The sequence below is a fragment of the Uloborus diversus genome, chromosome 1 (assembly GCF_026930045.1).
Source record: "Uloborus diversus isolate 005 chromosome 1, Udiv.v.3.1, whole genome shotgun sequence".
In the NCBI taxonomy this organism is placed as follows: Eukaryota; Metazoa; Arthropoda; class Arachnida; order Araneae; family Uloboridae; genus Uloborus; species Uloborus diversus.
In genome coordinates, this window is record NC_072731.1 from 204064986 (window position 1) to 204191392 (window position 126407).

At 31.7% G+C, this 126407-nt stretch overlaps 2 protein-coding genes across 2 annotated transcripts; one reads left to right on the forward strand and one right to left on the reverse strand.

Moving 5' to 3' along the window:
* Positions 1–17875: 17875 nt before the first annotated feature.
* On the reverse strand, positions 17876–77235 carry LOC129234139 (U2 snRNP-associated SURP motif-containing protein-like). The gene is made up of 25 exons (XM_054868032.1): positions 77131–77235; positions 76650–76702; positions 72533–72637; positions 71558–71672; positions 70745–70872; positions 61148–61212; positions 60955–61058; positions 60378–60466; positions 55937–56102; positions 53564–53769; positions 48469–48512; positions 35734–35838; positions 33069–33135; positions 31564–31727; positions 30531–30693; positions 30369–30448; positions 29233–29320; positions 28250–28351; positions 27303–27480; positions 25400–25525; positions 24744–24819; positions 24380–24518; positions 20628–20738; positions 19298–19542; positions 17876–18115 (listed from the first exon to the last, which is right to left on the reverse strand). The coding sequence occupies exons 2-25, from the start codon at positions 76680–76682 to the stop codon at positions 17995–17997; spliced, it is 2820 nt and encodes a 939-aa protein (XP_054724007.1). The 5' UTR covers positions 76683–76702; positions 77131–77235; the 3' UTR covers positions 17876–17994.
* Positions 77236–77638: 403 nt separating this feature from the next.
* On the forward strand, positions 77639–100873 carry LOC129224398 (arf-GAP domain and FG repeat-containing protein 1-like). The gene is made up of 8 exons (XM_054858850.1): positions 77639–77802; positions 85880–85973; positions 87130–87420; positions 88282–88420; positions 95101–95195; positions 98473–98770; positions 99562–100025; positions 100650–100873. Exons 1-8 carry the CDS (start codon positions 77639–77641, stop codon positions 100722–100724), a joined length of 1620 nt encoding a protein of 539 aa, XP_054714825.1. The 3' UTR covers positions 100725–100873.
* The last annotated feature ends 25534 nt before the right edge of the window (positions 100874–126407 follow it).

Consider the following 126407-nt stretch of genomic DNA (forward strand, 5'->3'; position numbering starts at 1 on the left):
CATCGTGAAAATGGCTGCTTCAGAACAACTTACTGTGTGTTCTGCATTAATTGTTTACTTTCGTAATACTTTTTGGTTTCTAATCTCTTTCTATATGGGTCAGAATAACCAAAAGACTTTGAAAAATCTTTTCAAATGAATAAAGCGAAAAAATCATACATAACAACAAAAATCACAACACTTTTAGCATTTTCTTCGTTACCACATGCGTTTGTTTTAGTTTTTAATTCCGCCATTAGACAGTGACTGCAGTGCCCCCTATAGTTCGTTGGAGTTGCGAATTGGAAAAAGCGAGATTTTTTACTCCAGATCTCTCTCGACCTAAGGTCGAAAATATTACCTTCTATCTTCAAAGGAAAAAAAGTTACAAGCGTTTTTAAATCAATTTCGAAATATGCCATTTTGATTCAGATTGTCAACAATTTTATTTTCGCGTTTCCATGGTTTATTATTTCCTTAATTTGCATCTGATTTCTTAAACTTATTTTATTTCCTGTTTCCATGGTTACGCTTTTAAAATCCATCTTTCGCATTTTAATTTCTTAAAATTATTTTAATATCTGTCGTCATTGTTTGGAAGGGTAATTTTGCATGGTGTTTTTTTTTCTTTTATTTAAGTTATTAAGATATTCTTTTAATTAATTGTGTAATATATGTCACTTGACACAATTTTTGTTTTCAAGATAGACCGGGCAAAGCAGCTCTTAATATATAAAGATTTGAAAGCTACTGTTAATGTGATTTTATACCTTTTTATTTGTTTGGCGAAACATTTACTGCCAAAGAAAAAACATCCGCTTCACTCGCAAAAGGGCTGGGTTCCGGGAGCGTGGTTGCTTAGCACGTTAGGCGCTGAGCAGTTCAGTCTAGAGTCCCTATATGAAAACGGACTCTAGTTCAGTCTAGGAATATTGTTTTAAGGCAACCGTTAATGTAATTCATTGTTTTGGCGATTTTTTTGAAAGAAAAGAAACTTTTGATTTGTTTTTATCCGACTGAAACGTACGACATTTTCTTTTTTTTCTGACGATGATTTTTGAATGTTCCACGGGATTTTTTTTTTTTTTTTTTTTTTTTTGAGCAATCACGATTGCTTATTCGGAACTCCAGCGCTCGAATACGCTACCTTGCGGTGATTTACAAAACTGCAAATGAAACTAAAACATTGCCACGTTGCGTTCCACGTTTGTCTGTTGACGTAAACACAGGCAGTTTGTTCTGAGTATTTATTAACGCAATCGATGTGTCTTAGTCTGCTTTCAGCTACAGAAATTAATTCATCCCTTAGTAGTATTCTCGAGCTTCTCAAAATAATGTTAGTTTTCATTATTTCCTTAATAATTGGTGAAAGCGAAAATTCTGGATTAACAAACTTGGATAACGTTATATAAGGTAAAAAATTTTATTGTTTTGTATGAATTTGTAAGAATATGGGGGTTTTTTTAATCTTAAATTAATTAAAACTTTCCATATTTTACAGCAGCATTTAGTTGGAATGTACAGTATGCAAAATATTTTCTTGAATATATTATCGTAGAACAAAATGAATAACCGAGAAAGAATTTACTTTATTCCTTTTATTCTCAGCTGAAAGGTTTCGCCAAATTTGTTTAGGGTTATAGTTTTAGTATAGTGCGAGCAAAGTAGCCTTGGCGAGATTTCGCGTTTTTAGTTAAACTATTTTTAATTTTTATCATGAGTGGAATAAAATGATAGTAAGATTACAGAATTCGATAAGTGAAAAGAAATAATGGTCAATCAACTGAAAAGAAAACTACCACCATATATCCGTGAGAATTTTGTTGATGATTTGCATAACATGACACAATTAAATCGTAACTCAGAAATTAGAAAAATCGAAACAGAAAATTTTTAAATTAACCGATTCGGGAATTCGAGAGAAATAACTCAGCTACAAATGGAAAACAATAAGCGCTAGCCAAGCAAGGCAAAAAAGTATCATCTTCTTTCGATAACAATTTGTAATGTCATATTGAATTTTCTAGCATTAATTGTTATTCTTGTCAGGCCACAATTATTATTTAGTTTTATCAAGAATTGATAAATATCGAATTCAACATCGTGGAAATAGCTGCTTAGAACTACGAACTATGTAGTTTGCATTAATCTTTGACGTTTAGTAATGCTTCTTGAATTCTCATTTCTTTCTACGTGGGCCAGAATATCCACAAGACTTTGAAAATTAATTTAAAAAGAATAAAGCGAAAAAATCATACGTACGAACAAAAATCACAACACTTTTAGCATTTTCTTCGTTACCATGTGCGTTTGTTTTAGTTTTTAAGTCCGCCATTAGACAGTGACTTCAGTGCCCCCTATAGTTCGTTGGAGTTGCGAATTGCTTTCATTTGACTGTTTTTGATGTCCTATCTTTTTATTTTCCCACCGCCACCCTCCGCACCCTGTCACCGTCGACCGGCTCCTCACGATGCTGCTCCTATAGCGAAAGCCGTCTCCAGGTTGCATCCATGTCCTACACACACGCGCATACATACACAACTACACAAACATACACACAACTACCCACACATTCATGCCTGCACACTGACACAAACACATGTGCCTACACACACATACACATACCCCCCCCCACACACACACATACACACATTCATATACACAACTACCCACACACTTATGCCAGCACACAAACACACATGCCTACACACACATTCACATACCCCTACACACAAACACACATACCCCACACACAAACACACATACCCCACACACAAACACACACGCCTACATACACACACACATGTGATTGCGAAAAACATAATTTGAATTCAAGATGTCAAAATTCAAATTATTTATTTTTTTTTTTGTTAGACGGATGGATTATGATAGCATGGTTGCTGGGCAAGTTTGGCGATAAACAATATAGCTGCGGAATTATTTTTACATTTGAAAAATATTATTTGATGTCTTTTTTTTTTTTTTTTTTTTTTTTTTTTTGTATATTTGGCGAAATATTTTAAATTGCATTAAAAACCACTTCACTCGCTAAATAGAGTTTTAAACAGGGTTCATACTCTATTCGGATGAAAAAATTCCATGATTTTTCCAAGACTTTTTCATGACTTCGCAAATATTTTCATGACGTTGTTAGATAAAGAGAATAGTAGGTACTATTTAAAGTCAAACTTGCCAATTTTTGGAAATGAGCACTAGCAAAACTTCTAAGTGAATGCCACTACCTCATCGAAGCACTTACTTGTGATTAAAAAAATATCAGTGTACTCCTAAAAAACTAAACTATTCTTGTTTGCCTTCATAATATAAATTTAAGTAAAGAAAAAATACAGCGAATGGAATATAATAATGCTTAAATGTTTAATAGTTTTTTTTTTTTTTTTTTTTTTTGTCTTCATCATTTAAATTTAAGTAAAGTAAAAATGCAGTGAAACAAAAAGTATGATGCTTAAATTTCTAATATTTCTTTTATAAACAGGCAGAATATTAATGAATTTGACAAAGGTTGGATGAGTTATTACTAAGTTTCAATAAATTGCTTCAAAAGTTGCTTTTTAGTGCCAACAGTGAATTTAATCATCCACATAACTTGACAGTATTTTGGTTTTTTAAAGTAAAGTCACGTTTATTCAGTAAATTACCGCCCAATAGCCAGGGCTAAAGCAGAATTACAAGAAATACACCGCCAGCTCAGTCATTTCCAGCAGAGGACTGCAGTTTCGTGCTTATTAGCACTCAACAGCCCGGCTTAGTAAAGTGACTGAGCTGGAGATGGAAAACATCTTAAGGAAGCCAAGCAGTCACTTTCCTATGCCGGGCTGTTGAGTGCTAATAAGCACGAAACTGCAGTCCTCGGCTGGAAATGACTGAGCTGGCGGTGTATTTCGTGAAAGTCACGTTGTTTAGTAAATTCATGTTTCTAAATAATAAATGATATTCTAATAATGATATTTATATTTAAAAAAAAAAATTAGTTGTGAATAGATCTTCTGGTTTAAATGTACTTGTTTACTAATTTGCACATTTTCAAATGTATTTAAATTTATAGGTTCAGAAATTCCAGAACTTAATGTACGATTTTTGACGTTGAACGTAGCAGTGGGTTGCATGGATCAGTTTTCCAGGCCATATGTTGGGTACTACGGTTTTAAAAGTATTCGAATTCTCCTATTTCTGTATTCTATCACCAGACTAAAGATCTTTATTTTCTGTAACTTTCAACAAATTAAGATAAACTCTGATAAATTCAATAATAAATTTTTTACGAGTGATGGAAACAAAATCGAATGCAATTGAATAGCGTTTCTAAAAGAGGATGTGGCAAAATCAAGAACGCGGAAGTTAACTAGTGTTGAAAATAATGGTAAATTCAAAATGAGTGACGTCCAAGCAGTGAAATCACACTGCAAAAAAAGGGGAGCGGCTGCTACAGAAGTGGATGCAATGAGATTTCAAAATTCAGATTTGTTTTTCGCATCGTTTAATTTTCCAGTTTTTGTAGCTTTTATGAAGCAATACTATTAAATCACTCAATATTTCTGGTGCACTTTTAGATACTGTTACTTTCTCTTGGCCCAAGACATTTTTCCATGACTTGGAAAAAATTTCCATGACTTTGAATGAAAATTTCAATTTTCCATGACTTTTCCAGGTCTGAAATTTGCTTTTTTTTTTTTTCCATGACTTACCAGGATTTCCACGACCCGTACGAACCCTGTTTAAAGCAACTGTAAATCTAATTTAATAACTTGACGAAAAGTTTTTAAATTCCAAAGAAACTTAATTTTTTTTTTTTTTTTTTTTTTTTTTGGAAAAGGTGTGTACGCATTTTATACAAAGAAAAACTATCATTCCACATCAGAGGGGGAGGGGGCATCAATTTTTTTTATTTAACGAACTTCCATTAAATTTTTAGCACGGGTATCGCTGATCGGGTACTGCTAGTAAAGAATAAAATAAAAAAGAAATGAAAATCTTTGAACTTTAATAATCTATAATGCATATAATTTACAACATAAAAACAGGTAAGAAATTTTGTTTTCTTTTTCAAGCCATCAATGGCTCGTTCTTTCTCGCAAATTGCATTTTTGCAACGAAAGAAATAGTATTTACAAAACTTTAACATTTCAGGTATTTTTTTACATTTTGCATAAAAGAAATTTTGATCGCTAAATTTTTTTGTCATCATTTCAATAATTTTAATAGAATGCAGCTACTAACTTCACGAAAATTTGCAAGAATAAAGCAAAAAACTTGTTTTAATTGATTGTGAAAAATGAAACTTATGTCGCCGAGGAAAGTAAGCAAGAAGAAAATATTTCACACACAGCTCATTTTTTTTAAATATTGCTTTCTGTTTCGCAAAATATTCATTAGATTACTTTGTGTTGCAGATAGTGACGCATGATTTATATAATTCTAATGTATATTTTCATATTTATGCAGAACGCATTTCATATTCAACTATACATTTTTTTAGATGATTTTATTGTGATAGCCATTACGTTACTAATAAGTACGTGAAAGCTTCTACTATAGTGGATGGGAAAATTTAAAGTATGTCGCTCTTGTTTAAATATGAGTCTATGATAGTTAAAATTTAAATTTTTCATTTACGTTTACTTCGTTAGGATATTGATAACTAAGACATTATTTTTTCGAATCTAATTAGACTCCTTAAAAATCATACGGATATGATGCGATGTATTCAAAATTTTGGTTATTGTGATCTTGTTATTCCCTACGTTCTTTCTTATGTATTTGCTCAATTTTACGAAAAAAAAGAGAGTTAACTTAGAAAATAATCTTTTGATTTCTCCTTTGATCAATGTTAATGTGTTTGGTGAGCTACTATTCTCAAAATAATAGCTTAGTATGTTAAGAGACATAAATTAAAGCGACTTTCATCGGGAAATTTATTCTGAGTCAGCCTCTTTTGGTCACGTGACGAAACCAGTGATAGGGTTTTCTATGTAGGAGGTGGTGGCTCAACCCATTCCCTCAAACTTTATACGTATGGGGAGGGGGGGTTGAAAAAATACAGCGAACTGAAAAACCAATGCAACATATTATAATATACACTAGTAATATGCATATACTTTGCAATAAAATAATTTCTTTATATTAAACTAGTATGTTGTGGCCATTACGAAACTTTCTTCTATTAATAGATTCTTATAATTCTGATCCCTCCCCATGCTTGACGAGGAAGCAATATTCCCAACGAAAACAAAATTACACACGCCAAAACTTGACGACCATCCCAAAGCAAAAAATGAAAACTGAAACTTATTTTATAAGATTTGCTTAAAATAATTACAAACATTTATTTGTTAACAAACACAAGATGGCAACAGTTAAAAAGTTTAAATCATCGCGATTTTTTGGTTATTTTCCAACAGTTAAAATCACGCGAAATACGCAGACAACAGTTTATTATGATTTATCTTTCTTATTGTTGCAATTATAAAGCTATTTTTATTCACACACACAAAAAAAAAAAAAAAAATCAGCCCCCCATGGAGCGATTGGCGCCAAAATTGAACAAACGCTTGTTTACATATGGATTCACATTTATTCCAAATTTCATCCAGAACGTAGCATTGCTTCTTGCTTGAGATATGGCACTCACAATGAAAAAAAAAGAACGTTCGATTGTGCCACCCCCTTTTCAGCTGCTGGCACCAAAATAGAATCAGCTTTTATACCCTCTAAGGGCTACTTGTCGATAAATTTTTGTTTGATTCCGTTCATTATTTCTTGAGAAACAGCAGTCACAATTGACGACAGAAAACGTTCAATAGCTCAACTACCGTTTGAGCTATTGACACCAAAATTAAATCAGCACCTGTACCTGTTAGGGGCAACATATGGACCAAATTTTGTTTGATACCGCCCAGTGGCTGCTCATGGAAGGGGCCAGAGAGGGCCCGGGTCACCTCACTGATTTCAGACACTAATTTAAAACTTTTTTTTTTTTGTTCGCTGAAACCGTTACCTAGCCTGTATGTTGTTTATTTCACATAGCTTAAATGTTCTTCTCACCCAATTTAGGCTATGTAAAATAAACAACATACAGTAAAGGAAGAAGCCTTCATTTGCACAAGATTAGACCGTTTGCTCCTTTTTTGATTCTTTGTCTTTAAATAATTAGCGTACTATATTGACAATTTAGAGAATAAATTATTATTTTTCTGAATACCTTACAACATCGCTTAAAAGTTGCGTAAGAAAACCGCTTAAATTAACGTGTTAAGAGATTCAATTTCGAAAGATTGCCGTCCCTAATGTTACCAAATATGGTCCTACAATCGCGTTTTTATGACTTCGTCTTCAGAAAATTTTCAGGCAAGGGCTCCCAAACCACTTTCCTTCAATACCATCAAAAAATAGGTTTTTTTTAAACAGCCACTTATGAAAACTTTTAAGTGGAACAGTCTCTGAACCCCTCCTCACACTAACATAGAATATTGCGCTTAAATTTTTAGGACTTCAATTTTTTAAAAATTTCCAGGGGAAAGCTCCAGAACCCCTTCCCGTAAAAATCTTCAAAGTTTGTCGACAATTGCGTTTTTGGAACTACAAATTCAAAAAATTGGAGGGGGAGGCGGAATTGAATTTCATTTATTTTTCCAAAAAAGGAAAGAAAAAAAAACGATCAGGGAGAGTCCCGGAGTTCCATTTCTTACCCTAACGTCAATAAATATGGCCTATAACCCCGTTTTAAGGCTTTAACTTCTACAAATTTCCGCGTAATACACTGTACTGTTCTTCCCCTTTACATCACCGAAAATCATCTAAAATTGCGTTTTTAAAATTACAAGTTTCAAAATTGAAAAGTTCAATGAGCAAATCAAATCAAACAAATTGATGAGATTTCTTTTCCTACTGTGCCAACCGTCCCCTTAAAAATGATTTTCTGTTGCCCTAGTTGTCTTGTGTTGTATGTATGTGAGTGAATGTGCATATATTGTTACAAGATTCCTTTTTTATTCAAAAAATGTCGTCCCATTGTTACACAGAAATTATTACTTGTTTTAAAGAAAATGTGAAAAGTTATTAATTTGAAGAAAATCAATATTTTTTTTTCTTTGTCTGCATAAAAATTCTGAACTGACCCATGGACGCCGGCAGATTCATATGCAAAAGGGTACACCCACATGTAAATCTCTAAGAATTTTTTTTACTTGTTTTTAAATTTATTTTAGGTTTTTTTTTTTTAATTTAGTTTATCTATTTTTATTTTGTATATTTTAAAGCGAATATTGATATGCATTTTTGTCTTCGATAAAGTTATTTAATTTATAGTTTTTACACATTTCTCTGATCATAATATTTTTGCACTTTTATAATTTGGTCTTGCTTAAAACAAAATTAATTTTACTCACTCAAAATAATATGTTATTAAAACATTAAAAATAACATTACTATTAAAAATATTAGATTAATTTTGCTTTTAAAATTTTTTTTATTCACTAGTGGTACCCGCACGGCTTTGCCCGTCGTAGAAAATTAAAAGATTATTTGGTTCGCCTGTATATTTACAAATAATGGATGGTGAATTTTTCGTTACTAAGTTAATTTGGTCGCCCATGTTACGGTACCACGTTATGCTAATTTGGTAATTTACTCGTCTATGTTATGATAATTCGCTCAGTAAAATATTCTTAAAATTGGAATAGAAAAAGAACAAAACAAATTTTCGAAAAATCGCTTCGAGGTGCCCACCCCCATGCTACAAACTAATTTTGTGCCCAATTTCATGAAAATCGGCAGAACGGTCTAGGCACTATGCGCGTCACAGAGATTTAGTCAACCAGACAGAGAGACTTTTAGCTTTATTATTAGTAAAGATTTTAAAAAGGCCGAGTGTGAAAGTGCCTCCTGTGCAGCCCTTTACCAATGCTGTAAAGGAGATGTACTGCAGCGCCGGAAAGCGTGCTGGATATAAACGTGAGATTAATAATTTTCATGATGTATTTTGTAACTTTTCCCTAACTGATTAATTAAATTTTATTTTTGAAAGTCAGGGGGGAGGGGGGAGTGCACTACCCTGCCGGTGATCATGGACATAAACATGAGATCTTTCGTTATTTACTTAGCAGTTTAGGTATTTTTAGCTTGAAGCTTGTCCTGTGTTTAAAATGAATTTAATTTTATTTATTTGACTCAAATAATTATTTTAAGAAGGTTTAAATATTTAAAAGACACTTAAAAATTTTTGTTAAACCCCGGGGGGGGGGGTTGAGTGCACCCATGATCAGGCCCCCTGACTTTCTCAAGTCACGAGCCGTCACTGCTAAGTAGTATGACATTTTTCTTTTGCTTCCCTTGATAAACTGTCATGGTGATGTCATCATGCTTTAGTAATGTCGTTTCATGCAAGGGTGTCTTCATTTTTTTTTACATTTGTAAGCACTTCTCTACGATTTCGTTTTACTGTCCCAACTAAGCTTGTCTTTTTTTCTCTTAAAAATTTTTGCTAGGTTCAGAGTTGTAAAATAACTGACCGTGGTGACATTTCTTCCTTTTTTTTCAAACAGTTTGATTAAATTCAGGACAACATATTCGCAAAGATTCTGATTTTTAGAACGATTCTCATCTTGACATAGATATGGATTGTCATTCACTATGTACTTAATGTCAGCATCTGCGGTAAACCAGAATTTTATCCCAAACTTGTCAGGTTTATTTGGCATGTATAGCGTAAACTTGCATCTGGCTTTTGTGGGAAAGAGTTGTTCATCAACTGTAATGTAGGGACCGGCTTTATAACAATTGACAGAATTTTCAGTAAAAATGTCCCAAATTTTTGAAATTAGACAAAATTGGTCCTTTTTCAAACATTTTGATCTGGTTGTTTTTTGATCGAAGCGTAAAAATCTCAAAATTTCTCTAAACCTGTCTCTCTCCATTGTTTCACGAAAAAAAGGAGAACTCCAAACAGTTGACCATAAACTATTAAGTTCAAGGCCTTTTGCGCAGTATAGACCTCAAGCATATAAAATTGCAATAAATGCATCAATTTCTTCTAACTTTAGGGTCAAACCATTGTTTCCTAGCTGTCTATGAGCTTCTTCTTCTGTACACATTTTTATGTGACGAAGCATACTTTCATTTATGAATAGTCTCCACGAGCTAGACACAAATTCAACATCAATATTCCGCTTTGCATACAATGTCGGGCCTCAAGCTTCTTTACAAACATTATGTTGTGAAATTCTTCCACAATCGTCAGTTTCAGAAGAAATAATTTTCCATTTCGATCCATCTACCCCAAAAACGTTTCCATTTTCTCTCAATTTTGGTGCAATATTTGGAGATTTTGCTTTATGCTTTTTTTCCTCTTTGCCTTTTATGTTACACATTGGTTGTTGGATAAGTGATTCTTATCATTGTCAGATTGAGTCGCAAAATCAACACAAATTATCGTCTGACGATTCACATCTTCCTTCAATGACGGTGCATATTCTTCGGTAGCAAGTCATAACTTTCATCTTTGGACTCATTTTCCGACAGCTCTTGCATGTATTCAAGAGCTTCCTTGACCAAAAGCAAACGACGTTTTCTTGACATTTCTCTGCCAAGACCAAGAATGGTTTGCAACTAGCAGTATAAATGCAGCTCTGTCACATAACAAAAAAAAGAGAAATAGCTAGCTTTTCTTATCAGTAACCTGTCTTGTTCTATGACCTTGACCAATTTATCCTTCAATGTGTACTGTAGGTCCTTTTCATACCAATTGGGGAGCAGTTTTGACTGTTACCGACTCCAAGAATAATTTCATTTTGCATCTACTAAGCGAATGGTCATTCTGACCCTTTCCTCAGTTTTAGGTATAAGAATTAATACCTCGGAAGTAAAAAATTCTGAATGGCTAATTCTTTGGCAGGTTAATAATTATACAATTTAAGAAAAAGTCAAAAAGTATCAAGTCATTCCACTTGTAAAATTTCTAAAAAAATGGAAATGAAATTTGATTTGAATCAGATTAACCCCTATCGCTGTTCTAGTGTTATTCTATAAATTTCAGTGACTCAAAATAGTACTTTTGACTGAAGGAAACACCCCCATTGCAAAAGGCAGTTTTTCTCTGTCAGAAGAGGTTAAATTAAAAAAAATATTTTAACTAAGAAAAAAATTACATGAAGAACTAACTCAATATAAATATTTGGTTACTTTTTAACATTTTTGTAGTGTGCCAGATGAACGTTTTTGAAGTTTATAAGGACAAAAAAAAGGAAAATCATATGTTAAAAGTTTTAATATAATATTATACAACAGTTTACTACAAAATTCAAAAATATACATAACTAACATTGAATTTTTTTTTTTTTTTTTCATTTTTACAGAAATGTGAGACATTTTGCAAACAAAGAAGGGCATAAATGCATAATGTACGAAATTATGCATTTTTTTTTTTCATTATCTTTTGAAAATGTTAAATGAGCATTTTTTGAAGGCATTAAGTATTTGCATAGTACGTACTTACTTTGGAATTAGTGTGAAAAAAATAAGCTGAGCATATTTAAAGACTTAAACGTGAAATCTACTATGACTTTGACTCTCTCAGATGTTTTGTACAAAAGGATCACATTTGAAATAAACTCAACTGATACAATGTTTAAAATTGAGGCGTTGATGTTGAAATGGGTTTAAGTCAAAAAAACCTGTTTTCTCTTGCTTACTTTTCCCAAATTGCAAATGCATCCCAGTCTTCAAATTTATGAAACTTATATTCTGGCAGAATTCAACCCAATTAAATATAGTTGAATTCTGCCAGCATATAATTTTCAAATTTGAAGACTTTGGATACATCTGCAATTTTGAAGTAGTAAACAAGAAGAAACTTTTTTGACTTAGACCCTTTTCAATGCTAAGGCCTCAATTAATGCATTTCTTTCTAAATACAAAACAAAAGGATGTTTCAAATAAACTTCTTTACAAAAATGTTCTTCTTGAGATCATGCTTCATATAATTAATAATTGCATTATTCAGATTAAGCATAACATACATAATGATAATGAAATATAATTTTTCAAGAAATTTTCGGCATATATAATGCCAAGACACTAATACAAGCGACTTGCACTAATTATTCATTAAAAAGTGTTTTCCTATTTTCCAACTACATTAAAAGTCAAGTCATTTAAAAATATTGCTGCTTTCTTAAACTTGCACAGCATTAACTTTCTTTACATTCTTTGCTGCAATACAAAACTAATAAAATTTTAAATGAAAAAAAAAATGTTTCTGGAAACAGCAGTTGGAAATATAAAAAATATTTATTGAAGAATGATTTTATGTATAGTTAATATTTTCTAGCTAATTTCCTTGCATGATGTCATCAAATTTTGAAAAGAAAGCCCTTAAACTAAACCGTTTTACATTTTTAAATGAAAAAATCAATATGATGCCATAGAAATTCGAGGTGTCCCTCTTATAACACGGCTAATTTATGTGTTGTACGATACATTTTTATTCATTTATTTAAATTATTATTTTATTTATTTTTATGCATTTACATAACATTGAGAAAGGGAATATGCACCACGTTATATTGAAATTGTGTTCCCTTTTGTATTGAAACAGTGTTTTTTGAAACTATGAAATAATGTAAATCAAAACAATGTGTACTGTGTTGTATCAAGGTCAAGTCTTAAGCTGTAAAATTAGATGATCACTGAAACTTAGTTCCAATAAAACAAAACCACAAATTTTGTCATGTGTAATTCGAAACCGTGTAATACAAGAACCGTGTAAAACGAGAGACACCTATATAGTTTCATGTCCTTGTAAAGTGTTATGAAAAATCTATCCTCCTCCTCCCTCATCCTACACTAGTGTGTTTTCATGACAACAGATTTTCAGTAACAAAATGATAAGTAATGAAACTAGTTCTTCCGAGCTTTTTTACCTCAAGAATCACAATATTTTTTTTTCAAAAAATAATACAAAGTTAATACTTTTTGAAGAATGAAGGTATATACATATCAGTATTGTTTTAGGACTGGATGAAAAAGAAATATTAAAACATTAAATTTGTTGTTGTTTTTTTATATAAGTTAAATTTCCAATTTGCAAAAAAAAGTTCAATAGTATATTAATCAAAGTGTCAAAGTATACACCCGAAAGGTGTAAATAAGACAAAAATTTGCAAGACTTTAAGACAAAAATTTGCAACTCATGTCTTCTTGACATTTTCTAAATTGAATTATGAAATTTTAGGAACAGGTATGGATGCTACAAGAGGAGTCACATGTTGAAAGTCTGTGTCATTGAAATTTTGACACAGGGTTTTTAATCTCGTTTAGGTGGTTTTCATTCTTGAGGTGAGGGGGGGGGGGGTGTTCCATAGTATATGAGGGGGTTAACTATCACCTTTCGAAGAGAATGAGCCTCCCTAGGTTTAATTGCATTTTTTCAAATGTTTTTCTTTCCTTTTTTACCCCGAAGAAATGATTGCAGATATGAGCAAAAAGAATTCATTCCAAAGTTTGTTTCTATTTCAAATTAACACAGTTGCATTTATTATTATTATTTATTTATTTACTTATTTTTTATTTATTTATTTTTTTTTTTTAATCTTGGAAGCATTGCATGTTGCATATGAGTCACATTGCAGATCTTCAATAAAGAACTTTTCTGTATTATTAATATTTGTTCAAGTTACATTCACAGATAGAATTTTAATTAAAAATAAAATTAAAAATGCTTATAATATAGCATCAATGTATATTTATATTTCTGGGGATGTATTGTGCCCCTTGGTTATTATTATGAAAGTGAAATGAATTGATGGTTGATAAGAAACAAAACCAACATTTATATGTTTGGTTTTCATTCATTTCATGACTGAGAAACGCAAATAAAAACAATAAAACAATTCAAAACTTTACTGCTTTATAGTTTTTCTAATGTTGTTATGACAATTGATTGTGACAGCCAAAAAAAAATTTTTTTTTTCTAAAGTGCTCACTCCATGCTCTTCCATTGTACAAAGGAATGACTTTAGTATTTAGAGTGCACAGGAGAGGTTAGATTTGCACAAGAGCTCTGTCATATTGTTTGTTCTCTCTTAAGTTTTATTTACATCTATGCAGTAGTAAGAAATTTATTAATACATACAATGAAACCTGTGTAAGTTGACTACTTGGGGTGCACTATTTTAGTGGTCAATTTAAACAGGTGGCCAACTTATAGAGGTTGAATTATATGACATAGATCTAATTCTGTGCCTAAAAATAGCGGTCAACTTAGAGAGGTGGTCTACTTACAAGGGTGGTCAACTTTACAGGTTTTACTGTACTAGAAAGTCTTATCACAAAGGAAGATTTTGTTAAATTAAAAAGATTTTTCAATGACATAATTTAGCAAAATATTCCTAGTATGCTTGGAAATGAAATTAAGAAATCATTGACACAATGTTTGATGTGATTGAAGATCAGAAACATAAAAGTATGTTTTCATATTTCATGCTTTTTGACTAACAATTTTTATGTTACCGATGATCAATTGCAGTGAGTAATAATAATGCATAAAATGCTGGGGGGGGGGGGGAGTCATTTTATGTTAGTTTATTTTGTCATTATAAAATTACTGAAAAACGTTACATTCTAACAGAGTGCAAAAACACTCCAGTTCAATAGCAAAATAGTAATAAACATAAAACCCCTAAAATATATCAAGATCTCACATGCTTATATACTTATACATACTATATACATAATAGACCATCAACAACTTAAAAGTGACTGGGCATTTGGGCTTATCAGAACCACTTAAATAAAAAATTTGTACAGCTGTCAAAAAAAGCAAAATGAAAGAAAACTGGTGTTAAACACAAAATTATTCATTTTGAACAAAATGTTTCAAAATCTACAGATGCGAAATTTTGAATTTGTTGATCGCAATGCCAATTTTTGGTTTATTAATATTGGGATAATGCTGTACTGTGTCATATATATATATATATATATATATATATATATGTATGTATATATATATATATATATATATATATATATATATATATATATATATATATATATATATATATATATATATATTTAAAAATTGAGAATCAAAAATTTTTAATTACTGGTTAGGAAATCGGGTGGAAGTTTAAATATTCAGAAATCTTCCATTTTGCCATAAATTGGCAATTATGTATGTTTTATACTTTAATTTCCAAGTAATAGTGTCATTGCAAGAAATGTGTTTCATAAATCTTAAAATTGTGATTTTGGAAGAATCAAAGTATCAGAAAAAGAAAAAATTTCTACGTCTTGACCACAACCAATCTTGTTTCTCAGTTATTTCACTCCAAACAGCTCCATCTTTTAATGTAATTCATAACAGACAATTATAAGAGTGATTATATAAAATTACACTTAGTTTCAATTCTGATAAAAAGTCAATAGCTCTTAACGGCTCAAAAACTAAATATTTACAATTTTGTTGGAAAGACTTTAAAATAGCCTTTGGTGTAGAGCTCTTCATGCATAAGAAAGTCTGATAAAAGCATGGCCATAATGAACAGTTGCATTGAGACATAAAAAAACATAGTTTATTGCTCTTTAAAATAACTAAAACATTTTAATGCTGTAATGGTTCATGATCTAGTTGATAAGAAGGAAAGGTGGCTTAGATCATTTTTGCATTGAAGAAGTTATTGAACAGTTTTCCAATTTCTAAAAACAGGGCTTGGCATTACTAAAAAAAATCATAATTTTACAAGTCAGGGGCATATTTTAGGGAAATTTGAATGGTGAAGATAAGATATAAAATACTGTGGTAAAATCTGCATGCTTTAAACTTTACAAAAATACAAGTCATACAATTTTTAATGCAATTACTGCTCATGGAATTTTAGAAAGATAACACAGTGTAATTTTGCTTATTTTACCAACTTGCGTATCACAGTGAAACCTCAGAAATCCAAACCTAGGAGGTCTGAAACTTTTAATAATCTGAACAACTTCCTAAGTAAAAATCTAAAATTAGGTGTGAAAAAGGAAAATGATGAGGAAGGATGAATTGATCCAAAAGCTAAATTAGTTTTGTAATGACAGTCCATTTTAACAAATGTTTGAATAAAAAAGCAGCAGTCATAGAATACACTGTTGCAGTAAATCATCATTGTGGGTTTGAAGGGTATCATCCACTGTTTTTTCAAACAAGAGTAGGCCAAAGCTTTTGCCATGATTCTTGCATTAAAGAGTCTGAGCACTGCCATGCTTCAGCAATGCAGTAAATTACATCTTCAATCATAATTTTTTTGATAGATGTGTCAATCACAGCTTGTAAGGGCACATTACGATAGCAAAAGTTGATGTTTTGTAAAAATTCTTGGGTCATAGACTATAAAAGAGGAGCCATATTTGGTGGAAATGAATACGATGTCATCTTTTACTAAGTGTGTTTCAGAGGGAAGAGATGGGATGTTCACCTCACACTGATACGTATAAACATTAGATTAGCTTTGGTACATTTGCTTGGTACTTCTTTATACTGTACGACGATCTTCCTGCTACTATAACATATACAACAAATGAAGCACTCATTCTTTATCGGGGTAAAATTGCTTCATTATTAACTAAAAACAAAGACTGACAGATCACTATTGACTAATAACAAGAGTTGAAATATGTAACCTGGTAAATCCAAACTTTCCAGAATTCGAACAGGGCTCAGCTCCAATTAGTTTGGATTTCCGAGGTTATACTGCACTTTTTTTACTTATTTTCTACGAGTGAAAAAAATGAGTAACAATAAACATTTTCATGTAAAAACACATACAATGTATTATGAACAAAAATAATTTCTTAACAGCTTGAAAATGTCATTTTGGGAGAAGATCATGAAATTTAAGTTGATTATTTACATGCAAAAACTGTTCACAAACCTTTTTTGCTAGAGTAGCATTGTCCTTACATCTGAATTAACAGTGCATTATTTAAAGCGCACTTATAAATTAAACAATTTTTTTTAAAGTTGCTCAAGTTCTGCACTGTAACCACCCACGTTGACCACAGTGATACCAAAAGTCAAAACAATTTCATTGTTGTCAAAGTAAAAAACGATTTAAAAAAAAAAAAGACAAGGAAAATGTCAGGAAAGTCTTTGACTTACAAAAGTCAAAAAAGCAGAAATTAGCATTTTTAAAGTTTTGTGAAAGAAACTCAATAAATTAATTTCTGTTGATAACATATGTATGCTCTTCTTGAACTGAATTAACAGTGCATTATTTAAAGTGCACTTATAAATTAAACAATTATTTTTAAAGTTGCTCAAGTTCTGCACTGTAACCACCCACGTTGACCACAGTGATACCAAAAGTCAAAACAATTTCATTGTTGTCAAAGTAAAAAACGATTTTAAAAAAAAAGACAAGGAAAATGTCAGGAAAGTCTTTGACTTACAAAAGTCAAAAAAGCAGAAATTAGCATTTTTAAAGTTTTGTGAAAGAAACTCAATAAATTAATTTCTGTTGATAACATATGTATGCTCTTCTTACAGTGAGGTAACTGCAATGAGAAAAAAAAAAAAAAAAAAAACTAAATAAAAAGCCTTGGGAAGGAGAAAAGTGTTTGCAAGTGATAAATGCTTTTGAAAATTTAGTCATCACTAAAGTAAGTCTTGAGCAATAAATATACCCAACTCATAGCTTTTTACTACACGTTCTAGCAAACATAGAAATCTTGTCCTGAATCAAACATTCACTTTCAAGAAAGAAAAATCATGCTTCTCATGTAAATAAAACTCTTCACATTTATGATTAACATTTAAAAAAAAAAGAAAAATTAAAAGACTTGAAAATATTCCCAACAAGCACTTAGTGGACAAATGCAAATGATGCCGATCAGTTTGACTTACATTCATCAAAACAACAGAAGCTCACAGTTCATGGCTTTGTACATGAGTGACTGTCTCAAGAGCCGTAGGTGTGCAATATGCACGGAAGATTATAAAAACAAGAGACTGCACTGGAGCAATCAGTGCCTGCTTTTCTTAGACTTGTGCTTCCTTATGGGGGGCGACTCGGGAGACATCCTCCTCTTGTAGGGAGACTTTGATCTGGAACGACGTGATCGTTTGGGGCTGCGACTTCTTGACCTATTGAAGCGACAAAGATTAAAATCAAACTTTACATTACACGGCGCCATTACAAACTTTTTTGAGTTTTCAAACAAAATTAGAACTCCCAAACTGCTATGCAGCAACCTGCAATAGACCTTCAGTTAAATGAAACTGAAAATCAGTGATTTTATTCAAATTAAATCAACTTTTTTTTTTAAATGATTGATTTAAATCATTTTTTAATTTAAATCCACAAATTACTCTTGAAAATCCTAAAGTTTACTAGTTAAACCCCTTTTCTAGTAAGCATAAACTTTTTTCCTTATTTTTGATTTTGTCCCAAGGGTTTATCTTCACTTTGCCATGCTTTTCTACTCAAGAGCCTCACTCCTTACTTAATCGGAACATTCAAATTTTTAGTTAGAAACCAATGGCCAGTAGAATTTTAAGTTTTGTTCACTAATTTGATCCAGTTGCCATTTTTTCAAAACTACTTTTCCAATATTTTATTCCCAAATGGCCATAAAAAAATATATTTAAGCAAAATATATTACCAAGAGTCACTTGGTGACAATGATTCACTTTTCATAAATAAAAAAAACTGCAGGTACAACATTTGTGCTTAGCAAGGCAATACAGAAATCCTACGACTAACTTCCACAATTATGGAAACGGGTTGTTGAATGCAATGATGGTGACTGTAATGAAGGATGGTAAAACTGGGTGTCATGTAAAAAATTTGAGATATAGAGGTTTTGAGTTATCAAGGTTTTAAATATATATATATATATATATATATATATATATATATATATATATATATATATATATATATATATAAATATATATATATATATATATATATAAAATAAGAAAAAGAAGATAAATGGGATATAAATAAGAAGAAAAAAGTAAGTACTTATGTATAAGCTTAAAATAAATATTTGCCAATGTTAAAATCCAATCCTTGTAATAGTCACTTCACATGAGCAAAACTTCCATATTTCAAAATTATTTAAAAACCAGGAAGCTGAAAGCACATTCCTTTACAATTTAATTATTCACCCATAGAATCAAACTTTGTATTATTTTACTGCTTTTAGATTTATTAATTCCAATATTTAAACTTTCTCACAACAACGGATTGTATTCAAATGAATAAGTTTCAAAGATCAAAAGCGAAAAAGACAAGGCAAAACAAAGGTTAAACTCATTTACCTTCTGCTCTTCTTGGGAGAATGTGATCTGTATGACTTATGAGGGGAATGCAATGCGTCTGCTACTGATAGGGCGATACTACGTGGACTGACTTTCCTGATTGAGGCATACAGGCTTGAACCAGGGCTACCATCTCCTTCATCCGATGAAGCAGAACGTGCCCTTGGAGCAGGGGAAGACGAGTGGGATTTGTGACGTTTGTGACGCTCCTTCTCCATGCCATCCAAACTTCTGTCTCGTTCAACCTGAGCAGAGAAAAGAATTGTAAGAAAAATTCCTCCCATTTTCATGTATATACTACAAAAAAAAACTTAAGTTATTCATTTATTTTTTAATGTAATTGGTGAATATGTGAAAGTTTTGATTGAAAGACATGAAAAGATTTTTTTCTGAAACAAAAAATCAGAGTAACTTGGAAAAAATGCCCCAAAATAGTCGTAGTAAAAAAAAAAACATTATTATGTTTTTATTCTTTGTCATCACAGCAACCAGCTCACATCCTACTCTTAGAGAATAGGGAAGGCAGGTGATGCTGAGGGTGAAATTACAGCAAACCTCACTAGGGGTTGACATGTTTGAGGGTCCATCCCAATGTATTTTTGAGGCCTCTTATAGATGAACTGAACTACAAAAAATATTTTTCATGTGGTTTTTTCTGGGCTTGTGTCCGTGGCAGAAACTATCATTACAAGTAAGTATATCATTGGCAAGAAACAATCAATGTGCTTTGCATCAAATAGTGTCAGTTAACAAGAAAATACCTTAAGGCTCCCAAGCTCAATTCTACTGAACAAAAAAAGCTGGATTTTAGACTAGTAAGATTTTATAAAAGTATAACGAATGAGAACCCACTAAAAATTAAACCTTTTAACTTAACCTAATAAGTCATACATGCATATTCAAAATTCTAAACCTATACAAGGAAGGAAATGTAGTAAACGGAATTAACCCTCAAAAATGTTAAACCCCGAAAGAAATTTAAAACAATGATAAAGAAAAATAAAAAACAAAGTAAAAATATATGAGTAATTCAAGATGATTAATTTTACCAAGAATAAATTGTTGATACCTTAATTAACAATGTTTAGAAAACAGATAAGAAATGCTAAAAAAGAAATTCAAATAAATGAATTCAAATAGGTTTAAAAAACACAAGATAAGAAAAATTTAAAAAGTGACATATGCCACATGGGAAATTAGCTGATGGGGAAATAATACCAAACAAGATTTAAGTTGTCATAAAAAAATTTTAAAATGTAATATGTAATATATTACACATTCAGACACTTTTTTATACCAATGAATACTTAATTTAAATTGTGATAGCAACCTTTTTGAGTAACTTTTGTCTGTAGTGTTCCACCTGTTCAGAGAATTTCATGTTTGCTTTCCGAGATCGTTTCCCGGATTCCAGTTCATCTTGGTATTTCATTACTTTAACCTAAATTAAAAAAATGAAATAAAGATGTAATACAGTACAGTCTCAAAAATCCAAGGTAATTTGGTACTGACACCACTTTAGATTACTGAAATATTAGATCATTCAAAAACATAGAAAAGTCTTAATGACTATAGTTTATACAAATATGATGGTACGATAAGAACACTAATATAAATTCTTTCATGACATTAGTTTAATAGAAATATATCAAATGGCGTTTATTTGACAATGTGTTGTCACAACAAGCTTTGGTGCTCCTGCATTAAGAGCAGGAGAGTAAATGGGAGGAGCCAAACCTTAACCAACAAAAAATGGCAATATTTTTTCACTTTCTTAGAGATAGCTTTCTCTCCATGCACTTGCGAAAATCTAAATGAAAATGATGCTTAATCTCTCACTCTTTTGGAGACTGTTATTTAAAGCAAAATTTTTGTTTAACAGAAAGTTGGTGTTATCATTGACTGACGTAAAGACCTGTATATGATTTTCAACTAAAGAAAATTAGAGCAGTATTAGTATGGAAAATTTTCATTTTATTTGCACTTATCACCTGGAAAACATTGAATGCATAGAATTTTTTTTTCATGGTACTATGATTTGTTACTCGAAATAAGGTTTTCAAAAATAATTGACACAAAATTATCATTATAATCTTATTTTTTTTCCAAATTAATTATGAATGCTATTTTTTCCCTTTTAATAAATTGAAATAATTTTCAACTTTGCATTACTTTTGCAGACAGATACAAAAAGCCATTCTGATTTTATTTACTTGTTTTCAATTTGATATTTATTATAAATTTACTAATTCATGCAGTATCAGACAAATACTGCCGTGCTAAGCACAGATCTGCGCATTTTATCAAAATTGAGTTATTGTCACCAGGTGGTCGCTAGTAATTTACCTAAATGTCAAGTTTTTTGGCGATTTGTGAACGTGAAATATTAAAAAAAGCTTTAAGAAAAACCGCACAGTTTGCGGAGTTTGCTAAGGCAATTTGAACGTAAGTGACAAATACTAAGCCTTTAGAGTGGTATCTGCGCAGTTACCACTTTTTCCTTAGTAATTTGTAGAAACGACTTTTATACCTTAGTAAAGCAGCATATTTAATAATGTAGCAGTTAATTGTAACACAGAATATTAAAATTAGTTTATAGTTGAATAGTTGATACAGGTTGATAGTAAAAACTAATACAACTTTGAATAATTTAAAAGTAAATATTAAGCTTTTTCTATTTAAATGTTTGTTTAAAATGCAAATTCTAAAAATGAAATGCATGTAAAATATTCATATCTAATTCTTTCATGAAAAAAAAACACATTTCATTCTACGGCCAGTAATATTTTTATTTAAGTATCGTCTGCTGTCAAAATTATCTTCATGCTCGGTAAAAATGAATCTAGAAAATAAAACATTATAAAAAACAAATTCTTTGAATATAAAAAACAAAAAATTGTTATGGATTACAGTTTTAACTGTCCGGAGTTTTGAAAATGGTATCTTTCAGAAGGTAGATTCTGTTAGACTTGTATTAACAAAATAAAGCGAAACAGCCAAGTCTAAAGAAAGCAGATGTTTTCAGTATTATTTAATGATACATTGAGCACGTTTTACTAAGCAATTTTTGTCGTATCTGTGCATACCCCTAAAAATGCCTAGTAATTGTCACTTGCGGTGAAAATAGCTTAGTATATGAAAAGGTTTTGAAAAGAAAACTTGCAGTAACTACATTCATTAATTATAAATTCAGATTTTTACAAAAATACTCTCTTACGGTTTTTAGATAAGTTATTTGCGAAAGACTACCGCAAGTTGAGCATTTAATTAAGTCATAAATCAAAGTAACGAGTTGTAAAACTTTAAGCATCAATTTCTCATTTTGAGCTCTACTGCAGATACAACATCTGTGCTTAGCACGGCAGAATACTCATTAAAGGAATCAAATACAAAGAATTTGAAGTGCCTCATTTGCAAACAGGAAAAGAAAAATGAACACTTAAAATAAGAATGTATGGAAACAGATTTTTAAAAAAGCAGTGTTACAAATAAATTGCTTTTTAACCTAAAATAAGTAAGTTTTCCAGATATTTGAAGAAATGTGTTTCGGATTTAATATTAAAACAGTAAACTGTTGGAATTTTTTTTTTTTTTTTTTTTTTTGTTTTGTTTCATTTTCAGTGAAAACCAACTAAGCAAGTGTGTACAACAAAGCTTAAGTGCAATAGGTAACAAAAATGCTAAAAAAAATAAATAATGAAAAATGTGCAGATATTGCTCTTTACCATCCCAGGGCAGTACAATATTGAAAATTATTTATTTATTTATTTATTTTTTTTGAAGAAGAAGAATGGCAAATAATAACTCTTACAAATATCACTGAATTTGTGCATAATCAAACATCTCATAGAAACCCCAGAAAAATGAAAAAATAATTTGTTCTACGCAAATCAGTTTTCAATTCACATCAGCAGTAATTGTCAAAATGCAAGACTAGTCAAAATAATATTGGTCATAATATTAATTCCTACATTAAGATTCACTTGATTTAAAGACTTATTTTTTTTTAGAGAAATATACACAAGGCCAATAATAGGAGTACCGTATATACTCGCGTATAGGTCGATCTCGCGTATAAGTCGACCCCCCCTTTTTCAGAGAAAAAATCCAGAAAAAATCTAAAACCCGCGTATAAGTCGACCCGCATACTTTCCAAAAACATCGCGAATTATTTTCAAAGAAATTTCAAAATAATGAACACATTTATTTACAAATAAAATAGGAATTAAATAGGAAAACATTTCTAAAAGCCTTCAAACTCGGATTCTGAGACGGACGCAAAAAAAAAGTTCATTAAAGTTCGCTTCCGTCATCACCGCGTCATCGTATACATCGGCGGCTGCAGAATCGTCAATGATATCAGAGGTTGCGTTCGACGAATCTCACCGGTAAACCGGTAAGTAACCAGTTGCTAACCGCGGCGTTCTATGATCAACCGGTTACCGCAGCGGTTACCATTCTAAGCAGTTGATTGGTTGATTTGAGCACGTGATCATTAGCTGTCACGTGATTCACTAACCGGTCGCTCCCGGTCGTGCTCGTCGAACGCACTCTCAGTCTGAATGGCGTGACTGTTGACGATAAATATTTTCATATGTTTCACGATATTTGTTAATTGCTGATTTGATCCTTAATAAAGAAGAATAAAATTATCTTTATTTATGTGTATTATTTAGGTTTTTTAAGTTATTATTTTTGAATAAGTTTACTTTTTCACACGATCAACTTATCAGCAACTACCTGTAACCGCACATCGGCATTTCTCGTAGCTTCCCAGCTCTCGTTGATCGGAAAAAAAATTTCGGAAAATTTGACCCGCGTATAAGTCGACCCCCCTTCCTTTGATCTCATTTTTTGGACAAAATTTCTCGACTTATACGCGAGTATACACGGTATGTACTCTCTTATGTACAGTGTTTGTAGGTGTTTATCAATGTTTTGGTAATAATTAAGTCACAGGTTCAGTTGCTCACTCTTGATGTGGCAATGAAATTGCAATAAAATAAAACTATAACATATATTTGCATAAGCTTATAAAGACAAAAAAGACGCAACATTTCATACATCAATCGGCACACTTACTTCAATTTCTCTTAGTTTTGCACGTCTTTCTTCATTTAAGTCTGTCTTAAGTTGTTCCATTATTGTTGCAGAATCTCGGCTGTTTTCATCATCCTGATAATAGCTTTCATCTTGAGTTGATGTAGTGTCATCCATGGGTCTATAGGAAAAGAAATATGAAGTTTTAAAAAGTCGACAAAAGGAATATGTCTGTAATGTTTTGAAAATTCTTGTTTTTAACATTATTTTTCTTATTATTTGTTGCACAAAGGTATTTTCTTATTTTGTAAATGTTCTTGTAAAATTTTGCAAATATTTTGAACAATACACTTTTTATAATACACATACAAATAATAATTTCAACCGCAATCTAACTAGAACTTACTGCCCATCAATGTCATCTTCCATTTGTTCTTGTTCTTCGTTTTGTTCTAAGAGATCCCATTTAGATGTAGTTATTGCTTTAAGAAAAGAAAGAAAGGTATTAGTCATTTGAGATGTCTAATGTAAAGAAACTAAAAAATATTTAACAGCTCTATTTAAAACCAAAAATAAAAGGAATATATCATTCAGTGATGTCTCAAAGAACTCAAAAATTGGAAATTACGTAAACTGAGAAAACATGGCCTGCTTCAAAAAAAAAAAAAAAAAAAATCCAGAAATTTTGCTACAACAAACTAAGAGTTTAATGACTTGACTTTGGAATGAACAAAATAAGGCTAGTAAAATTAATAATAATTATTATTATTATTTATAAAAATCTTTAAAAAAAAAAATTTAATAAATTAAATAAAAATGTGCATACTTTTATGGTCTAGATTTTAAATACAAAAAATAGTACAGCACCATAATGATTTGAAATCTTTCAATAGAACACTGGCTTCATTACATCAATACATTCTAGTATAACTGAATTTCAAATTATAGTATTTGTTAACATGTTTTAACACAAGCAGTGCAAGGAAGAAGAAATTAGTTTCATTAAAGCAACAACAGATTACAAAAGAAGAGATTATATTTCTGCAAATTTAAACACACTACCTTGTGCTTCAACTGTTTCAGGATCCACTGTCTCCCATTTGGATGGCTTAAATTTAGATGACATGTCTTTACTTTCCATGCTTGGCATTGCATCTTCCAATGGCTGCCCATCCAAGTCGTCATTTACTACAAGAAGGGAACAATAAAATGTATCTTAAAACATTGAATCATGTTCCTTAAATTTCAAAATGTTGCTTTAACATGAATAGCTAATTTCAAGAGAAACAGAGCAGATATTAAGGAATAGGAAAATTAAAAGTCTGGCAAAGCTTAAATATAAAACTTTCTTTTATTGTTTTTTAATCATAAACATTTGCAGAATTCTCAAAGAAATATCCTTAGTTGTACTGAAAGTTTTTTCAAATTTCTACTGTGAGCAGGTGCCATAAGAGGGAAAAGAAACTTAACTACACAGGTATGAACAATACTATTATGCAGTTTGTAAAATACTTTGAAGGGGTTTTTTTTTTTTTTACTTTTTTTTATTAAATACATTACAATATTTGATAGTAGCATATGAGAGCAGCCATAACATTTATGGTTATACGTTTTTGTATCTATTTCATAGATTCTTATTATTCCTCATTCAAGGCGCATATTTCAACACAAACCCAATTTTTTTGCCCAGATTTGCAAATTTGGTGCTGAACTTGATGCTTAAAATTTTATTTTCATTGAGCCAATTCACTCGCAACTCATGATTAATACGTATGGTTCATTTGAAGAAAAAAAATTGAAGGAAACATTTCTTCAAGTGTGATAAATTTTTTAATGGAATATTTTCTTATCTTAATGTATCTTGCCAGACTGTAACTCCATTTTAACAGATGCATCAATTGTTGCACAACAACACCATACAAAAACGGAAAACATATACGTAAGGTATAAAATATACCCTATACCTGCAGGCCCCATTTTGCCCACTGTCTTATATGTGTCCACCGTTATATGGCAATGTTAAAAATATTTCATTTTTTTTAAAAAAGGAAGAAAATGTTATGTGATTCTTATTTTTAATTATTAGTTAAACAAAAGTAGAAATGGAGTTCAACATTGATAAAAGCGCAAATCAAAATATGAGAAATCTATTTTCTCTTTTGTGACAACTGTTAGCTAACATGTTTTCCTCAATAATACAGTTACGATAAAATTAAGACTAAGCTTAAGACTGTTAACTTTTTTGGAAAGTTCATTAAAAGGCAGAGAGTTATCGGTTCTGGGATGAATTGGGTTACCTTTGCAGCGACATTGCGAAAGTATCACAACTTAAATTCATACAATACCTCTCCCTTTCGGTTAACTCTCGAGGAAAAATAGTAATACTTTTCTAACAGGAATTCTATCATAAGTCTTAATAATGAAGTGAAGGCCAATGCAATGACAAAAGTCGTATTGACTTAGAGATTCATATCTTTATGAAAAAAACTTTGCAGATTTTGCATGCATTTTTTATTGTTAATTTTACACAAGCCATATTAACAACATTTTTCACAGGCTGAATTGTATAGTCCGACTATTAATTCACCTTGAAAAAATAAATAGTGTTGATGTCCGGCCGGGATTATAAAATGTAAAAAAATGGTTGGGGGTATGAACTTTATGAGGAGTATGGACTCCACTTCTACATCATTGCCTCAAAACCATAGTAAGATATCTTAGTGCTATTTCTGGGATTAGATATCTTACTGTTGCTCTGAGGCGATGGTATAATGTAAGAAAATTTTTTTTTTTGGTTCAGTAACAAACTATGTCATGAGACAAACTACACGAACGTTATTAACAAAATCACATGAAATTCTCCACTAATGAGTCAATTTTTTATAAAATAAAGCAATATTCATTCTTATTTATTTCTCTTGAAATATTTCAATGTATTGCCAGAAGTACACTAGATCATACTTACATGGTATTCCATCAATGTCTTCTCGATCTTCAACTAAAGCACCATCAAGAGGAATGCCATCTATATCATCCGCTGATAAAGGTACGCCATCAATGTCATCTGCAGCTTGAGTTTCGGATTCTTGATTGGGGACTTGAGTTGCTTGCGAAGAATTGCTATCATCATTTAAGTCCCGAGACTTAACAGGAGGAAAATACATTTTAATTTATTAAAATACATTTTAAAATGCTTTTATTTTTCACAAAAATGCAAAAAATTGAAATTGTTACTGTAAAACAAATGAAAGAAAATACTATTTTACTTATAATACAAGAGAATTGCCCAATTTGTTTACCAATGCATCTCCTGTATTATGTATCGCTAGTAAAATGAATTGTAATAAAATCAGGAAAATGGCACAATTTTGGATATTGAGGGAAAATGTTTGCAAATTTTTCCTCAACATCCTGTGCAAGAATCTTAAATTCAATCCTTCAATTTTGAGCCTTACTTTTTGTATTAAATTGCTGGACTTATTTCGAAGTACGTATAATACTTATCTCCATAAAAGTTTATATACTTTCCAAAATGGTTATAAAATTAACTGTTCATTGTTTTTACATTGGGTAGTTATCCAAAAATTGGCACATTCCACTACCTACCTACACCATAATGATAATAATTTTAAACAAATTTAAGGAAATCTATCAATAAAACAATTTTTTTACAGATGGATATCACTAGACTCTCGTCTTGACTTTAACAGAGAATCAACTTTAAATAGAAGAACGGAAATCCATCTTTTTTAGACAGAATTCTATCTTCAGTGCCGAAAAGTTTGAGGGATTCTGTATTTTGAGCACTTCTGAAAAGGTTTGATATTAGCTAAGCTTTTTCAGAATGTTGTGTCTTGTGAATATTAAGGTTCTGTATTTCAAAAACAAATTTGTGACAAATAAAGTACTTACTAATGGGACTAGGCCTAAGAACAAATTCTGTAATCTGATAAGAAATTCGCTGGGATAAATGGCCCAATCTTCCCAAGCTCTAAAGCAGCTGACAACTCTTTGCTACAAAATTTTTCAATTATTAATTTCTAAACTTATAAAGAAAACTAAAAACTACAATTTTATATAAAGTTTAAAAGAGTTAATCATGTATTGCACATTATTATTTTTATTTATTTTTTTTTTAAGATAGCAAAGAAATATTTATCTAGAAGCAGGAGTCAATTCAGGCACAAATTGAGTCCGCTTTCCTTCATAAAACTAAATTAAAAAATTGATTCACCCCTGAGAAATATACACTTTTAATTGAAGTACTAGTCAAATCATAGCACTTAATACATGGGAACCTTTCTTTTCAAAAATAAAGATTTCCAAAAAAAGCAAAAAAAAAATAAATAAATAAATAATAATAATAATAAGATTTTAACAAGAAATGGAAATTAAATTTACTTAATTAGGATAAACTTAAGTTGAAACCAATTTACTGGACAAAAAATGAAATATTTTTTGGTAAAACAATTTGCCGATGAAATATTTACTCAGAATCTCCTAAAAACTCCACGTCAACTAGAAAAAATATACTATGTTGTAAGTTTATGAATTTTGATTCTAAAACTTATTACAAATTAACTTTAATTTTAAAAACAACATTAACATTAATTTACCATTATTCTCATTTAAATTTAAGAAATTAAAGTGCAACAAATAAATTTTAAAGTAGAACAAATAATTTGTAGAATTTTATACATCACAAGAAAAAAAAACTACAGAATAGCAATTATAAGCAAATTAAATGAAGAAAACTTAGTTTCACATATATGTTGTAGACACACAAAATATAAAAATGATAAATAACAATACAAAAAGCAAATGTGATATTTCCATTCATCAATTTCAGTTAAATTCACAAATGTATCAAATTTATTATGTTAGGATACACAAACCTTGAACTGTTCAGCCCTTAGTCTGCCTTCTATGCCTTGAAAAATGTCATGGAGGTCTTTAAATATATCAGGAAGTTTAGCTTGAAACCTAAATAGAGACATCAATATATTTACTGAACAACTGAGGAATCATAACTTCTAGAAAACATAATATAGGTATTTTATGCAAAAATAAATACATGGTCCTATCCAAAAATAATGAGCCTTCAATCCAAAAGTAATGAACCTTCATTTAAAAAGACAGATTTATTGAGCTGATCGTTACAACCGACTAATAGTTTTAAAAATAAGCACCTCCTGCAACTATGTACTGCTGTATGCGGCTTTTCATGACTCAAAGGCATGCCTGAAGTTCTGTTCTGGGAAAACTGCAAGGGCTGTCTTGACATGAGCTCGGGAGTCCTCGATGGAGTCGAAACATCTCCTTTTCAGCACTGATTTTAATAGTGAAAACAAGAAGAAGTCAGGAGGCCACAAGCCCAAACTGTAGAAAGGCTAGGATATCACGGGAACATTGACTCGGACCTTCTTCAGTCAGAACTCTAGGCACAAGTTTCGTGCAGACTTTCTGCATGTGCAACTTTTCTGTAATAATGCGTTGCACTGTTGTCTCCGATAAGTCCAGGGCTTTTGCTACTTGGTAGAGACTCAAACACCAGTCCGTGTTCTAAAATTCACACACTTGTTGCAAATTCACATCACTATGGGCCAAGGACGAGTGTCCAGACTGGGGTTTGACAGTCACCACTTTCCGGCCTTACGAAAGGCTTCGTGCCCCTTTTCTACTTGCGAATGGGACAGACACTCAGTTCCAAACATCTGTTGAAGCAATGTGAATGTTTGGGAAGAAAACCGGAAGCAAAATTTGATCTTTTTGTGTTGCTCTGACGAACTTTCCATACTTCCTTGTCACACACCACCATATAGGGGTTACTATTAAAGCTGATGGTACTGCTTCAAAAGCTGGGAGGCAACTGGCAACTGACCTGAGTTGCGCTGTAAAGCCAACAACCCCCACCACCGTCGCTGTCAAGCGAAGAGAGCTGCAGGGTGTGGATATGTCAGTATAACGTGAGGCTCACTACTTTTGGATCGGACCAGGTATATTCAAAATAGTAAAAGTTAAACTCACGTACCCTTTTCGATAAAAAGAAGCATTAGCCACCTTCACACTGCAGTTATGTAAGATATCAGAAATGAGATACAGTCTTGCAATCTGAAAATTAAAGTCAAGACAATAAATAAAATCAAGAAGCAATAACGTTAATTTCTTGCCATATTTAAACAAAGAAACATACTTTTTTGTATAACGGAGCCTCTGGAATGGCAATGGCCTCTCCAATGCAATCTATAACCTCTTCTGCTGCTTCAGCGTGATCAATGCAGTAAATCATTACTTCTGCTATTTTATACTTATCCGGAGTAATGTTGCGAAGGAGATCTTCGAATTTATCCCGTTGACTATAAAATAACAATATGACGAAATATAACAATTATTAAATAACACCCATTAAGAGTTACTAATTTTGAGACACGACTTTAGAATTGACTTCAGGTAATGATAACAAGTGACACCTCTCACTTGGCTGCATACAGATAGTTTATATTGAGGGGAAAAGTATTAGCTTAAAAACTCATGAATCAGCTCAACTGATTAAAAAACAAGCAAATGAGGGATATTTTCCTGAATTCACACCAATAATGAAGTAATGAAGAAGCAATAGTTTAAAAAAGTTACAATTTTGAAAATAATTCCTCAAAGCTGAATTTTGGATCAGAAAACAAGAAAGAATTACGTCGAGTTTTTCTCACTATAACTATAACCCTTTAACTATACGCAATCATTTGGTTTATATGTAATAGTGATCTAGTGAAGCTTCTTTTTTTTTTTCTGAAAACAGATTTAAGGAATAAATAGGTACTATGAAGAGTTCAAACTTAAAAGACTCTATAGCAGCAGTTGGCAACTAGTGGACCGCAGTTCAGGTCCAAACTGCAGAAGGTCAAAAACTAGACCACCAAAAATGTTTCGAAATTAGATAACTTATTTTAAAAGAATTTTATGTAGGCAATAATATCTTCAAGAGCAACTTTTATTACCTTTTTTAGTATTTTGGAAGTAATTGTGAGACAGAGTTAACCTTTTAATGGTTAATGTAGAATACAAGTGTTTTTTTGACCTTGATAAAAAAATTTAATAGTGTCCGGATCGCAACTACTTGCCGACTCCTGTTCTATAGTAAATACTATATCAGAGATTATTGTATGCTTGTTCAGAAAACTCAAACATAGATAAAAAATTTTAAGCAATCTAACTTTTCACAGCCTTACCTGTCAGAGAGAGCACCTTTTTTCGGCTCCATGGGCCTCTGTGGCACTTCAACAAGTTCTTCTGGCATTCCTTGAAGAAAAGGGTTAAGAGGAGGAGGTTTCCATATTGAGCCATGTTTAAACATAAAGAACTCCTCTGTGTGCCATTTACTAGGATGATCTCCCTGAAAATAAGTTTTAGAAGAATGATGCTCAAAATTATGCAATGCAACATTGAAAACTCTCTTTGAAACACAATGTTCATATCCTTTCAAAAATTATCATATAAATTAGGACAAATGATATGATGTAGCTTGGCATTTCAAACATAGGGTCATCAGTCACTTATTAAAGAAACAGACAAATGAGCTATTTGATTTAGTTTTATAATTCCAGCTTCATAAGTTAATTTTTTAAGTTACTTTAAAAAAAAATCATGTAACAAAGCAAAATTCATTATTTTGCTTTTTAACTGTGGAAAATTGTTGACTTACACAACATAAAATGTGGATAATTTGAAAACAAACCATGAGATTTAAAGTTTGGCAGAAGGAACTGTTCTTTTTTTTTTTTTCTGCTTTTTGGAACACCCTTTTGACCTTTTAAAGATCCATAGGTAGAGAGTGCAGAGTTTAAAATGCAAAGAACAAATGAATGCAATTGGCACAATAATTTCTCAAATTTTAATATGTATATTGAATTCTATTTTGAAATATTGAATAGAACTAGTGAAGTCTCCTTTAACTCTTTGATGGTTTTGAAAGTCTTATCCTGCTCACACCCTACCAAGAACGTTTCAAAAGCATTTTACACTTATTTTTCTGATGCTAAATGCTCATTGTCAAACGGGCAAAAAAGCAGGGCGGTAGCTAGGCATTGATAGAAGGTAGGGCCCTTGATTTACATGGCAAGTTACACAAAAAAAATTTCATGGCAAAGAATTTCATGCATCTTACTCATGACCCAGGACCGTCAAATGGTTAATGAACACTCCCAAATAGGGGACACCTCTAATTAGCGGACACTATTGTTCATATAATTCACTATGAATAGCGGATGATCTAAATAATGGACAGTTATCTAAACAAAAAAAAAAAAAAAAAAAAAGCTTTTTTTAATACTTTGACAAAATTACCTAAAACTAACCATGTACAAAATGGTTTTACAAATCCTATTTTTCATACTCATATTCAGATTTTCAGGTCCACTCCTTCTGCCCCTATCTCATTTGTTTACATGGTCAAATATGTTTTGAGATGCTTTTTTCATTGTGTTTGCTTCGTAAAACCTTTTCTAAAACAGAGTCAATTCAGTTTGAGACAAAAGTACAACCTGAAAAGGCAACTGAAAAGATTCACATTAAAAGGACCAAATGATGTTCTGGAAAATGATGAAAAAAAAAAAAAAAACTCACAATGCATTATTTGGCCAAAATATTTAAAGTTGGAAAACTTTCAGAAGTTTTAAAGGGCAGACAATGAAAACAAATCATAAACTTTTCATTTTTAGTTTACTTAATCATGTACCTTAAGGATGGAATACAGCCTCCATCTATAATACACATGGGCAGGACTTTGATTGTCAAACAGGAACCTGAAACAGAGTAATGTTCAGAAAATGTAACAAGGAAAAAACATTCATTAATAGCATAAGCAAGTGAGAAGAATGGCATCAACCATAACAAAAAAATTTCAATTTTATTTGAAAAAAAAAATGCTTTATTAAACTATGAGGGTCATTCCATAATAAAAGAGACAAACTGGCGTGGAAGGAAAAAAAAACTTTTTCTACAACACAAGACATTTCCTACTTTTCAACATAATCCCCATCAACATTTATGTATCTGTGCCAACAGGTTACTACCTTTTTTATACTGGTTGAAAAGAACTATTTGTCTTGGTGTCTGAGCCAATTTCCCTCAAATTTCTTGACATGCTTGGTACCCTTGAACTTCTTCTCACGTAATGCCTCCTTCAGAGGATCAAACAAATGGAAATTAAAGGGTGCAAAATCGGGGCTAAAAGGGGGATGAGTCAATAACTCCCAGCCCATTTTACCAACATTTTAAGAGTTAATTGAGCAGTGTGAGGATGTACGTTGTCTTTCTGGTGAATCACACCTCTCCTCTGTGATCCACAATGTTTCCATCTCAAGACTGGTTTCACCTTCTTCAAAAGCATATCCCAGTAGTATCGGATGTTAATTGCACACTCAATTCAAGTTTGAAGAGAGGAAGTTGAAACTTCAAAAGCTCGGCTAGAATGGTGCTCATTAGACAGATTCTCAACTTTTTGAATTGATCTAACCCAGAGTTTTCAAACTGTAATCCTCGAGTCCATGGCAGGGGGTCCGCGATGCTATCCAGCTAAAACGTTAAACATAATTGAGATTGAAGGATGAGTAACGATATTTTAATTCAAAAAGAAAGCCCATTTATGAGGAATAAAAAAGTTTTTGCTTAAGTACATACTGGATGCAGCATCCCCCCCCCCTGGACTCTTGGAAGTAAGCACACTACACATTACCGTATATACTTGCATATTAGTCGATTTCGCCATTTTCGACCCCCCTCCATATTTAGAAGAAAAATCGGGGGGGAAATCGAAAACCCGCACATAAGTCGAACCCCTACTTTCAGAAAAAATCGGGAACATTTTTAAGGGATATGATAGGGAAGACCTTGTTTTGCTTACAAACTTCAAAAGTTCATTTTTATTAGTAAACTTGTTTTAGAAATTTGACAATACATTTTTATTCCTAATTGAGTTTTAAATAGAATTTTACTTCCATGACTCAAAATAGTAATGTAAAAAATGAAAATCAGACAAGATCTCTGAAAAATATACAGAACAATGAATAAAAAAATTTTAAGCTAAAAAAGCATAAAAATATTTTGAAAAAAAAAAAAAGGTTTAACTGTGTCAAACTTTTTTTTTGGGGGGGGGGGCTATGAAGTTTGTCATTTTTCTGGAGGGGGTCCGCAGAGGTCTGAAGTTTGCGAATCTCTGATCTAATCACTTGTAAAAATTTCCACGGTTCGTACAACTTTCCTTCCTTCCAGAGTTGATTTTTCACCTTCAGCAATCAAAAAACGAATCACAGAATCAATGAGGAATTTCAAGACCTAACATCATTCAACTTGATTTTGAGCTTAGAAACAGAGTAATGTTGATCAATTAATTGATTAGAACTCATTACGGTGATGCCGACTTAAGGTCCTAAATGTATCAAACTTGCACACTAACAGTCTTTTCAACACACCAATTTCTTTTTAATTATTGAATGACCCTCTTAATTACTTTTCAAAAAGTACTTTTTTTCCACTTGAATAGATTTTTGCAAATTAATATTCATAAATACTTATAATTTCATTTAGTATTGCTAAGTTACAAGATAAATGTATACCTAAACAATTGAATTTGTAAATAGTAAGGTAACGTAACCTTTCAAAAGTTTAAGAAAAAATGGAAAAGGAAGAAAATTTAAGTTTAACCCCATCTGAGTGCTTTCTCTTAAATAAAAAAAAACTTTGAATACGGTAATATTAGTTGTACTATGCTGCAGTAGAAAGGAAAAGAGCAGTATATGTAGAAATGAGTTTTTGAGTTATTCAATGAAACGAGTTTTGGATTACATACTAACAGGAAAATGTTATAAATTTGACCTTATATTCATGCTTAATTTTCAATGGAAACCAAATAAGCAAACTTGTACAATAAAATTTAAATACAATACATGACAAAAATGCAAAAAAGAAAAATTTGCAGATTCTGACCTTTTAACCTTCCCACACTAGTTTAGTACTGTACTGTAACTTTCATTCATCATGTAAAAAAAAAGCATTTTTTTGCCAATTGTTGATTATTTATATTTTTACCATTCAGTTCCCGAATATTAAAGTGCTATGCCGAATCAAATAAGTGGTTGGTGTGCCAAATAGACATTATACTGAATACTCTGCATCCTTGCTATCAGGAAGTACTACTTTATAACAACCACGTCACTTATATTTTCCGCATTGGTTGTACTTATTATGCAGAACACTATCCAGAGCTGTTGAAAGCAGCTTTTGTTCCATAAAATATGGTACATTACACCACAATAATCACCAAATGCTTAGTGAAATATATCTTGAGAAAACATACCAAAGTCTGACTAGGATACCAATAAAAGAAGAGTAAAAGATTGTACCTGAACATGGGGTTATTTATTTCCCGATTCATAATCATGGCCTCAAACATAGGTCCTTCACGAACAACGAACTCTATCATACGATGTATGAGGCACAATAAACTCCTGAAACATACAGAAAAGACAAAACATAGCAAATGCACAGTGGAATAACAATCTAGACTTTGCATGGGAAGAGATTTGATCGAAACTCTTATAAGTGTCAACCACTCTATTAAAGAACTACTTTGTAAAACTAAGTTGAACTTGTGTTTTACCAATTAATGAAATATACCCTGTATCATATAGCAATCCATGAGAAACCTAAGGCTCAAGAGGTAGGGAAAAGGAGAGAGAAGTGCAACATTTGAATAATGTTTAGTAGGATTCCACTTTGCTCATGAACAAACAAGAAGTTTTAGAAATGAGTCTGTTGCAGTCTTAATTTTTCGATGCAATTTATTATTCCCTCAACTTTGACAAATACAGTTATCAAATTGTTCATTATGATTGTTGTATAGAGAACAGAGTTCATACAAATTTTAGAAAAAATAAGTACAGAAGTATGATTTTTTTTTTTTTTTTTTGATTTTTTTTTTTGTGAAAAAAAAGGGAAGGAAATCAAAATGAATACAGCAAACGTTAGTTTTCAGAATGAACAAAAGCAAAACTAAAAGCTTTAAATGGATGAAAAACCACTCCTCTAAAAATATAAAATGTATGGAATTGATAATGCATTATCTCTCATATAAATATATTTTTTAAAAAAAACATTTGAATAGGGCAAAAAAAAAGGTAAATAATTTTTATGTTCATGATTTTTCATAGACTAGCTTTTCATTAATCAGGAGTGCAGAAGGATGCACTCCTCTCAATACCGCGAAGATCTCCTCCAATACCATGAAGATACCCCTCAACTCCTCCCCCCCCCCAAAAAAAAAATCCCCCTAAGTGGGCAGACACATTGCATTGCATTAATGTATTATTAATGCAGTCTGCATTAATAATACATTAATGCAAGCTGATTCACACTGTTTAATGTCTAATTTTCAAGATTTCTTTCAGGAGGCAACCATCTTCAGCAACAAATCCTTTGTCATAATTTTTTGTACATTTTCTACAAATCTGTAAAAAAAACTACCACTTACACACAACACAGTTCAAAATATTAGTTAAAATTATTTTAATGTTTGAAAATTAAAATATTTTTCACAATTACATTCAGTTTTGCCTTTTTTCTTCATATTTGTTTGGACAGTTAAATCACTGTACTATGTCATTTTTATTGTCTAACTCAAACCATTTTTCTTTTATCTTCTTTATAAAAAAATAAAAAATAAACAAAATCTATTGTCAAATATCTAGAGTTAAATTAAACCTTAATTCATTACAAAAAATAAACATTGATTCCACTTCTATTACTTAAAAATGCTTTAGCATTTTTTTTAAATGTCCAAATTTAAATGAAACATTTGACAAATTTTTAATCTATATAAATAAAAGAAAGAATATGTGTGTATATATGTGTGCAGGTATGTTCCCTATACAAATCCAACAGTTTTAGTCGGATCTCAACCAATTTGGCAGAGAGGTACTTGAGCACCCAAGAAGGAACATAGGGCGTTTTCTCACACCAAAAATGAATCAAACCGTTCAAATTTCAATTTTAGAGCATGAAAATAACATGAAATAGCTCTTTTTACCCGAAGTAATTATCAGATCATTCAAAGTTAGCGCCATTCGAAAACCCGCGAATAATACCTCTAAAACTGAATTAATTCCTTCGAATTTTGAACAAAACCAAGCCTGTAAAATCACCGGGGAAAGTTTTAAAAGCACTATTAAGCCTAATGGAACTGAAAACAGAAGTATGGTACTAAATGATCAGAAGTAGGGAAAAAAGGCGAAAAAATAATGAAAATAATTATGCAAAATGCACATTTGCATTCCTTTCAGAATCAACAAATTTGTTGAATAATTTATGATGCTAATAAGACAAAGCATTAGACAAGTATTCCATTTAAAGTAAAAATATAAATAATTGTTTTAAAAGGTAAATAAATAAAACAAGATTTCAATCGGTCAAACCTAAATTTTTTATCAGCCATGTAACCCAAATAGGATGAAAAAAACTGAAATTGCATGGCTGTCTGAACAAACATAGCCCATTGTTAGTATACTGTACAACACCAGCAAATTCACCCACAGGATTTTGTCTCTAAATAGCCTGCTACTTTAATTGGATGCATGAAATTAACTTTCAGATGTTGAATTTAATCTGTAATGCCTCTCCTTTTTTTCTGCAATTTTGTTCTTTCAAAAATTACTCAATTCAACAGAAGTACTGCAAAATCACAAGTCTGTTTAATGTACAAAATCAGACTTTTGATTTTGTAAATAATCTGATTGAAAAAAAAAATAACCCTTATCTGTACTGAAATTTATTTCCATGGGGAAAATATCTGAGCACTGCCCCCCTTAAAATTTTGCACATGGGCGACCATGACTACAGAGGTTTAGTTGGTGAAAGTTTCTAAAAAAGGTCGTGAAAATAAGGAAAAGGTTATTCGCAAATTTATGATTTATCAGCATTCACAAGACATTGATTCCACTGTTAATGATGCAAATTCTCTGAAAAGTGAAAACCTTTTCAAGTTGGAAAAAAAGGTTCGAGCTCAGCTCTTCCCATGCAATTCCCCATTTGGAAGGAAATACTTTAAGAAATAATGCACCATTGGCATTAGCACTATAGGTGTTACAACTGATTTTATGAACAAAAATCAAGACTTTGAATACAGGAGCATAAGGTACAAAAAACAAAATTTTGCTTGTTTTTAACATTATCAAATTTGATTAGTTATTGAAAAGAAAACAAAAGTTGACTGAAGACAAACAGCTTTCATTATTACTATTTTCAGAAACATTATTCAAAAAAGTACTTGGATATAAACTGAAGAAAAATAAATAGCACTCAGTCTTTAATTTTTTTTTTTTTCAATGTGTGGAAGGTAAACACTCAAATAAATACAAATAATTGGAAATACAGAATTTACTGTGTTTATTCACATGTAAGTCACACTTCTGCATGCAAATTTTTAATACTAAAATCCAGCTGCAGTTTACATGCAAGATCATTATTTCATACATAAAAATGCTATAAATCATTTGCCATTATCTGGTTGAAAACCATGTGCTATATCAGGAAAAATATTATCAGTTGGAGGGGAAAAAAATAAGAGCATTGCATTTTTGCTCTTATCATTATTTCTGTTTTTAGATTGATTATTTTGATGAAAAAAAATACCAACAAAAAGTATGGAATTTGCAGTTAGAATATACGTTTTACTTAATTAGTACTTAAATTATAGAGGTACTTTAGGAGGGTTCACATTTACATGTCATTGTGCCATAGCGAGGTTTTTACCAGGTGGGTCTTTTTTTAAACGGCACCCTTCAGGATTAGTACAAAACAACTATGTAGTAAATCTATTTTACATTCATGTAACCAGAATATCTTTTTAAAATCATTATTTAGCATGCCCAATAAAAGGATGGAAGAAAAGAGAGTAAACATTTTTTTTTTATTACGCACATACAAAGTTTTGAACTTCATACATTTTTCTAGTTAAATTGAATATAAATACTTAAAATTTGCTACAAAGGTACTTCAACTTTGTAATCTTTCTTGTAATTCATTCATTTCTGATTGGATATTGTGTTTTATTGAACCTGACAAAATACTATTCAGTGTAACTAATTTTTTCAAATGTTAAAAATTTAAATTAATTTTACAATGACAATCAAGGGGGAGTAAAAAATAAGCAATTCAGTTGATGTCATAACTTTTTTAAAATCACTATGTGATGAGTTTTTTTTTTTTTTTTTTTTTTTTTTTTTTTTTTTTTTTTTTCCCAGGTGTACAGACCTTATGTCTGCTATACTGCTCAGTTACATTATGAGATTTTCTGCTAAAAAATGTAGGGGGCTCATTTTCTCCATAGAAGGACACAATTTTTTTTTCTTTAATGGATCCCTGGGACCCAGGTTTGTGATACTTGAGAGCAAACACAGGTACTTATTATGGTACATGCATTTCAAAAAAAGTAAATACCCATTTTGAATTAATCACTAACTGATTGCTGATATACTGTTGTAAAAGCTTTTTTTTTTTCCTTTGCTAAAGGTTTTTGTTCTTTTCTTTATAACACTAGTCAACACCAAAAATGCCACCCGGCCCAAAAATAGCTATCTCTGAAGTATTTTGCCTCACTAAACATGAAAATCACCATAAAAATTTTTTGAGATTAACTCTAGTTTTCAAGATACAGAGTCAACTAGGGTAGTGAAATCTCAGTAATGCTCTTTTTTCCAGGCAGATAGAAGCCCCCCCCCCCCCTCTCCTCTCCATGGAAGACTGTCTTCTAAACTTCGACCCTTGGTTGGGATGGAAAATCTAACTACATAAAACCAAAATGAACTTAAAAAATTTGAGTTCTGGGAAGAGAAATTGCCCCAAATGAGCCTCTAGTAGAGCCACCCATTTCTGCTCCCACTCATGCTCATTCTGCTGGGAATAATACAGAACTGCATGAAAGCTGTGAACAAAAATGGTTTTTCCACCCTTAGAAAGAAATTTCCAAGATATATTGAAGCTAAAGTTACGGAGAGAATTGTTTAATAACATGTAAATTATGCCCTTCAAATATGCAAAATTATGAAAATCACTGCTTTTGAAAAAAAAAAATGAAAGGGAAGGAAAAAAAACACATAAAAAGCCTTTAAGGGTATATTACTTTCTAAGCAACAGAGAAGATGAGAACTAAAAACAGTAGGTCAAAAAATCCAAAGGAAATTCTGTGACCATTGATGAATGATATGTCTATGAAACTATTTTGTTCGATTGCTCCAAGATATTTTGCTTAAAAACTGAAACTATGAGCGATAAGCATGAGGAAAGATTTCACCAAGATATCTTTACAATCGAACGCAGTTATAAGGGTCATTGGGTTGAGTTAATTCTCACCAAATGCAGCTCAACTATTAGAAGAGATGGTCCTTCCTAGACACACAAAAAGGAATCGAAAACAAAATGTATACAGCAATAAGCCAAAACCAACCACTGCTTTTGGAAAAATTATTTTTTAATAAAACAGCACATATTAAATAACATTGATTGCATAGGATTTTTTTCCCCCTAGTTAACCTTACATTCAAATCAATACGTGGTTGTTGAACATCTTTCTCCAGTGGGCTTTTGTGTATCTTGAAAACAAGAGCTAATAAAAAAAAGAAGTTCTGTCTAGAACTAAATGAGCCTACCTTCCCGTATACCAATCTCGACTTTCTAGCAGCTGATCAGTATTCCCAAAATTAGCTAAAATCTTAAATTATTTCAAACATATTTTTTTAATATTTTAAGCTTATTTCGAGAAATAAAGTATGCCTTGTTCATCTAAAGAAGTAGATACGTAAAAAATAAATAAAAGAACAAATAAAATAGCAGCACTTTTAAACAAATCAGCTAAATACATTTTTTGCATCAAAAAAAATCATCAATCGCTTTCAAAAAGGAAAAAAAAAAGAATTCAAATTAAAATCTCATTAAAATAATAATATCAAAAAAAAAATCGTTTGTTTTTCTCGTTGCCAAAAAAATTTTTAAGAATGAATTAATGTACTTTCAAAAATAAATAAAAACAATAAAATGTCAACTTAAAGAAATAATATTCATTGTCGAAAAAAAAATCGTCTGCGCATATCTTTATGTAGAAACATAAAGGACTCCGAATTTCTCCGCCAAAAACTGAATACATAAATTAAAACTTTTTGAAAATAAAATCAAACCATATTTAAAACAATTATTTCACAGTTAAAACTATGGCTGTGGAGTCAGAATCCATCTGATTTTGGGACAAAAGAGTTAGATTCGAGAGCCGAAAGTTTTAAATTCAAAGACTCGGAGTTGAAATCGGTCATTTCCTCAAAAAGTCCGCAAGTCTGCCAATATTTGCAGGGACGGAGTAGGACTTATTATTTGATATAGGAGTTGGAGTCAGAGTCGAATATCCAAGAGTCGGAGTCAGCCCTTTTTTCCTCCGTGCATAAATTTTTGCCAAAGCTTTGAAGTCAGATTCAAAGTTGGGAAATCGGAGTCCGAGTAATTTTCGGGCACAGGAGTCAGAGTCAGGAGCGCCAAAATTGTCGGAGTCGGGAGTAGGTCTTCAAGAGCTATTTCCAACAAAGTTTATTTGAAGTAAATCCGCCTTAAGGTTCGGAATCTAAATTGACTTTCAGTTCCCCCGTTGGCGCTAATGTTAAGAGATTTGAACTGTTCAAAACTGAACGAAAACTTGCTCAAATCAAAAAGATATTTTGGATACATGTTTTTCATCAAAAGTTTTTCCCTACAAAGTTTGTTTGGAGCCACTTCGCCTCTAAGTTCAAGATTTATTTTTGATTTAAATTTCCCCGTAGGCGCTAATGTTAAGTTTTTTGAACTGCTCAAAATTGAACAAAATATTGTTCAAATCAAAAAATGAATTATGGGAATGAGATGTCCTCGCCGAGATCTTTCTAGCAAAAAAATAATTTCTTCAAATCGACTATTCATTCAAAAGTTATTAGGGGGGGACAGACAGACTTTTCCCCATCTCAATACACTACTTTCCAATTTTTCATTTTTCAATATTTATCTAACTATTTTATTTATTTTTGACTTTTTTTTGTTTTTCGGGATATTTTTAAGATGCATTAAGCCCTTTTTCATGCTTTTTTCTTCTTTCTCTGACTTTTACTGGGAAAGTAGGCTAAAAACCACTGCCATATTTGTTTTTCTAACCCAAAATTAATAGAAATCGACTATTTAAAACCAGGATGCAGGCAAAAAGTTATTTTTTGTTGTGTAGTGTAATTATAGGATATTACCTTAATTTATTTATTTGTTATGTTTTTCAATACATTATTACTCTCACTTTTGCCAGTGTGCAGCTGCTGAAAGTTGGTGCTCGCACTGTTCAAAACAAGTGCATGACTGCTTGTGTGCAGCTTAGAGAGAATGACGATTGCATAAGCAGACTTTTACATTGAAAATGCATTTTACCCCTTTTTTTTTGCTTAAAAACTAAAACATTATTTATACACGTATGCAATTTATATGTAAATAAACACAGTAAGCTTCAAATGCTGAAAGTTTTCAAAGTATACAATACAATTTTTGCATAAATTTGTCAAGTTGTAGCACAATTTACTACAATATGAACATAACATCTCAAGAAATCAGCATCTGAAGCTAAATAACAATAGAGAATGGTAGTTAATTCTGTTTCTTTCTTTCAGATTTACAGTAAAATGTTGTTAAGTTGAACTAATTGGAACCAGAACTGGTTCAAAATAGTAAAAATCAAAAAAGGAAAAGGAGCAAAAAAGAAAAATAACAATTGAATTGCAATTAACAAGGTCGACTGCAAGGGCGGATCCAGAAAGTTTTCAAGGAGAAGGCGGTTGATTTTTTAACTGACCTCTTATTAGGTATATGATTCTTCATTCTTCGAGAGGGGGCGGAGGTATAGTCAGTTATCTAAAACAACTTAATATAAAGGTTTAGCAAAAGAGGTCTCGAAATTATTCCTTGCCTTTTCTATTTAAAGAGGTATTGCAATATTGCGTTTTAGAACTTCAATTTCGTAATAATTCCTGGGAAATGTTTCGACCCCCCCCCCCCCTCCTCTCTCCTTAAAATCATCGAAAATCATTTAAAATGCGCTTTAAGACTTAAATATTGTAAAATATCTGGGGAAGGCTTTCAAACTTCTTTTTCTAATATCGGCAAGGATCGTTTAAAATCGTTGGAAGGTTGATTCTAACCCTATTCATTTCCCTAATGCCATTAAAATGGGCCTACACTTGCATCTTAGGACTTCAATTCGGAAAAATTGCCGGTGCAGGGTCCCTCAAGGGAGGGGCGATCACCCGCATCGCCCCTCCCTTGTATCCGTCCTTGGTCGACTGTTATTTCTTATTCTGGCAATATAGCATCACTAGCCTCTTAAAGAGAAAGGGATGGTTAACTTTGAAGAAAATCTTGGTAAAGGAAAATCTTAATTAAGGGGGAACATGGGGATGAAACAAATATAACTTATTACAGAAATTCGCAAATCTCCTCAATATATATACAGGGTTCATACTATGTTTGGATAAAAAAATTCCATAACTTTCCAAGATTTTTTCATGACTTCATAAAAATTTTCATAACCTTGTTACATGAAAAGAATAGTTAATAATAAATAATTTAATTTCAAATTTGCCAATTTTTGGAAATGAGCATTATTTCTATGTGAATGCCACCATTACATCAAAGCAGTTACTTTTGAATGAAAAAAATATCAGTGTACACCTAAAAAACTAAAATATTCCTATTTGTCTTCACCATATAAATTTCAGGAAAGAAGTGAATGGAATATCATGACGCTTGAAAGTCTCGTTTTCTTTTTTATAAACAGACAGACTAAAAATGAATGGGAAAAAGGTTGAATAAGTTCTTACTAAGTTTCAATAAATTTGTTTCAAAGGTCACCTTTTAATGTCAACAACAGTAGATTTAATCATCCTCATAATTTGACAATATTTTGGTTCTTAAAAGTAAAGCCACATTCTTAAGTAAATTCATATTTCTAAAACAGACATTAAAAATAAAAAAAAAATAAAAAATAAAAGTGGTGATCTTTTCATTCAACAGTACTTGGTTACTTATTTGTACATTTTCAAATGCACATAAATTAATATGTTCAGAAATTCCAGAACGTGATTGATTCCTGAGATTGAATGTAGCAATGCGTCACATGAATTAGTTTTGCAGGCTATATGTTGGGGACTATTACTTTTAGAATATTAGAATTCTCTATTTCTGTATTCTATCGCCTGACTAAAGATCTTTATTTTTTTAAACTTTCAAGAAATTCAGATATACTGAAAAATTTAATAATAAAATTTTTACGAGTAATAGAAATGAACTTGGATGCAATTGAATTGCGTTTTTGAGTGGGCGCAGCGAACGTATAAGTTCACTACTACAGAATACAAAATATCAGAAGTGTTCAAGATAATAATAACTTCTGAATGAGTGATGTCTAAGCAATAAAATCACATTGCAAAAAAAGACAAGCAGCTGCTAAAGAAGTGGACGCAACGAAATTTCAAAATTCAGATTTGTTTTTGGGTTTGTTCAAAATTTCCAGCTTTAATAGCTTTTATATGTGCAATACTGTAAATCACTCAAGATTTCTAAAGCTCTTTTAGCTATACTGTTACTTTCTCTTCGCCTAGGACATTTTTCCATGACTTTAAATAAATTTCCATGACTTAGAATGAAAATTTCAATTTTCCATGACTTTTTTCCAGGTCTGAAATTTGCTTATTTTTTTCCATGACTTTCCAGGATTTCCATGACCCGTACGAACCCTGTATATATAAACAAGGTCCGGCTATTAACTTCCAGGACTGATGTAACTGCAAGAGAATGAAAAGCCGGAAGATCGCGCTAATGATTGCATATTGAAGCATGCGCAGTGCAATCGGCGCCATTATGAAGTAAGTGGTTTTCGTGGAAAGGCGCATTAAAACGTAGCTCTCCCATTCTGTTATCACCGTAATGCGAACTTTGCGTACAAACTGCGGCCGACTTGTGTGTGGATCATCATCGATGCTTTTGCATCCATCCCGAAAGCAGTTAAACCATTCAAAAGTTCAAGTGAACTTGTTTCAACATTTCGTATGTTTCTACAGCTGTCTTGCCCAATTTGAAGCAAAATTTCTACGACAGAAATTTGAGAGTTAAGTTTTACTGCGCTTTTCCACGAGAACTACTTACTTTAGGATCACACTGACTGCACTGCATGTGGAAAAAAACTCTTCAATATGCAATCATTAGCGCCATCATCCAGTTTTTCGTTCTTCAACAGTTACGTCAGTCCTTGAAATTAATAGCTGGACCTGGAGAATAACACTAAAATGAATTTAAGTATTTATGAAAAACATATGTACTTTGATTTGTAATATGTTTTACAACATTTTAAATTAAATTGAATCGATCAAACACAGTAGCATCACAATGGGGGGCATTTGTGACAGCTGATACCCTTCTGGGGGATGAAACCTAAAACGTATACCAGAGTTTCAGAAAAATATAAATGCTGCAATATTGATATTCTTTAAATCCTATTTAATCTCTTAAACACAGTACTAAAAGCAAGCAGGGAAGGGGGGCAAGGGCACCACACATTTGCACCACAAGAAACCCAAAATGTATTTAAAAGAATTCAGAAAAATATAAGTACTGAAATATATTTTGAATTAAAATTATTTTATCTAGGGGTGATAGTGGACTCAAATAAAACTTTCTGAAGATAAGTTTGAAAATTTTGAAAACTATTAGAAAGCTTACCCCCCCCCCCCACCAAAAAAATAAAATTAAACAGCAAACAGCAAATTGCTTGCAAACAGTGGGGTAGTCAGAAAAGAATTTCAGAGAGCGATATGATTACATTTGAAAGGATATGAATCAATTTCAAAGAAGGATATGATTAAATTACAGAGGGGGAAGTATTTAGCCTTTGTTCTTTCCTACGGTCAAAAAATTATGGCAAATATAGTACATATACATCTGGTGCAAGTTTTTTTTTTTTTTTTAATAAGATGCGTTCATAATTTATATTTATTATCACTTAAAATTTCATTAAAAAACAAGTTGTTTCTGAAATTCAACAAGTTTTATGTTCAACATAGAACATTAAAAAGGTTTTTTTTCCCCCGCAGTTGCGGGGAGGGGTAACACCAAATTATTGCCCTGAGTGACACCAGACTAGGTACGCCACTGTACATATATTTTTATATACATTCGTGTGTGGGTGTTATAACAACACTAAACAGGGAAAGAGTTATTGCCTTAAACTTTTTGAATTTTAGCTAGCTGAAAAAGATTCTACATCCAAAGAATACTCATACTTTTTAAAGCATAGTAGAAAGAAGCAAGTTACAGAAATAAAACTGAATATAGAACCTAAAACATAAAATAATGAAATTACAGTACAATCAGTTTGCAATAAACAAATACATACAGCATATAACAGTTTTGAAACATGAAAAATTTCATTTTTTGTGTAAAAACTTAATTTTAAATGTAGAATATAGTCATAAATAATTGCAGCTAATAAGCGTAAATTATTAGTCTAATCTGTAAAACTGACAGATGTGCTGATGGAACTACATTATTTTAGACAAAACTAAAATTTTAGAGCAGAAAAGTAAATTTTGAGGCCACTTGGCATAGCATCTGGTTTGATGCAATTGGTGCAGCAGGCACATGCATGAATGAACATCATACATTTCTAAACGTGAATAAGTTTGTTGTAGTACATTTTTACTTACAGAATTTTTATTTTTGTTTACTTTTTTTTAAAAGGAAAACAGAGTTTTGATGTATTTTAATCACTTTTTCACTGAAATAGTCGCCATTTTTTACAATTAAATCTAAAATGAGCTTTTGCCCATATTTTGACCTATATAGTAACTGTAGTTGCTTTTATAGTCACCAATGGCAGCCCTTAAGTCTTACAATGGTGGGTTTATCTTTGTGTGCACAGAATTTAAAGTAACTTTGAATACTTGCACATTCTGATGAACTAGTGCTATTCCAGCAAGAGAATGATCGTTCCGCTTGACAAAAATTGCAACCAAATAATTTGACTAGTTAAACATTTGAACCAGTATAGTGTTCAACAATTTTGCAGATAAAGTGACCTGTGTATCAGTGAAAAAAAAGCACTTACGAATCCTGACAAAAGAAACGTAATTCACTAGAACCCAATTATAAATCACTCAATTTATTTCATTATTAATAACATTTTACCCAAGAGTGACCCCAAACTAACCCTGTGTAATAAATTAAAGCAAGTACTAATGAACAGCCATTTTTTTTCTTTCATGTCTAACTTCTAAACTTACTAAAACTAACCTAAACACAAACAAAACCTAAAAATGCAAAACAATTAATGAAAATTTTCATGCTTTGCCAAAGAACCATTTATTTGGAATCAAAAATAGACTACTTACAAATAATTACATGACGCCTTACACAGTTAGTGTTTTTTTTTTTTTTTTTTTTTTTTTTTGACAAAATCACTTCCAAAAATGCATTTTATGCTTTTTTAGGGTCTAAAATCCATATTACAGGAGTTAAAAGAGTGAGAAATCCTTTTAAATTGTACAAAAAATGCATGAGTCTAGAAACTGTAGGATGGTGAGCAATTTTAATATATTTATAATGCCCCATGGGATAATTACAGTCAGCAGAAAATGAGATTTTCAAAAAAAAAACGAAATGCACCAAAATCAACCTAAAAAACAATTTATAATAACTTGAAATTATTGCCAAACAAAAAAAAATCTTAATAACAGCACAATGCGCGGTTATTTTTTTTTTTTGTTATTATCAATAAAAGGTTTGTCTATCAATAAATAATTTTTTTAATTTTAGCCTCCCAGGCTCCAGATAAGTGGCTCTGTACAGTGCATTAATTTGTATTTACATTCTTTTAAAACACAAACGAAGAACATAAAATATTTCACAAGGATACACACAAGCACGCCTTCTGATTGCTCGAACAGGATAATTTTCACGCAACAGCACAGGATCTTTCTCTCAAAAAGTGAACAAGGAAAGAAGGCAACTGTTATAAAAAAGAGCACTGAAAAAATGTATACCTTTCGGTAGGGATAACCACTTTGACAACTGCATTCGATAAAAGCTGCAGAAGATGTTGACACCGAATAAAGGCAAGAACAGATATCGATTATTATAGAGCAAAAAACACTGCTCTTTACATAAATATTTAAAAACACAAAAAAGTTAATCTGACAATACGAAAAAAGTGTAGGAAATAGTATTAAAAAAATTATGTCAAAAGCTAGTAATCAATTGAAGCAAATGATTGTTTCAGAACCCATACAATAGTAATTATATTTTGCAATATTTCATTTAATCCCAGGGAAAATATTACAAAAAAAAAACTATTTTTATTAAAACTGATATTTACAAGGAATTTTACCTTTTTTAAAATTTATTTAAAGGTGTAGATCGATTATTTAAAGAATATTGCATCAAAATTCAGTATATTTCCCCTCAGTATCATATTTCTTACAGAGAAATTAAATTAAGAGGAAAAAAAATTATTAAAAAATTCCCAAATGTTTTAGTATTATTTAAAATATGCTTCAAATAGAAATTATTAGACTACTTATTAGTCACACTGAAAATTGATATTCTCTTGTAGATCTCAAGTTCTTTTTTTTTTCAAAAATGATAAATATGTATCATATTCCTCAATTTTCGATGGAGAACAACATTATTTGTTGGATTTACGAAATTATCATTAAAAAATTCCTTGTTTGAGAAGAAGATGAAGTAAATATAAACAAACTTTAGATACATTTTTCTATTTCATAATAAAAAAAAAATGTCTTGAGAAAAAAAACTTAATTTTAGTATACAATTTTATAACTCTACAAGTCCACTATGACACTATTTATTAATCAAAGAATTGGTATCACCCACTAATATTTCTTCCACTAATAATTTATGGGGTTGCATTAAAATTATACCTCTATGAATCAGAAATAATCAAATAAGGTCTAAAAAGTCTTAGATTAATGAGGTTTGTATTTTCACCTCTCACCAGCTTTAATTCCCACCAAATGTTAATTTAAAATATGGTAAAACCTTGACACATCATCACTCAAAATGTTTTTCTCACAGGTAATTTTTATGTAAAAAGATAAAATTTAGGGTACGAATAGCTGAAAAGATTTTTACCATATAGAATCTCTTTTCATTTTAGTTAAAAGCATTTGTTGGAATAGATCAAATTAGCAGACTACTATCCAGAAATTTTAATGACTTTTTTTTAATTAAATACTAAAGGATATCAATTGAATTTCAGCAGAAAACAATTTTAAGTAGAGCGACCTTTCACTTATCTGTCTTTTGTTTGCAATTTCAACTATTGGTCTAAGAAAACAATAATGACCACTACTCACATATATGCCAGGAACATATTACTCAAAAAATTGAATAGAAAATTAAAGAATTCTACACAATAAAATATTTGTGGTGTCTTTGAAGATAATTGAAAAGAGTCTTAGACTGTCTGTCTCATGAAAAATGAAGGTAAGGGGAGAAAATTATGTTCACTTAACGTTGCTACAAGACTCATAAGGAATCTGGGGCTGAGGGATGTGTAGATAGGTCGTTGTTTCGTTCTGGAGTTCTTAAATTCCCTCAAGTTTATTTCAAATCTTAGTTGTAACCAGTAACATTGTAAAGTCAGTTTCGAGTTTTCTCTTTTGTTTGTTGATTATCATTCCTAGTTTTTTTTGGCTGCAGTAAAAATCATTCAAGTTAAGTAGATTGATTTTTTACTTTTCTTTCGATTACATTGTCAAAACGAAAATCCCCTAATGTTGCGGATAAGTTGAATTGAAGAAGAATAAAGATGTGTGAAGGCGCAAAAATGTAATTTCTGTTATTTTTTTAATTATTAACTTTTATTTAATCCGATGCTCGTATCAATTTGAAATTGGGTTTCATACACGAAAATTAGCTTTAATTTTAATGTTTTAGGAGACTTTTAGGATAAAATAAGATTGTTTCTATATATATCGAAATTTCTATACAGTCGAACACCTCTATAGTGATTCCTCGGTTGTAGCGAACCTTTTAATTGGTACGAACTGACGCCCTATGTCATTAATACAATTCCATATGCTTATAACGATCCAGAAACACAAAAAAAATCGGCTATAACGATCTTAAAATGTCTGAATTTTCAAGTTCTTTTTTGCACATGCCCCAATGACATTCTTTAGCAATTGTTCTTTAAGCGAACTCCATCTTCTACAATGCTGACCCCTTTTTCTAGGAAATCCCCAGTCCAAACCACATTCCTCCTCAAGAACAGCTGCTTCTTCAGGGGGTGGGGGGGGGGGGCGAGCCGGTTTTCAAGCCCCCTCAATTTTCTCAATTGGTTTTAGTCAGAGGACGAGATTATTGGTCACTAGTGCGTTTGCTCTAATTTTTAGTTTCCTTTCCACTGTAGATAATCGTGTGAACTAGGTAGAAATGATCATGGCCAGTGTAAATAAACGCAAAGCATTTTCTGTTGAAGAAAAAGTGCAATTAATTTGCAAATTAGAAAGTGGCGAAACCCAATCCTCACTTTGCAAAAAATTTTCGCTCTCAAAATCTACTGTAGCCACTATTTGGAAGAACCGTGATGCAATTGTTTCTGCCTATGAAAGAAACATAAAGGGCTGTAAAAAAATGCAAAAAGCAGAAAGGCAAATGAATTTGCCGAACATTTTAATGAAAAAGGTTTTGTCTGTTCTAACGGGTGGTTGGATAGACTGAAGAAACGGCACAACATAGCGAGTGGAAAAGTTGTGGATGAAGCTGCAAGTGTGTGCTCTTCTGATGTGAAGGATTGGATGCAAAATGTTCAGCCGAACATCATTCGAGATTACGACGAAAAGGATATTTTTAACGCCGATGAAGCGGGCTTATTTTATAAGCTGACTCCAAATCAAACATTGAAGTTAAAAGGTGAAAAATGTGTCGGCGGAAAACACTCCAACATAAGGATAACCATTCTTGTTTGTGCTAAAATGACTGGCTCTGAAAAACGAAAGTTGATGCTTATTGGACAATCGAATAAACCCAGGTGCTTTAAGAACGTGAAGAAACTCCCTGTAGTTTATAAATCAAACAAAAAATCTTGGATGACTGCTGACTTGTTCCAGGAGTATCTCCAACAATGGGATAAGGAGCTGTCCCAAGGGAAAAGAAAAATTGTTGTGCTGATAGATAATTGTTCAGCACATGTTGAACCAAGGAACTTACAATGGATTAAAGTAGTTTTTCTCCCTCCCAACACTACTTCAGTAATGTAACCGATGGACCAGGGAGTATTCGTAGCCTTAAATGTCATTACAGAAAACAGCTAATCTTGCGCATTTTAAAATGTTACGATAACAACAAGGACTGTGACATTTCCCTCCTTGATGCCATTGTTTTGGTTGAAAAATCTTGGAGGATGGTATCTGACTCAACTATCAGAAATTGTTTTCGTCATGCTGGACTTAGAAAAACGCAACAGAATGACGATAAAGGCAATGATGAAGACGATGATGATGACAACATTCCCATTTCCAAGTGGCTGGAAAAACACAGAGTGCACGTATTTCCTCAAAGTGAAATTGAACATTTCGAATCTTGTGATCACGACGTTGCTACTACTGGTGAAGTTAGTGACAGTAATATCGTATCAGAAGTAAGCGAAAAGATGAACTTGACTTTAGATATGGATGACGATTCTTCGGACACTGATGAAGGAACAAAAGATGCAAATCCAGGACCGTCCATTTCCGCTGCAAAAGCAGCTGTAAATATTTTGAACAATTTTTTTGCGACTGAAAACATTGACAAACATATTGTGGATTCTTTTGCAGTAGTTGAGAAAAAAATTAATGATGTGTATATAAAATCTAAAAGTTTTCAACCGAAAATAACGTCTTTCTTCCATGCTACTGATAAATAAAAAAAAGGTAAAATTTTAATTTGCTTATTATTGAGTAAAATATACATAGTTACTAGTTATTTCTAAAACTTCATTTTATTACCCTAACTATTAATGAAGTCATTGTGCAAGTATGATGTTTATTATTGTAAAATATTACCAAATTTTGACTTTTTTTTTGGAAAATCGGATGTAACGAACCCCCGGTTATAGCGATCTCTCAAGTCGGTCCGTTGAGGGTTCGTTATAGCGGGGTTTGACTGTATATCGAATTTTTTTCCGACAATTTGCTACTTCGATATATGGAGGTCTGACTGTATATTATGGTACAGCTGCAACTGCACTCGTCAATGGTCATCAAGGAAGAATCAGATTTGAGAGTGTTGACAAGACTTTGAAATTGGATTCTGATGATGAAATTAAAAATTTGCATGACAAAAGCCTAACTTTCAACAAAACAATTGTTTTCAAGACTCATGAATAATGGAAGCGTTTTGATATTTTATTATTTATGTGGGTTTTTGGGGCAACATGTGGGATATTCTATAAATATAGCACCACTATTGTGGTATGGAAAATAGTCCAAAAACAATGTTAGTATTCCTTAGAATGTGTAACATTTTACTAGATAAAATTATTCTTTAATTAATAATTTAAATTTCATTTCACTTTATAATAATGAAACAAATAAAAATAAATAATTATAGAAAACTGAAAAATGAGTCTGCGTCTGTCTAGGACTAAATTAATGTCAGACATTTAAAAGACTAGCAGACCAATGAAAAGCCAAAATTAACACATTTTGAGAGCATGTGAACGAAATTCGCAAGGTCCAAAGACACCAAGTGCTAAAAAGAAATATAATGCATGATTCAGGTAATAAAAAACTCTGAATTTTGTTGAAATTACTTTGTTTCCACAGAAACTATTTTGTTTTGAACAGCTTTGCTAAGCTAAACTTACTTACTTACTTAGCTTACTTACTTAAGCTAAACTTCTCTCCTTCCTTCTAAAAAAAAAACTTGATTCTTTCTTCATAACATTGTAGGGAATTCATGAGCTGAGGATTAAGCACCGAATAATTTCAGTTTATTTAGACCTTTGCATTATGTTACTGGTTGTATTAGAACAGTAAAACATTTTCCTTCCCAAGGGTGAATGAGTGATAGGTTTGCCAAAGTTTTACCAAATGATTTTCACAAGACATGCAAGCATTCATAAGCAACTACCTTCTCGAAGGACTCTCTTGTCTCAGGCTCCCCAGGCCAAAGCTTGTGCCTGTCCTTCTTATCCAGTTGGGCATTAAACGGGAGACCAGATGGGGGAGGGGGGAGTGTTAATTCCATCATGGCAGGAGGGATGTAGATAGGATGAGGAGGAATGGGTACTGCTTTTCCCCAACCTAGTTTCATTTCAAAACTCATTACATCTTTGCCTGAAAGTAAAATAATCAGTAAATGAATACTGTCAATAATGATAACAAAACATTTAAAGCTTCATATTAGTTTAGCTGCACAGCTAGATGATACATGTAGAAATCTACACTGATGCATCTTCAATTTAACAAGCAAAAATCTAATGTAACAAAATCTGATGTAAAAAAAATAGTAGTCGATACATCTTTAAATAAATTTCATTAATCATAAATTCAATTTTACTTTTAAACACATTCAATAGTTTTGTTCTCCCCTTTTTTTTTAGTATTTTCAGCAGTCAGATCCTAATAAATACCAAAACTATGTATCTGTAGTTTGGCAGAGTACAACACAAACTCAAGCACATAAATAGACAGAGGCATGTAAAAGATTTTGGATGTGCCAAAGTGAAATTTAATCCCTTGAAAAAGACAATGGATACTTTCATACTTTGAAAAAAAACTCAGCTATATCTCCGATAGCAGTACAACTTCATTTAAAATTTCTTTAATTCAACAATACATTTTTAGATCAGCCAAACCATATTGCATTTTGTGGAAGCCTTTCTGCATTTTAACTATATCTTCCGTCTTTTCGCTTGGAAGATGAAATTGTCGGCATTTTCAATCTAAATTTAGAAATAATTGTTATCTTTCCAGTTTCACTTCCTTCAACTTCTTTCATACTTCCAGTTGTTTCAAAAGCCAAGAAGGCTCACTTTCATTGTGAAACAATGACCTCATGGTGGAGTGACCTTAGTGAGCTTAGTACCAATAAAACGTAAAGTTCCACATAGAATTTTTTTTTTCCTTTATTAGCCAAAAAATATAGATAACGTCTACAAAATTGAATCAAAACTCTTCGAATCCAGGCTTTTGTAATTAAAACCAGGGCCGTCCCGACGGGGGGGGGGGGGGGCGATCGCCCCGGGCGCTATATTAATGAGGGGTCGCCGCAAGGCACCCCTCGTTTCGACGGAACACAACGACATTCACACGAAAACGATATTTTCAAGAGGGGCGCTTTGCGGCGCCTCTCATCGTATAAAATGCCCCGATTGTATAAAATTAGGGGTGCCTTGCGGTGCCCTTTCATTTCGTGTATCATAGACACACAAAATAGGGAATCATTGCAATGATTCTCTATTTTTTCCTAGGGCATGAAATTATTCCTCTCTCTCTAAATCTCCAAAACATTCGTTTCCTTTGTATCATTGAAGTAGATACAATTTTTGGGAATATAACTGTTTAGAATCAAACAAAAGGTACTTCTCCTTTGTCTAGGAGCTACCAAATTTGCTTGAATTCTGCCCGCCCCTGAGTGCAGTGACGTAACCATAAAAAAGTTTTAAGAGGACACGTTCAAAAAAAAAAAAAATCTTTTTGGTCAGAAAGGGAAAAAGGTCAAAAGTTGTTCGGTTAAAATTTTGAGCATTTAGTTCTAAAAACGCAATTTTAGCCTTTAAAATGTGATTATAGGCCATGTTTATTGAAGTTACGGTAAGGGCTCAGAGAAGTTTTCCAATCGATTATTTTTTTAGATAGATTAAAATCAATTCCTTCTCCCCCTGCAAGTTGTAAATTGAAGTTTCAAAAACGCAACTTTAAACAAACTTTGAAGATTTTATGGATAGGAGGATATGGAGCATTTTAAAGGAAAATTGTTCAAAATTATGGTTCAAAAAATTTAAGCATTCAGGGGCTGTTCAACTTAATTTTTTTCTAAGTGTCATTTAAAAAATCCATTGTTTGTGATATTAAAGAAAGGCGGCATGGGGACCCTTGCACGAATATTTTTCTCAAACTCAAGTTTTAAAATGCAATTTGTAAGGCCATATTTTGTAACATTAGGGACGGTGATTTTTCGAAATTAGAGCTCCAAAAACGCCATTCAGAGCGATTTTCAATGTTGTTGAGTATTTGTGAGCTTCTTCCTAAAACTTACAAGTATGATGCAAAAGATTGTTGTTCTGCTCATTAATATATAAAAAAAATAAGTATCTATTATGCATTGATGTTATAACTATCTTGATTTTTCATTGTGTATAGGGAGGGGATTTCGCCAGGAAACTTTCGCCCCAGGCGCCGTCTGCTCTTCGGACGGCCCGGATTAAAAGCCATTGTTCTCTTTCTTAAATAGCACAATCACACTTAGGTTCACTAAATTGAGTTATTATAAAAATAGTACCATTTAAATTTTTCATTGCTCTTTCGCCATCTTTCCTATTCATAAAAGCAACAAAACCACAATTTCGGCCTCTGGCACGTTCCTCATCGGATCGAGGCCACATTATCTTAACGCTGGCAAGTGGTCCGAACCTGCCGAACACTTCACAGAGCTGCTGTTCAGTCATCTGAAACACAATGGAATAAAATCTCAATTAATTTTTCAATTTTAAATATATCAATAAATATAACATATTTGCCATGTATAGCATAGGGAAATGCCGATAAAATGGAAGTAATCAGTGATTGCCCGCTATGCTGATTTTTCATAATCGGCTGGGAAAATATTTTTTAGTTACACTTTATTAATTTTAAAACTTTTAAAGCAGGTTCTAATTGAGCAAGAAACCAAGATATACAAATTTATAAAAAATACCTGAATGTAATTTTCAACAACGTAAATATAAAATTTGTGTGAAACTCAGGGGTCATAACGCATATTTGACGGTCAAAAAGTTGGAAAAGTAGGATATTTTTGCAAAAAAGTAGGAAAAGTAGGAAAATGTAGGACCAGTATTTTAATGCAAAAATAGGAAAATTTCAAAACAATTAAAAAGTAATTGAACAATACTTTTAATGAAAAACGTCCTTTCATATTTTTAACTTGCCAGTACATATCTTACATGCAAAATATATAAATAAATGAACAAACAAACAAAATTCAAACATAATTATACTTAACTGGAGTACTATATACACTTCTTTTAGGTCAACTCAACTTCTTATTCGAGTTATTAAAAATTACATTTCTTTGAAGTTTTTTTTTTTTTTTTTCAAAATATTGGTAAGCATGAAATCAAAAAATGTGTACAATACTGATGTAGAAGCAATATTAGATTGTTGACTGCAAAAACTTCAAACTATAAGTAAAACTTACAACTTTTTAGAGCTGTTGGTGCATAAAGCTTTGTTTATTATAGTTTTACCATTTTTTTAAATTTTAATAAAACATCATTCATAAGCATGGAATCAAAAGCTATGTACAATACGTATGTCGAAGCAATATTAGATTGTTGACCTCGGAAACTTGTAACGTTTTAGAGCTGTTAGTACATAAGGCTTTGCTATTTTAATTTATTATTTTTAAAGGCCACATCCTTAGTTATATGCCGTATCCTAAAGCTCAGTTACATTTCCTCTAAAATTATTCTTTTAAATGAAAATTTTATTAATTTTAAATTGTAAATTTCCTTTTTTAAATACAGTCGACCAATGCGATCCGACTTACGCGAAATGGCTATAACGCGATTTTTTCACCAGTAAAGAATTTTAAACCTAACGCGAATTCCTGGCGTAGCACGAAAATTTTTGGAAAAGAATTGTGGTGTGTAAATATCGGCTTTGTTATTGGCTACTAAATTTTTCTTTTTCATCCCTTTAGCATCACTGAGAACGGAATTTCCTACACCATTGCTTATAAAAATAACAACTCCTCATTTTTGTTCATTATTTTCATTCTAAATGTGAAAGTTGATAAAATATAATGACACCTAAGAGCGCTGTTTCATCTAAAGTTTGTGAAGATAGAAAGAAAAAGAGAAAGTTTCTGACAAATGAAGAAAAGCTAAAAATTATATGCTTGAAATATGATGAAAATAAAATGCCTCAAAGACAGCACGACAATTAGGTATGAGTAAATCTTCCATTTGTACAATTAAAAGCGAAAAACAGGAAATCCGTAAAAGTTTACCGAGTAGTATCTAAGCATAATGCAAAAATGATGAAAATGGAAGAAGCTCTCGTATTGTGAATTTAAGAAATCATTAAGAGGGGTTTCGTCATAGATGGAAACGTTATAAAAGAACTAGTGAAGCAAATGTATTGTGTATTTAAGTCTCCTTCTTCTTCTTACTTATCTCTCTGTTCTAAATCAAATCAGATCCATGAGGTTGTTCGCCTTAATCAACTTCAAGACAGAAGCAGGTCTCCTCCGTAGATCCTCGCATACCAAACCAACACAAAATATCAGATGTTGTGCAGTGGCCTCTTCAGTATGACATTTGGTGCAAACTGGGAAAGTCCTATTACCATGGGAAAATCTGAGGGTTTTTAGATGACCTGTGCTCAGGCGAGTCAAAGCAGTTTGATCTCTCCTGTCACCCTCAAATCCAAGGGAAGCACCAGGACCCTCGCAAAAATACCATGGATGCTCAGGAGGACATCTCCAAGAGCTGTTTATAGTAGTCTTACATCTGGAGTATAGTTCAAGGTACGTCAGAGGATCCCCACTATTCTGTGTCATAGTAGAGTCCTCTTACGCTGGTCCATCCGCAGTATCGTTATATCTCAAATTCACATGAGATGGAGTCCATTGTAAATGGAGATCACAAGAACCGGACAGACTCTTGAGTTTTTTAACAAATCTTATTCCCTTTTGATCTCCAATTTTGCAAGAATTGGATTGAACTGCAGCTGCCTGATAGGATCCATGTCTCTCTATCGAAACGTTGCTCAGCAATATAATCCAGAGCCATGTCAATGGCGATCAATTCAGAGCAGAACATGGAGCAGTAATCAGTATTTCTACATTTAAGAGATATTTCTTCATCTCCAGACTTAACAACAACTCCACTTCCATTGTTCCCTTCAACTCTGCTGCTGTCTGTGTAAATCAGAACAGCCTCAGTAGGAATACTATTAATCACTTCTAAAGCAACCTGTCTTAAGTATTCTGTATGTTGAGTTGTTATTTATGCGGATAAATAACTCTGTATGAAAATAAACCGCAGGCATCTGGTTCAATGGGGTTTCGATGGGTTTTAAAGAATTGAATTCCACAGTAAGTTTTAATACGTTTAACTTCTCAGCACTGCTGAGAGGACTATTCCTTTTCAATCTTTGGTTATTTTGCCATTCACATACAAAGTTTGCAGTAGGATGCTGATCACGGTAACTCATGAGCTTGCTGAAGTATTTTGTAAGGTTAGGGATACTTCTTAACCACAATGGCTGCAAATCAGCCTTATAAAGGACAATATCGGTTGGGGTGCTTTTTCGCAGACCTGTAATTAAACGTGCCGCACTCAGTTGCACCTTTTCTAGCTTTTTAAGATTTGTATCTGATGCGACATGATATATTTGATATCAATATTCAAGAATAGGTCTAATTAAGGCAATATAAGTTGTTTTCAATGTTCTGGCGTCAGCGCCCCAATCGCAACCGGAGATGAACATTAGTATATTAAGTCTCTTTCTAGCTTTAGTTACAATCAAATCAATGTGCTTGTTACACGTTATTTCAGGGTCAAGTACGATTATTTAACAATATATAAGAATAACGGTTTGATCACACAGCATACATCTTAATTTTCTTAAGTTACAATTATCATTACTGGATCTACTGTACATTACAGCTATAGTGCATTTGTTTTTCTTACTACATACTGTACGTACTGTAGTGGCTTATTTTATGTCTTTCTTTCCCATTAATCATTGATTTTTTGCATCATAGCAGTATTTTCTGTGGTATAAAACGTTATGTTTTTAAAAAATAAATAAAAACTCAGTTTTTTTATGTAAGAAACAGTAATGTATAGTTATGAAATGGTTTTTAACAGTTTGAGGTGGTGTTTACAAGTGTCTAAAATAATTGGGTATGTTTATAAAAGTTTTTACACATACCCTTTTCCACAACGCGAAATTTCAACTTGAACGAGTGATCTTGGAACGCATCCCTCGCATAAGTCAGGAGTTGACTGTACTAATATGTAAATTTAACTAAATACTTCTAAAATGCTAGCTAAAAGCATGAAAGTAATTTATTTAAAAAAATAATAATAAAAAAAAGAAGAAGAAACATAATAGTTTGTCCACTGTAATAGGAAATTTGAGTTTATTGTTTCAAAGCAGTTTGCGCATTACCGGTAGAATGATATGAAAAACATTAATTATCCAGTATCGCAGGTTGACAGGCAGTATCTTGAACGTAATACGAACAAATATGTAAAGTTATATATCACTGAGCAAGAACAAATAAGACATGGGTACCCCCCTACAAAATTAAAGGTGCACTACCTTAAATACCACAAAAAAAAAAAAAACAATATATAGGAAGCCCCCCAAAAACAAATACCCCTTAAACCATACCCCCCCCCCCAAAAAAATCAACATTTGAGACTTTGTTCAATACACTAGTAGCAACATTAAAACATTAAATCAAATATACAGTTTTTGCTGCAACACTTCTAGAATAGTATGCAATTATTCAGCTAAATGTATATAATTATTAACTTAATAAAGAAAATGAAAAACCTTTAAATATTGAGTGAATACAATAAAAATAATTATGTCATATATAGCAGGAAAAAAACAAATAGAAAATATTTACAGGACACATAGTTGAAACTATATTTACATGGCTTATATAAAAACAAATATAGAAACATAAGAAAGGGTAAGTCAACCTTTGGGTTCAAATTTCCAAGATAAAGATTCGTAGTGCTTGGATCACCAGTATCGTAGGATCCATAAGACGGATACCTATAATCATCACCTAAAAAGAATTCAGCAAGTATTTTAACATCTTATACAGGTTAAACCACAAAAACTAAATTCAAGCACAAAATTTAGCATTTAGTAAAAACATTTAAAAATTAATTTATAAAAAAAAATCTCTAAATACAATACAGTGGCCGCCGCTTATTTGAATCATATTTGTCCTAAACAGTTTTGATTCCATAAAGCAGCTGATGCAATAAAGTGGCGAATTCAATAAAGCTGGATCTTGTTCTGTTTTTGACAATTTGGTTCATTAAAGCGGTTGATTCAATTAACCACTGATTCAATTTACTGGCGTCCACTTTATTAGTAATCTGTTTTATAGAAACAATGTAAAAAATACTTTCTGATTTATCAATTTTAGTCGCAGCTCACTAAATATGCATGAAATGAACATTTGTAACATAATGAACACTGCAAATGATAAAAACATAAGTAAGAATAAAAACGCCAATAGCATCATAAGTGATATCAATCACATACCTAATCTTATCTGATTTTCAACAGGTTCAACAGGTCGGCCAACTTTTACCTGTTCCTTCACAACATTTTTTAAACGATGCCTTTCCTCCCTTTCTTCCTGAATCCTAAAAAAACAAATAGAAACATAAAATTATTCAAAACAATTATATTTCTGACATTAATATGATAAAGTTAAAAAAAGGGGGGGGCTTACATCCTTAATTCTTCTTTGAATAGTTCAAGATTACTTTTCTTTTTTTCCTTTTCACGTTTTTTGTTCTGAAACCAAAAGTGTAGAACTAAGTAAATTAAAGCATCAATTATACATTTCATTTACTAATCGTTTCCCCTGTTCTAGGTATTAATAAATCATAAAAGTATTCTTTAAAGTTTTATTTCAACATAAAAAGAGTTATTAATTCAACATATTTTGAAACGATTTAAATAATCTCCAGAAAAAAAATTATGTGTTTAAGTTACAAAAAACTTTCTATGTAATTGCAGTAATTCTAAAGCTTTTTCATTAGATCAAACAACCACAAAAAAGCACAGAAATCACCGTTTTATTCACACCAATTCATTATTAGATTTCAATAGGGTTGGCACGTTTTTGCCATAGGTGTAAAAAAACGTTAAAAACTGTCCCCACAAAAATGGGAAAAAATACCTTGTTTATCTGTGGTTTCCTTCTAACTAAAAAAAAAAGAATAAGAAGTAGTCAGTCTTTAAAAAACGATAAAATACAGATTGATTTTGCATTTTTTAAAATGCAGTCATGTTTTTGAAATATTTATTAGCTACTTGAATGTTCAATTGTAGGTTTACATGTTTTTAGTACCTACACATGTATGTGTAAGTGTGTCCTGTATACCATATTACTGTATAAAAGACAACATGACTTACTACATCAAATTGGGAGATTGAAAAATAAATTTTTATTTCATGGATTCCTCTTCATTGTACAAATTTATTTGCAAAACAGATTAGATTTTTATCAGAAATTTGACTCTCAGTATTTTTAATGGATTCAGTAATTTTTGAAGGATTAAAGAAGAAAGACAGAGAAGAAAAAAAGAAGGAAGGGAGGTTGCTGGATGAATTCAACATGTCTTAATTTTATGCATCCGATTAAAATAATTGGGTCTGCAGATGCAAAAATCCATAGATTAACTTGCAAGTGTAGTAAAAAAAAAAAAAAGACAGTGATGAGTTTCTTCACACAATCATGCAATTTCAGTATTTTTCATCCTATTTGGGTCACATGTCTCATATATTTTAATTGATTATCCTCAAAAAACATTTTAAAGTTTTAAATACCAAATACATGTTAAAGAAATATCTCATTAATATTCTAATTTGAAGTCTTAATTGCATTATATACAAAATAATACTGTTCTTAGCAGATTTCTTGAAGTCTAGCCAATATTCCTAGCTTTTGCTAATTTTTCCACTTTTTACCAGTTTTTGCCACTGTCCCGTTTACCAGTTTTTGCCACTGTCCCGTCTAATATACCATTTAGCCGGCAAAATGCCCAACCCTACATTTCAAACACAAATCTTACCCTTTTGTCAATTTAATTGCTAGAGCAATAGCTTTAAAAAATTGAAGTAAACATTTCAGAAACGAAATACAGTCAATTTGTGATAACTCAAAGTTTGATAACTCGAATATTACTAAAACTTGAAGTTTTTATTAAGTCCTAACCCCTTTGTCTTTAACTCCATGCTAATTATTTTCATTATCTCGAAGTTAATTTTCTTTGTATCGAAGTTTTTTCAAAGACGACTTGAAATTTATTTTGAAAGAACGAAGAAAAAAAGAAAGAAAGAAGTGAATATGAGAGAAAAACTAATTCACCTTCACTTGCAATTCCTGCACAATAGACATCTAAAGCAAGAGGAGCACCTGTTGAGCCAATGGTGCGATAAAGAAGTTACACATGCGGAAATGAGTTAGCTTGTTTTCTTTCGTTGTACTGTACTGTTTACACTCAGACATGTTTCTGGGCTACAAATTTGTTTTTAAGCTGTCAAGTCAACTGATTGTACCTTTATTTAAAGGCTGACCTAAGTTGAGATGCGTTCCCCTTCATTCTTTAGTTTGATCATTTGCTGATAAGTTCTTGAGACAGAGTGAGTTCAGGGGTCTGCCCAGGATTTTTCACAGGGTCCGTTTTTTGTGAAAAATCAAATAATTTTGTGAAAAATGAATTAATTTTGTGAAAAATCAAAAAATTTCGCAAAAAAAAAAAAAAAAAAAATTGTTAAAACAAAATTTTAGAATTTAGAGATGGCACAAACTGCATCAATTAAACTTAGAGCTGAGTGTTTTCCTCTTCTATGACGAGAAAATCATTCTGGATTTTTTTTCTGATATTTGGCGGAGGGGGGGGGGGGCATCGCTCATTCAAGTATCAATATTTATCTACAATTCTGCATTATGTTAAATTATACTAGATATATTTCTGTACAGTATTTAAAATAATAGTAAAAAAAATATAAATGAATAAAACAAAATTCAGAATAGAGTTCAGCATTCAACTTTTTGACCCAAGACACTCTTAAAAAGCACAGAATTTCGTTTAAAACTTATAAATTCCGTGATTTTAACAAAAACAGAAAGATATTTCAATTGTTTACCTCTTAACAAAGCGTAATCATCAAAAATTCGAAAAATCGGATTCCCATAGCGGATGCAAAGAGATCGCAATTCTCAAAGTGAAGGCATCAAAACTATAAAAACGGCTTGTAAAAGAAATATTTTTGATAAAATTATTTTAAAATTGCATTTTAGAGTCCTATGATAACATATCATTAATATCTGTGGACACAGTTGACCCCCCCCCCAAAAAAAAATAATAATAATAAAATAAAATAAACCATCTATTCAGCATTTTTATTTTTGACTCATTACAAAAAATGGAATTTTGCTTTAAAAACTTGAAATGAGAGTTAAATAAAGAGACTTTTCATTTATTTGAATCCTAATAAAGCGAAGTTAGCTTGAAAAAAGAACAAAATATGATTCTCATATCGGATGCTAAAAGACTGCATTTTTCAAAATATAGACATCTAAAGAAAAAAAACGGTAATTAAAAGAGTTTATTTAAAGTTAATCATCCTTGTTAGCATCGAAAAATCAAAACCCATATAATTTTCTCCCAAAGTAACAATCAAACATCGCACTGCACCATAAAAACGCAAATATTGACAAGCCCACAAAATGATGAGAATATTTTCTAATCAAGTCATTATTAAAGGTTCAACGCCAGACGCTAAGTGGTGATAGTTTTGAAGTTGGTAACCCTATCTGAAGCGATCATATTTTTTCCTCACCCTTACTATCCCTTTGCAGTTCTAAGTTCATTTCGCAGATATATATTATTATTGTTTATTAAATCATGAGTGGGAAGGGGGGAATGCTTACCAATGCCCTTTCAAAAAAGTTTACAACAACACTGCTGCTAATTAGCTGTGATAAAACAAACAACCATTATATTTATTTGGCAGTAGCAATTATTTATCGCTTGCAGGAGCACCTCAAGAGTGCCGATTTTTTCTTTTTTTCAAAATTAGCTGATTTTGTATAAGCTGATCCCTCTAATTTGACTTAAAAAAAGGTTCCAAAAATTATCGGTTTATACACAGAAATATGCGTTTTTTTTGCTTTCAGATTTGCTCTTTCAATAAACAATTTGTGACAGATCCGATCTTGTTTATCAGAATTTTGTGAAGGGTCCGTTTTGTTTGATTGGGATTTTGTGAAAGGTCCGTTTTGTTTGATCGGGATTTTGTGAAAGGTCCGTTTTGTTTGATCGGGATTTTGTGAAAGGTCCGTTTTGGTTGATCGGATTTTTGTGAAGGGTCCGTTAACGGACCCAAATATCCTCTGGCCAGACCCCTGGAGTTTTCTTTACTATTAAAGATGTCTAAGCAAATACACTTTGTCAATGATATTAAAAGAAAAAGAGAAACTACTAAAGTACTAGAATCTATGAATCCGAATTTGAAACGAATGAAGAAGTGCACCTTTACTGAAGTAGATTCAGCTCTATTCAAGTGGTTCCAGCAGTATCGAAATCAAAACCATGCTTCTGATTTTTTTTCTCTTAATATTTTTGATTCAATTGTGCATATTGTGCTTAAAAACTTTTAAGTTCCGTAATTTTGTCTCTTATGTGTACATATTAAAATATTTGATGGTTTTTAATATCAGGGTTCATACTCACTTTGGATAAAAAAAAATTCCACGACTTTTCCAAGACTTCTTCACGACTTCATAAAAATTTTCATGACCTTGTTGCACGATAGATAATAGTACTATTTAATGTCAAGTTCCTCAATTTTCGGAAATAGGCATTTAGCAAAACTTTTATATGAATGCCACTACCTCATCTAAGAGCTTACTTGTGCTTGTTATTGAAAAAATGTCTATGCATACCATAGGAACTAATTATAAACTGTTCTTATTTATCAGTAACATATAAATTTAAGTGAAGCAAAAATATAGAGAATGCAATATACTGATGCTTAAATGTCAAAAAATAGGGCAGAATAGTAATGAATGGGACAAAGTTTGCATGAGTCATTAAAATTTTGAAAAATAAATTTACTTTATAAAAATATTGCCCTTAGGTGTCAATAGTGCATCTAACCATCCATGTAGCTTGACAGTATTTTCGTTCTTTGAAGTAAAGCCACGTTTTTCAGTAAATACATCTTTTTAAACCAGATATTTCAGCTGGCCGCATGGAATCAGTTTTGCGAGCGGTATGTTGTGCACCACTGTTTTAGAGTGTTAGAATTCCCCTATTTCAATGTTCTATCGCCTGGCAAAAGTATTGATTTTCTAAAGCCTTCAACAAATTAAGATAATCTCTGATATATTTTATAATGATTTTGTTACGAGTGGTTGAAATGAACTCAGATGCAACTAAATTACTTCTTGAGTGGGTGAGGCAAAATCAAAAACATATAATTCCACCACTACAGAATATAAAATATAAGAGGTGCTGAAAATAAAGGCGAATTTAAAGTGATGGTCCAGCAGTAAAAGTACATTGCGAACAAAAAAAGCAGGCAGCTGTTACAAAAGAGAATGCAACAGAATTTCAAAACTCACGATTTATTTTTGGGATCATTCAATTTTCCAGTATTAATTTAATATCTTTAACAAGCAATACTTTTAAATCACTCAAGGTTTTTAATGCTTTTTTAGCATGTTTCTTTCTTACTGCTCAACAAATTTTTCCATGACTTTAAATACATTTCCATGACTTTTAATGAAAATATTAATTTTCCATGACTTTTCCAGGTCTGAAATTTGTTTATACTTTTTCTATGAATTTCCAGGATTTCCATAATAAGCCGTACGAACGCTGTAATTAAAATGTTGAAAAACGAAATTAGCCGTAAGTCGAACTTCCGATAAGTTGAAGTTTTTCGTCAGTCCCTTTTGATTTGAGTTATCCCGAATTGACTATAGTTTAAAAAATAAAAAATTTGAAATCCCACTTTCACTCATCATTGTAATGTATGCATACCTGCCATCAAGTAAAAAACATGAATATTTATGATAAAAAAACAGTAGAAACTGGAAAATTTTTCAATAAACCAGTCGACTGAAAAAAAAAATTTTTTTGGAAAAAGTATTTCAAAAACTAAACTCGAATTCAAATTTAAATTATTCTCTATCAACTAATGTATTTTAAAGATGTATAAAAATATGAAATCATTAACTCTGTAAATTAGTTTAAATTATGCAAGAATCAAAAAATATATAAGATTAATTAGGTTGGTTTTTACACATTAATTCCTTTCTCATAGTTGCCAATTTGTAAAAATCTCAAAGGTATAAAAATTGTTAGCTGTTTTGATAAGAAATATGTAAATCAAGTCTTTTTTATTGCGAAGTTTGTATATTGTTTTCCAATAAAACTATTTTTCACAATTACAGAGAAAACATTTCAGAAAAAAGATTTTTTAACAAAATTTTTAAAGCAACTATTGTTAATAAAGTCACCAAATTTCATAGTTACAGTAACCAAAATGACTGTCAAAACTTTTAGAAGAACTAAAAATAATCCTTGTGGTGAAGATAATATTTTATTTCTTGTTGATAATCCTTTCTACATAGAGGCAATCAACTGCTCTAGACAACAATCAGAAAAGAGAAACAGATATCCTTATATATTATTTCTGTAGCCTGTTTTTGGTTTCTACGCGAGATCTTACTCAATTCTTGATTGATTTCTTTGATTTACACCTTATTTTAAAGCTTATCGTGCAGGCTACTGACGAAAAATAGACCCAGTCTAAAAATTGCTTTTTTCTGCCAAAAAAACACCTGTTTTAAAGACGCAGAATGAGGTTTTTGATTAAATTTATAACTTTAACTTGCACTATGACCGACAGAGCTGAAAAGCTTGATCCGCAGAGCATTCGACTGGTAACCAGGAGAATGAGTGTTCGGGCCCACGTCCAGACAATACAGCATCAAAAAATTGGAGAAATATCGCGTATTACATGGACACTTAAGAAAATGTATAACAAATATGAGGGAATTGAATAGATGAGATGGAAATGCTCCTTGCTGTTATGAAGTCTTGATGCAACATGGAACTAAATTGATTCTTAATTGTAAGGCTTTTTTGATTGTTTTTAAAGTTTGTTTGTCCAGTAAGAAAATTAAAGCATAATGTAAGCAAAAATATAAGTATCAGGTTTAAGATTTTAGACTACAATGGAATTGTTTTTTGTTCAGAAAAAAATAATCCTCATATATTATTTCTGTAGCCTGTTTTTTGTTTCTACCCATGATCTTCCTCAATTCTTGATTGATTTCTTTGATTTACACCTTTTTTTAAAGCTTATCGTGCAGGCTACTGACAAAAAATAGACCCAAGGTCTAAAAATTGTTTTTTCTGTCAAAAAAACCTTTTTTAAAGAACCAGAATGAGGTTTTCGGTTTAATTTATAACTTTAACTTGCACTGTGACCAACAGAGCTGAATAGCTTGATCGGCAGAGCGTTCGACTGGTACCAAGGAGAATGAGTGTTCTGGCTCATAGCCGGACAATCTGCATCAAAAAATTAGCGAAATATCGCGCATTACATGAACTCTTAATAACAATGAATAACAAATATGAGGGAATAGAATAAATGAGATGGAAATGCGCCCTGCTGTTATGAAAACTTGATGCAACATGGAACTAAATTGATTCTTAATTATAAGGCTTTTTTTAAAGCTTTGGCTTCGGTAAGAAAATTAAAGCATAATGTAAGCGAAAATATAAGTATTAGGTTTAAGATTTCAGACTACAATGGAATTGTTTTTTGTTCAGAAAAAAATAATTAATCGTGTATTGAAATATATATTCTTCTAATGAGTTTTTGACTCTTTGTACAAATAAAAAAATTACTTTCTCAATTTAAAGGGTAAAATACATGTTTTTTCTTTTGGCAAAAAAACAAATACCCTTTCACATTTTTACTACATTCGAAAAGCTACGCTTAAAAAAGAAAATAGTTCAAATTGTTTTGTATTTTAACCATGCTGTTTTATGATGAACAAGTGCGGCCATCTAAGCCATAACGGTTCTAGCAGCCTGCGATAACAAATTGTAAAAAATTTTCAAAAAAAAAAAACACTTCTCTTCATTATCTTATCTTATGTATCATTTCTGTCGATTATTTTTCTGTCAGTATGCGAGATCTTTCTTCTCTCTTGAAGAAATTCCCTTACATTTTAAAACTTATCACGCCGGCTAATGACAAAAAATAGACTTACGGTCTAAAAATCAAGTTTTCGGCAATGCCCCTAGCTGTTGCAAAACCTTAGTTCTTATGCAATTTTTTTAAAGCAAAGTTCTAATACAATTTTCCAATTTTTTGTGTAGTTTTCGGCAAGGGAAAAAAAATTTAAATTATTTTTTTTTAATACAGCTTAAAAGAACTGGACTTAGTTTTTCGGTTAAATTGATAAGTTTTTTCAGTAGAGCGTTCGGCTATAAACTATCCGAACTTCGGGCAAGCTCGGGCTGTCCGACATAATAGCAAATTTAGATTAATATTACGCATTACATGTACTTATAACATACAACAGATAACACACGTATTAAAATAAATGCAGTGGGAATGCTACATGGTGTTTCGACTCCTTTATGCAGGCTACACTTATTCAGATAAGTTAACTTTTAATTGAAGGGTGTTCTTCCTTTTTTTTTAAAGCTTTCACTCCGTCCAGACCACTAAGCATAATGTAAGCATAAAAAGAATATTAGATTTACCTCAAGGGAATCCTTTTTGCGCAGAAAAACATTTTCATTGTATGCTGAAATGTAGATTTTTCTAATAGCAGTGTTCGACTTTTTGTACAAATGAAAAAATACTACGCCAAATTGAATCTACGAGTTTCACCCAGCATACCTTTAATTATTTATTCGAATACGATATAAAACATTAAAATTATTATCAACTTCATTAGTAAGAAATCGTTTCCTACCCCTCTGCTTTCGGCTGAAAAAAAAACATTTTGTCTATGTTCGAAAAATTACACTTAAAAAACGGACTCAGTTCAACTGGTTTTGGTTTTGAATTTTCAGTGTTCAATTAAAAGAAAAACATGTGCAGGCATTTAAGCCGTAACGGTTAAAGCAGCCTGCTACGAGAAATTGTTCATTATTCAAAAATAAAAACACTTATTTTCAATCGAATTTATTACTTCTCTAGAATGTTTGTTTCAATTGCTACATAAGATCTTCCTCATTCTTTAATTAAATTCCATGTTTTACGAATAATTTTAAATCGTATCAAGCTGGCTAATGACAAAACACAGATGCAAGATCTTATTTTTTTTTTGGAAAAAAGCTTTTTTGCTGTTTTTATTACGCATTCTTTCAATGAATAGCATTCGAAAAGGAAGGCGCAATTGCTAGGTTTGTTGGAGTGTCGTGGTGTTAATCAGAATGGCACCAGTTCGAATCCGTGCCAATAAATATCTCTTTAATGTTTCTTCTTTTCTATCAGATGCTAACATGGGCAGGACTGTATTTGCCACAACCTGTTTTTTCAAATGCAAAATTGCTGCTTTTTCACGAGTCACTAAGCCACACTTTTAATGATATTTATGTTTGCATTGAAAATATGTACAACCAAAAGATGAGCGATGATCAAATTATTACAACGTTGTATTTAACGAGGTTTTGTTACTGACGTCTTTAAATTACATGCCTTCTCTTGTGCGCTTACTTTTTTCCGTTTACTTTTTTCGGATCTTCTTAATATTATTCTTTATTTGAAATTTTTAAAGATCGAAATGCCTTATGAAACAATTCAAAGCAGAGTGCGGAGTTCTGCACGGGTCGACTAGATTTTAAATTAAGAGTAGTTGACAATTTGAACTTAACTGATTAAGAGTTTTTTGTATGTACTGTAAATAGTCTTAATATAATGTTTTAAAATATTAACACTAGACCACTTGCAATGTGGCGTGGTATCCTTAGTCGCCAACTTTTCCCTTTCCAGTTCTCAAGAAAAAAAAAACGAGGTCAACATTTTCAGATTGTTAGTACCAAATCCAAAACAGGTTTCTTGAAACATCTCAAAGGCACATTTCCGCAGATACTTCCATTTTAACGCCGACGGCAGATTTAATCGTAAATTTAAGAACTTATTCTATATATAATTATTGCAATTTTTAATACAATAACGGTACAATCTGCTTTATCTTCCCATGGCAAAATAAGTATAGCACTGTTCATTAATGAAAAAATTTTCAATATTTCTCTTTTTTCCCAGTATTTTAAAATACCTGTCTTTCAATCCTTTCTGCTTTTTCTTTGGGTGTTTCTTGTTGTCTTTCTTCAGGTTGCTTCTTTACAACTTCCACAAGTTTAGGAGGCTTATAGAGCTTTCCAGTTTGTACAGTTGGTTTCTCTTCTAAAAGTACAAAAATAAGACTATAAATATAATTAACCCCTTTTTTTTCTGATACATCATAGATCAATATTTAAACATATAAAATGAACTTGATTTGTGGGACCATCCACAAATGGGGTCATGCTTGGAACGAGGGAGGAGGTTCGTGAAATTGTGTCCTAATCCTAATCTTTTGATACGATTTCCTCCTCTTATGGTCAATCCAAACAGGAAATCAGGGGAAACACATTGAAATACGATCAACAAAGTAAAAGTGTTGCTGTATTTATCAGAGGTAAGAGACAAACATAGTAAAGGGAAAGAAAGAAAAAATGCATCTTACATCACCGAGAGAAACGTTGTTGAAACTACAAAAGGGGCCCCATACCTGAAATAGCTTAGGGCCCCGTTAAGTCTAAATCCGGACCCTGTACTTATATATAGTTTTTTTTTTTTCGAATGAATAAAGAAGTTTAATTTCAAAAAGCATTAAATTACATTGAAAAAAATGTTCTTAAATATGTTTAAAAATTCAAAAAGATGTAAATGGGCAAATATACAAATTATTTACCATCACGAAGTTATAGATAACAAATGATATTTTCTTGAACACAACAGCATATTCCATTAATGATTTATTATGACATATCAATAGCAGACCAGTTTTCCAAAAGTTATAAAAAACTAGACAAAAAGAAAAATTTACCTCCAGATCCAGCATTAATGACAGTTCCTCTGACAAACAATTTCCCATGCTTAGTAGGTTCATCAAAAGAAGCCAAAAATTCCTCATATACTTCTGCAGCAGCTTTTTCCTCCTCCTAAAAATTAAAGAAGACAAGAAACAACATTACAAGCCTGCTTTAAAGGCATAGCCCAGACGCAAGCACTAAAAATAATACAATAATATTTTTTATTTGCTTGATTCTTCCAAAATTCTACCTCTACTTGATTCATGAGAAGGCATAAGATTTGGACGTCTCCCTAACAAAGCAGAAGAGTTTGCATTTACGCATTCTCCTAGTTTTTAAAATTTTATCTATTATTTTGCTTAAACCTGTACTATGAGCAGTTTTAATGGCTTACATATGCTTAGAACTGAAGATATTTTAACTGGTTCATTTCTCATCTTTCTTACCTTTTGCATTCAGGTTCTTACTTTACACTTGACAAGCAAAAATGAAATACTTAAACTGTAAGACTGCAGATAATTTCTTTAAACTTCATTTGCCCACTAAGTGCAAAAAACAATGAAATAGTATTATTTTAATTCAACTAATCTTAATTAGTTTGGAGAGTATTTGAATGGTAATTTTTCTACCTGGTAAATACAGTGAAGCACCATTTAAATGTTTCTCTTTTATATGTTTTTATCATTCATATATTTTTAAAATTGGTCCCTGCAGATTAATACACACCTATTATACGTTTTTTCATTTGTATGCTTTCTTCATATACTAGTCCCTTCAAAAACATATAAACAGTGCTTCACTGTATACCAATTTTTCTATAGTATTTTTACAACAATGAGCTAAATTTCAACCATGATGCTTCAAAAGGGTCAGCAAGCAATTTTACGGTATGAAATATATGGAGAATTTAAAACTCCGCTCTGTTCAATGTCTTCCGATGTTCTAGTCTTTTGAACAGTGAATACAGAAAATAGCACTGTAATACTCACAAAGCTCTTCGACTTTGGATCCTTTCTGGCAGCTTTTTCAGGAGGTTCAGGTTTCGCACCTTTCTTTCCAACAGGTGTTATGTTAAAAGATTTCATTTTTTGGCCCTATAAATGATGGGGAAAAATGCAAATAGTGTTGATACATGCATGTGCTAAACCCATTAATTTCAAATAATTTATAGTGTCATCTACAATTTTTATAGAAAAGAAACAAAACAATGACTTATTTTAGCAATAAAATTGGCAGATCACGGTTAAAATGACACAGACTACAATAGAACATACTTGCTTCTTAAAATGACATCATTTTTCTTACAATGTGGACTGGTCAACAGGTTGCGTTATCTGCTCCATGCACTAACACAGTCACAATTTAAGTTCCGCCTTTTTTTTTTTTTTGGATAACGATTTGCCTATTATCTTCACTCAACCTGAGTTAATATTGCTCTGTTTTTTCGATTGCTATAACAATAAGAAGATGCTAACTCGTTTTAATATTTATTAAGAGGACAAATTTTCGTAGCCATGATTACAAATTGTTTGCGTTCATTCAAAGCTTAACTTAAGCAAATTTTACATTTAACTCCCTTGCAGTTCTTGACGAGATATCTCGTTCATTTAACACGTAATTCTGGGATTGTCCAACCACAATGGTGTTAAAAGAAGAGGGGGATACACAATGGGACGACCATGATGCACCAATCTCATAAGGAAAAAAGGATTTCCCATTACAGGGTACATGGCCGCCACTTAGTTTACAATAGAACCGTTCATGGCCACTTACGACTCTAGACTGTGTGGATTCAGACATCGACCTGGCCCCCTGTGGCATCTATCTCCTACTCACTGTCTCACCCTAACAGCCTCTGAACAGTTGCTGATCTGATCAGGGAGATGGGGCAGGGAGCTTAATATTACGTTTTTTCAGGGAAAAGATCAACATAGATGAACTTTTAAAAAAAACTTCATCTTAATATAAAATTTCCAGATTGCTAATTCCTATCATTTAAGATTCATAAGAAATTAATACAAATAACGTTATATACGCTGTAAGTAATTTTAATGATAAGTGTGCTAGTCAATGTTGGTCATAATGTTTTTATCTTTATTACTGCATCCTAATCACCATTTCTTTTTCTATGGATATGCCTCGTATTACCTATTCTAGAAAATCACTAGTCATAACATGAAGGGTCTATATCGATTAGCCATTTCCATTAGTAAAAACAAGAAACTCAATGAGTAAGGTCCTATTGCAATTTGCAATGGCAAAAAACATAATTTGAATTCAAAACATCAAAAACTTAATGAATGCCAGATTTTTTTTTTTTTTCTTTGAACAAACAATCCAAACATATTGTTTTAACTACTGTATTAGGATTAACAATATGTTGAAATCAAAGGCTCTGGGATTGAACTCCAAAACCTCTAATTTACTCGGCCACTGGTCCTATTTTGGTAGAATTCAAAGCAAGTTAATTAAGCCTGAAATTCATTTTATCTTAGTCATGCAATTCAAAGTGAACACAACTTCTGTCCAGCAGCCAGGGTTCAAAAATATCCGAAATTTTGATTATATCTGATATTTTCAATCAGCACAAACTGAAGTCCTCAAAATCGTGAATGCATCCTCAAATCACTCTTTATTTCCTTATGTTGTTATTACAATATGTAGACTTAAAATTAAGGTTTCTTTCATTACTTATATCTATTTTTATGAACTTTAATGGAGGTAATTTAATGTTAGCTGTTTTACTCATTTTTCTTCTGTTAGCTACTTTTACACTTATATGATTCAAAAATAAAGAATGGATTAGTCGGTGCAGTCATAAAACATTTTCCTTTTTCGGACCAACGTTTAATATTTAATTAGGCATTTTTGATATGCATTAAAATTGTTACATTACTAATAATTTTCTGAATATAAAATAAAAAAGGAATATTATATTATTCTGTAAAATTAATTATGTATTAATACATCATTACAATAGAGTACAGAACTTTTTGATTATTTTACTAATAAATGAACAATACTGCTATGATTAATAAAGTTTGTACATTGAAAATACCGTAGTTGAAAAAATATCAAAAATATCATTATATTTTCAACATAAATATCGGATATATACCGTATATACTCGCGTATAGGTCGATCTCGCGTATAAGTCGACCCCCATACTTTCCAAAAACATCGCGAATTATTTTCAAAGAAATTTCAAAATAATGAACACATTTATTTACAAATTAAATACGAAAACATTTCTAAAAGCCTTCGAACTCGGATTCCGAGTTGGACGCAAAAAAAAGTTCATTAAAGTCCGATTCCGTCATCACCGCGTCATCGTATACATCGGCGGCTGCAGAATCGTCAATGATATCAAAACCAAGAGGCAGAAGTGCGCACGTGCTTTGAAAAGATATGATTAAGCAAGTATGTTGCCACTCTTAAAACAAAAAGTATAGCAGTTAATTATTTGAATGGCGTGACTGTTGACGATAAGTATTTTCATACGTTTCACGATATTTGTTAATCGCTGATTTGATCCTTAATAAAGAGGACTAAAATTATCTTTATTTATGTGTATTATTTAGGTTTTTTTTATTTATTATTTTTGAATAAGTTTACTTTTTCACACGATCAACTTATCAGCAACTACCTGTAACCGCACATCGGCATTTCTCGTAGCTTCCCAGCTCTCGTTGATCGTAAAAAAAATTTCGGAAAATTTGACCCGCGTATAAGTCAATCCCCCTTCCTTTGATCTCATTTTTCGGACAAAATTTCTCGACTTATACGCGAGTATATACGGTATCGGCGAACTCTGCCAGCAGCATAGCCAGAATTTAATTTGAGGGGATCAAATATGTAACATTTAGAAAAATAGAAAAAACTAGCTCAAAGACAGATATCCTCTCCTTTATTCATAAAATTCTCAAGCAAACTAATAGTTTTGGATTTTAATACATTTTTGCTCTAACTCTCTTTCAGCAAAAGGACTCGGACCATGCTTTGATAAGTTGCTTCATAACAACAAGTGCATTGCATGTCTATTTTTCGTCATAACATCCATTTTTTAATGACATAAATAATCATTTTTTTAAACAAAAAAGGAAGAGATTTTCTTTGCATTATGCGAGAAGTAGGAAACATAGGATTTGTTCGAATAGAGCAACTGGTTAACCCTGGCTAATCATGTATAAAAACATTATATGGACACTAACTGCACTAACCACTGATTACCATCAAACCGCATTAGAATCAACCGTTTGGGTCAACTGGTAGCTTTATCAGAGTATGACTATAGAAATCGTATTTACTCAAATTCTAGGTTTTCAAGTAGCAATATTACGATTTCACAGCGTGAAAGTACCAAAAAAGGCTTGATAATTCTTAAGACAAGGTATGGTATTTCAACACATGAGCTTAGTGATGTGCCGGATCGTTAAAAAAGTAGATTCGCGGATACGGATAATTTGTCTCAAGATCCACGGATACGGACCTCAAAATTAAATAACAGAGTCGGGAACGCCTTTACGAACAGTAAATGGAGAATTTTGTCTCACTTTTTTAGAAGGATGCCGAGAAGAACCAAAATGAAGAATAACAGAAACCCCAAATCAATAACAAAAACTAATATCAAACTAAATATTAAAAATTTAAAATAAAAAACATGGCTCAGAGGGTCGTTGGCTTTTGAAATGATACCTTTTAATTTAAATGGGGAATAAAACTTAATTTAACTGGAATTTAAGTCTTTTATTCAAATATTTAAGAATTTTTAGAATAGAAAAGATCCGTTTAAGATCCGTCGAAAAAGTAATGGAAACGGATGCGGACACAGATCTTTATTTTTCCTCAGATATCCAAAACATCACTGCATGAGCTTATGACTGAAAAAATTTATTTGTCAGATGGGATGTCTTTTCATCCCAAGCTCACTTATTTTGCGTTAAAAAATGGGGTTTTATTTTGCAACCCCGAAACATATGCCAGCTCTACTGCAATTAAACATTTATATCTTCTTTACATAACTTTTCGTCAAGATTGCAAAATGTAAGATCAGAGGAGCCATTACTTTTCACAGACATATGATGATAAAGTAGTCGTAAAGCTTACCTTCGTAGGCGATTCTGAATCTTTTGCTGACATATTTACACTGGTATTAACTCCTAAAAGGAAAAATCAAGATTCATTTTAAAAGCAATACAACAAAGTTTTACAACCACATTCCGCATCTGTATGAAACAGTGCACAAAAACTACCTTTCCAACTGATTATTAAAGATTTATAAACACCGATACTGCAAAAGACTTATTTAGAAATAGGCCCTGAGACCAACAAGGCCGGTCCAAGTCACTTTATTAATAATCACTTTTGATCAAGAGCTCTCTTAAAACCATTCAACTAAAGTTACATTTGCTTCCGGAAAGCTATTCCAAACAAGATTGAAGCAACTATCACAAGTTTTTAAGGGCCTACCGAAAACAATCCCTCTTATGGACGTTCAAATATCTGATATCTATCCAGCAGACAAAATTATTAAAGTATAAATCAACTGTCTAAAGAATAACATAAACAGATATACCAATTTACTCACAATCAGTAAAAATTCCCAAAAACTCATAACTAATTTACATAAATAAATATAACTTCGCAAGCCTTCCCTTGCTCTGACAAAAACAAAATGTTAAAAATTTCTGCTACATTAAGTTTAGTTGTTTCAAAAATGAACATTAATTTCAACTGCCGTTCCTTTTGCTCCATCGAAGGACCTCCTTTTTTTAATTTAAAAATCTATTTTTTTATTTCAAAATTATTCTCAGATGTACTCATATTTTGATAAAAAGAAAGTCAATAAGTCTAACTTCTTGAATGGAAAAATAAAAGCTTGCATTAAACATCACTCCTCAAAGGGTTCTCTAGGAACCTTTCAAATTTTTTTCTGACATTTGAGCTATTAAACCGAAGTGACAGACCTGCTGATTGTAGATTGCAGTAAATTAGATATTTATCCCTGCTATCAGGAAAGAAGTGACAGTAAACAGAAAAAAAATTTATTAACTGCGGAATTTCAGTAATGTATTGAACTTCCGGCACAAGTCAAGATGGCTTCCAGGAGGAGGACCGCTGAAGATAAAAACACGAAACTTTTGCGAGAATTAGCCGCTTTGCCGCCCAATAAACAATGTTTCGACTGCTTGCAAAGAGGCCCTACTTACATAAATGTCACTATAGGCTCTTTTGTATGTACGACATGCAGTGGAATACTGTAAGTTAATCCTACAAAATCTAAGTTGCTCATGTGATAATGACAGTAGTGCGTTTCATTTAGTCTGCTAAATTCTTTTTGACAAATAATTTCTTGTTCAGTTTTAACGAGAACAACTTTCTCATACTTGTAGTCAATTACCCATTCAATTGATTGTTTCAATATTTTTTTTATGCCAGAATTCGCGATTATTGGGTCACGAAAAAGAAGACATTTCATGAAGAAAAAAAGGGCAATTCCATGGTGTCTGACGTAAAAAATGAAGAAACATTTCTCAGTTTTAATTCCATTTACCAAATATAAACTGTTCCAAAATGATAAAATTTATTTACAAGATACTTACTACATCCCACTGAATAAAAAATCATGTTAGTTTTTCAAAATGGATCCCTAAAGTATAAATTTAAAAAATTTAACGGTTGGTGTCGGATGTAAACACACAAATAGTAAAATTGATGGTTCACTTAAAAATTATTAAAAGTCTGTGAATTGGCTTACATTTTAATTTTAAAAACAGCATAATTCTAAAGTACACTTATGATTGAAGCATATATCACAGTTTTTAAATGATATTATAAGGAATAAAATTATTTAAAAAAATATTTTTAGCTTGGTGTCAGACGTAAATTTTCAGTGTCGGACGTAAATTGTTTATATTTAATGTAAACTATTGCTCTTAAATGTAAATACATAACAATGATTACAGTTATAAATATGTAAATTATGAGTTACATATACTGAAACAATATTTACCAAGTAAATTCAAAAGTAGGGTTGATTGGGGGAAGTGGGACACTGGGGTAAGTGGGTCACCCCCCAAAAACTGAAATATCCATATACGGTTTTTATACTTTTTTACATTGATCATGTCATGGTTCATCATAGTGATTAGTTTTGCATATATTTGGGTTAAGTGGAATTTTTTTCTAGGTCAGGGAACTTAGTCAAAAAAAAAGGCGAGTTTAAGCAGCATTTTTTAAAGAAGTGTTTCCCGGTTAGCATTTATTTTTTTATGATCATTAAACATTCATGTACAGTTTAACTTAAAGTGCATACTGCAGTCAGAATTTTTGAGTAAAATATTATTAAAAACTTTTAGAGCAGGGGCCCCACTTACCCTGTAAAATTTTCCTATAAGATGTCCCCACACTATGGGGTAAGTAGTCCCCCCCCCCCCCCCCAACAGTGAGGATTTGAAAATCAAAAGCAACTTTGATGAAATATTTGTATTAGTGAAATACAAGACAACTATGATGACTTAGTAGGAATTGATAGTTCAGCTACAAAAGCTGGTGATTAGTTACAGTAAACTCCCGATTATCCGCGGAATTGGGTGGCACAATTGCCGCGGATAATAAAAATCGCGGATAAACCACAAAAAGACACAAATGAGGGACGAATAAGGTTGAAAATTGTCCTTCCTCTAAAACTCGGCCGCACTGATGTATAATACTTTTTACAAAGAGTTGAAATATATATAGTGTAGTAAAAATATTTTGTATTTTTGCACAACGGAACTTTCCGTCAATAACAAACAAGTGTATGCACAATGAAGAAAGCCCCCCCCCCCTCCCCCCCAAAAAAATAAATAAATAACCAAATAAATAAAACAAAAACAGCCGAGTTTAAATTTACAATTTTTCGGAGAAAGAAAACCATTGGTATTTGCTTTTTGTTGCGAAAATACATGTTCCTGATTGTTAATTGACTCGCGGATAATCCACCCCGCGGATAATCCGTTCGCGGATAATCGGGAGTGTACTGTATTTGTGAAACTTACATGAAAGAAAACCATCAAGATTTATATGGGTTGAATGTTGATAATGGTTCTTCCTTTGCCAACTTAACATAGACGCAGTCATTTAGTGTTTCTAATTTCTTTTTACACTTATAGTTTTGGCAAATTTTCTAAAATTGATCTTAATCAACTGTATTATGTTCATTCAACACACCTTTTCTCAAAAGGGGTCCTACTTACCCCTATCATCCCTAAATGTATATAAATAAATTCACTAAGTTGTTTTTTATAGATGTTTCACTTTAACTTTGAAATTAAAGGCAAAAAAAGGAGAAACACAGTTGAAAACATATGTTATTTAAAGGAATGTAACAGTGTCGGATGTAAATGCTGTCGGACGTAAAAAAAAAATTTTACGTCCGAACACCTAGATTTTAGTAAAAAATATTCACTTGTTACAAAATGAAAATAGGTTACATCAAAAAGATTGAAATTCTTACTTTGTACCCAAAAATACATGTATGTAGCTTTAAAATTATTGGCTCAGCATAATTAACTGCCCATTTTGGTGTCGGACGTAAAACACTTAATGTACCCCAGAGGAATTCTTTTACAAATTAAAATGAATTATATTTTGACACATTTTTTCAACATCACCAGCAACACTCTGTATCTTTAAATGGTTATTCATCTCAATTCATAATATTAGCATGTATTTTTTGAAAAAAAACAGAATTTCTTCATGAGTCTCCAAATATGGTTTGAAAATACTCAAGATGTTGACCTTGGTTTAACTTGCTGTAACTTATTTATAACTGAAGTGATCAAATTTTAGATAGGCATTTCAAAATATACAACTCTTTACCTTTAAAATGACACCTCATTTGTTTACAAAATTTAATTTTGAAAATTTGATCATCTGGTTGACCTTATCATGGAATTACCCAAAAGTTAACGGTGTGTAGATATATAAATGAGTAGAAAATTTTACAGAACATTAAATTATATTTTCCATGAACTTGATAAGTGTTCAGAATCTCTGCATGTCAGTATTCCATAGTTAATTTTTGAACATAATGTTAACAAAATCTTTGGTGTTCATTATTATAGATGAACACTAGAAAACCATTGTGCTTTTTCGTGAAACTCAAAGATTGACTTCTAACAATCGCGCCTTAATTTATTGTAAAGATATTGGTAAAATTCTTATAATGTTATAGAAAGTGAGCTGCAGACCCGGAACTATGAATATACTCCCTGCAGCAAAATCTGTAGGGCCCTTCTCAAAAGGCCAACAGTGTAAATTTGCAACATTAATCAGTCCTAGTGCTAGTTTTTTTTTCTTTTCTATTTTTCAATTTCTTGGACCCCTTAAGGACGTCCCCCCCACCCCCGCGGACTACGAGTACTCAGATCCGGGCCTAAGTAGCTGTTGTACTTGACATGCACAGTAGAACCTCTTTTTAGAAAGTCTAACATTGGAAGTGAAAAAAATATTACATCTTCAAGTCATCCAAATTTGCAGAGAATTTCATGCAAGTATTTGGGGCTACAAGATAGCAGTTTTTCAATGAAAAAGAATTGAGCTTGTGGAGGGAAAAAACATCCGACAGAAGCCACAATTCCAAAAACTGTGTTGTTCATTTCATATTAACTTCAACTCTTTTGCATTGAAAAAAGTATTCCGTGTAACCCCAAAATTTTTTTTCTGCATTTCTCTGCATTTTTGCGATTTAACATTGTAATATCTTTTAATTTTCTGCCCAAAGGTATTTATTTCTAACATGAGTTATGAATGTCATTAGGAATTTGACTGGAAATGATAGTGAAGGTTAGACATATGTATTAGAGCTTTTCCAAAAATCTTAATCCATGTAACCCGTGAATAATCTTGTTTCATTACATTTATTCTTAATAGTATGCCATTTTTTAAATCTAATTTTAGATATCAAAATAGTGATTAAAAAGAAAAAACTATACATGAATTAATACAGTAATAAGGTTGAAAAAATGCAAAACATTCAGGTACTCTGCACTGAAGGACTTCTAACAACTATCTTGTTCAGTATCATAAATTTATTATTTAAACAGAATAGGATAAATATAAGAAATGAAGACTGCATTCCAGAAAACAAATTATGAAATAAACTTTATTTTTAAAAAAAACGTAGGGGGGGGAGTAAACATAACCAAAATGCTTCCCAAAATTCCTAGTTCCATGCTGTTCTATGCTTTTGTTTTGTAGGGAAAAAAATAGTTACTCTTTGGACACACTGAAAGTTATTTGAATAATTTCTTGCATCTATCATAATCTTGTAAAAACTTCAACAATTAAGCTAGTGTTGTAGTTTATGATGTTACTGACACTTTAATCTTCTCTTATTCAACTATATTATTTTTAACTCATGGTTTATTTTAATGATATGAAGCAAAAATCTTTATTTTGTTATTTGGGCCAAAATGAGACAAATTTTTTGGGCCACAATGAGATGTCTCATTGTGAGAAAGTGCATTATGCTGCACTTTTTCTAGCTTCAAGGTTTGCATAAGTCTTGAATTTTCAAGAACAGTCTTCTTTGCTCCACGGGCGCCCATGTGTAAAATTTTAAGAGGGAGGGACTCAGATATTTTCTTCGTGGTTTAGCAGGATATTTTTCGCATGGAAACCAATTTCTGTATAGAGTTATTAAAATTTGACATTTTCAACAACTTATTCATTAATAACTGGAGAAGAAATCTTTTTACATTTTTGCAAAGAAAAAAGTACTAAAAGTGAGGAAGTTTTCATTCTAAAGGGGTCTTGAGCATCCACTTGCCCGCCCCCCATATGGGGGGCCTATGCTTTGCTCTGAACACTAATAATCATTTAATAACTCTGAAATAAAATGGAAAGATAAAAAGCTGCTTTTTAAACAGAAATACTTATTAACTTCTAAAAAGTTCTACATTTTATAGGGAATTGCGTTTTATAGGTTGGAGTCATGAAGGTATTTTAATTGTCCTCTGTTTCTGCCTTTTCAGCAGATTAAAAATGTTCTGCCGAAGTTATATAAGCATTTTATAGGTTTTAGATTAACACATAATGAAACAAAATTGTTTAGGCTGTAATGTTCAAAAACAGCCAATACTTCTTCTTTAGAACATTGAATAATAAATGGAGCATTTTTTCCTAGAAAACGTCTCTGGATGTTCCTGGTTCAGTCTGTTTTCCTTTCATTCATTAACTTCTGTTTGTTCTCAATGTATCATACTTTTGAGCAATTTCTAATTAAATGTATTCATAGTCAAATGTTCCTTAAAGTTTTCAATTGTTAAAAATAGAAGATAAATGTGAGTCATGTACTTCAAGATTTTCTCTTTATAGTAAGTAAAAATAAGGTTTCAAAGAAATTCTGGAAGGATGTCTGTGGCGGACGTGTGTCCAGGAGACCCCATAGCCCCTACAGCCTTGAAATTATGTACAAAATTACTTCGAGGCCCGGGGGTGTGCACTTGGGGTTTTATTTTTTAAAATTCGAATTAGGTTTTTTGTAATTGGTTTTTTAAGCTCAAATATTGTGTAAATTGCTTATTATTCCCTATTAAAGGAGTGAAAAATTACTTGCACATATTAAAAATTATGTATCGTTGGAAAGGGTAAAATTTTCGGTGTTCTATTCAATTTGTTTCAATGCTCTAACTTAAATACGGCGGGAGTTATTTGGGTCATTTTCTCTAAACTGCTAAATTCTTGTCCTTGCTCCAAAAAATAACAAACTAACTAGTATAGAAATAAAACTGACGCGAAAATGCTTTAACAACATGTTTTTATGTTTGTAAAATAAGTTAAAACAAACACTCTATTATTATTATACATTTAAATAAATTTTTGACATGATAAATGTCATTCCCCTGCGTGTCCCTACCTCCACCTTAAACGCAAAATCAGCTCTAAAGATTCAGGAAGCCATGCATATTTGTACAGAAATTGTTGTTTAACCTCTTAACAAGTGTTATGCAATGTTGTAAAATAGAAAAATTAAAACTTTTCAAGGTTTGCACTATTTAAAAAAAAATAGTAAAAAAATGTCCTTTGATTTTTTGTCATTCCCCTGTCGAGGAATGGAATGAATGTTTCTCACAACCTGGTAACAGTTGTATTAACTCATAATTTAATCTTTGAATTCTGGTCTCATCATAGAAATAATCTTAATTAGTTTTTTTTTTGAATAAATACACGGTGTCGAGTATTATTCGGGTAATCTCAAGTTAAATCTTGATAAGTATTTTTAATGACTGTCATTGCTCTGTCTTTGATAATTCATTTAATTTTGTAATAATCGCTCAATGAATGATTGACTTTTGTTTGTATAGAGTTCCCCCCCCCCCCTTACTTTAAGTGACATTGATATTTGTTGTTTACAGTTATGACAATATATAAGTTAACTTTAATTTGTCATTCCCCTGTCGTCCTTCCCCTGTAAAATGTAAGGGAAACAAATAACCACAATAACTACTTTTTGGACACCACGACATTGGATCTTTTTCAATCTCATAAAAGTAGTGTTTCCTTTTCCCACATAAATTATAATATCGTCAGTAAAACACATTATTTCCTCTAAGTGTCATTCCCCTGGCACAGTGAATGCCATTCCTTGTCCTGTCCAAATTGCGCTGTTTAGGGAAAATGACCCATTTGCGTTTTTAGCTCGAATGTTTTTAGGCCCTAGCTAACATTTAGGCACTACTTTCTTCATTAACTCTATCAGTAGAAAGCGAAGGAGTTGTCCTAGTTTTCTTTTTGGCACCACTAAATAAAGCAACTTTTTTTACTCTAGATCTAACTCGACTTATGGTCGAAAAACTGAGTTTCTATCTCCAAAAAAAAAAGTTATAAGCCGTTAAAATTAAAGTTTGAATAATCCTCATCTCCATTAAAATTATAGATGTTTCATTCAGCGTTGCCATAGTTACGTCTTTTCGATTCACATGTTTCTTCTTTCCCTTATTCACAAACTTTAAGGGTTTCGATTTTAGCGGAAAATCTTAGGCTCAACTCAATTCAAAACCCAAGCAAAAAGCATAATCTCTACATAGTATAAAAATGAAGTCCCCAAAAAGTGTCTGTGTGTTTGAACTCTCAAAACTCGAAACCTACCTGGCCGATTACGCTGAAATTTTCAGTTTGTTCCTTTAAGTCCTGAAAAGGTTTGCAGACCAGTTCGAATAAAATTTGATGAATAGTTCTTTTTTTATTCCAATTTACGTTCAGTTTTCACATAAATTCTCAAATAGGGGGGTGAAAAATTACTTGCACATATTAATATTACATATCGTTAGAAAGGGTAGAATTTTCCGCGTTCTACGCAATTTGTTTCAATGCTCTAACTTTATTATGGCGGGAGTTATTTGCGTTTAAAGCTCGAATTTTTTAGGCTTCGATGAAATTTAAGCACTACTTCCTTTATTAAATAAATCAATAAAAAGTGAAGGAATTGTCCCACAGCTTTCTTTTTGACGCCATTGGAAAAAGCGACCTTTTTTACTCCAGATCTAACTCGACCTATGGTCGAAAAAATAAGCTTTTATCTCGAAAGGAAAAAAAGTTACAAGCCTTTTTAAATCAAGTTTAAGAAATCTCGATTCCATTCAAATTGTAAACCATTTTCTTTCGTATTTTAATTCATTAAACTTATTTTATTTTGTGTTTCCATGGTTACGCATTTTAAATCCATCTTTCTGGATTTAATTTCTTAAAAGTATTTTAATATCTGTCGTCATTGTTCGGAAGGGAAATCATGGTGTTTTTTTTATTTTTCACGCCTGATTGTGTAATATACGTCACTTGACACAATTTTTATTTTCAAGGTAGACCGGGCAACACAGCTAGTATATTACTAAGACCAAGAATATACAAAACTGCAGTTTTGCAATGCTCAGGAGCCCCTTAGCCGTTACGGCTCTGCAAATTGGTGCAAGTTGTTTTGAAACCCGGGGAAGGGGTGTTTTTTGATCCAAAGGGAGCTCATAATGCGTTTTTAATCTGTTTCTTTTTAACTGACGATTTAAATCTTTGCAAATCAAATAAGATTGCAAAGCAATGTTTGGGGGTTGGTGAGCGTCAGCGAGCAGGGGGCAGAGCCCCCTAGTAAAAAAAATTGAAATATAATGATTTTGGTATCTTACTTTCGGAAAATATGTAAGCATCTGTTTGATAGGGATATCTTTTAATTTTGCTTTATGCAAATGTGCTTTTATAAGAGTGTTCTTTCCCCTCTATATTTATTAGTAGCATGAATTTTTGTTTATATATACATCTTTAAGCTTCGAAGGTAATGTACTAAATTTTTCTCTTTGCAGAAGAGGGTTAACTCCGCCTCACAGGGTGAAATCAATATCCATGACAACGTTCAGTACTGAAGAAATTGAATTTTTGAAAAACAGGGGCAATGATGTAAGCAAATATATCTCCATTTTTCTGTTATGCAGGGTGTATCAGTACAGCGTTTACAGACTTTCAGGGTAGATAGAGTACACCTAGACGATGGGAAATCATGTAGCAATGGTTGGAAACACTTTCATGGTGCAATAGTGACAACACAAAGCACAAGAAAGACAGGACACGAATAAGAGGAGAAAACATGTTTATTATTTTCAATACAGCAAAAATACAGGCATCTTGCATTGGTTTTATGCATCATAACAGTATTTTATATTGAATAACACAGCTTTTTTTTTTTTTTTTGAAATACAGTGAAAATTCAGTTTAAGTAAAAAATGATAATCTGAAATTAAGAAATGAGTTAAAAAGTGTTTGAGGGGTGTTTGCAAATGTCTAAAATAACTGGTTTTTCTGAAAAATGTAAATGAAATATGGCTAAGCTTAATGTTATTACTGTTTTGCACCAAATAAAAAATATGTTTTACAGTAGTATTGATTGTGTTCAAATAATAAAATTAAGTTTAACTTCTTAGAGCAACTTCTAGCTGCAGTTTTGAAATTAGATCTTTTTTTTTTTCAAAAAAATTTTAGTATTTTTAAATTGTTTATGCATAAGTATTCTCAACTATCAGTAACATGGTTCCCAGGTAACCATTAATTGAAGCAATTTGAGTTCTGTTGTCCAAAAATATTAGCCCCTTAAATTTTGAGTGAAATATCTTACACATAAAAAGAAAACCACAGTAAATGTTAAACATATTAAAAGTGACCAGTTGCCCAGATTTTAACAAAATGGTCCTATTTGTTTTCTCATGGTCTTGCCAGTGAAAATAATAACAAAAGATATTAGATTTCAGATGTGTTTGGTTTCAATAGATAGTTAGCTTCATTTTAAGAAAAAATTTATGTATTTATTTATATTTAATAGTATATTTTTGCAAATGGTAATTTTTTAAGATGAATTTTTTGGTGAGAAAGGGCAATTTTAAAATATTCTGCTGTTTAATAGATTTTCTTCAAAAACAGATATTCTTAAAAAAATAACCAAGAATTGACATCTAATTAGGAGACAAATGTTGTTTATCTTGAGTGTTTACATAATAAGTTTTCTGTTGATGTTTACACCTCAATTGCATAACATTTTCTTTTTCTTTAAATCATTTTCCAGTACTGCAAGTACGTGTGGCTTGGAACTTACGACAGCAATTTGGAAAGTGAAATCACGGATGACCTACGCAAACGGGACTTCATGATACAAAAGTACGAAAAGAAGAGATGGTATGTCGATCCAGATGTTGCCATAAAAAAGATGCAGAGTGATCAGATTTTGAGACAGAAAAATGTAACTACTCCTCCCCAAAATAGCAGTTCAAGAAATGCCCTACCAGAAACTCAACCTCTGTCTCGTCTGCTGGGCAAAAGTCCTACACCCCTGGTGGTGCAGTCTCATGTATGTATTGTTTTTTCCCCCAGAGACCTGCTCATTCATAGTAGCTTTTTTTTTTTTTTTTTTTTCAAGCTCCTGCAAATAATTTTTTAATGCACAAATTAATTTGCAAAATCTTTGTGCTGTAAAAAATGGTAGGCCGTTATGTCCTGATCGGTAAAATGTTGGAACTTTGAACTGTATTGTTCTGGGTTCGAAGCTAGCTGGTTGCAGATCCTCTGTGTGTTTGTTAATTGTGACTGGGGTGCGTTAAACATGTTTGTGATCACAAAGTCATTGAAGTTTCCATTCCAAATCAAAGCTCCTGGGGGAGGGGACTGATTATCTCCTGATCTGAATCAAAACACAGAGCTGTCTTCAGGGCCCCATTCAACTGGTTAAACTACGAGAATTAGAAGGTGCAGAGGACCCTGGAGTGTTAGCTCCGTCGAGCCAAGGCTGGCCCTTTGTCAGTTTGGTACAGTTAATTGCAGTTGAAAACATAACCAAAAAACAATGTTTTTATCAGTTTCTAGCTTTGAACCTCAATACTCATACAAAGTTCATTAGCACCCTTTGTAAATATGTATACCTTGTTATTTACGTTTATGCAAAGGAATTCTTTGTGGGGCTCCCTTCCCTCCAACACACACTCCCACACAGAAAGGAAAATTATTTCCATTCAATATCATATTTTTGCAGGACTACAATATGTTGTCAAATCTTGAGTTTTCCAACTTTCTTTAATAACTATGCACTTGTAAAAGCAGTTTTCAAAAAAATTGCATGCATTTTATAAGAAATCCTTTACAAATAAAAGATTTTATTAATCAGCAGTATATCGTTATTTTACATCGGTTATTTATTATTCATTGACTTTTGCAAAACTTTCAGCATAGTGAGAGTTGGCCACATCCCGTGTCATCTGCATCTGCTCCTGCTATCAGCACAAAAACGACCTCTCAGAATCATGGCAGTCGTTCCATCGATCTACTCTCCGAATTCTCTGGGAATGCTGCTACTTCTGCACAAGGTGAGATAATTAGTTCATTAAAAGTTTATGGAATGTAACCATTGTTGGCAAGGTTTTGGACACTACGGTAAAAACCACGGTAAAAACCTTGTTTTTTACTGTCTTGTCCAAAACCCTTGTGTCCAAAACTGTCTGAATGTTTCCCAAACTATATTTTTAGAAAAATTGTATTCTCTGAGAAAGCATCAAAAACAGAATAAAATGTATCAAAGGAATGTTTTATATTGAACATTTGTTCAATGAGAACATTCAGCTTATTTTTGCAGCTGATTTTAATCCAGTTACATTGAATTCTTGATTAAAATTTCAATTTGTATGCATGAGATAATTTAGTTTTTTTTTTTTTTTCTTTTTTTGACATTAGTAACCAAATTTCCTTATCCTTATGCATGTGTGTAAATGAGAGCAGGGTTAACAAGGTTTTTACCATCCTGTTCAAAACCTAGTGTCCAAAACTACTTTTTGAGAAACTATATTTCGTGAGAAAATATCAAAAACAGAGCAAAATGTGTCAAAATTATTTTTTTATTTTTTTGACTATTTAATATATTTATTCAATGTGAACATTCAAGTATAAATATATATATATATATATATATATATATATATATATATATATATATTTTTATATATATATATATATATATATATATATATATATATATATATATATATATATATATATATATATATGTGTGTGTGTGTAACTTATTTATGCAGCTGATTTTAATCTAGTTAAGTAGAAATTAAATTCTTCATTAAAAATTTCAATTTATGTGCAGAAGTTTTTTTTTTCTTCCATAAACCTAGTTTTTCGACATTTATGCATGTGTGCAAAAGAAAGTGTTCAAAACATAGTGTAATAATTAACTTAAATGCAATAAATTACAATTTTTTATAGTTACAGAATGTATTGTATTAAAAATATGAATGAAAAAAAGAATAGCACAAGTTTTATAGCATTAGTGTTTAATCATCAATTTCTCATTCTTTAATCTATGATTTAAAAAATAGTTTTTATTAAAACATCATGTAAAACTTATTTGCAAAAACAATTTAAAAAAATATTTTTTTTTTTTTTTTTTTTTTTTGCACCTAAATATTGCACGTTTAAAAACATTCCTTTGAGTTATAAATGGAACTGAAATTAGTTGTCTTGGTAGTGTTGTGAATTTCCTTTCATAACTCTACCAACTGCTACATAAGGAAGTTTTTATGTAATAGTTATTGGCAACTTTTTGAAGTAAAATATTTTTAAATGAATATTTCGGAGAAAAATATTATCAAATACTCATTATATATATATATATATATATATATAAACCTCATTAATATCTATATTTATGCATTACGACTACTGCAGTGAATAAAAATTGATTAGATTACACTGGCTTTAGCTTTAGCATAGTTTTGGACAGTTTAAGACAGTTTCGGACAGTTTTAGACAGTTTCGGACACTTTTGGACACTTTTAGACAGTTTTGTACAGTAAAAAACCACCTGTCCTGTCCTAAACCAGTTTTGGACAGTCCAAAACCCAACCCTGAATGTAACCCAGCCTTGGAGTTACAAATGGATGGGTGAGTGGGGCAGCTAGCTGTCATACAGGGTTGACCTTTTCTTCGCTGTTGATTTCCACATGCAAAAGAATCCATTGTAAAAGATAATTTTGTTGTGATTTCATGGGGAGTTTAAAACTCTGCTTAAATTTCAATATGATCCTATTTTTGATATACTGATTTACTGCAACAACCTCACCGGTCTCTTTAGACTTAACTAAGAAGGATAACCAGCAACTTGTTACAGCACATCAGCTTGCTTACAGCCAATTCTTTGAGTGGTTTGTACAAGCTTTTGTAGAAGAAATTTTGCATTTTTATCTTGAATTGGGCTACATGTGCTCTTTGTAATGCCTTCATTTTAATGTATAAGATAGCAGCCTGTTTCTTAATGTCTGTGGCAATTTGGAGATCAAAAGTATAGCTTTGCATGGTGAATATTGAAGTGGTCTTAACTGCTCCAGTAATAATGTGAAGGACTTCGTTCTGATCGTTATGCTTAGTGTCAATTTTTCTTTGAAGAACGGAAATTAAGATCTCACCATGATATTTAATAATGGGCATAACCTAGGTATTGTAAGTTTTATTGAGAGTAAATTGTGTACTTCTCCATTTAGCACCAGCTAATATTTTCATAATCAAAGTTCTCTTTTTTGCTTTTTATTTTAAGGTATTGACATAGTCAGCAAAGTTTAGTTTGTTGTCTATTACTACACATAAATATGTTATGTAGTGATAGTGCTTTTTGAAGTGTTGCATTATCTTTTTTTAAAGTGAAACCTGCATTAACCTGTCTCAAAGATAAGAACTGGTAAACTGTTTTGGCTTTATTACAGCAACTTAATCAGGCAACGTAAGTAATGATGTAATTAGGATCTACATATCCTTTGCAATGCTGCCAAGTTATCTTTTCCACAACTATATTTATGAAGTACTTGAAGCAGGCAATCAAGTTTTGAAGCTTACAGTGCCTAATTGATTTCTGAGCTTTGAATAAATCTAAACAAATGATGAAAACCCATGCTCTATGTACGCTTTCTGAAGACGCTTTGGCAGTTAGTAATACTTATAAACTTTTGAGTATATAATGAGTAATGTAAGAAAAAGGGATTAAAACTGGAGGCATACCTAATTTATTGAAAAGTGTTATAGATAACACTTGTGTATGGCAATGTCAATCATATTCAAATTCCACATATTCACTTAGCTGAAGGACACAATCCAGGCAATAGTCCTGCCCCCACAATGTAGTCCCATAAAAATTTTTAGGTCCAAAGAATTTCTCTTTAGAATCTTGATCTGTAGGTTTTCTAATGTGAGAATATCTTGGGTAGACATGTTGAATCCTGTGCGAAATAATTTTACAGGCTATCAAAGAAAGCGGCCATTTTGGTTCACTAGCTCATTACGTTTTTCGCAACGGGCGTACTTACAAATTTATTTTTAGTTTTAAATTGCAGTTTTTGGAGTTTAGAAAGTCAATTAATGTATTATTTATGTCATAAAAAAATCGCTCTGGCTGTTTCTACAAATTTACATGGAGATATCTCTGACATTTGTTGTTGAATATTCTGGTTACGAAAAGTATACAAAAATTAATAAATAATCCAGAATGCTCATTTTAAACTCGTGTTCATCACATACATGTTTCTTTGACAACAAAATAAACGAAAAATACAAGATTAGTTACATTTAAAAAAGGTTACGATCTGTTTTTACATTGCATGTAATTGCACTACGACGTCTGTATCATTTGATGCCGCAACCACTTTTTGAACCATTTCTATCAGCCCAGTCTATGTGTGGATCAATTCGTAGATCCGCTTCTTCTAATGAGTTATTCTAATTAAGTACTTCAAAGATCTGTCTCAAATCTCCTATGAAAAGTATTGCAGGTTGCTTCTTCATTAACTGTTAAACTGCTAGCCAACGCTGAAAATGTTGCATTTTTGGACATTTCCTCTATTTCCTTGTGTGCTAGTTACTATAAATTTTCCTTATTTGATACTGAAGACCAGAAATTTTCTACCTGCATAGGTACTAGTCTTTTTCTGTCAATTACAGCAAGGTTTATTGTGCCCTTAGTGGATTTCTCTTTCCTTTCAGATCATTTCACAGAATGCTGCAAACAACTATCGAATAAAACATTGAACTTCGTGAAAAGAGCATACAAAAATGGATCCGTGCAGAACATTGCTGATAACTTCTGAAAGAGTTTTCTTTATCTAGCGGACTTGTGACATGAAATTGATAACGAGGGTAGTTTTCATGGGGGACACTTTACTAAATGGAAAATGTTTTGGCAACAGATATTTCCGCAATTGTGCAACAATAATATCTAGCTTGGTAGGAGAATCACCATCACATAATGTGTTCGTTGGAAATAAGTCATGAGCTAAAATATTTTTAATGCATTCTCCCCTTTCTTTCGCTATTTCCATGTCTCTGTAACCTTGTTAAGTTGATTCTTCCCCATTAGCTTAGAAGTGATATTTTGTGAAAAACTGTGTGCATCAAAGCATGGTAGGTTGACTTTTGAAAGTAAATTAGACAATTTTTGAAACAAATGTCTCCTATTTAAACTGGCGGTACTGTTCTGATCAATGATTCATGATACTGAGAAGGCGAATCTTGACACTACCATTCACAGGTTGTTTTGTAAAAAAGCTGTCAAACTGCACTGTTTCAGAAATCTCGAAGGAATTTATATACATAAAATCAACAAGTCTTTTGACATTTTCATTAAAATACTGGCTACGATTTCCTATAAAGGTAATGGAGCGGGACTCTCACAGTGATCCATTAAATGAGAATTAGTAAGACCACGAAAAACACATTGCTTATCATTCAAATTTCATGATGCTCTAAATGTCACTCGGCGACATACTGTTTCTCGTCTGCCCTCAATTCCTATGGCACTTTTCTGGGACCGTTGAATCGTTTTTTCCAACTTCATGTCTGGCTTCACAGCATTGAATTTACAGTTTTTTTTTTTAAAGAAATTTACTTTGGATGAATTTCTTCTACAGGTAGGGACACTCATTTTCTAGCGCCCTTATTCTCTCTATGTACCATGTTGAATGTAGTAGATAATTGATGCAGTCAAATTCACGAAAAACTGGAAACAGTAACTTAATAGTTTGAACGTATAATTTGTAATTTTCTTCGCGATCAGCAATAATCAAGTGATACCAGTGAACGAAAAACTTCACAATACCTGCACAGTTCCGATTTGTCACTACATTCCTTAACAAAAACAACAAACTCTGTTTTCAAGCTTTTGATATTTGTGCGTAGCGATTGAATCATTATTTGACTTTTTTCCTCTTCCTTGGAGCCAAGAGCATCCTGAACCATCTTTACTCACATCACAGAACTTCTCTTGTAGTCTAAAATCAACATCTTATAATGATTTTCTCAAGATGCATTCTGCAGTCTTCACAGCTTCTTGTGAACAAATAGCAGCAGCAAGCACTTTTGGAAAAAAATGATTAGAAAAAAAACCAACAAAGGTTCATCCTTTCTTTCGGAAGCACAGAAAATAATCCTTTCACTCTACGTTGATACAAGGAATAATTTTATTTCATTAATATAAACCAATGCATTTTCATCTACATTGAGCATTGACCATCAGTTTTTGTATTTCTGAAAGATTAAATCCATGCCCAGCATTTAAAAGAGGCTTTAATATTTCATTTGCCTTTTTAAACAGTTCAAATTTTGAGGATAGATGTTGTGCAGAGTATGTATTGGTTTCTTGCTCATACTTTCGAATATAAGAACTTATACAGCTTGGATGTGCATATAAATTCGCAGCAGAAACATTCATATCGCTTGATCTGCTACTCTGTCACAAACTTCGTCTTGATTTGACCTCCTTCATTACTTTCTGATTTTTCTAAAACGTTTTTCACATTCAAAATAACTTGTATGTGCATTTTTTCTACCATTTTTCCTCGCATAGATTTCTTACTTGTAGCACTGGTTGCTGCAATGACACACTATATTTTCTTGCAGCGTTTTTCAATATTGCATCTTTGCGTATTTCAGCAGCTTCACAAACTCATTTTTGTCCAGAGAACATAATTTTTCTCTTGTTTCCTTTTGACATATAATACATTTTCGTTTGTCAAAACTGTCTTCAGATGTCTTCAATTGCACACCAAAACTTTCTGAACTCGGTTTAGAAATATCAGCCATTGCTTAAATAGTTATTGTCGCAGAAAAACATGAAACAAAAAGTTTTTGTAACCGTGGAATGTTTTTAATCGAAAACGATTACTTTCATAGCAGACGATAAATAACCTTGAACAGTGGCGCAGCGAAGGGGGGGATGAAAACACCCCCCAGAGTCCCTTATGACGTAACCAGTACATTAATCGACTTTCTAGGCTCCAAAAATCTCAGTTCAAAACTAAAATTAAATTTATAGGTACGCACGTTGCGAAAAACGTATTGAGCAAGTGAACCAAAATGGCCGCTATCTTTGATGGCCTGTGAAATTATTTTGTGCAGGATTCATCATGTCTACCCAAGATATTCTTACATTAGGACACCTACAGATCAAGATTCTAAAGAGAAAATCTCTGGACCTAAAAAAATTTACGGGCATACATTGTGGGGCCTGAAATACAATGCGCAACGTGCCCAATTCCAGAATGTAATGCATTACATGTTGTGCGTTGCACACAGAGCTTCAGAGAGCCACAAAAGGCCTCTTGTCAGTTGGTCCTTCCATAAAACTTATAAGATTTATATTACAACGATTATGATCCGTGACCCCTCAATAGACGGGCCCCTAATTTCAGACTAGGTTGACATGGCCTCTCGTCAGCCCTGATTGCACATCTTGTGTAATATTTATCGAGGTTTGAGAAACCTCCATGTTGCAAGCAGATTTGGGTATCACCTTGTCAAAAAACACATAGTGTCAAAACCATGGTTTAAATTATCCATTCTTGTGCAGTAGGGCTTTTGTTATAGAAAGAGAAATAAAAAATACAATGGGAAAAAAACTGCTTGGTCTAAAATGATGACTTACATTTGCATTCTTGTTATGTCCAATGTGTGTGTATTTTAAGATTCATTTAAATAATTATTCAATTAATTTTGCACTTTGCAGGTGGTAATCCAAAATCTGCAACTGCAAATGGAAATTTTGCAAATTTTGAAAATGCATTCAACTTAAATACAGTTGAAAAATCAGGTTTGTTGCATGTCTCATAACCCAATTTTTTTCTCTTTTTGCATGTTGGCTTCCATTATAGTTCCTTAGTTTGGTTTTGAATCTTATTTATATTTAGTAGTTAAAAATTAATTAGATGGTTAAAGGCACTAGAGGGAAACATGAATTTCATTTCACATAATTCTTTTTTTCAATGGGAAGCTAGGAAACAAACCTCTTGGCAACAATGAGCTTTTTATTTTGCTGCCTGTTGTAGTGTAAGTAAATACAACTGTATAAGAATAAAACATTTAAAGTTGAAGTGTACAATTGGCATTTTATTTTATTTTTTGTAAAAAAATAATTTAGCATTTGGAGTTGAATGGTTCTTTTCCTCCCAAGTTGGAGTATAAATCTCGGTTCCAGTTGGATTTTTCATAAGGGTAATATTTAATTTTTGGAAAAGGTATCATTAACTTAAAGAAGAAACAGAAAAACTATTAAAAGGGACATAAAGAGCAACCCTAATTTGACTCATTCACCCTATTTTGTTTTCTGGTAATTTGAATCAAATGAAGGAAAATAATCAACTATTTTCCCCAATATTCCTAAATGAGTATTTGCATGTTTTGTAATATAAAATCATTTTGTTTAGAACGAATTTTGTCGCCCCAGAGCAACCGTAAAATATCTAATCCCAGAAATAACAGATATCCTACTATTGTTCTGAGGTGACGATGTATACTTTCCTCTATTATCTGGTACCATTTTTAAATTATTATGTTCATTCACCTTGTTGGCATAAAAGTCTGTTTCATCTATTTCTTCCCAAATGAACGTTTAGAAAAATAGTCCAAAAGCGTTTAAGTGAAATATTCTAGAAGCAAGATTCTTATATTCAGACATTTATGATGCTGCTGTCAACTGATCTTTCATGTATTGTTAATGATTGCCTCATTTCAAGAATGTTTCTCTTGGTAATGCATGTGCTATTTTAAAATTTAAAAAGCTGTAAATAGCATATTTCTTAAAAGTAGACTTGAAGGCTGTATCCATATTTGAACATTTGATAAGCATCCATTTTTCCTAAAAACACTTGAATTCTTACAAGTTCTTTTTATTTAAATTGTGCTATTTTTTGGAAGAAAAAAGTTATCACTTTCTTGAAGAACCTTTATTAGTAATGTTTTTGATGATAGCTATCTCATGTAATATCTTTCATTCTTATAAATGCATTGAAATTTATCACTGAAAATTTTGTACTATTGCCTGCGCTATTGCTTGATTCATTTTCGCCATCTCTCATTTTATTTTCCATACTTCTTGCTTTTGTATGGCATATGTGGGCATGCAATTCCTTGTAATTATTATTGCTTTTTATGTTAGCATTTCAGTTCACAAGCATGACTCAATTTTCTCATCTTTTTTTGTTAACAATAAGAGATAACAATAATTGTTAACAATAATGTAGATAAGTAGAAACGCTAAAGAATTTTTTAAATAATGAGTTGTAAATCATAAAAGTAAGATATTTTCTGATTTTTAAACTAATTCTGAACATAGTTTTTTTTAATTTCCAATAGGTTTTTTTTAAAAAAACTTAAGAATCTGGTAAAAAGCAATGCATTTAGTGTTGATTGCTCGGTTTAAAGTTAGTTTACAAAAGATAGTATGGTTGAAAATATTCATAAGTTATTGTTAACCCTTTCAGGATCATGGTGTTTGATCATGTCAACTTAATTTAGAACTTTCACTAATTTTCTGTAAATTGAAGTTAACTTTATATTACATATCAGACTATTTATTATCAGGCTTATTTCTAAGTTAGTATTCATTACTTTTTTCAAAAATTAAAACATGTTTTGAGTCTGCTATTTGAAAATCTTTGCAAAACACAATTATGCTCTCTAAATCAAAGCAGAGTTGACTTTTCTGCCTTAATTTCTTTAAGAATAAAATGTTATATTGCAGTATTTTAGTGCTTTCAAAACTTGCTTTGTGCAGGAAAAGATTGGAAAACTACTTTTAGTCGCAAATATCTCTTGACTTTTCACTCTTTTGAGGTTGGCAACTCTTCTTCACAAATCATAAGAATGTAGCTAGAGCATTAAAGGCTTTAACACTGGAAGGAACATGGGAAAAGTGTATAAACCCTCTTAAAGTAAGGCTTTAGATTTCTTCTATCCCCTTATCTTCATTCTAAACATATAAAAACATGATAGTTTGTATCTCATAGCCTGAAGTCCTGTGATTTTTAACTTGTTTGATTTTAAAACTCTGTTTTTTAGTTGTAAAAACCTAATTTCCCCTTCAACAAATATTTTCAGGTTGTAAAAATCATAAGTTTGTGTTATATGCTATAAAGTTTACTATATTTTTAATTTTCTTTAAACCTAGTAATATGCGTCCCACAAATGAAGAAGCTGTATTCAAAAATTTAAACATGTTGCATAATTTTTCCAAAGCAGTGTTAGCTTTTAAATGATTTCCAATTTGAAAAAAAATTTAAATAATCAAGTTTATGACACATCATTTATTATTACAGTTTAAATATTGGAATGAATTTTTTTTTCAAATTTAAATTTGGTAAATGATAAGAACTGTTTTTAAAAATTTTTGACATGCTTGATAGACTAGCTTAATTTAATTTTTTAACCAAGGACATGATATTTTCCTATCAAATCTAGGGAAGATCCGTATAAATAAATTATTGAACATCACATGTTAACAGTAACAAATATGAAACTTCAATTTTTAAAAGCTACTTTTATTTATACTTTTCTATTTACTCATTATCACTATTTTTAAGACTGCATCTGATTAAACAACAGTTTTGTATCTGATTAAACGATACTCACTGCTTTTACAAGGACATTGAATTGAGCCCTTTGATTAATCAGAATTTAGCTCACATGGTTGCATTTCATCATTCAAGATGTTCTGTTTACCTATCAAAATGATAGGTATAGTAAAATAGTATTGAAGCATTGTAAAATCTTCCCAGATAATTTCTCAAAGAACAACATTTTCATCTCTTAAGGACTCTCATAACTAATTGATCCTGGAAGGGTTCTTCATCACACATACATAAAATTCTTGTGCCAAAACATCCTGCCTCCTCTCGCAGGTTGGACCTCCTTTGACGATGAACTTGATCCTCTCTGCTCTGCTTCTGTCTCTCGCTCTATGACTCTGGGCAAGGATTCTGTCTCTCGTGGTGGCTATTCCTCATTTGTCATGCCACGCCCGCTGAGCCTACCGACTTTTGCTCCTACCAACCCTTTCAAATCACCTCCTCAAACTAACTCAAAAACCTCAACACCCTCTCAGTGGCCATCTTTTGCAGTCCCTCCAGCCCTGCCCTCATCAGCCAGCTTGGACGCCTATCCACTGAGCTCTCAACATAATCGAATGGAGTCCACTGCCAGTGTGCTGAGCCCCCCTCCCACTTCAAAGACATCTACCATTGCCTCCCAGCAGGCATCTGCAGATCGTTATGCTGCCTTGGCAGACCTGGACAGTCTGTTCCACCAGCCGACAACAGCCAAGGCCCCCAGCTGGACTGTCGAAACAACGAGTTCCGGATCTCTTTTTGATGTACCAGAAACTACAAGTACATTTAGCACAGGTGATATAACATTAATTTATTTTTAATTTTTACTAATAATACAGCTGAAAGTCTCTCAGTCCAGATCTCTCTCTGTCTGGATCTCTGTCTGTCAGAATCTCTGACGCACATAGCGCCTAGACCGTTCGGCCGATTTTCATGAAATTTGGCACAGAATTAGTTTATAGCATGGGGGTGTGCACCTTGAAGCGATATTTCAATAATTCGATTTTGTTCTTTTTCTATTCCAATTTTTTGAGAAAATTTTCCCGAGCAAATTATCACAACGTGATCGCGTAAATTACCAGATTATCACAACGTGGAACCGTCACATAGGCAAGCAAATTGGCATGAAATTCATCATCCATTATTTGTAAATACACAAGCGAACCAAATGACCTTTTAATTTTCTATTACGGGCAAAGCCGTGCGGGTACCACTAGTGGTAAATATTGTATGAAAATTCATAAGATGATTGAATCGATTCGGCAATGAATGAATATCTATCTAACTGATTACGCAAAATGTTAAGCGTAAATTTTTTCTGTGAAAATCTAAATCTCCACAATTGAAAGCTAACTTATCATTGCATTTTGTGTAATGTAAAACTTGCTGATTAGACTAATTCCAAAGAAGTATTCATTTTCTGTTTTGTGAAAAAATGCAATACACTTCTATCTTGGCAATTACAAGTTGACGAAGAGCCTTTTTATTTAGTTAAGCCTTAATTGAAAAATTGTACTGTTATAAATTTTGCTTTTCTTTTTTTTTTCTTACAAACTAGTTTGGTAATTTTTCCTTAACATTTTCAGCTACTTCCAACCCATTTACTTGTAATGAACTTTGGAGCCAAACTCCAGCTGCAAAAGCATTGTCTTCCTACCAAGCTGCCAATCCTTTCCAGGGTAGCATGGATAACAGTACAACCTATACTCAACCAACCGCTGGCCAACCATTTGCTCCGTTCCCCATTCCTATAGTGGGAAGCAGCCCCAGTGAGGACAGTGCCCGCAGTCAGTTCAGCACCAGTTTTGCCAACTTTCCTGCTACAGTTTCCAGCCCGACCAATGGCTTTGGAGTTGGACAGATTCTGCTGCAGAATGGAGGATTCACTTCACCTCCACCTGGCTCAGGGAACAGCTGGGGAGTGCCTTCCAGTGCGCAGCTCTGGTCTTCTAGTCAAGTGACCCAAGGAGGATTGTTCAGTAATGACAACAAGTCTATGGATGTTGCACAGCATACAGATTGGATTCAAAACCCTATCAATCCATTTTTGGTAATCAATCCTTGTTCCTTAAAGTCAGAGTTTAATTTTATCTACAGCATTAAGTTCAAAAGATATGGTAGTTTTCAAACTTTTTTTGCTAATTCCACAAAATATATTCCCCATTTGTTTTTAGCTAGTTATTTAGCAACTTGCATTTTAAAATCTTGATAAATGTCATCCCTTAATTTTCTTATGTAATTTATAGCTAATTCTTGCTTAAGTTTTTTGTCAGCTTCTTTAAAATTTTAGTTTATATCTAAAAAATGACATTTTATACAAACTCTCACTTACGCAGAGATGATAATCCAAGTTCTATGCATATTCATATAAGCATTCATAATATCAATAAACTACTGAAATAATTGAAAAAGCCAGAAACATGCCAAAAAATGAGCATTACCAATGTTTCTCCATAGAAGTATCATCCTCAAAACCTCTAATGATGTTTCAACATTGAAAATGTCTGTCCCAAACTTTTCAATAAAGTTTGGATCTTCAATTCACATGGTGGCCTTAAACATAATTTGTATGATCCCACACTGTATTTGTCCTACATTTTATTAGCTTTAAATTACATTATTAAGACCAATTTTTATAAGCACTATGAATGATTGTGGATTCCACTACTTCCAGGCGTCTCACACACAGCCAAGTAATCTTAGCTATTCTTCAGCGCCTAGAAGCAATTCCAGTAATCCTTTTCTATGACACCTGCATCTTCTTCTTGCTACAGCACAAGTGATTCGAGTCTAAAGGAGTGAGAAGAAAATGCCCTTATTGTGCATATGTACAGAACATATTTGTGTATAAGGATGTAAGCCATATAAATAATTCAGTAGTACAAAGCTTTTGCATAATGTCTAGTCTCTTCTCAGTTTCATTGTTTTTAAGTTTGAGTTGTATTGTTTAATGATTAGAGCATCTGTGTATTATGCACTATACACACACACAGGGTAGGCCATGGATAAGTAACCTTACCAGTATTTGGAATAAATACCATTGGGGCTCCTTTTTCATGACCCACTCTGTACATTTAACTCATGATTATCAGTTTTGCAAGTTATCTGTGGTCTTTTGCATGATCTTTTTTATTACAATAATTTATAGAATGTCGAAAAGTGAATACAAGCTATGATAAATTTGACTTTCATGCAGACAATAGGCTGATCAGAAAGCTGCTGCTCCTTACATATCAAAAAAAAAAAGCATGAATCTAGTTTGACTTTGAAAACCAATTAAGATCTTTTAAAAAAGCATTCCAACAATTAAAAAATCTTAACTTTTGTAAGAATTCTGATTTTGTATATATATTGGAATTTTGTTTGTATTGAGAGTAAAAAATTATAAAGCTTAAAATTTGCCACCCATGCCTACTCCAGTTATTTTAAAATTCCACTTTGAACCTTTGTTAAAAGAGGGGCATTCCAAGGTATTTTTGACATTTATGTAGAGTCCGTAACGTGACCTTTTTTGCCATAACTTTTTAATTTACTGTTTGATTAGCATATTATTTTATTTTGATCTTTTCCTACCAACAGAGCAGCTCAAATTAAAATAATTTTCAAATCGAACGGTAAATTAAAAAGTTATGGCAAAAAAAGGTCACGTTACGGACTCTACATAATGTCAAAAATACCGTGGAATGCCCCAAGAATTAAATCATGATAAGCTAATGCAGAATCAGTTAACCATTTATTATTTAAAAGAAAGATACTATGCAAAAAGTCAATTTCAAACAAAGCAAAGTTTCAAAATGAAAAACAATTAACTGAATTTGTCTTTTTTTCAGCTATTTTGTGGGTTATATCTAGAATCTGCTCATCCTCAACAATTGCTGCGCTACATTATTCAGATAATCTGAAGTTAAATGTACATATGTGTGTGTATTTCTGTATTTGTATGTGTGTAGTTAGGATGTTTTATGAGTCCCAAAATTGTTTTGAAGTTAATAAACAAATTGCTTTTAAAGTCAAAAGGGCATTCTAAAATATTTCATTACAGGATGCTAATATTTGGCGCTACATTTATTGACTGAACTTTTTTTTTTTATTTATAGTTAAAATTTGTCTTGTGTGAAAGTTTTATCCAAAATTTAATTGCATTTCTGTGGTAACAGCTTCAAAAGGTCTATTTTTCTTTATCTTCCTTTTCATCACTAAAAAGATTGTTTGACACTAAGATTATTTTTTAATATTGGTAAAATTGCAATTAACTTGAACAATTTTTTCCAAAAATTATCAAGTAAACATGTTTTATCTGTACGAACTATGCAGTAAGCTTAAAAATAACTACAAATTTTAATTTTAGTATTGGATTGATTTATTTAGTGCCATTTAAAACTCTGTTTACTGCACAAACTACAAAACATAAATTTCTAAATTATCAGAGAAACTGAATAAAAGGCAAAATTATGTGTATGATATAGGTTGTGCAATGCAATACTTAAATAGTATGGGTAGGGTAACGACCCCAGTAATTGACACTTTAAGAGTTTGTCCTTAAACTTACCTCTGTTTTCATTACTTAGGAAAAATATATTCACTTGCAAATATTTTTGTAATAAAGAATGCACATCTGTGTATCTTTTTAGTTCACTAAAATCAAAAATATTTGAATTGATGTTTTTATAAATATATATAAAGTTACTAAAATCACCAGTAATTGGCACCTGATACCCCAGTGTATAATACCTTGTGATCCAGTACTTGGCACATGTTAATAGAACTGGAAAATCACTTTATTTTTCACTTTTAGATTACATAAAAATTTTAGCATCATAAGAAGTAGATAATTTTACATAAATTAATGTCAAATCACACATCTTGATGTTGAAAAAGTATTTTAGAGAAATAAAATGAAATTTGGAGTATTGCATGGGAAAAATATCGAGATCATTGCATTTCATTAATCGGTCTGCAGTTTCGATTTTAGGAATTATAGCTATTTCCACAGAAAAAGGAACATTGGTCCGATGATTCTAAGGGACCATTAAAAATAAACAGATACTCTACAGTCGCAATATCTGACTGATGGCCAAACATATTTGTTTTTTATTTATTGTTTCTCTTAAAAATTTAACTGTATTTTCTATGGGATTCAAATCAATAGTAGATCCCATATAATATAGTTGTTGCAAAAGCATCAGAAATTAAACTAGTGACATATTGCACAACACATTAGTGTTTATAGGCACATGTACCAATTGCGGGAGACTAACAAAACTAAAGCACCACTAAATGGCATTCATCATTATTTCAAAAATCCGAAAAGGGACAAAAATATATTTCTACCCACTCAAACACCTTTCAACTAAACAAAACTTTCGACAGTGAAAGTTTAAAATATATTTTAAGTCAGATTTTAATGGATTGATGTGCATGCTTCCCTTAAGCCATAGAAGAAGCTTTTGCAACAAAAATGACCAATTTGACACAAGCCACAATTGTTTCTCTTTCTTATGCATTGCTACCAATTTGTAACATGAATTAAAGCTATAATCTTTAAAGTAAATGTACATTCAGTGGGTATATAGCCTTCTACTTTTAAAAAATTTGATGCAAATCTATTTTATTTTATTTATTTATTTATTTTTGGAAGTCCTAGTCACTGGTGACCTGCCAATTACTGGGGGTGTCACCCTATTTTTCTGTGCTCTGTGGACTAATGTAATAAACTCGTAATTGAAATTTTCTGTGTTTTAAGATCTATGCATCCTTTTTCTCCCTCATATGTTTTAACCGTGAAAACCTTTCTTTTTAATGTTGCTACTAAAATAATGTATCAGAAAAGGCTTTTATGACATAATGAGCTGTCCATAAATGAAGTTTCCAAATTTTTTGTTCTCCCTCCCCCCTCTGTCACTTTTTATTAAACTATTCTTATTAAACAAGACATGGTGTTGCATTTCATGCTGCCCCCTCTCTCTCCCTTGTCACAAACTCACGCTTTTATGAACCCATCTACCCCCCCCCCCTCAAAGCATGACATCATTTGTGGATGGCCCCTAATGTCGAAATTAAATTGCCAAAGGCATTTTAAAGTCATGAAAAAGATTTTGACAGTGTTTTTATTAAAAGAAATATACATCAGACAATTTTCATCTGCAGTTAATTTCATAGCACTGGGCCTTTTTCCTGCCCCTTTGCGGGCCTTTGGATACTAAGATGTTTATGTGTAGCATTCAAAACACTGAACCAAACTATTTTAAGTGTTAGTGGTGCAAGGGACTTATAAAACAACCTAATTTGTTAGTGATGGGTTGTTTGTTTTAAAATTCCAAGAACTGCTTTGTATCAACATTTGTATTAAATTGGTAAAAAAAGAGCATAATCTACTCATAATAATATGTATCATGATTATAATGATTTGCAGTTAACTGTGTATTAAACTCAAATGTCACACAGAAAGCAAGAGTAAAAATCACTCCCATCCCCCCAACAATGCCCCAATAAATATCAAATGCAAAATATTTTTTTAAAAAATGCTTAAAATCGTAGTTTGTTACAAACTGTTAACTATGTATAGACTGCTATAGTTTCCATTTGCATAAAATAATAAAATGTAGAGAAAATAACTTGTAGTATTTTTAGTAAGGTAAATCAATAGACAGTTAAATCTTTTCAGAAATGTACCTTCAAAAAAAAAAAAATGCATTGACTTTTAAAAACTGAAGCGCTATTCAAACAATCAATCATTGTTTTTTTTTTCTTTGAAAATTATTTTGATGTTTCTCTTGCCCACTAATGAAACTTTTTCAATCTTTCTCCACCCAAAAAGTTACTGGCTGAGCTTTTGCCTCCTATTTCTTCTACCCATGTTATTTCGGTGCGTACAAATTACAAGCTTAGAAAATTCCAAAAAATCAAAAATAAATATTTATGTTGTACGAACCCCTTTATTTATATAATTTTCTTGAAAATAATTAGATTGTAGTTAATTTAAAACATGACAACAGCATATTGTAATCTTTTACAATTTGTTTTGAGTTATGTTATGAATTTTGATATCTGAACAACTAACAGTTGTCTAGTTTGAATATCAACAATAGTATTCATATTAATTCAACCCATCACTACATGGCCTATGTAAGTGCTTGCCAAAAACATATTTGAAAAATATTTATGCAAATTTTTTTGTTTACTCTTTGAAAGTTGCCTATATTGAAAGTTTATTTAATATAGTTATGTTCAAAATGAATAATGAACAAACCATTTGCCATATTTAGTTCGTTCTAAGGCTCTTTCTCTATTGTTCGAAAATAAATGCTTTATGTTCAATATGTGTTTTTAACTAAAAGCCAATGTAGATAATTTTAAGAGATATTTAGCTATTTATTTAAAAATAAAATACTAATTTGAAATATTCTTTGAGGGAAAATATTATAAATCAAAAACATAAATTGAAAACCAGTTTTATGTAAATATACGTAAGCCAATTTAAAATTTTTGATTCAATGTGGATGGTAGTTTTACTATCATAGTAAATTTTACTAAGTAATTTATTTGACATCAATAATAGTTTTTGTTGTTGCCAATCCTTTTTTAATTTCTTGTTATAGTTTCAGCAAAATTAGGAAAGAAAACAATTTTTCTTTTTGTTTCTCTTTTTTTTAATTTGCTTTCAATTAAAATAAGTTACTGATTGTGGTTTGCAAAACATGAATCTGAAAAACTTATTAGTTAAAAATTGATGTGATTGTAATTATTTTGACTAAATGTTTTCAAAACCAATACAGGTAGTAATGTTGTCAAATTTGCTACATTTTTCACATCATCATGAAATTTTTTGACATACATGTTTAAAAAAACTGAAAGGAAATAAATTATATCATGTATGTGTACTATAACGTACTTCTTTTTCTCATAAAAAGTCAGTCTAATAAAAACAAAAATTTATGTTTTTCTCCCTCAAGGTAAAGTAAAATGTATATATTTTTATGTTTGTAATGTGTAGATTTTGTGAAAATAATAAAAATTTCTAATTACTGCATGTTATAAATATTACTTTTATAGTTTATCTTAAGATAGGTTTTGTTTTCGTATGAGACTAAATTCACTAAGATGTCAGTTTGACTGAAGAGAAAATTTTCAATGCTATTCTTGAATGTTCTATTAGCATGCTGTAAGTCAGGTACAGTAAAACATCGTTCATATATCTGCTCATTTCTATGTCTTTTACATTTAGACATTTCTTTCATAAAGTCCCAATTCATTTTAATGCAAAAATGTACCCTTTATGCATAGGAAAATATTTCCCCTCCCTAAAATTCAAGAATTTTCTGTTTGTTAATCTTTCTTTATTTCTACTGAGGGGGAAATTCCCTGGGACGTGGTGGATAGGGGTATTTTGTTTGTGCAATGATTATGAAAAAATATTTTATGAACTTACTTCAATTCATAATGCTTTAAACAGTGTTCTAATGCCATCAGCTTGTCAGACAACTATAAAAGCAATTTTGAATGAAACAAACTGAATAAAATTACATTAATGCTGAATATATACGAGGTATTTTTTACTTTAAAAGTATGTTTTATGAAAAACTTCAATTTGTTTTCAGCATATAACTAATACAGAGTAATTTATAAAAGTTACCCCCTCGCTTCCCCCTCCCCTCAAAGAAACTTTTTAAAGCATTAAAACATTTTAATCAATTTGCATTACTATGTTTAAACCCTTAGAAATTAAACTAATTTGTTAATGTTTTGATTATATATATATACATTGTTTTCATTTGTACTTTGTTTCAAGTCAGTCTCTTCAAAGGCGTATGAACAATGGTTTACTGTATTTAAATTATAATACAACTTTTGTTACTGTGACTACAAAATTTAGCTGAATTTTTCTTGATTGTGTTGATTTCCATCTAATGTCATTATTAATTTGCATATCTGTATAATTAGGCTAATGAACTGGTGGTATGTGGATTGTCAATTTTTTTTAGGATGTAAATTTCAATTGCATAAAAGAAATATTTTACCATTTGTTGTAATCTAAAATCAGGGTGTCTGCATGACTTGAAACGATGTAAATCACAAATTTAAAAAAATAGGTTTAATGTACTGTACATAAGGTGAGAGACAAAAAAACTTTTTCTCCAATTTCAATAAAAGATAGTCTAAAAAAAGATGCCATTGATAGAGCAAAGTGCATGCAAAAGATTTCACATTGCTTTTTGTTATTTTTGGCAAAATTAGTAAAAAATTTTTTTTTTTTTTCGATGATAATTAGTGTGGAAAAGGTGATATTGGTTGCACTTAATTCCCCTAAAAAATTTGAGGTACATGTAATTTCTTTCTTTGCTGGCATAGAATTTAAGGCAATTTTCTCTTTTTTAAACATTTTTACTTAATTTTGTCAGAATCTTAAATTTTGTTTTTGCTGTATTTATCTGACTAATTATTTATTTTCTCACACATGATGAATTCTTAGATGCTTTGTGCGTGATAAGTTAACTGCTTATTGCTTATAATTTTCTTTAAATTTGAAATATGCTAGTAAAAATCTTTGTGCAGCTGTCTGTTTGCTTTGCATTCAAACTCAACAAGAACAGAACAGAACTCACTCCTAATCAACGGTAGATCTTTTAAAATAAGGTCAAAGTTACTCTAATAGCAGTCATGTGAAACGGCACTCCCGTAAGAACAGGGTGGAAAAAACAAGGGTGTCATTGCTGGCATTGAAAAAAAAATTAAAGAAAGAATTTCAAAATTTGGTGTGCATTTTTTAAGTATGAACGAGCTCCCAATCTGACACCTGATGAATAAGATAAGAGAAATTTATGGACCTAAGGATTTTCTGGCCCAATCAAAGTGAAACTAATGGGATACGAACGCTTCCTATTGTTACCATTCTAGGCTACTCCTGTTACGTTACATAGACAAAAGAATGGAAAATAGTAAGAAATTGAGCATATATATATATATATATATATATATATATACTTGATAGTTGTGCAACTGTTTCACTGTGCTCTCCAGAGTTTCAAGATAGCAAAAAAGGGCCTATTACATAGTCTAGGTGGCTCACAGATGCCTACAGAACTCTTTGCTTGCAATTTAGTACCTCAAAAGCTAAAGAAGCTTTTAATATATCTTGCACCATTGGTGATTTGCTCGTATGATTCAACTAAAGAAATGACCAGGGTGCAGAAAGAGATTTAGACAAATATTATGACATTCTGAAGAATTCACAACAATGCAACCACAGCAATGGCAACTTACAAAAACCTAGATGTCAAAACATTTTTATGAAAATTAACCGAAAAAAAATGCTGCTATTAAAAGAAAAAATAAGGATCAACCAATTTGAGAGTTTAAGGTTCTAAAATTTAAATTTAGGGTTACGGAATACTGCAATCTTTGATTGAGTTCTCAACCAATATCGGCAAACCTCCAACAACAAAATGTCTTTTGTGAGAAAAAACTGAAATGAACATACTATCTGAAATGATTTTAGAATCTACAGTCTGCTTTACTAGTCCTACACTAGCTGGAAATAGAAATATTTTTAAATAGTGACAGAAAGATATGCTTTCATTATAGCAAAGCTGTAATAGAAATAAAAGCTCTAAATGATGCCAAAATTCAACTCAAAAAAGGCTTTTATTACTTAAAACAGTGTAGATAAACCTCTGTTCGGAGAACAGGTAAAAATTTAGTGAGTTCTAGGCAGTTTTACCTTAGTTTTGAACACAAAGCAAACAGAACGGCACGAGAGTTTTCTAATAGCATATTTAAGATATGAAATAAAAATGCAATAAATAGTAATTTATAACATAACAATCATCTAAAAATGCATCATATGTGACAAAATATATAAATATTTGTGATAAATACGGCGAAAATAGTATTAATGTTTCAACAAAATTTATTTAAAACATTTTAAAAGCAGGAAATTGCCAACATTTCTACGCATATTTGGAAAAGGATAGAATCATACCACACACTGCACTACAGTTTTTTTTTTATGGAAACTTTGTGGATCCTTTTCTGCACCACCCATCATCAAAAAGAGAAAAATTATTTTTTTACTAATTTTGCTAAAAAGTGTTCGATTGAAAATAATGCAATTGAGGCAGATCAAGAAATTGTCCAAAACATTTCAAATTTTTTATGTACACTCTGCTTCACCAATGGCACTTTTTCCGCACTACCCATTATCAAAATTGGAGAAAGAAAAGTTTTCAGCCCACCCTACTGTACATGCATAATGGAGTGATAAGTTCTTTATCATTGACGATATTTTAGTTTCTAATTAAAGTTATTTATAAAGAAGCGTAGTAGATCTTTGCCTAATACTACATCAGAAGTAGATCTGTTGTGCAACATATTACCTTTCAAGCGTATTTTGTTTGTATGTTGATCCTCTTTCCTATTGCAGTGATACTGCATGTTTTCTTTTGGTCAATAAAATACTAAGTGCCAAAATGATGTTGGATTACATCATAAACCTTTCAATGCCACTAACTGCTCTTGCAGTTACTTCAAGAACTTGATCATTGTGATGACAACTGTTATAATTGAATTTGACGCTTGAAATGAAAATTTATTTGGCGCAAGGTTCATGCTGAAGGTCAGTATATTCACCCATGAGGAGATTAATAGTAGAATGCCCTTCTGGGAAAAGTTTATTTTATAATTTTTTTCCCTCCTCAGGCCACTTCAATGTCTTAAATTTTCTGGGAACTACAACAAATGTGTTTTTAGGACTTCCATTTTGAAAAATTCCGGGGAAATGTCCACTACCTCCACCCTCCCTCTCTTTCTCTAATGTTATAACCAAAGATAGCATAAAATTGCACTTTTAAAGAAATGTCTTTTGTAATTGTATCTAAAATTTGATAATGAATCTAGTGTCAAATGAGCACTCCTGCACAAAGCTCTTTTTTTTTTTTTAAATAACTTAAGTGCTACAACTCTTGGTAAGTTGCATTTTCTAATTGTTGAAATTCTATCATAGGCGGATTTAGGACTGAGTTCCTGGGGGGGCAGGATTTTTTTATTTTTTTAGCAACATTTTTATTGCCAACCACTCCTATGTTTTTGTCTGTTTCCTGTGATGCATAAGTTCATGCTTTACTTTTTTGTGTGTCGTTTTCATTAATGTGTGTTTTCATGCTGTCCTTTTTGAATTGACCTTAAGAGAGGGAGCTGGTATCAAGAGAGTGACGCAGGGCTCCCTTTTAAGTGGGAAATAGAATATCTGCAATTTTAGGGGGCCGGGGGTTTCTCCCCCGGAGGAAATTTTGTAAAATGGATATAAAATTCTGCATTTTGAAGCCTTATAAAGGTTAATTGGATAGACATAGAAATTGATAATTAGATTATACAGTTGTACAGTATTGTTCAAACTTTGTAAGAAAGAGCCATTTTAAGTTCGAAAGAAAAAATAAACTAGATTTCTCATTACAACAACCTTTTTTTTAATTATAAGTAGTGCAGAAAATGAAAAGGAATAGAGGTAGTGTATCATTTTTTTTCCTGGCTAAACAGATTAACAATATGCAGTAGAAGTAATTGGAGCCTACTTTACTTAGAATTTTCAAAGACTTATCTAATTGCTTTCAAGGACTCTGGAATAAATAAAATTATTTAACGCCCTTCATTTGTACTTTCCAGTCTCTGGTATTTTAGTACTTGATTGTAAATTTTTGCAGTACTGTTCTTACTTTGGGAGAAAAACCTATTTTAACTTTAAAAGAAAAAAGAAACCATAGATTTCTCATGACAACAACTTTTCTTCAGTTGCAAGTGGGGCAGAAAACGAAAAGAAATATAAGTAGTGTGTATTTTTTTTCTGTGCTAAACAAAAATAGACAATATGCAGAAGAAGTAAGATAAAAGCAATCAATACAAAAGAATTTCCAAAATACTGCATTCAGGATTGAATGAATAGCAAGATATGAAATATGTGAGTCACAAAACTTTACTTCAAATAATATATTACAAACGTGAGAACCACGATTTTTACATTTTTAATACTTTAATACAGGAAGTGGCAAGGAGCTGAATTAGACATATGTTGGCATTCCTCCCCCTCTACCATTTGTTAGAAATTTTAAAATTTAAGGTTTATAGCCACACGTTTCCAAGTATTCAAGCCCTTAAAAAAGAAATTAGTTTTTTCAAGCAATTTCCATTTTTTAAAGAACGAATCATGAATTTTTTTTTTTTTTTTGGAGTTTGGGGCCCACTTCAGAGCAGGGGCCATAAGCAACAACTTGTTTATCTTATAGGCAAATTCGACCCTGTTTGTAATTCACTCTTACCTGTAAATTTTTGCTTGATTTTTTGTAATTTTTACGAAAATTCGTCCGTTTTTACGGTTAAAGGATTTTTACGATTTTACCAATCTTTGTTAGGTTTTATAGACTTTTATAAAATTTCAGCAAATTTTTCCAAAACTTTTGATGACTCAATTATTTAGATTTCAATAATGACAAGGACTGACTCACTTAGACTTAGATGATTATGACTTGCCTTACTTTTTAAACAGGATTTATAAAGTAAGTAAAATTGTACTCTCCCTCTAAATTAAAAGATTCATTTAATCAGAATACTCAGATAACTGAAATTTATTCAGTTTGCGATAGTATTTATTCTCTCTCTCTCTCTTAAAAAAGAGAGCGAAGGAAAAAAAAACTTATGTTTTTTAGAAATTCTCAAAAGGCCAATTAATATACTAAGAACATAAATATTATGCATATATAAATACTTGAAATGTGGACACAAATCATAACAAGTAGACCGTTCTGTTAGCACGAATGGGGAGGGGGAGTTTTTCCCTTTTGCTTTAGGTTCTAATTTGTTAAAATAATTGTCAATTATTATAAGTGTTGCAGCTTAATGTATAGCTCGTTTAGCCTATATTTTCATTCATATGCTTGGCCAAATGGTTTTCAGTTCAAAATAGTGAATTTAGACACATTTTCAGCACCCCAGTGACAGCTGTACTATTTGTATTTAATGTTCGTTTCTTCTTTCCCCCCCCCCTTTTCTTTTCTCCCATCAGAAAAGGACATTTGCTTTTCTCTTCATTTTCATTGAACTATTCAAAAAAGAAAAAGTCATGATTTTTTTTGCTTTAAGATTTTGGAAGATGTGTTGTTACTACATAAAGTCCTCCCAAAACTGGGGCATTGCCCCGTATGCCCCCCTATAAATCCACCCATGCCCTTCTGAACTATTCAAAAAAGAAGAAAAAAATTTTTTTTTAATTTTTGGAAGATGTGTTGTTACTACATAAAGTCCTCCCAAAACTGGGGGGGCATTGCCCCCTCTGCCCCCCCATAAATCCGCCCATGAATTCTATATAAATGCTTTCTTGATGACAGAAAACAACAGTTGCTGATTAGATTATCAAGTTTTTTGCTATGCAGACATCCTATTTTTTTTCTGTGCCACCCATTACCCCTGTTCATCTTTTAGAACTAAATGTGGTGAAAAGATTTATTCATTCGTGTTTTATGTCCATTTCTTTATGTATTAAGATTGTTTAACTTTAAATATGTTACAATATTTTTTTCTATTCAGAACATACGTTTCATTTCAATAATTTGCATTATTGACCACTTTGTGATAGTTGATTGTTACTCATTGAAATTAAGCAGCTGTTTAGTACTGAATGTAATGTTTCCTTCATGATGTTTTTTTAATTTCCTTGTAAGATATAAATTGATTTATAACATTTACTTTTCCTATTAAAAGTTTCAACTCTGAAAATAGTTACTATGCAGTAGAACAAGCTATAAAAGTGACACAATTCAAAAATACCCAATTTAGAGAACAATATAAGAGAGCACTTTATTATTAGCATTATTTACTAGTTCTCAAGTAACTTCACCCACTGTAAAAGTTTTTATGTGAAATTAACCTGTTATATTTGATGGTCTTTTATTGAGTTGTGCCACTTTTTTTTTTTGGTAAGTATATACAGGGTGTTCTGTTTTAACTTGCAAGACCTTTATTTTCACAACCGTTAGTCCTAGACGTATAATACTTCCAATTGCAAAAATGTTCAAAATCAGATGCAGAGTTAAGATATTAGAAGTTTGAAGCAAAAATAAAATGAGTCAAAAAATATAAAATTTAACTTTTTATACAGGCTCTAGGTCCCCTAACTTATTTTTAGAGAAATAATCTCCATTGAAAATTACTTACACAAAAAACTTGACACTTTTGCGACCAAACTCAAGGAGATATTCCATTTCAAAGTTTAAAGGGACCAGCCAAGTCGCCGAATAGTATCCATGGTCACCTGCGCCACATATGGATACGCGTTATCATGCAGGAAGAACATCCCTTGCGACTCACTAGTGATGGCTCCTTCATTTGCAATGCATGTTGCACATGTTCCAATTGCTGCTGTGTGTACAGGACAGCAGTGATGGTTTGGGATGCTGGAAACAGCTCATAGTAAAGCACTTGGCGACTAGTCCAGCAGACACAAAGCATGATCTTACTTGGGTGCATTGGGGCCTTGCGGTGTAAGGGGCAGTGTCCTTTGAGTACAAACCAATGTTTGGAACGCTTGCAAGTGTCATACAGAACCCGCTTTTCATCACTGGTAAGCACTCGATCGAGTATGGGTGCAGTACAATGCCGAGACAACAACGACATACAGGCTGCCACTCGTTGGTTCTTGTGAATTTCTGACAGCTTGTGCGGAACCAACTTGCTTAGCCTGTACGACTTACCTAAGCGGTGCAGATGAAGTTTAATTGTTTCATCAGAAACTTGAAGCTGTCTTGCAAGTTCACCACAAGTTAGGCTGCTGTCCTCGTTGATGGCCGACTCTATGGCTTCACCATCCAAGGCTGGTGGTCGTCCACTACTAGACTCGTCAAAGAGACAAATCTTTAGATCTGAATTTTTGGAACCATTGCCTCGCTGTACGTTCATTTACAGCACTATCCCCCCGCTTGACATTATTCGACGAATTGATGGGGCTGCTGATAAGCTCATTTTGAAATTGTAAAGCAAAAAACACCGAATGAGCTCCTTTGATACATCCATTTTGCTATTCTAATGTATGAGTCCTGCTAGCACTGACATCGCCAGACATGTGTTTAAAACACGTGATACACTTACTTGCATACCTGACAACTGCTTAAACCACGTTGACAGATTAATTTCCATACCATATGATCACTTATTTCAATGGCAAAGTAAAAACAGAAAAAACTTGATTGGTTACCTTATAATTTTCATTGCTATTCAAAAATAAATGCAAATGTTATGCCGTGATATAAAAAACACACTATAAAACCTCGAGCAATTTGAAAAACCACACTCTATGCACAGATATAATTTTAAACCCTTGTTAATTGCTATATTTTCCCTCAAAAGGTGACAGCAAGTGAAAAGTAGTGAAAGTCGCAAAACGCTGTGTTTCATATCTTTGAATATTGGTCGTACTAATTTCAAACTTTTTGTGTTGGAATTATTTTTCAATGGAGCTTATTTCTGTAAATTTAAGTTAGGGGACCTGGGGCCTGTATAAAAAGTTAAGTTTTGTATTTTTTTTTTACTTTTTATTTTCACGTCAAACTTTAAATATCTTAACTCTGCATCTGATTTTGAACATTTTTGCAATTGGAAGTATACATCTAGGACTAACGGTTGCGAAAATAAAGGTCTTGCAGGTTAAAACGGAATATCCTATATATAGATATATATATTCACACCACATACATACATGTATGTATATAATTTATGACAATTGTTTCACAAGATGTAAATGCTATCATGCGAAAAATAAAATTAATTATTAAATTATTTTGCTAAAACATGGGTATTTATTTTGTATGACGACTAAAAATAACCATTACTACTAAATGTATGCAATTAAGTGTTTTTTAAGTGCAGAAGCAATTACGGTGCATTTCTTGCTTTTGTTCGCGAACAGCAAGTTGTCCCTTTTTTGGATTGCTCTAAGTTCCATACTTGCTCACCAAATACTGCATACTTGTTTGCAGTATCTATTGTCTTGAACTGCTCTAAGCAGTAACTCAACCGACACAAACAAATTTCTTTGAGTCTTGAATGTAATCTTTAGGATCAATTGAAACTTTCATTTCAAAAACTAGCCAAACACCAAGCTTTAAAATCTTGAAAAAGTATTTGTAGCATCACATTAAGATTTTGCGATTAAGATTATAATATTTTAAACCGGCCGGGGAATTGCATTTTGGTATGTTTCTTTCAGTCAAAAGTGATGTAATCTTAATTAAACAATTGAATATGATGATACAAACCGCTTCGAAAATAAAAGATTCAATTACGAGATACATACCAAAATTGAAAAATTCTGGGTAATAATGTGGATCAATATATGATATGCTTATTTTCAAGGTTATCTATGGGGTTGAATAAATGAATTGAATTAAAATTAGTATAATGCAATTAAAATATCTTATGTTTATTCAGTCATCCAGGAATAAGAATTTTCTACTTTTTACATTTTCTAGAAAAGAAAAAAAAATTATTTTTTTTTGGGGGGGGGGAATCCAGTTCCAAGGTATTTCAAGACTCCTAAAAAAATATTGTTAATCAGAATCCCACTGCGATTTTACTCCTCAAATACCATGGCACAATTCAAGTTGTTTTTTCACTTCGGAGATGAAAAGAACCTACAGCATACTTTTCTACTTAGCTTTCTCCCCATATCTTAGCGAAAAGCACTTAAGTTCACAGCTTTACTATGCTCCGCACATATTTAAGAAACCGTCCAATGAACTCATACTTAAAGCTCCTTACTTTCAGTGACGAATCCATGGTGGCTATGAGGCTGCAATAGTAACAGGGATGTTAGTTTTCTGAAATTTTATGTTGTATTTATTTTGGGATTTTGCTTTTTCACAGAGATGACATTAGGTTAACATTGCATGAAAATGGACTGAAAACCATACTTTGCAATGACATAACTATAGAAAGCAACATCCCCAACAAAAATAGCTATGAAGTCATTGTCACCAAAAAATATACTAACTAATATAAGTATAACCGTGAGGTGATCTTGCTGTAAACTAGAGTGCATTAAAATGTGTTGCTGTCGTTTTGCCTAAATAGTAGCAAAACCTCAAACTTTGGGAATTTATATCAAGCAAGAAAAAAATTCTTGGAAAGTTGAAAGTGTCAGAACATTCATTTCTCATGACCAACTTTCATATATAAACAAATCCAAAAATGTCAGCTATGGTACAAAATTTTAAGTGAAACTTTAGTAAACTATATCTTAGACCTAATACAGTCAAACCTAGTGTATAACAAAACTGTCAAAAACAATAAACTTGTCTATAATAATATTTTCCTTGGTCCCAGCAAAATTTCAGCATAAATAATCAAACTGTCTATAATGAAATCCTGTCTATAATAATATTTTTTTTAAGTCCCAACAGTATCGTAGACGGGTTTTATTGTATAAGCATTAACTATTTTTTTTTCAAATTTTAACTAAGTTTGAGTTCTAACTTTACATTCCAAGTATTTCTTTCATCTTTGACAGTAATTTTTCCAAATTAATGCCTGAATAGCAACAAATATATGTACACTAGGGTGGAACGAAAAAAAAAGTTTTTGATTTTTTGCCGTAGTGCGGAAAAGTTGCCTTTTCATGCAAACAAGATGTAAAAAAAATATGAAAAATATTGAAGCACGTCTTGAGGTGCCGCAAAGAGCATAAAGTTTTGCAATTTTTGCTACATTTTAAATTTTTTTTAAAAAAATTTCAAATTTATCTTTATGCTTCAAATGCTGCCGAAAAGCAATTTTTATGCTTAACAGGTAGCACAATAACTTTTTTTTGTTGTTCGGATTGTGTCTTGAGGTGCCGCAGAGCAAAGTAAGTTTCGCAAAAACGCACTTTTTGCCGAATGCACTGGCATCTGGGAGCTTGAGTCATTGCAGCAACGGATGTTTAAATGGGGCGGGGCTGGTCAGTAGTGATTTGTGTGAGTGGGGCCAAGCTCAGATCAGGTGTCAATTTCTTTGTCGAGTTGAGTTAGTGAGTAGCGTAAAACTTTGTTAGTTGGTAAAATACTTCGTTGTTGTGATTTGCAATGACTCGGTCTAAACAAGTGCAGACGAGACAAATGTCAGAATGTCCCATTTTTGGAATATTTAACGATTTCAATGAAGTTTTACTACCCACTTATGAAGATGTAATGAAATGCTACTGTTTTATTAGACACGGCCTAAAAAGTGCGGCTGGAAAATCTTTCTGTAAATGAAATATATATGACTTTTTAGTTTCTAGAATAGATTACATTTGGTTAAGAGCTTCTTTGAGACAACAAGAGTAGAAGCCTAATGGATTCTTAGATGGTAAAACAAAATAATCAAACGAATTTAAAGACAAACTAAGTCAACAGCTGGAAACCTGTTGTAATCTTCCTGTGGTTACTTCCTTACCCATTGAAAATAACCTTCTTTTTGAGAACATACAGGACATAAGTCCCGATCACAAATATGTATTGGAAATGTGTTTCACTATATCAAGTGGGACTTTCTCACTAGATTTATCTTCAAGGAAACTGGGAAAACTTCCCCACTCCAGATGACTTACATTTGCAAACCATATATTTCGATTATACGTGGCAACTAAAAATCCGACTGAAAATCTCAAGACTCTTACTCAGTACATTGTTAAAGTGTAGTAAAGTATAGTTTCCTTTATATGGGCGTGGCATTTCGCTAATTGTTTAAAACAAATAATAATACTGAAATATATTAATAGTAATCATTATTCATTCATATATTTTCAAGAAAGGATCCATTTCTTGTACGGATCAAGTGGGCAATGCGTATGCTCCTTTGTGGTTTAATATCAAGTTAAAACCTTCACGTACTTACGGCTCTAAACATTTATTTGAATGTATCTTACATTCACAATCTCTCTCATATGATTTTAAGAAAATTATAGACCAGGTTACATAAAGAAATGGGTATTTTGATGCAACAGAAAATCTCCATTTGGCTACGTTATGCAAAGAGCGTAGAAATGCAAGAGAACTTGGATTACGACGTGTGTTGAATGCAAGAACACAAAGTAGAGGCGGGGTTAAGAAGTTTAAAGTTCAACAAATTAATTTTTGCTGTCAAAGATTGCATCGATTTGATCTCATGGGGTGAAAATGAAATAACCGAACCCCCCTTGGTAAAACATTTGTCTAGTGAATCCCTCAAAGTGAAACTTGTAACCCGTTAGCGGTTCTTAAAAAGTGGTTCAGTTGCAGGAGACGAAAAATTGACTCAAGAGTTATTTGGAAGAAAGAGTTATTTGGTACAGAAAAAAAAATAACACTTTAATGTGTCAAAGAAGTAGACATAAACATCATACAGGTTTAACCATTTATTTACAATTATTAAGAATACTTTGAATGGTAAAAATGGAATTGTTCATGTCTTTTATAGTATACTAATGATACCCGCACGGCTTTGCCCGTTGTAGAAAAATTAAAAGGTCATTTGGTTTGCTTGTATATTTACAAATAATGTAAGAAGAATTTCTCGCCAATTGGCTTGCCCATGGTACGGTTCCACGTTATAACAACTTGGTAATTTACTCGCCCATCTTATAATTTTGCTCGGGTAAATGTGATTAAAATTGGAATAGAAAAAGAACAAAATCGAATTTTTGAAAAATCGCTTCGAGGTGCACACCCCCCATGCTACAAACTAACTTTGTGCCAAATTTCATGAAAATTGGCAGAACGGTCTAGGCGCTATGCGCGTCACAGAGATCTAAATCTCCAGACAGATTTTCAGCTTATTATTAGTAAAGATTATGATTTTTTTTTAAACTGTATTTTTTAATTAGTATCTTTTTCCTAATGTAATGCTTAAAAAATGGATTCACTGCCATATTTTGTGCCGTTATATACAGTAGGAAAGCATAAAAAGGAATTTCATTGTTAAATGGAAATTTCGGCAATTATCAAACTTTAAGCTCGTTGCGGCACCTAAAAATGTTGTAGTAAAGCAATGAAATTTCTTCTGCTTCTTTTTAAACTTAAATGACAACTTTTCCCCCCTATGGCAAACCAAAAAAATTGAAAAAAAAAAATTAAGGTCATTTTCGTTCCACCCTAATGTACACTCCTTCAAAAAAATTATCTTTATACCCCTCCCCCCATTCTTTCCTCCTTAGATTTCTCCAGGAGCAAAGCTAACTTTGTCAGCATTGTGAAGCCTACAGAAAGCATGTGATCACATCATTAGGTTAGTCTTGCCTCAGCTATAGAATGTTTACTCCTAAAGTAAAACCTGTAAAGTTGACCACCTCTGTAAGTGGACCACTTGCCTATATTGACCGCTTTTGTCAGGAACGGAATTTATCCTATCTTATATAATGAAGGAAAACCTCTGTAACTTGACCACCTGTCTATCTTGACCACTAATGTACACCAAATTTAGTTTGGAGTATTGTAAAAAACCCTTTGTAAGTTGACCCCTTGGTTTATTTTTTTTAAACTTAATGTAGGAAATTATTTCATTTTATATTATTATTTATTTTATAGCTTTCCAAGAATATTTTCGATGCCAGACCAGCAATTTACCAACTAAATTAAACACCAGCATAACTAAACCTCCTTATGAGTTGAACCACATGGGAAAATTACTAAGATCCCTTTTATTCTCCAAACTTGTTTTTCTTTTCTTCTATTTGAGATTGCCTTTTGTACTCTCTGTTCAATGAAAACATGTGTCAGTAGGAAAGCACAAAGTATTTTTTTCCAGTTGCAATATTTTGTGACAAAACTGAAACTGTGCTAAAGAGTTAAGTTACTTGCATTGCAGTATTTCTGGTGCAAAGGATTAAGAGATTCATTTTCATTTTCAACTGCCTTTTTGAACTATGAGAGTTCATCTTGTTGTTCTTTCTGTTATAGTTTTACATAAAATGGCTTCAAAAAGAAAGTTAGTTGAACTTGAGATTGATAAAAAGTATGAAATATTAAAATTAATTGAAATGGGAGAAATCCAGAGAAAATTATCTGACACATATGGAAATTCTAAAACTAGTGTCTAATAAGTGCGCCAAACTTCAATAAGGTTTTATTTTGTTGAACAATAGATCATCATGGTTATAAATGTATATGAGAAAAAAATAAAGCGAAAAATTTGTTATTTTTGATTAGCTATGAATTTTTAGGAACTACTAATATCAAATAAGTAACTTTTCATATACAATTAATTTTTTTTTAATCAATTTACTGAAATTTTAAATTTGCATGTGACACATTATACGTCATTCTGGGAAAAAATTCTCTAAAAATATTTGAATAACATTTTAAATTTTTGTTTCAAAGTAATGTTAAACAATGAAAGTGAGTTGAATAGAAAGAGTAAGTGTCAATTAGTCAAAAAATGAATACATGGTGCAAGAAATTACAAAAAAAAGAACATTACCCCCTTTGTAAGTTGGGGGTAATTGACCAGGTATTTCTCTAAGTTGACCACCAAAGTACTGCACCGCAAGTGGTCAACTTACGCAAGTTTCACTGTATTAGACAACACCCACTTCACTCTGGTTCTCCTCAAGCATGAGAACATTTTCAAAAAATTGTTTGTAATGGTTCTTTTAACACAATAAAGAGAATTAAATCTTTTTTTTTAAAAAAAAAGTTTTTACTTAACACAATACTTCAGTAATGGTACAGATTCACATGCGAGACAGTTTACACAAATAAATCACAAGGCAATTACAAACAGTCACAGTTACAAATGTCCCATTTCATTTTTGAACAAAAAAAAATTCCAATTTATAAATTCATTTTGAAGCAATGCTCCAGCACACAACGCCATAAGAGACTCAAGGAGTGAAATATTATATAGTATCAAAATATTATAAACCAATTTTAAAGTAGAATGCAAATATCATTACATCATATATATATAGATATATTGCTCCCCTTGTTCAATACTGAGTCATTATAAAAATTGCTGTTTTGAGATTAACACATAATGAGCACTTTTTTTTTTTTTTTTGCCAAAGAAAATTAAAGGAGAGAATGAACAAACTGGGTTTCAATATATCCCAGAATCAAACAAAATAAAGCAGGAACTACTTTACAGGGTGACAAGAAATAACTTAGACACACAAAATACACCATAACTTTAATGCTAATGAAAATATTACGACCAAACCTCAAAAAAAATATGAATACATTATTTCGTCTAATATTTTTTCAAAGTGGCTACCTTTAGGATTAATACAGAGAAGTATAAACTTGTCGCAAAATTTTCGGCTCTGAACTCCAACTAACTTACTGATATTTTATCCCAACCCTTACAGTTTTAGGAAATTTAGCACACAAGTTTGTCTCCAGGACCTTCTTGCACTGTTGGAACTGCATCAACGACAACAATCTAATGGTTTGAGGTGGGATATGTGCTAGTGGGAAAATGTCACTTGTTTTAGTTTATCAAGTGATAAAATCAGTCAAGAAACATATCGCAAACACGTTTTGGAAGAAGTTGTCTTACCCTGGTCACAAAAGTTCTTTGGAAATAAAAGATGAACCTTCCAACAAGATTCCACCCCTGCACACAGAGCTAAAGCATTCAAGGTTGGTGCAAGACATTTTTCGGACTTCATTGGAGCTCAAGAATGACCACCGTATTGCCCAGATTTGAACCCAATGGAATATTCTGTTTGATCCATCGTGGAGACAAGGGTGTGAGCTAAATCTCATAAAACTTTGGCAGCTCAAAAGAAATCCTTCCACAAGACAAGGGATAAAATATCAGTGAGTTGCAACCCAGGGCCATTTCTTGTCACCCTGTACAAGGTTTCGAAATCATGCTTTTTTACTATGTCTTAGTATTGAACTAGAGCAATAATATACATATATAAACACAATGTTAAGTGAAAAACTCACAGTATAATTATTGTTTTCGCTTTATTGAGTCTCTTATCGAACAAAACTTATTTTTAAAAAAACTACACAACACGATAAAATACATTTGGCACATACCAAGTTTAAAATTGATTACATTTTAACCAAAACCTTCACATCAAATCTGCTCCTTGACCAGACTAATGCAAGTCAAAAAATGACGATTTTCAGATTATTGCTGCATTACATATGGAATCCTATTCCAAATTGAGCTACATCAACGTAATTCAATTTGAAAAAAATCCTTTATGATTATTTACCACATTTATGAGAGCATGAGTCCTAACTTTTGTATGCACTACAGACATTTTTACTTTCTCTTGCAAGGTAGTGATAATATGACTTACATTACTCTGGCTTAGCGGTACAGAAATTGCAAGGAAACTTGGTTATGTTGAGATGGCGAAGTGTTTCATATGGCAAGAGCATATTACTTTTGTTATACAAAACAGTACACATAAATTATCATAAATATCCATGTATGTAGGTTGATTTATATCATACAAAATTAAGATGAATAAATGCTACTGAGTTTTCTTTAATGCATTCCAAGTTCAGGAACTGTTAATGTTACTTTCAATTTTTGAGATATAATTTCTATTTAACTGATAAAATATCAAATGAAAACTACCTATTGTGAAGCTTTTAAAGAAAGGCACATGTTCTTTTATCCCAAAAGCTAAGTTAAATACATTTTTTTTTATTTAACTTTTGATCTGAAAGTTTTCACTTAATGCTAGAATTTATCTATTATGAAAGAAAATAAGTTGCACAATTAAGACAAAATAAAGTTTATAAAAGCATAAGAGCAAAAAAAAAAAAAAAATAGTTTTATTTATGCTGAGACACTAAAAAAATAAATAAATAAAAAGCAAAAGAAAAAAACTGACAAGTTTCCAATGCATAACTAATTAACACAAACAACTACGGATTGTTCAGCAGCAACAGTAAATTTTGCATCAACATTGTTTTGCAATAAAGACTAGCAAAATTCTTAACAGCAGCATGTATTGTTATGATATGTTCATGCTGTACTTATGTTGCATTATTTTATTAAATTTATATTCCAAGCATCAAATATGTCAAGCTGAAAGAATGTGGAAGGCTGTCTACTAATGTTAATTTTTTGATAACTTTGTCAAAATTATATTCATTATACAAGCACATAATTTGACAAAACCACATTAATGTGTTTCAGCTAACTTATAAACTATTTAAATATTAAATTAAAACATATGAAAGTGACTAGAAAGTCAGCAAAAAATTCTACTACAGGAATACTCAATTTCATGCAAGGATATGTGCAAGTTTATAACAATATTAAAATTATTTTAGGTTTATTTTGTGTTGTGTACATTAATTTTTTCACAAAAAAAGCTAACGCTCAAAACCATTTTTAAAAAGGACAGAATGGTAAGAGAAAGCTTATCGAAAATTTCTCATGTGTTGCCTATGTAGTGAGATTTTTTTTTTTAATTTCTTTTTCATGTAGAAAAGGAACAAAAAAAATCTTTGCAACATATATACTCTCTCTGAACTTAAAAGTGACAACTTAAATAAATAAATGTAAGCAAATCTGCTGTGTGACAAAACTAACATTGACAATTAGATACACACATATAGACAGTGTGGCAAATTTACTCTATTTACTCAGACTAATAGTATTGGGGAGGGGGGGCACAGGAACTCAATTGTGTCCTAATCAACCAAACCCAAATGTGAAAAATCCTATAAACAACAAGTACTCCTCCGTGCTGATCAATCCGTGTACAGTCAATTACTACAGTTATGAATTGATGTGCAACTTATCTTCAATAAAAAATAAATACATAAAATAAATGCAACATTCAAAAATAAAGACTTTCTGTTTTAATAGTGACAACTAGGAGAAAACCATTTCTATAGCTGCATTGAAAAGGCACTTTGTGGTGGAAAATACTTGAGTTGACATTAAGATAACAATTTGTACAAAGATAACCCAAAACAGTAACAAAAACAAAACAATACCAAGATATGATTTACATTCCAGCAACACATTGCTCTGGGGGGGGGGTAGAATCTTGAACTTCAGTTTAACTGAAATAACAACAATCATAAGCAGACCTAGTGCCCAGCGGGATAGTAACAGCTACCCGTATATACATTTTTTCAGGCCTTTAATAAACCCACTGATACCATTTATCGGTATTCTGTAAATCTTTAGGTCTGCCTATGACAACGACTCAACAGAACAGCCACATGAATTTGATTGATTCAATAAATATTCAAGCAAACCTGCAGCAAAAACAGAACATTAAATAGCATTCAACATCATTACATGCATGTAATATAGCATTTCTCAAGACACAAATATAAAAGGAAAAAAGTGGCTAAAATACCCTACAACAGACAAATATGAGAAGAAAAAAGAATGGCACTTAAAAGCAACTAAATTGACACTGAGCAAAATTATACCTGCATGCATGACAGTTTGCATCAGGCACACCTTTCAAAAATCAAGAAAATGTACTAACACCAGCATGGATGTGACTTACGAAACATTACATAGAAAAGGAGAAAAATGACACTCTTTTTTTTCAATCAGTGAAGGCACTTTTGAACCATTATAAATTATTTAACACACAAAATGGAATTGCTTGAATTTCTTTTTCAGTTCTCCAAGAACTACATTAACAAATTAGAATCAATTTGCCCTCAAAAGATTAACTGCTTTCTAACATTTCATAACGTTTCTGAGAAAACTGCAAAATCAAAAGTCAAATTTTTGTGTAATGTATAATTCATAAATGATCATTAAAAATACATTAAAGGCACATTGTCAAGGCACTTAAGTGACAGCTAAAACAGGTAAACATGAAAGCAACAAGTTCATGAAAAAGTTTAAAAGAAAATTTGCGACGTGACAAACTTTTTAAATGCAATAAGGTTTAAGCTCTGAAAACTGTATTATTAAACAGTTTCTCCAAACAGTTTAAGGCAATAGTTCATAACAGCATTACAATTCGTAAATTTATGGCGAGAAATTAAACATTTTATTAATTAAAAGTACAACATTCCAGCAGAATCATTTATCACATGATTAGTTATTAAATAAGACATAAGTTTTTACAACAAATGCTCAGTTTCACACCTCTTTTGCTACAACAAAATTTTACAAAATAGTAACGTTAAATTAAAACTATCAACATTGAATATTTTAATAAATCTAAAAAGTCAAAACTGTACAATAAAAACTACCATTTTAACCTAGAATATTTTGTAAACAGAAAGTTCTCTCACAAAAATCTTCAGTTTTTGGGAGACCTATTTGGAAATGATCAAGGTTATTCAAATTGAGTTAAAGACAGTTTAAGTCTTCAGAACCATCTTTAAAAAATTGAATATTTACATAAATTTTTAAAAACAAACCAAGCAAAATTTTCCCGAAACGTCCTAAAAATTTTTTAAACAGATTTTCTGATAATTAATTTATAAAGAGCAACATTAAATAAATTATCAGGAACATTAAAGGCTGAACAAAAGATTGTTCTTTAAACAATGACAGGACATTAACAAATCAAGAGCTTATACAATTTTATGAATTTTAGAATAATTATAACAGAAATATTTGTCACAAAAAGAAATATATTAAAATTAAGAGCTATTTGAAACAAAATGGGTAACAAACACAAAATTTTGAAAAAAAAAAAAAAAAAAAACTTTATGGTTAAATGAATGGATTACATTCATTTATACTCAACATAAACTGTATATGCATATTACAGAAAAATGATCATGTGTTAGTTCTGAACGAATCTTAGAGAATTCGATGAGACCCATTTTACTATTTTGCTAATCTCTTTTGAGTCCTCCATCACTATTAAGGTTGCTGATCCATTTCGGCTATTTCAATTTTTTGTGCACTTCAGTCAAGTTTCGGAACTTAGTTCCTATTTTCTTCATTGATTTTAGAAAAACTTTTCAGAACTTTCATCATTGTTGTGAAAAGTTAACAGCTTTAATTAACATTAATTACATGTAATAAAAGAGGTTATCAACATAATTTTTATGGCACTTTAAAATAATGAAATCAAGGAAAAAATACTATTCATCTTTGTTTCTAAAGAATAGTAGAATTTTAATAAAATGGCCAAAAGGAGGACAATTTATACAGCTAAAAGAGAGAAGTGGGATGGGGGGGGGGATAGTCAGCAAATGAAAAATGAAACTCATACAAAAAGGCATTTTCATTTTTCATGCACAAAGAAAAAATTAACAAATATATTAATCTTAAAAAATGAAGTGTTAAAAAAATTCAATCTTAATTTAAAGATCTCATTTATTATAACAAAATAACTTTATATGTCACAAGAAAAAAGTGTCAAATTTTGTAAAACATTGGGTATGCAGTTTATGATGTAATATCTAACCTATTAATAACTTTCAAATTTTTTTAATCAATGTGATGAATGTCACTTTTCTCTAAGCACTGCCGTTTAATATTCACATGCACA

Coding starts and splice junctions, on each gene's coding strand:
- LOC129234139 (XM_054868032.1), bottom strand. CDS start 76,682: ATGTCAGCAAAAGATTCAGAATCGCCTACGAAG. Junction 61,059..61,147: donor TTCAAAGAAGAATTAAGGAT/GTAAGCCCCCCC, acceptor TTGTTTTTTTAG/GATTCAGGAAGAAAGGGAGG. Junction 29,321..30,368: donor GCTTCTTTTTATCGAAAAGG/GTACGTGAGTTT, acceptor GTCTCTATTTAG/GTTTCAAGCTAAACTTCCTG.
- LOC129224398 (XM_054858850.1), top strand. CDS start 77,639: ATGGCTTCCAGGAGGAGGACCGCTGAAGATAAAAACACGAAACTTTTG. Junction 85,974..87,129: donor TGAAAAACAGGGGCAATGAT/GTAAGCAAATAT, acceptor ATCATTTTCCAG/TACTGCAAGTACGTGTGGCT. Junction 88,421..95,100: donor TGCTGCTACTTCTGCACAAG/GTGAGATAATTA, acceptor TGCACTTTGCAG/GTGGTAATCCAAAATCTGCA.